The sequence below is a fragment of the Barbus barbus genome (assembly GCF_936440315.1).
Source record: "Barbus barbus genome assembly, chromosome: 35".
In the NCBI taxonomy this organism is placed as follows: Eukaryota; Metazoa; Chordata; class Actinopteri; order Cypriniformes; family Cyprinidae; genus Barbus; species Barbus barbus.
The window spans coordinates 13291728-13400760 of NC_136763.1; the positions used below are offsets into that span (position 1 = coordinate 13291728).

General features: G+C 37.2%; 2 protein-coding genes across 22 annotated transcripts; both read left to right on the top strand.

The window, feature by feature from the left end:
- The first annotated feature begins 25761 nt into the window (after positions 1 to 25761).
- LOC306855388 (pleckstrin homology domain-containing family A member 6-like) lies at positions 25762 to 103262 on the top strand. Of its 21 annotated transcripts, XM_079394063.1 has the most exons (27): positions 39517 to 39886; positions 57518 to 57607; positions 59732 to 59855; positions 60540 to 60644; positions 60836 to 60908; positions 70324 to 70424; positions 79376 to 79572; positions 80568 to 81020; positions 81965 to 82463; positions 82835 to 82921; positions 83269 to 83322; positions 85106 to 85186; positions 85916 to 85984; positions 86088 to 86168; positions 86375 to 86524; positions 86628 to 86723; positions 87143 to 87254; positions 87867 to 88006; positions 90541 to 90723; positions 91554 to 91617; positions 91772 to 91875; positions 92102 to 92278; positions 97029 to 97178; positions 97299 to 97432; positions 98061 to 98203; positions 99009 to 99105; positions 100890 to 103262. In XM_079394063.1, the coding sequence occupies exons 1-26, from the start codon at positions 39852 to 39854 to the stop codon at positions 99101 to 99103; spliced, it is 3597 nt and encodes a 1198-aa protein (XP_079250189.1). In that variant the 5' UTR covers positions 39517 to 39851; the 3' UTR covers positions 99104 to 99105; positions 100890 to 103262. The 21 variants fall into 21 exon arrangements, with proteins under 21 accessions (XP_079250208.1, XP_079250191.1, XP_079250196.1 ...); XM_079394082.1 differs by lacking the exons at positions 39517 to 39886; positions 85106 to 85186 and adding an exon at positions 25762 to 25868 and having other exon boundaries at positions 87870 to 88006; XM_079394065.1 differs by lacking the exons at positions 39517 to 39886; positions 85106 to 85186 and adding an exon at positions 25762 to 25868 and having other exon boundaries at positions 79457 to 79572.
- A 2024-nt stretch (positions 103263 to 105286) lies between these two features.
- Positions 105287 to 107530, top strand: LOC306854844 (vesicle transport protein GOT1A-like). Its single transcript, XM_079393093.1, has 5 exons — positions 105287 to 105531; positions 105823 to 105914; positions 106216 to 106394; positions 106623 to 106686; positions 106830 to 107530. Exons 1-5 carry the CDS (start codon positions 105507 to 105509, stop codon positions 106869 to 106871), a joined length of 402 nt encoding a protein of 133 aa, XP_079249219.1. The 5' UTR covers positions 105287 to 105506; the 3' UTR covers positions 106872 to 107530.
- Positions 107531 to 109033: the final 1503 nt, after the last annotated feature.

The following is a 109033-nucleotide window of genomic DNA, read 5'->3' on the forward strand; positions in this document are numbered from 1 at the left end:
AATCAAATTTTTAAACTGTGTCATAAATCAACATCTCAGGAAAATGTTATGGGGTTTCAAATCAAAATATGACTTTCTGTTACGAAACAGGACCTTGATTTCATAAATGTCCTCATATGAGGACACCCCGGGACTAAAATCATATTTATTTTTACGCATTTTGGAGCCACAACAAATGAATAGGGAAAGAGATTATAGTTCAGTATTCGATGAAATATTATATATTATTATGAAAATCTTGTCAATTAATACTCCCTTTATTAAACTTATTTTTTCATTACATGTTGACCCAAAAACACATTAATATGCAAATTAGATTTAGTTTATAGATACATTGTATATAATGAGAAAACCCGTTTATGGCAATTTTACAATTTTAAAATTTGAGTCCCGATGTCCTCTACCAAAGACATAGCATAACTTATGAATGAAATATAATTTAAGTTTTTTTTTTTTTTTTTTATGCTCTAAAGTCTAAACAATGTAATGACATGGAAAAAAACAAATTTATTCCTAAAACTTTTATTTTGTATAGCATGCATCTAAATTAAAATTTATCTGTTATATTAATCTGGACCAAACAGGTTCCTTGTTCAAACAGGAGCATTTTCCCCTCCAATTCCTATTTAGAACAGCGATACTAAAGGTCTATATTTATATTTTATCAGGCTATGTATTTTTCCTTGACTGTTTTAGTCACTGAATGTTTAGAGAGAAGGACAGGAAAGTATGCACCTTCATTATTTAGAATAAATAAACATTAGGCTAAGAAATGAGAAATATTTTTATGTCCACATGTGATTATTTCTTAAACAGCCAGTAGATGGCGCTGTGAGTGTTATGACATTATGGCGCGCAGAATAATATTTGAATTTGTACATAGAAAACACTGCATGTCACTAGAGGGCGCTGTATACTTTTTTTTTTTTTTTTTTTTTTTTAAAGCCAATGTGCGATGCAAGTGGTTTAAAAAAAAACAAGATGTAACAAAGGACCACATTTATAGTAGACTATTTGTATACAAGCAGTTGTTGCTGTTTTTGCTTGTTTATGAAACAATAAAATGCTACCTAAACTATCAATCACTCTACTTAAACACTAAATTCCTACTGGAATAAGAAAAAGAAAAAAAAAAGTCATAGACTCCTTCAGAATCACACTTGCGCAGGTGCTTAGGCCTCTCTGGCTTGCAAGAAGCAACATAGGCCTACAATGTATGGTAATTGCAGTAATCTTCTGTATTGATAGAGGCATGTGGACATGTGAACAGCTATCTGATGTGTTTATAGGCACGACTCTGCAGTGTGTCTGTTACAGTTGTGAGTTTGTGGAATGTGAGGTACATTAAAGCCAGCTGTAGATTCAGCAACTGAAATATGAGCACAATCACCTGCCACTGACTCTTAGCACTCTGTGCTCAAGAAATATTTCTTATAGATGTAAGAAGATACATAGATGTTCATCCAGGCTGAAGAACTGCTTCTATTTTAAAATGTAATCTATTCCAGTGAAGTTAAAGCAGAATTTTCAGCAGCTATACTTCAGTTTTTAGTGTCACTTGATCCTTCAGAAATCCTTTTAATATGTTGATTTGGTGCTTACGGAACATTTCCTCTTATTTATGCCAAAAACAGTTGTGTTGCTCACGTATTTATTTTATTTTATCTTTTATTTTTGTAACATTGATTTAAGATTCTTCGATGAATGGAAAGTCTTTGTTGAAAAGAACTGCAATTATTTGAAAAATCTTTGTTTGAGTGTGTGTGCATTTGTTATAAGATAATTATTCTGCATGTTTTATGAAGTCATAGTAATCGAAAAGCTACATAAAATGTTTCTAACTTGTTCATGTATTACTACAAAACCATTAAAAAACTACTGAAGGCAAAAAAAATTATATATATATATATATATATATATATCCTCCTAGTATGTATGTATGCACAGTATATATGTGTCTGTGTGCATGCATGTAGCTCAGTTTATAAAGGGTTAATCCATGGCTCTAAACCGGAAACACGCATGCCATTGGTGGGCTTCTTGCCTAGGGGTGGGCTATGAGAGATTACAGTTTCATTTCTCCCTCTTTCTTTAATTAAATGGAGAAAAACAGCAGCTGTGATGGCGCCACCCACAGCTCCGTTCTGCACTGTACCCATCAACGTTATGGTCCCTCATCCATCTCTCCCTCTCTCTCCGCCTTCCCTCCCTTCATTTTCCAACCAGAGATGACTGGCAACTCAGAGTGAGTCATGTGACACTTAAATACCCAGGGATTTTCAGTGAGCATGCTCCATAGTGTCCCTCCTCCCCTCCTGCCTCCATTTCTCCGGTGTGCTTGTCACTCCCTCCTTTATCCATCCTTTCCTGAAAGGGGGATGCTGTTATTGTAGCATCTCGCCGTGACTGCCTGCACCAGCTTGTCTTGTTGCTGTTGTCAGTAGTGTTGCGTATAAAAGGACGTTAATTTATTAATTTTTAAAAAATTTTAGACTCATTATTTTGTATTTTTAACATTGTAATTATTTTTTATTATTATATTTATATTTTATCGTGTGGACATATCAAGAATATCCAAACAAGCTTGTACTGGTAAGTCTTGATATTTGTGTATGTGGGATTTTTTTTTTCTTTCATGTTTTAAATTTTTAAAAAATTCTATCTAAAAAATGTGCCAATTTTACGACTGTTTTGGCGTAACATTTGTTTGACATTTTTTTGAGTGTGTTCACACACTTATGATTAATTGATATGAGAAGCTTTTAAGTGAATATTTTATATCCATGAACAAAAAAACGTGGACGGAACATCCTGTACAACATGCTGAACATTTTCATCCGGTTGGTCCACATCATGGTACATGCATCATTTTTGGGGTGTTGTCGGTGATTACAGATGCTGGGGACCCAGCAGATGGGCTTCGAGCCTGTTTGCCCCCCCCAGAGTGCCGCCACCTGTCTGTCTTTCATTCTCTTTTGCCTCTGTATGTCTCTTTTTGCTACTCTGTCAATCCCAGGTTTGTTCCAATCAAGTGCCGTCCCGCATGCAGAGTATCCCAGCAAATCTGAGAGAGAGAGAGCTTTGCCAAGCCAGAGCTTTTTGGATGAACCGCACTTAGACTGAGAGGATAAACTCAATTGACTTAAACAGGCATCCTGTTTAGCGCCTGGTTGTGTAATGGATTTCTCCCGGTGGGGGGTGTGCAGTCTTGATTCGGATAAATGTTGCTCGTCTCTAAAAAGGACTGATTTTCATATGAAGCACTAATCGAATATAAAGTCGTGTTTGGTGCCTAAAGCCATCTGAATCCAAATAATTGGAGTTTTCTTAGATTAAATGGCATTTAAATTGATTTGTGACACGCTTTAATGAGGGAGAGTGTTTATGTAAGTTTTTGCAGAAAAGGGATGAATGCGGCGCTTTGCCCCTTAAAAAAGACACATCTGTTCTGGAAGCACACTAGCTCTCTGTCCCAGTGTATCTGTTTATGTTGCCACTCGCTCTTCTGTTTATCTGCCGTGTGATTGGTTTGTGCAAAGGAAATGCATTTTGTCTCTGCTTCTCATTGGTTGTAGCATGTAGGATCTATGTTGATGGCTGGTAACGCTGGTTGTGGTTTGTGTGAAAGAAATGTGTGCGTACATGTGCATCTCTGTCGTCCCTGTCTCTTGTGTGCATCAGCTTCGCTCTCTGATGCAGTGCTGATACTGTGAGCACCCAGAGCAAATACTGAGTAGTAATGGAATGCGGTACTTCTAGATCAGGCTGCTGGAGAACCCAGTACTGCACATTTTGAGGCATCCTAAAGGGGCCGTTGTCTCAAAAATGAAGATTTAATCATCATTTTCTCAGCCAAACCTGCATGACTTTCTTCATTCGGTGGAAAACGAAACAAAACAAAAAATATATTTTGAAGAATATGCTGGTTGCTCATTTTCATTTAATGAGTGACGGACTTGGGCTGTCAAGTTCTAAAATTACTCTATAAAAGCAGTCCATATGACTCATGTTCTGTATTCCAAGTATATTCCAAAAGCCATATGAAAGCTTAGAAAGTAGTTATTCACTGAAAAACGTGGGCCTCCGTTTTGATGCATGGTTTATTTTTGTTTTTCAGTTTATGTGACTTAACGTATCACTAATTGTCAAAGCAATAACTAAATCAGCATACTATCATCTCAAAAATATTGCAAGAATTTGATGTTTTGTCTCCAATCAAGACTTGGAGAAACTTGTTCATGCCTTTATCACCAGCAGGGTGGATTACTGTAATGGTCTCCTCACCGGCCTTCCCAAGAAGACCATTAGACAACTGCAGCTCATCCAGAACGCTGCTGCCAGAATTCTGACTAGAACCAGAAAATCTGAGCATATCACACCAGTCCTCAGGTCCTTACACTGGCTTCCAGTTACATTTAGGATTGATTTTAAAGTACTTTTACTCGTTTATAAGTCACTCAATGGCCTAGGACCTAAATATATTGCTGATATGCTCACTGAATATAAACCAAACAGACCACTCAGATCATTAGGATCGAGTCAGTTAGAAATACCAAGAGTTCACACAAAACAAGGGGAGTCTGCGTTTAGCTATTATGCGGCCCGCAGCTGGAACCAGCTTCCAGAAGAGATCAGATGTGCTAAAACATTAGCCACATTTAAATCAAGACTCAAAACTCATCTGTTTAACTGTGCATTTGAATGAGCACTGTGCTATATGTCCGAACTGACTGCAATGAATTTTATGTATAATCATTTTCTTTAAATTTATTTTAAATCATTTTCTATATCATTTTAAAATTCCTTGTTTTTATTATTCTTATTTCCATGTTTTTATTGATTTTAATGTCTATTTCACTTTCTTTTATGTAAAGCACTTTGAATTACCACTGTGTATGAAATGTGCTATATAAATAAACTTGCCTTGCCTTGCCTTAAGCAATGTTGATAAAAGCCCTTGAAAAATGAAAAAAAAGGGACAAATTATGGCAAAATAAAAATCTAAGAAAGCAAGATGCAAATTTAAAAATAGCTGTGTGTGAGTATAAGTCAGCTGTTTTGGAATAAATATAAATATGGAATTATTTTTTTCATTTATTCTATTCTGCACTGATTTAAAGGGAAAGAATTCTGTCAAATAGAAATTCTGTAAATGTCAAGCTTTTTCAAGCAAAGCATCTCACAAAATAGGTGTGTTAGAATAAAAAAACAATAGATATAAATAGATTTTATTTACTTCATTTTCTGCAATGATATAAAAGGTTTTTAAATAAATGTGTAAAGCTAATCTGAGAGTTTGACATTCTGTTGGTAGCTGAAATCATTATGAAATCAACTGAAATATTTGACAAATATTTTCCCCCCTAATTGTTTGCAATATGGGCAGTGCATATTTTAAAAAGCCAGTGAGATGAGGCACTGAGGGTCCATTACATGCTCTTGGTGCTTTTATTTATTTATTTAGTTAGTTATTTTTGAGGAACATTTCATTTGTCTTGTTTCCAACTGGGCATTTTTAGAAGAGTACCATACCGTTTTCAGCTCTCTATAACGCTTTGCTGAATGTCTTTAGCTGTTGGCTCAATTGTTCTGCCATTTACTTTTTTAGCACTGTGCCAAATCAATGTCTCAGCACTTAACTAACATACACACCAGCAGATATATCATATTTATTGTTTGAAATCATCTAGCACTGTTACTGCCTTCATGTTGCTTCAGTGTTTACGGGGGTGGTGTTATCTTTCAGCACATGCTTTAGGGAATGGAATTAGGCATGGAAAAGTGCACAGCGTTTAGCAAGATAGCCTCCATCATTGTCCTTAGTGGATTACTGTGAGCCAGACAGTGTAGGAGGAGAGGTGCTGTGCTGGAGAGAGCCCGGCATTAAAGAGTTAATCTGCTCACTCATCACCTTTATTGGGGGGGGGCATTAAATATACGGTAGGCCCACAAGGTATTTGAACACTTAAGCCACACTTAAAGATGTATGAATATCATTGGATTAGATGTCTGAATATCAGTCTAACTCAGTAAAACTATTACAAATAAAGCTGGAATAATTTTGAAATATAAATGTTTCAAATAGGTTAACTTTAAATTAGAAAATTAGAAAAAATTGAATTAAAATGATAAAGCTTTCCTCAGGAACTAAATTAAATAAAATAAGTTTAACTTGCAGTACAAAATAATAAATTAAATAAATAAAAAATAATAAAACTATGTACAAAAAAATGAAATATAATAATTCTATTAATTATTTTAAACAAATATTAATGAATAGTATCATTGTATATAAATAATATTAAAATAACACAGATCCAACTGTCATTTATTATGAAGAAACGTACTGAAATAAAAGAAGGTTAAGTTGAAGTGCTAAATTTACTAAAAGTTAAACTGAAATAAAAATAAAAATGACAAAAGTACAAAATCGATTTAAAATTTTTTTGACTAATATTAAAAGGAAAACTGAAAATGTAAAAAGCAGAATCAAAATGTTAATAAATACAAGAGTACTAAAATAACATAGATTCAACTGGCATTCATTATGAAGAAACTTACTGAAATAAAATAAGCTTCAGTCAAAGTACTAATATAAAATAAAATATAAAGCTATACTAAAGTAGTATATAAATATTACTAAAATAACTGACATGTATTTATTTATTTTTTTAAATAAACATACAAACACACTTTCGAGAAAAAACATCCAAAAAAATCCAAAAAGTTAATTGCATATGTTACTTTGCATATGTTATGCAATTAAATAAACTTTTAATTAAGGGTCCAAATTAGTGTTTTGGGGACAGCCATGGCCATTTTCTGAGACGGGAATAGAGGGCCACATTTGAATAAGTGGGAGAGGAAAGGAAAGGTGAGGTGAAAGAGTGAGACATGACAGATGGAGATTGTTTGGAATCAGGTGCATTTTTTCCCCAGGGCTCAATGATTCTTTCAATGCACCCAGAACCTGTTTACTCTGGATTCTGACACTAACCCATTTATATGTTTATTCTTGCATAGAAATGGGTACTTATGCATATTTTATAAACACAGTGGACATCCGAGCATGGTGGCTCATAGATGAGACAGATTGCCTCTGTCTCTGGCCCGTTTAGCACAGGGGACCAGGTGGCCTGCCAAAAGATGTGCCAAACCCGCAACAGATCGCACTCAACTGGAGCTTAACCCTTTTAACTCCCGTCGCTTGCCACTCCACACCAATAGGAAATGACTGGCACCGTCCAAGGGTGTTAATCCCTATTTGGATCATGCGGTGGTTGTTTCACCTACACTGGATGGTTTGGCGAATCAGCTGACCAACCTTGACCAATCAATCAGTTGCGGTGTGCATGTGAATCTGATCTACTGACCTCCAATGACACCCTGAGGTCCACAGGAGTATGGTAGTATGGCAATGATAGCCCAAGTGGCCTGATGTTCACCTGCTGTGACAAGCTGTTCAACCGGAATGATTGAACTATTCAGCTGGAATTAAACTATTCAACTGAATGATTCTGGAAAAGCAGATAAATATGCGAGTCAGTCTTCAACCAAGAACCTGGTAGAGCTTATCACGCCATTCAGGTATTTACAGAGCTGAAAACAGATCTAAAATATCTCCCACATTTCCATATTTTCCGCAGTATGGGGTGTCAGACCTTTTGATTTATTTGATAATCAATAACGTGAAAACTGTTTAATCGTAAAATATTATCACAATTTAAATAACTGTTTTTGACTTAACATTTCCATATTCATTAAGCAGATGCTTTTATCCAAAGCGACTTACAATTGAGGAACACAACAAGTTCTATACACAATTTTTTGTGTATTATTAAATGTAATTTATTCCTTTGATGGATGGCAAAGCTGAATTTTCAGCATCATTACTCCAGTCTTCAGTATCACATGATCCTTCAGAAATCATTCTAATTTGATGATTTTGTGCTCAATAAACATTCCTTATCAATGTTATAAACAGTTGTGCTGATTAATATTGTTGTGGAAACTATGATACATTTTTTTCAGGATGTTTTGAGTAGAAGCTTCAAAAGAAATGTAAAAAATCAATAGGAATATTTTTTATTTGTAATACTATGTAATTACAATACAATTCTTTTATTGAAATGTTTTTATTTTCGTTGTCACGTTTAGCTTGCTGCTTAGTTGTATGGCACTCTTTTCTGCAGTGAATTGTGAAAGAGCGAGCAATTCACAGCATGAGCTTTGCGACATGCATTAATTGCAATGAAAACAGATGTGCAATAGAACAGATGACACTTTTGTCTTTTCACTTTTGACATCACAAAGGCTTTTATAAGACTCTGCAATGAAACTATGAAGTTCATTGTGTTATTTTTCAGCACCCACGCAGCATAGATGCATGAATAATACGATTTTGACAACAACTTAAGTGACAGCCACATCTATTCCTGTAGCTTCGGTTGCTAGTAGCATGAATATTTGTACGTAAAATCCCATAATGTTTAGTTAAACCTCTACAGTTCAGCTTTTACATCATGAACTTAAACCCACAAGCATGAAATGTACAGCTTTAACAAGGAATGAGTCATATATATGAGCTCAGATAATTAGGCCTAATGTTACAGTATATATATCAATGCAAATGTAATGCTAATCTCTAAAGGATCCCAGGCCCTTTTCTGGCACTCAGCAAGCAGTCTATTGGATGGGAGTCCAAGCTCTGCAGACAGTATTATCAGTCACAGAGGATATAGACCCATTAGGATTTGAATGGCATTACAAATCCTCCTTCCTCTGTAGATTGGTTGAGCATTGTGGGACTAAACCAGACTGCAAGACGCTTTCTGTCTTCTCCCTTAAGACTAATTAAAAAGCTTTTTAGTCTTGATTCCCTCCTAGGTGATGACGCACCATAGTATGTACCAAAAACGCACTTGTAATTGTGTGACACACCTTCTTATAATGTGTTTGAATACTTGTGAGAGTGTGTTTACATAATTAGCTGGAAGTCTCTTGAGTTATGATGGAAGTATTCAGCTCGACTTTACTGAGATGTCTCATCTCACTCTGTCAGCTTATGATTGCTGAGTCTCTGCATTGGTGGCCTGCGGTAACGCTGTTCACACGCTTCTGGAACATCATATTCTTTCCCTGCTGAAGTGCAGTGACCCCAAAACATTAACGCAGACTTAATTGGACAGGCTGACATTTGCAAAAACAGCATTGTGTTTGGAGGGTCAGTAACTAGAAAATCAGGTCACCTTTGAAGAATCTCAACAACCTCTGAAGCCTTTTCTCTCCCTATAGAAATTTGTTGAAAAGATCAAACAACAGCCTCTTTTAAGGACAACAGCATATTATTAAGAGGTTGTAAAAATCTCTAAAGCTGTATATACAGTATAAGCAGCAAAACCGTTTTTTACCATTGTTTCTTGCACACTAAATTAGCATATTAGAATGATTTCTGGAGGAATGGTAGCAGGAACTTTAGATCAAATGAATACATAGGTGAGTAGATTTAAACATTTGTTATTAGTTCAAACCTTTGCATATCTGTCTATATGATGCCAAATTTATTCCATGCTGCACATGCAACTGTAATGTCAAATCAAGAATGAAAATAAAAGGAAAGCAATGCATGTTTTAATTGTACATAATCACAATCTTTGTTCATTTGTTAAATGTGTAATAAGAGCCTAATTTCTGTGTTAAGGTCTTCCGGTTAGCTCAAAGGCCCACATTTGTAATTAGTGTTGAATGGTAGGAGGAGTGTGCTGATCCGTTTTGTGTTTTCATGCTTCTCAGATGTACATCATCATGCAATTCTCTCCGCTTACTGCTTTGTAAATTGATGGTCTGGTCCACTTCAGGCTCCATGAGGGCTTGACATATGTTGTAGGAAGCTTGCTTCATCCCTCCACCACCTTCTGTTGCCGAGTCTGTCTGTTGGGTTATTTCCAAAAGAGTGTGAGATCAAGAATATCCCAAAACTGCCAGTCCAGGCCTGGTCTGCCTATAGTAATATGTGTACTGACCCAGCGGACCAATTTAAAACCAAATTATATGAAAGATTATTGTTTAATCAACTGTAGTCAGTTCTAAGTGACCAAAGACATACTTAAAATGATCTTTCATTTCATTTATCAGGTCATGTTTGAGTTTGAATTATTTCCTGCTGCCATTAGAGTGAATGTAATCTCATTGTTTAATCCTTCCTTGGAACATTTCCTCTGGCAAAACCTTGACATAAAGCTTAAGGAGGCCAACACTTAGATTTAACAGCTATGAATGTGTTGCATTTGCTGGCAGGTACCTTTTTTGAAAGCAGATTTGGTCTTTATTAAGATGTACTTACAAATAAATTGATAAAAAATGTTTTACGTCATTGCAGAAATATTTAGGATTATGGGTCTACATTCAGTCCTGTTCAGAATGTATGAGGAATATCAATACTGTCACACTGTAATTAGCGAGAACAGAAGTAATGTTAAACTAAATATTGGCACTCAAGTTGAAAATGACTATACAGACAACTGATTGTCTTTTGTCAAACATACTCCTGGGCCCCATTTACCAATAACATACAAAGCTTCTCCAATCCTTTTAATTTAATTGAATCCTAATCCCTATATGATCTACAAAGAAACAAATCACGCCAACAGGAATTATAGTAGAATGACAAGAAAAAAACTCAAATGGTGGCATTAGCCTCTCTAGCACCCTTCATAGTTCTGTGAGTGGACTTTCGCTAGTCTACTGTTTGTTATCAAACCTGACCAGCTGGTTTTTGTGGACTGCATGTGCACTGGCCGTCATTTGTTCCATATTTTTCATTGACTCATATTTAGACTGTGTTAAGTCAAGATGATTTCCTTTTCTCTCACCCTCTCTCTCTCTCAAACCTGTGTTGTTTTTCTCCATTCATCCAGCCGGCCCACACACTTGTGCAGAGAGGGATTTTTACTGAATAGACGAGAGACTCAGCACATTCTCTGTGAGTCATCAGGCTCTGATTTAAAAACAAATTCTCTCTCAAGGATTCAGTTTATTGAGAGATTTGAGAATGCAGCAGCCGATACCCAGTGAGTTTTTGTATGGCGTTAGCATGTTGCTACGCTAAAGGCACAGTATCCTAAGTATAGTAAAAAATTACTTGCATAATAATTGGGTGAAATAATCCATTTTAAATTGTAATTAACCATTTTTATGGACAATTATTGGTATTAATCGAAACATACAGTTGTTTATAATCCATTTAATATAAATTTTTCAATTTTATTTCTCCATTCACAGTAATTCACATAGATAGTATAAATGAAAATAGGAAGGTGTTAATAAATGAGATCTCAACATGGCTTTTAATTTGAAGTATGGAGTGTGAAAAGTCAGTTGAACAGCATTAGAAGGTTGTCAATGACATAATAGCACCATTATTTTTCAAACAGTTGAAGCATGTGAAGGTGTGCTTCTCCTGTTAACTTGTGCTTCTAGACACAAGATACAAGACACAAAAGAGTTGAAAGCAAATATTCCTGTTTTCCAGATCTCCCTTGATTATTCACAGATAAGGCGTTAGATGGGTGTATCACACGGAAGATGGAACGGACAGGACATAAACCTTACAGATGACGTACCTTTAATGCATATATGATTTATGGTCTTGTAGGACATGAACTTACTGATAACTTGCTGACTCAGTGCCCTGACTAATGCTGAAAGCAGACGCTTATCTAAAGCTGTGACCTGCAGTGATTATTTAAAACATTCGCAAGTTTAGGCACAGGCATCCAGCTACCGAATATTCTGACTCATTTTATTGAATAACGATTCCTGTTAATCACAGACTTTATGTATACAAGGTAAGAACCTTCCTAGGAAGGTTACTGATAAAAGTTTTGTTCTCATTTGTCACTCACACAAAATGCTTACGCAATGTATATTTGTAATTCATAAAAGTGCCTATTTGAACGTTTGAGGTGTTTCAAGTCAATCTTTTTTTTGCTTCTTGTTTTGTTTTAAAAAGTGTTTAAAGCATGATTTGTATTTTGTTTGTTTTTATTTTTGTTTGGTTTTGTGTCGGTTATTTATTTTATTTGGGGGGGGGGGTTGTATTGTTTGTTTCGTTTTGTGCTTTCCACCAAATTTACACATTTCATTAAGGCTACTGAAATTGCTTTGTTCTTGTTTAGAAGAACGCAATTTTAATCTGAAAGCTGTAACATTGGTTTATCTAGCCATGTGTCTCATTTGCAGTTGATCAGCAAGTCCCAAAGCTGCACATATGAAAATAAGAACTGCTGGCCTTACAGACAGTCAGCATAATATCCTCTTGGTGGTGCGATTTACTGTGAAATATGACTGGCAGGCTGTGTCAGCAGAGAATGATGGGATGTGGCTTTATGATGTTTATGATTCTAGTTGATCTGGAGCCGGTTAATCCGCTCACTACAATAAACGATGCCGACTGGCAGCTGGATGAGCTTTCATAATGTCGAGCAAACAGGAAGAGTCTGTGAATTACAGGATGCTGTCAAACACACACTATAGCAACACTAAACTGCACAATCTGGTAGCAGTGGTACAGTACTCGTACAGCTGGGCTGTCTGCACATGTGCAGAGAATGTTTTCAGATAGAGTTACTTCCTGTTAGTGTTTGACATGTATGGATTTCATTTGTAGCATAGCCGTTGATTTTGAATATATATAGTTCCCAGTCACTGGCAATATACAATCCCTGCCGGCCCGAGACTCGAACCCACAACCTTTGGATTACGAGTCCGACTCTCTAACCATTAGGCCACAACTTCCCACGTGAAAACTAAAACACTGGAAAAAATGCATGCCTTTTAATGCATTAAGTCTTTGAATGCATTTATTTTGTTTTTGTTTTGTTTTGTTTTCCTCTGACTTTGTTGACAGGAACAATATTTAGAGAAAAGGAAATCACTAGAAAAAGAGGGGGTAGGGTTTTTGAAAAAAATTATGTATAATGACATACACGTGATGACGCAAGTGCGCCAAATTCTAGGTATCCAAAGCTTTTAGCAACTGCATGAAAATAACAATTTTACAATTATAGATTGTTGTACTGAAAAAATTAACAATTACACATTAATGGGATTGAAGCATCCTTTCTTTGTCCTCTCTGTCTCTCCCCTTTTGTGTTTAGCTGATGAGAAGGTGGGGCGAAGAGAGTTGGGAGGGGCTGTCATTAGATGGCAGCACCAATAGCAGCCGCTAAAACATAATTGACTAGAATAGGAGTGCCTACCCTTCCTCCACTTCCACACAAAGCCCCTCGCTGTGATTGCCTCCTCTGTTAAGCTCTCTTTCCTCTGTGGCGGCCTCCTTGCCACGTGCCAAGTGTTTTCATCACAGCAGATGTCTGACACAATCTGCTCTAATCTCTGCCGTGCTTCCTTGACATGACTGGCATGTAGTGACTTTGCAACACTTCGAATCCTATATTGAGTTGTGCACAGAACAGCAGATTTTGTATTTGCTTAATTTAATTTCAATATAAAGACAATTGATTGAGCCAGTGACTTGAAGCATTAAAGAGTCTGTTTAATTAAAAGCGGCAGGCAGTGGACAAATCTCTAAATGGATCTTTCCGTAATGTTAAGATGCTGCTGACGGCAAGGACAAGGGCGAGTATAGTCAATAGACAGGGTGTGTATTCGTTATGGTCCTCGCTAATGAATTTAGAATCCCTCTTTGATAAGGGCCAGCATGAGGTCTAATCATCAAAGATGCCTAAGAACACGCTGGCTAATTAGATTAGCTTTTCATCCACTGCATGAAACAGTTGCTTGTCTTTACTGATGAAACTGTGAAGGAAATCAAGAAAAGGTTTCAGCTTTATTTTTTACATCCTGTTAAACTTTGTTATTTCATATGAAAGGCTGAAAACTGATGCTGCTTTAGGAGAGACTTGATCTTGCTCTTGCTGAAAGGCCTGCTCAGTTAAAGCTAAACTATGGACGTAGAGCGGGATGAACCATCAGATCGTATCGGATTTGTGTGTATCCAGCTAGCATTCTATTCTGAGCACAGTCTCTGAGAATTCTGACCTCGTAAAGTTTGATTAAAAATGCAATGGCTGCAATGAAGTGTAATGAAGTCTTTTCAGATCTTCCTCTATTATGAGTCAGTCTTAAGCCGGTATTTTTTTATATATTTTTTTCAATCAAACTCCAAGTTTCATAAGCACTCAGTGGCAGACCAAGGAGGATTTAAGACATTAGATGGACTTGAACGGAAAAGAGGACAAGTGTCTTTCATGTATTACTGCTGGCCTACTTTGATTGCTTTAATTGCTTCAAGAAAATCTGCTCTTACTGTCGATTGCCATTTAAAAGAAGTCCTCTGCACTCTGGAGAGGTTTAGAGGTTTCTCTCTTAACTGAAGAAAATTAGAAGGAAAAGTGCATTAAGTCATGGACATTCATGTCTATATGTTGCCTGAACAGAGGGATGATAACTGTTGGGAGGATTCTGGAAAATGGAGTTCTCTGGGGAATGAGGACATGTACACTCCTCAGGGAGGGAAGCCAGCACAGTGTGGGAGAGGATGCTAAACAAGAGTCATCCTCGCTGTTTCACAGCCCAGAGCGGAAAGAAAGAGAGAGAGAGAAGGGAACAGCGAGTCAGTGCTATGTATAGCACTGGAACCACTGGAGCTTCATCCCATTGGGCTCAACCACAGCCAGACAGCCTCCCATTATGGCATTCTCTGCATGGGGATAGAATGGGTCATGGGCTCAATCCGAGTGCACACTGTACGATTTAAAGCACAATTTTTCAGGTCTTTTGACGTTTAGGGGAAGGGGCTCAAATTGCGGTCCAGAGTCCCCAAAGGGATGCGTTATTTGAGACTTTTGAATTTCAAATGTGGACATAAGTTTAAATTTAACATGATTGACTAATATTTTTCACACAGTATAAATCATATTCACATGAAAATATTAATGTCAGCAGATAGACACAGGACACAGAGTTAAGTGCAATACAATCAACAGATTTATTGAGTAGTAGAGGGGAATGAGATGAACAGAATGTCCATGTAAGCAGGCTGGGAATGGGAAGGTCTCTAAGGGCTTATCTGAGTGTGAATGTCCTTTTTCCTTTTCCAGGGGATCCGGAGGTAACAGTGGAGCGTGGAGACAGTGGAGAACAGGAGCGGTGGAGAACAGAGATAGGAACACTGGAGCAACTGGTAAATAGACAAAAGGTAAGTGGGTCAGGTTAGTCAACATGGAAAGTTTGAGACCAGACAGTGAGTGAACGGGAGGAGTGCAGGGATATAGTGCTGCTGATTAGTGCTGACAGGCGGCGGTGATCAGAAATCAGGGGATTGGGATCTGGTGAGTGTCGTTGGTGGAGACTGCGGTGACTGTGGTGACTCTCTGACAATTAGTGCTGTCAAATTGATTAATCACGATAAATCACATCAAAAATAAAAGTTTGTGTTAAATAATATCTGTGTGTTTAATGTGTATATTTATAAATATATACACACATGTAAATATTTAAGAATTTTATTTCTTAGTATTTATTTCTCACAGCGAGTGTCATGGCGGACACTAAAATCGACTATAATTTTATAAATAATACTGTAATAAATAATATATTTGTGTCACAGAATGTAGTTTTATGTTGGGTTTTTTAGGCAAGAATGTACTTGTTTATCAATTTGACAGTACTAGAAAATATATATGAAAATATATAACTACTGTTATGGCATATTTTAGATAGGCGATTCCTTGTACGCTTTCAGGAAAAAAAAGTGCTGAACCTGTCATCTGTTGTGATACCTTAAGAAAAGGTACACCTCTGTACATTTATCCACTAAGGGGGCATATTAGTAACTTAAAAGTACAACCCGAATTCCGTAAATGTTGGGACTTTTTAAAAATTTGAATAAAATCAAAACTAAAAGACTTTCAAATCACATGAGCCAATATTTTATTCACAATAGAGCATAGAGAACATAGCAAATGTTTAAACTGAGAAATTTTACACTTTTATCCACTAAATGAGCTCATTTCAAATTTGATGCCTGCAACAGGTCTCAAAAAAGTTGGCACGGGGGCAACAAAGGGCTGAAAAAGCAAGAAATGTTGAAAAGATTCAGCTGGGAGAACATCTAGTAACTAATTAAGTTAACTGACATCAGGTCTGTACTATGATTAGCTATAAAAAGGGATGTCTTAGAGAGGCAGAGTCTCTCAGAAGTAAAGATGGGCAGATGCTCTCCAATCTGTGAACGACTGAGTAAAAGGATTGTAGAATACTTTAAAAACAACGTTCCTCAATGTCAAATTGCAAAAGCTTTGCAAATCTCATCATCTACAGTGCATAACATCATCAAAAGATTCAGAGAAACTGAAGAAATCTCTGTGCGTTAGGGAAAAGGCCGAAGACCTTTGTTGGATGCCCGTGGTCTTCGGGCCCTCAGATGACACTGCATCACTCATCGGCATGATTCTGTCATTGACATTACTAAATAGGCCCAGGAATACTTCCAGAAACCACTGTCGGTAAACACTATCCGCCATGCCATCTGCAGATGCCAACTAAAGCTCTATCATGCAAAAAGGAAGCCATATGTGAACATGGTTCAGAAGCACCGTCGTGTCCTGTGGGCCAAGGCTCATTTAAAATGGAATGTTTCAAAAGTGTTCATACGAGTCCAAATTTGACATTCTTGTTGGAAATCACAGACGCCGTGTCCTGCGGGCTAAAGAGGAGGGAGACCTTTCAGCGTGTTATCAGCGTTCAGTTCAAAAGCCAGCATCTCTGATGGTATGGAGACATAAGTGCATACTGTATGGGCAGCTTGCATGTTTTGGAAGGCACTATGAATACTGAAAGGTATATAAAGGTTTTAGAGCAACACATGCTCCCCTCCAGACGACGTGTATTTCAGCAGGACAATGCAAAACCACATACTGCAGTTATTAAGCCCAATTTATACTTCTGCGTCGGACCTACGCCATAAGCTCTGCGTTGGTTTTCATTGATACTTCTGCGTCGTCATCCGCGTCAATGTGCAGTACACATGCGGACCGCTAGGATGCAGTGTCCACGGGCATGTTGCTGGTGTAACCCGCAGTACCACAGCAAAAGCCGAAGAAGAGGCGGCTCATCGGAGTAGCCGTCACGGCGGCATATAAATATCAAATCATTACGTTAAATCATTATTTAAAACTACAAAAAGGGGATAACAATGGAACAGGAGAAGTTGGCATTCTTTCAATCTCCACAAGGACGTGTACCACAGCAGATCAACATTGTTTGTCGCGGACAACTATTGATGTATAATGCTATGTACTATAATAAAGGATAAGACACTTGTTCTTTGCTTTATTTATTTTAAATAAAGTGTTACATTAAACTATATTACAGTGCTCATAAACGCACACAAAACTCAAGTACATACGGAGGGAGGGGTTCTAGCAGACCAATCACAGCGCTTGCGGTCCGCGTAGAATTGACGCGCTGTTAGATTTTTGGAGAGGTGCACGTCAGGTAAGGCGTAGGTTACGGCGCAGGCCTGTGCGTCTCTGCGTAGGCTACAGCGTAGGTTCGACGCAGAAGTATGAACTGGGTGCTGAATTGGCCTGCCTGCTGTCTAGATCTTTCACCTATAGAGAACATTTGGCGCATCATTAAATGAAAAATACGTCAAAGACGACCACAAACTCTTCAGCAGCTGGAAACCTACATCAGGCAAGAAGGGGACCAAATATCAACACCAAAACTCCAGAAACTCATAGCCTTGATCTCTAGACGTCTTCAAACTGTTCTGAAAAGAAGAGGAGCTGCTTCACGGTAAACATGCCCCCGTCCCAACTATTTTGAGACCTGTAGCAGGCATCAAATTTGAAATGAGCTCATTTTGTGCACAAAATTGTCAAATTTCTCAGTTTAAACATTAGTTATGTTGTCTGTGTTCTATTGTGAATAAAATAGTGGCTATGTGATTTGAAAGTCTTTTAGTTTTGATTTTATTAAAATTTAAAAAACGTCCCAACATTTCCGGAATTCGGGTTGAACATAATATTACCTAAATGGTGTAATTTAGTATTTTTAGAAAGGCTACCACCCCAATGACAGCTTTTGTACCTTTTTCCTGAGAGTGTAGGAGATTGTAATATTTGGGGGTTCTTGGTATGAAAATATTTGGTATAGGGCATAATTGTCAGTCTTGGGACATTTTATGAAAGTTCAATCAAATATAGTACAACCTGAGAAACAACAATTGTAAAGGACAGAAAATAATTGCAGTGTGCACCCATCTAGATGTAACCAGACTATTACAATTTCTGAGGCAGAAGTGAACTGCAGAACTATTTCAAGAGCTAATTTGCTTAATCGTTCTTTGCTCTGGCCTCCAGTTGTATCTGTCCTCATTTGCAGAGTTGTTTACTTCTTCCATGGCATATATGAGTTTCATGGCTAATATGACTCTGAGGACATAAATGTCATTGTAAAAAACAGAGAAATGAGCAGTAAGATATCTGTAGTGACTGCTGGACTGCATTGAGCCTGATGAAGACCTGAGGGTCGAAATGTTACTGTTAATAAATTCATTTGGAGCAGCTATTTTCAGTGTGCGGACTTCTCTCCTTTTTCTTTGTTCAAGTTCCTCAGTTGTCCTGCACCTGAGCCCGATCTGGGTGGTTGGGATGTGCACGCCTGTTTGACTTTTTTTATTCTTCAGGGAAAAAATAACAACCATAATAAACATTTTATTGTTTGATTTGTTTTATTGTTTGATTTGATAAGTTGACGAAACTCAACTGTTTAGGCCTAAAAAAAATTATTTAAAAATTAAATATATATATATATATATATACACACATTGGTGCTAAAATTCATTGCACGTTGGCATTTTTGGTTTAAAAGTTTCATGTGTCTGTCAGGTCAAGACTATGAGCCATTTTGAGCGATAACCTTTGCCATGTTGCAATGTTGATTGTGGCCATGTACAGCATGTTCCCTACACTGCCTCGTTAATGATCACTGGACAATCCAAAAGGTCAGTTTGCTAACCTCTCTGGATCACGTGTGTTTTAAGTGACAGCATCTGGACACTGTCTGAACTTTATTGGTCATAATACTGTCAAAGCGTAGAACACTATAATTTTTCTTTCCCTTTTTTTCCCCTCTTCAAATAGAGACGCTTGTTTTATTCCATATCCTTCTTGTGTCTTTTTCTTTGTTAAACCAGGTAAGACCAGACGAGAAAGAGCGAATTGGAGGAGCGGCAGGTGAGGGAACGTGCAACCTCTGCAGAACTATGAAGATCCGGTAACAACAGACTTTTTTCACTTGAACAAAGTTGTCATTGTATTTTCCCACCATTCTCTCTTGAGCAGAACACACTGATTTAGTTACAAAGCAGAGTAATACCATACACGGATGTGGTGTGTAGGTGAAGCTTTATTTGTTTCCAGTGATAGCCAACCACATTCAGAGTAGCAGTATCCTTTTTACACAGAAAGCACCCCATAAAAGCCAAAGCCCAGCTATTTCAAAAGGGAAATAGCTGGAATGTTTTAGTTGTAGATTTAGTTGTGCCATTTGCCATTGTTTTCTAAAACAGATTCATAAAATATGAAAAAGTGTTAGCGCACTCAGCAGGCCTGCAGTAGCTTGGCATGGATGTTGGCTATTAGAGCCGCTGTCATTGGCTTGTTCCCGCAAACACGGCTATTCTACAGTAGTGGGTCTGACAACACTTAACCCCCGACCTTGCCGAATACCGTAACGTTAAACATGAGTAGAAGCGTGGAGAGGGCCGGGAATCTCGGGTGGTTTAGCTTGTGGGTGTATGTGATTATAGGGAAATATAAAGGCTCAGAGCACTTCAGTAATTGCTCACAGCCGCACTGGCACATGTGCTGATTTTAAGGGATAATGTTTGTGGTTTTCACAAAACCAAACAGGAAGACTACTGATAATCTTATCTAATACTTTGTAATATTAGGCATACAATGTAAAAGGAAAAAAAAAAAAGCTTGATGCATGAAGATTAGTCTTGCTATTATTACTGATGGGATCTAAAACTTTCAGATGACACGCAGTTCATTTCTCCGTCACTGTAAATTACCGAAAACACACAAGAAAACACAGAACACACGGTAGAAGCACGTTTGTGCGGCAGAGCGGCTCTCTCTCGCACTGTATGACGTGACGGACAAGTAGTTGTCCCGTCCTGTTCCGTTCACACAGCGCACAATGTTCCGAGAATGCAGTTGTGAGTCCTGAAAATTTAAAGGTGAGTTCGGTTACAGAATGCGGTTGTCATACCCGTAAATAACCGTACTGTGTGTGAATGTAACCGTATTAAGGACTCAAATACATGATTGACAACCATATTCTGCTGCTGTGAACGTGGCCTAAACAACTGTTTTTAATTTAATATTTTATGTTTTATTTGCATTGTATTTATTGCTGTATTCTATTTAGTTCAATGTCGAATTTTAATATCGATTATTTATCGGGTATCAGCCAAAGCATGACATCTTCAACCTCTCTATATTGGCCAGAATATTATTTTTATTATTATTATAAATAAATGTGTGTTGGAAGTGTGTGTACACATCCATCCTATAATGATAAAAATCCCAGTGTTTTTTTTTAATCCCTATTTTAAAATCCCCTTTCTTAAATCAGGCTGTTCTGAGAGCCCTGTCAGAATGACGTAGTTCTGTACAGGCCCCTCCCACGATAGTTGATTGACAAGGCCGTCTTCCCTTAGACACGCCCTGAGTGAGCTGTAAATAGTCCGACCGCCAGGGGCGGACTGGCCATCTGGACGTTCTGGAGAAGTCCAGAACGGCCGTCCATCCGGCGCTTGTCGGCCTGGTTGGTTCATCATCAAAGAAAAAGTGTCAGATTAAGTGACGTGGAGTGTCTATTTACACTAACTCCGCTCACCAATGTGTGATTGGGCTAGTCAACATTACAAAGGACAGCTAATCGTCGTCAGCTCTAGTGGCGCAGATGGTAAAGCGTGTCATACTCCTTCTGACGCGATTGACTTGGGTTTGAATCTGCCTTTTGGCAAACTTTTTTTTTTCTCCCTTTTCAAATTTCAAATCACATCAGAAAACCATTTATTTTTTTAATAAAAATTAAGGAAATAATAAAAAAGTTGAAAAAGTATTGGGTAGGGTTAGGGTAGGTGTAGGGAGGGCTTTATTGTCCCAATAAGGTGGCATCCATTTAATAATTTAAATTAAAATTAAAATTTGCACTCACTCACTAAATTATTATTGCATTCTGTTTTATAATGGATTGCAATACTGTTGCAATACCACTATTTGCAATAAGTAGTATAAATCTCAGAAAATTCTGCTATTAAGGGCAGTTGTGGCCTAATGGATAGAGAGTTGGACTTGTAACCCGAAGGTCGTGGGTTCGAGTCTCAGGTTTGGCAGGGATTGTAGGTGGGGGAGTGAATAACCAACACCCTCTCCAGACCCTTGAGCAAGGCACCGAACCCCCAACTGCTCCCCGGGCGCTGCAGCATTGGCTGACCACTGCTCCGGATGTGTGTTCAGTACTGTGTGGGGTTAAATGCAGAGCTCAAATTCCGAGTATGGGTCGCCACACGCCACTTCCCTTTCCCTTATTTTAATACAGTGTAAATATATTTGCACTTAGTGTAAATAGCATCTATCGCTAAGAAAATGTTATTTTCACTTAGTGTTAATAGCCGCTGCCTTAAGGGATTCTACAACGGGTTACATTTGAGAGATATTGAGTTAGAAAATACAGTAAATGAAGTCGCCTATAAGGTGATTAGTCTGATTAACATGCCACACACACAAAGAGACAAATACTCAAACTGAAGAATTCGGTTGTTTCAGGTCTCTAGATTCTAGGTTTATGTTTATCATTGTCATATTATATATTTTCTGTTCTGCTCTTTTTTTTTTTTATGTAGTTTTCAATTATTTTAGTTCATACAATAATATATATTTATTTCAATCCCATGCTGAAAAAAAAAAAAAAACAGCACATAATTTGTAATGGTTTTACTGATTTATAATGAGAATTGTATTGGTTTTAATGGTGCCCGTTGGTCTCTACTGGTAAGTGGTCGTTTAAAATAAATAAATAAATAAAAGCACACTACAGGAAACCATTATTTAATTATTTTAATGGTTAAAAGTTGATAGTTTGTAATGGTATTTGTAGTGGAAATCATTAGAATTAATGTGGTGGTTTCTATTGTTTTTGTCAGTAGGGTCACCATGGGTTTTGTGATGTTATTTGCCATAAATGCGACAGGATTGCTGCAATATTGTGAGATATAGCGACTGTTTGTACTGTAGTTGTGGTGGGCCTATTTGGGAGAAAATCCAGGGCCGTTTTTTACTCCCAGTCTGTCCCTGCCGACTGCCATTGTGTCGACTCCGGTGCAGGGGAAGACAAGATGTCTTAGATTAAGCGATTGAGGTGCTTTGTTGTTGGATGTAATAATGAATATAGCAGTCATCTTTCACTCCCGACATGTGAGCTGCTGAAGACGCTGAGAATTAACATTACTTTCGCGTTGAAGTGAATGCGCCGATTCCCGATCTACATAAATGCGTCTATGTTCGCGCGAATCATTCGTGATCCAATTGAGTATAATACAAATCTCCTTTCCTAATAATGTACAAGTTAGCCAGTTTCGCGGCTAAAGGAAACAGTACTGCTTGTCACCCCATAGAAGAGAGGGGCGGTGTCAGCAGAGCTCATTAGCATTTAAAGGAACCTGGACTAAAAAACGGCTTGCTGAAAGCAGAGCTGATTTTGACAGGGTAAAAAAAGGTGTTTTTTACACTACCATTGAGAAATTTTAACCAAAGTGTTATAGCCTTTTAATTAAGAACCTAAAGAATCATATCAACTTTTTGAGTATATGTACTTTTCTTAAGTATTATTTTTCTGGAAACTTAATGACTTTAACTTCACTACATTTGAAAGACAAATATAGTACTTTCACTCCACTACATTTCTATCAAGGTCCTCGAAGTAGAATGTTGTTACTATGTAGCAGCTTTAAATAACAATAATATTTTTTGTTCTTCTCTAAAATGGGACTCTAAAATGGGAGAAATTAACATACTTTAAAAGAACTTTTTTTTTTTTTATCTTAGGAAATATTCTAATATTTTGAGATACTGGATTTTTGTCTTTCATGAGCTGTAAGCTCTAATCATCCAAATTAAAGCAAAACACTTTTGAAATGTTTTACTTTACATGTAATGAATCTAGAAAATATGAAAGTTTAACTTTTTGAAATGTTACCAAAAATTTTCACGATATTCAATTTTTTTGAGATGAACCTGTAAGCTTGATAAAATGTAATGTTTTTTTTCTTGTTTTCTCTATAGTGTTATTTGACTTTGCACATTCTCACAGATCTGACAGGGTGTTTGTGCACGGGGGGCCTCTATGAAAAAAAATAAAAATGTGTGTGCTCAGTTTATGTATGTGTGCGTGCACGGGCACGCGCGGAACAATGAAAAGCATGCAGAGGGAGCGAGAAGATGTTGAAAATTGTGCAATGTAATCACCACCCATATCCAAGTCCTCCATGCCTCTCAGGAGACTGTTGTCTTTAGTATGGTTGTTAGCATTCCGCTAATGCTCAGTCCAGACACTGACTGCACCTGACCTCAGCCCTTTCCCTTTATTAAAAAATGTTGCCACGATGGCTTTCTCTCTCTGGAAGAATCATGCTATTAAAAGAGGGAACCGAGTGTGGGAAAATTAAAAGTGAGCAAGTACAGTCAGGTCCATAAATATTGGGACATCGACACAATTCTAACATTTTTGGCTCTATACACCACCACAATGGATTTCAAATGAAACGAACAAGATGTGCTTTAACTGCAGACTGTCAGCTTTTAATTTGGGTATTTACATCCAAATCAGGTGAACGATGTAGGAATTACAACAGTTTGCATATGTGCCTCCCACTTGATAAGGGACCAAATGTAATGGGACAATTGGCTTCTCAGCTGTTCCATGGCCAGGTGTGTGTTATTCCCTCATTATCCCAATTACAATGAGCAGATAAAAGGTCCAGAGTTCATTTCAAGTGTGCTATTTGCATTTGGAATCTGTTGCTGTCAACTGTCAAGATGAGATCCAAAGAGCTGTCACTATCAGTGAAGCAAGCCATCATTAGGCTGAAAAAACAAAACAAACCCATCAGAGAGATAGCAAAAACATTAGGCGTGGCCAAAACAACTGTTCGGAACATTCTTAAAAAGAAGGAACGCACCAGTGAGCTCAGCAACACCAAAAGACCCGGAAGACCACGGAAAATAACTGTGGTGGATGACCGAAGAATTCTTTCCCTGGTGAAGAAAACACCCTTCACAACAGTTGACCAGATCAAGAACACTCTCCAGGAGGTAGGTGTATGTGTGTCAAAGTCAACAATCAAGAGAAGACTTCACCAGAGTGAATACAGAGGGTTCACCACAAGATGTAAACCATTGGTGAGCCTCAAAAACAGGAAGGCCAGATTAGAGTTTGCCAAATGACATCTAAAAAAGCCTTCACAGTTCTGCAACAACATCCTATGGACAGATGAGACCAAGATCAACTTGTACCAGAGTGATGGGAAGAGAAGAGTATGGAGAAGGAAAGGAACTGCTCATGATCCTAAGCATACCACCTCATCAGTGAAGCATGGTGGTGGTAGTGTCATGGCGTGGGCATGTATGGCTGCCAGTGGAACTGGTTCTCTTGGATTTATTGATGATGTGACTGCTGACAAAAGCAGCAGGATGAATTCTGAAGTGTTTCGGGCAATATTATCTGCTCATATTCAGCCAAATGCTTCAGAACTCACTGGACGGCGCTTCACAGTGCAGATGGACAATGACCCAGAGCATACTGCAAAAGCAACCAAAGAGTTTTTGAAGGGAAAGAAGTGGACTGTTATGCAATGGCCAAGTCAATCACCTGACCTGAATCCGATTGAGCATGCATTTCACTTGCTGAAGACAAAACTGAAGGGAAAATGCCCCAAGAACAAGCAGGAACTGAAGACGGTTGCAGTAGAGGCCTGGCAGAGCATCACCAGCGATGAAACCCAGCGTCTGGTGATGTCTATGCGTTCCAGACTTCAGGCTGTAATTGACTGCAAAGGATTTGCAACCAAGTATTAAAAAGTGAAAGTTTGATTTATGATTATTATTCTGTCCCATTACTTTTGGTCCCTTTACAAGTGGGAGTCACATATGCAAACTGTTGTAATTCCTACACCGTTCACCTGATTTGGATGTAAATACCCTCAAATTAAAGCTGACAGTCTGCAGTTAAAGCACATCTTGTTCGTTTCATTTGAAATCCATTGTGGTGGTGTATAGAGTCAAAAATGTTAGAATTGTGCCGATGTCCCAATATTTATGGACCTGACTGTATGTTTAAAAAAGGAAGTTAGCTGACAGGTTATATTTTTACGTACGGCCCAGCTGGATGTCCAATTCTCCTATTCCTTTTCTTTATCGAATCTGGATTGGAAGGAAAAAATTGCTGTTCTTACGCACCAGGAAGGGATTTACTCTGAGGTTGATGAGTGGAGGAGAAAGAAAGGAGAGGGGGAAATAATTGTCCAACGGTGGTTTCAAGTTTCGCAGTTTTTACCCTGGAGCTTTTGATTATTTGCTCTCCCTTTCTCTCTCTCTCCCTCACTCACTCACCCTCTCCCTTTCTTTCTATTCACCAGCCACCCCCCTTCAGACCACACCACCACGCTTCAGGAGCACAGTAACCGGGAGAAGAGAGGGAGGCAGTGAATGAAGCGCATCGTGAGGACTTAACAGAGACGATTCTCAGCCACAAAAACTCCCAGCAAGGTAGGATCACCTCTTTCTTTTGGGAAATCTCTAGTTGGGTGGAAAAAGAGAGGGAAAGTCCTTCTTCCTCCATCCAAATGGCTGGTTTCTGTTCTGTCATTTCTCAGTTGCTAGCTCCAGGTTGGATGTGAGGCAATCAATAGGTGCATGCGAATTTGTGTTTGTGTGTGTGTGTGTGTGTGTGTGTGTGTGTTCGATATGGGATACAAGGTGTCTAGACGGAGAAGGTGGTTTGGATGCATTGTCTAAAGACCAGAAGAGGCTAGTCCAAATGTTTCCTGTCTTACAAAGAACAATATCTTGCAGATCTAGGGTAAATATGAAAGATATTAGGTGTTTAGACATTAGCTTGAAGTGTGAATGCAAACACCTAAAGGACTTCCTAGAAGCAATCTAAAAGATACAACATAGTGTTGTTTTAGAATTACTTTATATACTATTATAGTTTTTATTAATATTACCTTTATCTTTTATTTTTATATTTTTAGTTTTCACTATAATTTTAGTTTAATTTGTAGTATTTTTGTTATTATTATTATTATATTTTAATTTGAAATTATTTTAGTTTTCATTTTAGTTTTAGTTGTTTGTTTTAGCTTTAGTTTTTTTATTATTAATTTCAGTTACTAATTTTAATACTTTTTTCAGCTAGTTGGCAAGACAGCATTTTACATTTTCCTTTAGTTTAAGCCTTTCATCTAATATTTATTTATTTATTTTATTTTATTTCAGCTTCATTTCAATATTCAAGTTTTATTTTATTTCAGATTTGAGTTTTAGTTAAGTTGCGCTAAGGCTAACTTTTAGCTTATTTTAGTTTTTATTATTTATAATAAATATATTATTTTGTAGACAATACAACATTTCTATTTTTTAAATATAATATATTTTTATTTAAGTTTATATATGTTATATTAAAGCACACATTTTCTAACGTTTTAGTGTTAACTACACAGATTAACTGACTTTAAGTTATGATTAATCAGGTTAGCTTAAAGGCAGCAAAAACAGATGACGTACAGTGAAGATACATGCTAACACACATGCTAAGACAGATGTTGTCTGAGGTCATCCAGATGCCCAGGTGTGCAGCACGCAACAGAAATATGCTCTCATCACCTCAAACCAAGCAAAAACAGTTAATTATAGACATGAATCATTCCTGAACGGTGTTTCACCAACCCCTGCTATTTGATTTACTCTTTTCTGGCGAGGACCGAGCACCTGTTTTGTATATTCCAAAATCTGGAAAACAAACTGATTTAAAAACTGGCAGAAGGGTTGTTGTTGTTGATGTTGATGTACATCCTACCATTCTGGGTTCAAACCCAATAAGCCACGAGGCAGCTTAAAAATTTAAATGGGAGACCATAAACTCCCGGGCTTAATTTTAGTGAGTTTAAAAGCAGGCGCTTAGTGGCACGTGGTGAAACTGCAGTGCTGGTGTGAATTTTAGACTTGCTCATATCTACGCTATATTTGGATTTTGAGGGAAATGCAAAGATGCTAATTTGTGATGGGCAGGCTGCCATCATCTGCAGAAAATACATAAACTTAAACATTGAGAACTGTGCTGAAGATTATAAAACATCCTATGTAAACCGCTTGCAGTGCAGTTTGGGTTATAAAGCCTACGTTTTGCATCCACAACAGCATAAATTTCAAAGATCCACCCTTGCTATAATTGCATGTTAATATATGATCTTTTTAGCATTGTTGCTATGGCAGAAGTCAGCTGGCAGAAGTTGGTTTGGCAGTGGCAGTAGTAAGATTGGACCAGGCTGGCGTCCCTCAACGTGACTAGCACAGGGTGAATAGTTGCCTCGGTGTCTGGATGGACAGACTTGGCACTGGCCGACGGATCAGGAGAGGTGAACAAAAAGCTTGAAGATGACAGACGGGAGAGGGGAAGAATACCCCACTTGTGTCCTGTGTCTAAGGAGCTCTTCAGTGCTCGGTGTGGGCGTGTGATGTTTATCTGAGTTTGTGAGGAGATAAAAGCTTATTTAGACACACCTTTTCTCAAAATACCCTTGCAACACACAAAGTCTGAAGGCAGTTTAGACTTTTCAAGGAAAGCTTTTACCACTTTTCTCCTAATTGGGTGAATATCACAAAATAAACTGCCAAGAAACTGTCCAAGCAAGACAGTTTCAGCATATCAAGCAGATATAAAAATGAGAACAGTTGCTGAATTATCATATGAATCTCATAAAAGGAATATGTAGGGCATATTTAATTAAAATACATTGTATAAAGATATTTCTTGCATGATGGAAATTAATATTATTTTTATTTTGATATTATTTTCATTAGTCGAGGACCTCTCTTTATGCCATTAACTTATTGTAATGTGTGTCATAATTACTCTAATGCAAAAAAAGAAATGTCAAAATTAAATTCCGCTTTTGTTGTGCTGAATTTATTGAATTTATTTAGTTGTATTTATTTCAGTTTTTAGTATTTAGTTTTAATAAAATTGTGCATTGAGGTAATGAGAATTTTGGGGTAAATGTATAAAGTAAACATTAAGTTGATTAATTTTTTGCACATTAAAATAGTCTGCTAAATGAATAAATGTAAATTTTTAAATTGTTATACATCTCTGAATTAATAATAAACAGTGAAACAACAAAAATGTTTTATTATTAATAATAAAATTATTATTTGATTTATTTAGAGGTGAAATATGACATATGTATTAATGAAATCCCCACAATTGTTTAACAACTATTGTTTAATTTTCTTAAATATGGAGGAGCAGTATTATAATTTTTTTGTTTTTATGTTAATACATTTAGAATGTTACAGATTTTGAAGTACTGTGTAATTCGTGAAAATAGTATATTTAAAAGTAACCAAGCATTACCAAAAGCTTTACCAATATCACAGTATTTGCTTTCAAGGGTTGTGAGTCACAAAGATTCCAGACAAAGATAAAAAAATAAATAAAAAAAATGCCAGGACTAAATTACAAGGAAAAAGTCTGTTGTTCAACAAAGAACACAGGCTGGAATAAAGGGCTGATGCTGTGAGATGAAACGGCAACTTGTATTGTCTGTTCTTGATTTACTGTGCAAGGGCCATCTGGGGTCCTAATTAGCCACAGCATTATTAGCAATAGCCAGTTTCCATAGGCGTGTCCCCCATGCAGCACACACACCGTGTAAATTAGAGCCTTCAGTATCTGTGTGCTGTATGCACAAGTCACTTCCTCCCACCACTGTCTCTGGAGCATAATTTAGATGGCTAATATGAAAGAGAGGGAGCAGAAGACAAGGTGGGGCGCAGAAAGTCATATCAGACAGGGATTCGGGAGAGTAGGTTGACTTATGGCGCTTTAGTGATATGGTTCCTTTGTTCTGTGAACCGCTTTGGCCAGTTTAATTGCTCTCTGAGTGGTCCCACATTCATTCTCTGCTGGGCTGCTCTGCTGGCATAGAGATCATTTTGGCAGGTGTCCAGTGGGGAAACTGTTATGATCATTATGCTACACAGAATGATGCTGTAAATTAATACTTGCTCATATTAAACGAACCCTCACTGTAAAACTAATGAAGTATATTTCCGTAATGATGAAGTATTATATAATAATGAAAATGTTTAGGCCTATATACAAACCGACTGAAGTACCATAAAAACACTGTATGAAATTGAGATTTATTTTGAGATTTGCTAAATATTACATTTAAATGTTTATTAAAGGTTATATAAATATGAATAAATTACTTTATATTTATTACTTTATAAATACATTTTTAATTATTAAATTTAATAATAATTCACAATATTGCTGTCACATTTATTTGTATAGTGCTTTCTTTTTTTGACTGACAACAAAACTATTTAATTATTTAAATGAAACGCCATCTAATGTGGAGGAATTCTGGGAATGTCAATTTTTATTTGAGTTTTTACTGTAAATTATATGATGACTTGCTACTTTTTACCTTCCCAAAACTGAATGAATGTGAAATGAATGTCCTGATTTAGCACAGTTTTACCATATATAGTAAGTAGCATTTCTGAAAACTTACTTGCATAGCATTTTTACACCCTTTAATCATTAAAATTATGAAAAATTTTACTGCATGTGAAAAGAGCAGTATGTTTGAATTCATAGTAGTCGTAAAAGCAGTAGGTAAAAAATATCCAGATGACAAATACGACTGTACTGCTTTTAATTTCTCCTTTATTGAAAGAGATTTTAGTGTGTCTGGCCAACTTGAGGATGTATGATAACCCAATGATTTGGAGCTGATGATTTCTGCTGATCTGCAATCAGCTCTCTAATTATTCTTATAGAGGCTACAGTAAAGTTGAGTGGGGAACCTGGTCCAAAATCAGAAAACAAAGATGCCACGTTTCTGGAGGAATGTAGTTGTGTTGCTTGTAGAGACCTGTTAATCACACCTCCAGTATTTCACCACAGGACAGAGTTAAATACCTCTCTGATGAGTCGTCAGACACAGAGAACGCACCTTTGTCTAAACATGGCCGGATGTCATTGGGAGAGATGTGTTAACATCTTTATAACTTGCACATGTGACTTATACAAGCCACTAATATGCACGAACAAACATGCGCTTTCCAAAACAAACCTACACGCAGAGATGGAACGTCATCCATCTGGACATGACTGTTTGTAAGCATTTTCCAGTCCATGGAGAAATCCTTTTAATCATTTCCTATGAACTGCTACTAACCTGACCTGGTCACTGTGAAGGATTCTGGATTAAAAATTACAGAGAGCTCATTATTTCATTTTTGTCTTTATCTCGCCACATGTTGTTTCTGAATCGTTGCCAAAGAATGGTTTCCCTCATGAAAACAGAGAGCGTAATTAATGTGATCTCTATTTATCAGGAGAGACAGTGGAGTTATTCTTGCAATATGGCCACAGGGTATCGACGTTAAGCATAACGAGGAAGTGTGTGTGCTTTCACAGAGGTTTATATAATATAATTAATCAATATAATTATTTTATTTGATCTTATTTTGTTGTTTTCTTTTCCTCTAAACTTTTTGTCCTATGTTGGGTTGCAGGATGCTGGAGCCAAATTATTTAATATTTAAACCGATTTTTAGTTGATTTAATAAACATTATATAATCTTTCTTTATAATATACAAGTTATTTCATTTAATTAAAAAATACATAGGCTTTTGTCTACAAACTTTGAGGTAAATTAGTGCTGTAACTTAGCGGTAATTATTTAGCAAACAGCTTCATTAGGTACAACCTGGGATGTTTTTTAAACACTATTGGAGGAGTTTCCATGCATGCTGGCCACTTGCTGTTTTCCTTAACTATCCGATCCAGCTCATCCTTTAAAGAGAAAAAAAAGTTTTCAAGATAATAATATGAGAAAAGTGTGTCCAGACTAAGGCTAATTTGAAACTAGAGGAGCTGTAGGTAACCAATATAATATTTTAGTGTTGGTCAGTAACATTCTGTTCTCTCATGCTCCTTTAGTCTCTAGCTGGTTATCAGCATTGTATTACAAGCTCATGCCTCACTAGGGATTCCAAAATTAGTGCCACCTTTGATAAGATAAAAGGTTTAGTGCTCTTTGCCCAGTGGGTTATTCGATGTAAGTGGCATACAAATAACCAAAATTCCTCTTGTTCATGGAACAGCCAGTACCTGTTCCATTTTAGTTTGGGAAAATAGGTCTTTCTGTGGCCCGTTTCATCCTTCCATCCTATCAAAGTGCAGCCCAATAAACTCTCTGATGGCTAATGAGAAACAAACCTATGACAAATGGCATTAAACAGTTCTTGTTTTCAGTTTGTCGACACCAGTGACCGAGAAAGAGCCTTTAAAGTTTTGTACCCTACGGTTTGAGATGCTTGTGGTTGTGTCGGTTTACAGATTAGTGGTAAATTACAAGTTAATGGTCTTGAATGAAAACAAAGGATTGTGGTACTGGAATGTTTTAATTGGCCCAAGAACGAGGAGATTTGTGGGTCTTATGAGACGTTAGACCCTAGGCAATGAATCAAGCTGCTGTGTGGTCGGACAAATAGCGATAAATAACATTCCCCAATGGGCCTCGCCCAAGCATGCGTGTGCCTCGGATTATCTCCTGTGTTGAAAGGGCTCGACGTGTGAGTATGTGTGTAATTGTTTGTGTGTCTGTGACTGGCCATCTGTGTTGACTCGCTCTTGATAAAGTCAAAAGAGCCAGGATGAGGCCTTGGCTTGCGCCGAAGGTGAAAGCACTCTAGACTCCTCATTTTGAGACATCACAGACATAAATGGACTGGAATACCACATCACATAATTTCTGAGAAACCTCCCCCTGCTGTTCTCAAATATTTGCCTCTGGTTGTACTGTAGATAAAACATTCTGCAGGGTTTCATTTGTACTCCAGAGCCATACTTTTCTTCCTTATGAACAGATTGTATGTTGACTGTGTGTGTGGACATTTGCATGTGGTTATGCTTATGTAACCAGAGCAAAGAGAGTGTCCTCACTCTGTTGCTCTGTCCCTCTGTTGGTTTCCCTCGCACACACCGTCCTTTTCTCATATAAATGTGTGTGTTTGTGCAAGACTAGAGAGCTGCCACTAACTCCATGGTGACCAGGGAAGCATAAATAAGCCACCTGTCTAAAAGCTTTGCAGGGCTGGTGACTTGGCGCATGCTTTAAAGCCAGTCTATTTGGATTTTCAAATTAAATTAGAGCAAGGGACAGTTTATCTAAAAATGAAAACTGTTATTTACTCATCTTCAATGTCCCAAACCCGTATTACTCGCTTTGTTCTGTCGAACATACAAGAAGGTATTTTGAAGACTGTGCTGATTGCTGTTTTCCATGTAATTTATAATAAATGGCAAGTGAAGCTCTTTCAAGCTCTTAAAATTGTCAAAGCACCGTAAAATCATCGTAAAAGTGGTCCATATGACCTGTGCACACTATATTGTGAGTGTTCTAAAGCTTTGTGTGACAGTTTCTTTTTAAGAAAATCTTTTCCTCTTCAGCTTGTAAGATTGTAATTTAAAATCAAAGAACTGGATCATTTTGATTCCTGAACAAATTATTCAGACTGGTTTTGGGAACAGGAACAACAAAGATCCAATTCAAAGCAATGATTTGTTCATGAATAGGACGATGGATATATGAACTCATAAACTTGGTATGTTGTCTTCAGAAGAATTAGAATACAGGGTCAAGTTATGTAATTTTTATGATAATTTTATTGTACTCTGTTGTCATTTTGTTGCTTAACAGCCTTTTTCGCTTTCATTAAAGGGGACATAACACGAACAGGTTCGCTCAATCTCATGTTAATTGAGTACCTATAGGGGTGGCACGGTACACAGATGTCATGGTTCGGTACGTACCTCGGTTCGGGGGTCACGGTTCGATATGATTACGGTACAACAGGAAAAAAACGTCAAATCTACTATGCTCGGTTTCATTTATTTTGAACAGAGAGTAGTACAGTAGTAATACTAAATATTATATTACATTATATATATAATCTGCAGTACATATATACATACAAGGAATACATTCTTGAAATATATTTGATTTAGTTAACAGATAAACAAGGGGAAAAACAGTGCGGCACGTAACCTAGCCTATATATGCTGAGTTTCAGTTCATTTTTGTGACGGGCTCAATTTGTCCCCAGAAAGGAAACTCAAATGGCAGAAAGCAACATCCTATTTGTTTTCTTTTATTTTATAAAACCACAATGTTTTGTTTTCATTGTGAGTGTACACAAATAAAAGCAGACCTTTTATACAGTGATGCATTATTAAGACGATAAGTGTTTAAAGTTGATTCTGCTGGTATAAGGAAACAGTTGAAGTGATCGCATCACACGCACACACACACAAAACACATCAGTTCCAGCATTTCTAAAGTTGGTACTTTATCAAAATAAAATACAAATATCAGCGCACCCGCCTCTGTGTCACCGTTGGAATGCGACTGAAGTACAAAGCCTATAATTTACATAATAAATAAGTTTAGCATTCAGATACGTTACATCGCAAATATGGAAATATTATGGAATATTGGGATTTGTGACGAATAAGAGAGGTAGGATACACCATAGACATAATAAATACCCTAGACGCCTCATTGACCGCTCGACCGCATGTCAACGTCGCCGACTCGTCATACCTGAAAACAATCTCACAATAATAAAAACAGATCTCGGGGTATTATTTTTCACAGGTAAGAATGAACAGTTGTTTCTGGAGGTTTTTTGGGTCATTTTTAACATTATTTTGTCAGCTTAATTAGCCACCAGTGTCAGACGATTAATAGCTAGCAGTATCGAGATTTTATAAGAAATCAAAGTTCTCAAGTTTTAACTTATATTGTAGTTTATATCATAAAGTAAATTGTGCTATGAGCACAATATGTAGGCTCCAGTGAGCACTTTCACAAGACAGTGTCAGACTGTCAGGATAGGGATGGAGCTAAAGCACCGCTTTAATTTCACGAAGAGTTTATCATCACTAGATTATAAGGATTCGATAGTTTATCATAAAACTGTGGACTGTTATATATTTTCCTTTTCAGCCAAATGCAAACAGGACAACACAAGCCTCAAAGAAATCTGAAGAAAGCCTTTTCTCTACATTTCCAAGAGATTATACCTCCACAGCCTAATATTATATTTGTATTAGTTAAAGCCCAGAACAGCCCTGAATGAATGGCCAGAATGACCCTGATCATATTCAAACTTCTCTGTCTCAATCTCTGCCAGGGTCAGACATGAACTTTTCCATTGTGGGGCAATATTTGCCCCCGGAATAGACTTCCAGGAGCATTGTTTACCTTTTGTATGGGCAATTTTTATAACATTATGTAATATAATTAAGCTTATTAAATGTTTCTGTCGTTTTTGTCAGATATTTAAATATCACAATACTATAGATTACATTTAAAATTATTTATACAGGCTGTTTAATGCTGATCATGTACTGTATGTGTATTTACACAGAAACTGCATAATGTAAATAGCCTAGCAAGGAAAAAAACAGGACTGCAATATCATGACAAAATCATTGTTGATTATTGCTTTTGATGATGTTGTAATAATGATTATTAACTTTGATTAATAGAAAGTTTTTTTGGGGGGGGGGGGGGCATCTAATATTCTGGTCTGTTAAACATAACTATACTTTGGCATTTTGTTGTCCAACTTAAACTGCACACACTCACACCCCAAACATTCCTATGTAGTAACATATTGAAATATAAAAAACATTTTCAAAATTTGTGTTTTCTGCATGGGTGAGTGTAATTTGCATTGTATAGCAAAATGTCAAGCTTTGTCGAGTTGTTTACCACAGACCTTATTTTACTCATTAATAAAACAAAATTATTAGTACTTAAAGATGTATTATTTCGATTTTTGCCCCCCAGTATTTCAAAGGGAATGAGCTGTGTTCTGACTTGAGGCACAAGAAAAGCTAAATGTTGGGGTTGAAGACAGAGAAAGCAATGAAAAAACTTAATTTCATTTAATGTACATTAAAATTACATTACATGTATATATCACAGTTATACTACATTAATATTAGAATTGTTAACAGAAAAAATTAACCAAATCAACACGAGTGTGAGCTTTCACAATTTCTTACGAAAATTAATCATTTTCCAAGCCTAACTAAATAACTGGAGGCAGAGTTATTTTTAAGTCCATGTAGATCACAAACCACTGAAATCGGCTAATAAATGTAAACGTTATCATGTTTTTGTCCAGAAAAACCGCAGCTCTCCAGTTTACCTCCATTTGTATTTTAAAGCACAAGCCTTTAAAGTATACTCCTTTGTCAGTCTATGTGAGAGACGCGTTCAGAATCAGCACATGGTCACTGTCTGGGGGCTTTGTTTTCAAGCGCGCAACTCATGGCATTCGCGGTTCTTCTGCTGGCGATTATCAAACAGCGTTGCATTACTCCGGGCGCTCTCTTCTGGATTGAGGGTGAATTGCCTGTATTCGTTGTAAGGCCTCATGCATCGAACCTGGCCAAAACTAGGCCTTGTTTATGAAACATTCATCACCGAAATGACGGGAACAAACGAACACTTGCAAAACTCTGTTGCTGCCCAGGAAAAACAAACTGCATCCACTTTGGCCATGTTTAGCATGAGAATCCAACGCTTTAACAGTGTAAATAACTCAGAACGCATGGAATAGTATTAATGATTATACATTTGAAAAGACATGCTGTTGTACCTGAAAGTAGAACCATCTGTATGGCACATGCACATATGTGACCCTGGACCACAAAACCAGTCTTAAGTGTAAATTTTTCAAAATTGAGATTTATACAAAATCTGAAAGCTGAATAAATAAGTTTTCCATGGATGTATGGTTTGTTAGAATCAGGCACTATTTGGCCGAGATACAACTATTTGAAAATCCGGAATCTGAGGGTGCAAAAAAAATCGAAATATTGAGAAAATCGCCTTTAAAGTTGTCCAAATGAAGTCCTTAGCAATGCATATTACTAATGAAAAATTAAGTTTTGATATATTTACGGTAAGAAATTTACAAAATGTCTTCATAGAACATGATCTTTACTTTAATATCCTAATGATTTTTGTCATAAAAGAAAAATCGATAATTTTGACCCATACAATGTATTTTTGGCTATTGCTACAAATATACCCCAGCGACTTAAGACTGGTTTTGTGGTCCAGGGTCACATATGCTTCTCTCCTGTATGTATGTAAAGAAGTTTGTGCCAGAACTTCAGAGCACACTTTACCCATGAGACCATTTGTGTGCTACCAGTCCTGGTGTACAACGATGTGTGAATGAGGTGGTAATGGAATAAGAAATGGAAATGACCTTACCTCATGTCACCACTTGATATATTACTGAGATTTCAAAGGGGTATGAATAAATGCTTGATATCTTACTGAGAACCTGTGAAACCCCATGGGGATAAAGGTAGATCAAGAGAATAAATGGTTGTTTTGCACATTTTTGCACATCATTCATAAAAAAAGTTACATTTTTGCAATATATCAATTTTTGTTGTTGTGGCTTCCTGTGCTTTTAAATCTCACATAAGGCAGATGGGGCAGTTTTTCATAACTCCATTAAAAGAATAATTAAAAGCCGCATTTATGCTGATCCTGTTAAGAGCCAGCTGGGTTTTGGGATGTTCTGGCCTGTTTTGCCTGCCTCCCTTGTCTTGAACCTAAAATGTTTGCGAGAAGGCAGCCAGAGTGTCTCATAAGGTGGACGGAGTGTCATTGAGGAATGTGCAATGATACGGCATGGACACTGTGACAGCATTGTCTGTATATCAGCTTGAGCATTTTGGAAAACAAGTGGCCACATTGCAAGCACTAATAGGATATGCATGGCTATCAGAGTTATGAGGACAGTCTTCATTAGAAGTTTGTTTTGGGAATGAAGTGCTGGGACAGAGGCCTTGTATGATTGCAACCACTTCTAGGAATCAGAGATGGACTTAGTTGCAGTTCTGCCTAAAAAAAAAAAAAAAGGAACTTTTGTCATTTACTCATCCTCATGATGTTCCAAATCCGAATGATTTTTGTCATATATATTAAGCAAGATGTTCATGATTCTCTTTTCCATGTAATGAAAGTAAATAGTGACCAGGAGCAAAAAGTAACTAAAAACAGTAAATGAGTAAATGATGAACACTCATTTTTCTGAGAATTTTTCCTTTAGCTAGGACTGAGCATGTGAGGGGTAGGGGAGTAAAAAGAAACTTTGTAGAGCTGGTCACAGTCTTGTTCACTGCTGATAAATCAATAGGAGACTGATAAAATGGACACATCCATTAATGTAGCAATCTGCACTGTTGTAAATAAACTGTGCTTTGACCTTGGAATTCTTAAAGGGCCAGAATACTTGTTGCCAAAACTCATTATCTAATAAACTGTAGCTTGTAGTTATGGAGCCATCCTTAGAAACATTACATCCTGTTAAGCACAAGTCAGCCCATTCTGATCCAATGATTACAAATGAATGAAATAACCACTGTATGATTATAACAGAACATTGCAGGCCAGAACAATTTAAATGCAACACATTACAATAATTATCAGGTGTGTGTCTGAACATTACTAATAATCTCTAGGGGTGTCATTCAAACTTTTTTTTTTTTCCTTTCATTATCACTGACTACAAAAATCTCATTGAAAAAGACAATGCAATTATAGAGGCTAAAAGCTGTCATTAAGCAAATGAGACCCAAGTAAAATTAAGGGAAAATAACCAAGAATGGCTTAGAATTTATTTGCATGATCTGTCTGTGTTGTTTTATTGCCTGATTCACTAAAGGAATTCTGTAAATCAGGAGCAAAGGAGCAAACATGGCCAAAATTAATGTTGAATGCAATTTTGCAAAGTAGTCCATTATTTGGACTACTTTTATGCCTTTTTTGTTCTTTTTTTGTCATTGTAGGTATTAGACAGCTCCTGGTCACAGTTCACATTCATTGTACAGAAAAGAACATTCTACGGAAAAAAACATTCTGCAAAAAAAGAACATTCTTCTTTTGTGTGTTCCACAGAAGAAAAAGTCATCCAGGCTTGGAACGACCATAGAGTGAGTTGATATTCACTATTTTTTTTTACTATCCCTTTAACTAGGGCTGGGTAAATGAGGTAAAAATGGTGCAAACATAGCGTGAAATAAAAGTTTCACCACGTAACTAGCATTGCATTTACTGTTATTTAATGTGACATTAAATGCACTAAGCAAAAAGTTTTCTTTTTTTTTTTTAAACCGCATTTAGTGTCATAATTTTTATTAGGTAAATAGTGTTGTGATTTACTGTAGTTTAGTGCATTGTTAATTACAGAAACCAGTGCTGCTTTTAACTCAAATGTAGTTTACTATCATTTAGTGCAGAGTTAATGGCACCAGGCAAGTAGCAATGAGTTTATTGCAGTTTAGTGCGGCTCAAATTTGTTTACCGTCACCAAGCAAATAGTGTTGTTTACTGCTGTTCAGTACACTGCTAACTGCACCATGCAAAAAGTGCAGAGTTTTGAGAATAAGATATTCTCAACAACTTGAATATTTTCCCAGAAGGCATATTTAAGCTAAAATAATGGAAATTACTTAATTTACATAATACGCACTGTACTGTTTCTGAACATTTAGTACAGAAGACCCAAGTTTTTGTGCTGAAATACTGCTAAAGTGGTGATATTCACCCCTTTATATCTCAACTTTAACGTCAAAACTGGCAAACGCGTGTCTTATCACCTGTTCTCTTCAAGTTTTAGCGGACAGTCTGAGCATGAAGAGTTTGGAGAGGACATGATTACACTCCCGCAAACCTATGACAATGGATTGCTGGGAAGCCCTAGCACGGCATAGTCCGTCCAAACCTCAGATGGATTGCCCTACTTCACCATGTTATATAACATTCTGCAGCCCATTAGCACAGAATCAGTGGCCCTCGTGTTCACTTCCACCATCAGGTTGATAGTACAAAGCAATCAGGAGTAAGAACAGTCTTTGTTTTGTTAACCCATGAGGAATAAGTGTCAGGAGGCCACCGAAAGGGTTAAAGGACGGACCGCCACTCCAATCAGAGTTAATGATTAGAGTAGAAACAGAACTGCAGAAATGAGGGAGTATGCAGGGGCTGTGCTGTGGGGGGATTTGTAGAGGAGAGCGAGAGGGGGAGTGAGAGCGAAGGAGAGAGAGAAAGCCACTGTGCTTAAATCCAGCTGGCTGCCTCCCTGGGAATGTAATCCATATGTGAGCGCGAGTTCAGTTGCAGGAAAAAGAAAAGATATTAGCCGCAAAGAAGCGATTGTTTCTGCTTTTCTTGTTTAAATTCCACTCATTCTGGCCCCTGGACCCTGGCTCTGGTTCAACGGCCGACACAAAAAGAGAGGTATAGTGTGGAGAAGGGCAAAGCGAGAGTTGAGAGAAAGTTGGAGAGGATAAAAACAAAGGCGAAAGGAGCAGTAGAGAACAATATACCGATTAGGGACCCGATAGAAGAATGAAAGAGGACACGCCGGAGAAAGGCGTAGTGAGGTATGTCATCTTAAGTTTTGGTTTTGTTTTCTATTTAATGCCAGTGGTGCAGAGGTTGTACTTTGTGCTAGGCTGTTTGGACTATGTCTGGTTTGGAAGCAAGAGCGAGACCATGTGTGAGTGTATGTGTGTGGAAAGATGAAAAATGGGGGCGTGGGGCTTCTGCAGGATCCAGAAGCCTGAAATATAGGACCACAACAAATATCTTACGATTTTATAGTATGAGGGTACATGGGATTTACTTTTAAAGCTCATGTGAAGTTTGAGCTTTACTTCCAAGACTTCCTTTGTTTCATTCATGCATAAACTTAGCATTGATCACTTTTGATGTTATTGGATAACCAGTTGGATTCTGAATGTGTCCCTTACCCGTATAGTTTATTTGCTCAGCGTTTTGTATGTTAGCTGAAGCGTTTTATCCTTGCATAGCTTTCTTTAAATAGCTTTTCATTTACTATGATCAACTGAGATTATTTTTGTTGCATGGACACTCCCTTTAGTAGTCCCTGCTGGAAAATCATGGTCATTAGTTGATAGACTATCTTGGACCAGGAACAGACCAGGTAATCATGCCACCTTAGGCTGATGATACACAGGGCAACTTTTTGAGCAATGTTACCGGGCAACTTTGGTTAATGTATTTAGATAGAAATTTGTTACCCATTCTTAGTGGGAAAGTGCCCAAGCAACACTGCTCAAAAAAAGTTGCCTGGCAAAATTGATCAAAAACTTCCCCTGTGTATCATCAGCCTTAAGGTGTCTTGGTGGCTGGTCGACCACCCAAAACCAGCTAATAACCTGCCTGGACCAGCTAACATGCTTCAAAACACAAGTAAAAGGCTTAAGTTGTGTCTTCTTGAACCTGGTGGAAGGTCGCACACTTACAATGAGTTTCTAGTTTTTGATGCCAAGAAGGTTATCAGGTTTAAGAGTCCCCTCCTATCCCTAACCCTTCACCTACTTGTAAAACATTATCAATAATGGCTCACCTCTATGTTTGGTGGAAATGGAGATTTTCCTCATTGTTCCCAGATGGGGAAATTGTGTAAAGGGAGAGTTTTGGAGACATGAACAAGTACCTCCAAGTCCTGATTACTCTTGGGAAACACAGGGCAGGCTGGGGTGTTTTGACTGGAAGAATTTTCCTCACTTAAACACAGTAAAGTTAAAAGCGTGAAAGTGCTGTCAGGCAAGAGCAACAACTTGCAGTGTGGAACAAATAATGCTAGTGGTGCAGAAATAAAGCCTAGTACAAAGACTCTAAACAGTCTAAACAGGGTTTCTAAACAGTCTGTGTGCCATGCAGGACATTTTGTCTCCGACTTGAGAAGAACTCCAGAAATCAAAGTTCAACAACTAGATAGGTTCAGAATGCTCTACTAGGAGTGATCCTGTTCCTAGAGGGTCAATGCCTTGCAGAGTTTAGCTTCAATCTGCCCAAAACACACTTGCCTAGAAGATTCTTAGTAATCCCAAAGACCTTGATTTGCTGACTCAGGTGTGTTTGATTAGGATTGGAGCTAAACTGCAGGATAGTGGACCTGCAGGAATAGGATTGTTCACCCTTGTGCTATAGGCCTACTTTTGCTTGTCCTATCATGCCACGAGAGGAATGCATCCCTTGACTACACAGCGTGCCCAGTTCTCTTACACCTAAGTAAACGTGTGCTGACAGTGTTTGTAAGGGTGGAAGGACCAGCATTAACTGAAGCTCAGTGGTCAGAAAGACTTAAGAGGTATTGTTGGGAATTTATTTTGAGTTGAAATGGTCCAGTGTTAGCACAAGACATCCTATTTGTTGTAAGCTTGCAGCAAAGCCTTTACCCAAGAGGACATATGCGAAGGAAAAAAGTGTGTTTTGCCCATTGGAGGTGGTATTATGCTCAGGAATGTTCTGGGAACGCCCCTCTCCAGCTGGTGTGAGTGTGTGCAAGTGACCACCTCTCAACCTTCAATAGGGGTTTGTCAGTCGGAAAAAAATTTAAAATTCAAGTAGTCTAAAATGCTGCTTGAGTCTTCAGGAGTGTCAGGAACATATCATTTCAGAGTATCGTAATTTGTCTAAATGCCATCACCCACAAGGTGTGTGACTTACATTGCAGTCTTATCAACAATCTCATGTGAAATGTGGACATGCACGTGCTTACCCAGTATAAAACAAAAAGTAATGCCTGTTTGAGTTCAGGTGTGTCATCACCTCTCATGTTCCACTGCAGTCTTACTATAGTGGGTTATCTTGGAGTGGCATCTGTTGTCTTTGTTGTACTGTAGCTTGGCCTGGTTCTTCTCTGACCTGACACAGGAACAGATACACAAATAGGACTTCTGCTGTAGACCAATCTGATTGGCTTGCGAGTGATCTAGGCTGCAATGTCATTTGCCTACGGAGCAGTTTGACCTTTTCCAGCTTTCCTCATTCAGTTCTAAGTCCCTTCTACTGTGTACTGACATGACAGTACAGATCTCGAATCTGCATGAAATCATAAATTTATCAATTTAAAGTTGTCCCCTTTCAAACATTGCTGCTACATCCATGCACTAACAGACTGACATCTTTAGCCATTTTGTTGCTTTTGTTTTCTGACCATGCCACAATGAACATTGTGTTTTAACATTGTGTTTTTAAAGGGGTCATGAACTGCCTTTCTTTTTTTTATACTGTTCTCTGAGGTCCACTTATAACGTTATCAAGATTTTTACATCAAAAAACAGTAATAGGCTATTTTGTCCTGTTTTTAACCCCTCTCATCAGAACGCTCCGTTTGAATAGGCGTGGCGGATTGTAGACTGGGAAGTAAACACCCACTGCTATGATTGGCAGACAGTTGTGTATGTTTGACAGCCTACATCCTTCATAGATGGACACTGCTGTGATTTAGGTTAAAAATACATAAATACTTGGTACATATTAAACTATCTGTAATAACAGACAAAGTAATAGTGAGCACGTAATGAAAACTCACACTTATGTGGTGCGACATCTTATCCAATCAGCACAGCACCGTCCTTTAGTAGTAATCCTGCATTGAATTGTGCCTTGTTGAAGTGAACAAAGGACCAAGTTCTTACTGACGTTGTCTGTCATTAAAGCTTGTTTGCCGCTCTCGTCATTTACCTACTATGTGTGCGAATTGGTGGGCGGGGCTAAACAGGCAGTGATGTAGAAGCAGGTGTTGATCATCTTCTGCGGAGGTGGTGTTTAGCCACACTATTATGTCATAAAGTGGCACATTCCAAAACCTGTCATTTTGGGGGAAGTCGTGGCCTAATGGTTAGAGAGTCGGACTCGTAATCCAAAGGTTGCTGGTTCGAGTCTCGGGCCGGCAGGGATTGTAGGTGGGGGGAGTGAATGTCCAGCGCTCTCTCCACCCTCAATACCACGACTGAGGTGCCCTTGAGCAAGGCACCGAACCCCCAACTGCTCCCCGGGCGCCGCAGCATAAATGGCTGCCCACTGCTCCGGGTGTGTGTTCACGGTGTGTGTGTGTGTTCACTGCTGTGTGTGTGCACGTTTGGATGGGTTAAATGCAGAGCACGAATTCTGAGTATGGGTCACTATACTTGGCAGTATTTATGTCACTCACTTCATTTTGGCAGATTGGCTTCAATATAAGCTGCCTTTAGACTAACAAGAAAGTTTTGAGTTCTGAAACTTATAGAATGTTTTTATAGCACATCTCTCATACATCAGAAGATCAAGAGAATTTCAAATTCTCATTTTATGACCCCTGTAAGATGGAATCTTTAATCTTTTGTTAATGTCCCCTGAGAAACTTGTCTGTTCAGGGTAAGGTGAACCTGAAACCATTCTAATTGTACAGGGATTCCTAGATGACTAGTCATTCAGGCAGACCACCAACTATTTGTTTTTGCACAACTTTTAAATGAGTTTATTACAGTTTCCTCAATGAAGCAACTTCGACTCATGCAGATCCCATCAGACTCCCTCTGATAGTTGATTGAATTCTTGTTTTGCCAACATTTGATTTGTGCTATACACCGGGAGCATGTTAATTACTTAACACTGCATCCAGAATTGCAATCATAACACTGTGTCCAGAATTGCAAGTAATTGAACAAAAAAGTTTGTTCAAACTAAAAATACATCTATATATGTCAATTTATTCATGATTTGGGAATGGAAACTTTTAAAATGTTTCCAGAATTTGCTCAGTTTGATATAGATATCATCATAAAGGGAACATTAGTGTGTAAATGGAATCGGATGCTACATTTTTGCATATCAATTGCTACACTCTAACTTGCATACCAAAATGTACCATGGTAACTATAGTTTCTCTCAGAATCTTGTAGTTATTGCAGTTGTTGTTGTTAATTCAGTAAAACTGTGATAACTTGTTGTTATTAGCTACTTAAAATGAAAGTATCAGAAAGCTTTGTACACCAGATTCTATTTTAATGCATTAGTTCCACAGTAGTAACAATAACATTAGTAAACTACAGGATTTTGACAGCTTGTATTTACATGATTTTGTGTGCTTGTATTCACATGATTCATTGATCTTAGTGTTTTTTTTGTTTGTTTTCTCAAACTAATTCTTATAAATCCTAGTTAACCTGGAACATTACTATTTCTAGTATTGACTCGGGTTAATTTGTGCTGTTTAACTGCATTATATCTATTTGAGTTTCTTCATCAAATTAATTTTCCTTGTGTTATCAGCAGCTTCTATTTAGCCTCAGCTCTAGAGAGAGAATGCTTTGTGCTAGCACAAGGAGGAAATGATGTGAAATAATTATCAAGGCCGTGGGTGTATTTGAATCCTTTTTAACTGAATACCACAGGACATTTTCCATTCTTATCTGTGAATTATTATAGAATTATTATAGAAACACACATGCGTGTGAGATTTGGATCTGAATAAATGAAGCATAGCTATTATTTCTTCTATTCTAGTATTGAAAATGTATTATTTCTTAATAAATCACCAGTTTTTAATATTAGCATTTAGTGCATAGCACGTGTACCAAAAATGACACCAAAGATCTTCAAAACTAAGTAAAATTATAAAAATGAATTCTCACCTATGTGTTTAATAGTAAACACATTTAATAAATGTTTAATATTTAATCTATGGTATTAACACATACTGTATTGTTAATGATGGAGAAATGAAAATATACTGCATTATTATGAATTTGCAAGGAATGGGACTTTTTATAAACCCAATAAACCATTGCTTTACTACATTTGGTCCCAAATGCATTTTAAAAACTGCACTCAACCACATAGCTGTCACCTTTGGGAACAGGAACCTAACAATATTGTTTGATCAAACTGTATTGTTTTTATTGATCGTTAATACATAATCGTTTGCAAATCTAATATAAAGCCAGTATTAAAGGGGTCATATGATGCGATTTCAAGTTTTCCTTTCTCTTTGGAGTGTTACAAGCTGTTTGTGCATAGATAAGATCCCTGAAGTTGCAAAGACTAAAATAGATATTCTTTATAAAAGTTAAGACTCTGCCACGCCCTCCTAAAACGGCTCATTCAAACACGCCCCCACATGTCTACGCCACGATGTGGGAAAATTTGCAAAACACTGGCCAAATATATGCAAAGAAAGAAGGCGGAACTATTATTCTTGCTGTAGTATTGTTGCTGGTGCCATGTCGTGGAGACGCTATGTTTCGTTGTGAAAGCAAAATTACTTTGTTTGGGCTTCCAAAAGAGGACACAACTGACGCTTCTGACTCACAGCCTGTAAGTACGTTTCTGCTACTGACAATTCAAACGCAAGTTTTGTGCTTGTTGTTTGCCATTTCTCCGATCACAAATGCAGACATGGTAATGTTTGGGGAAAAAAAGACAGTATAAGTCATTATAATCAGTAATTATGTTCCCACTGGATACAACAAATGCCTCGTTTATAATAGGTTTTATTGTTTTTGTGTTTTCGCGCCGGAACATGGCATCACAATACGGTGAGGGGCGTAACATTTCCGTCTCACGCTTGAGGTATTCGGCCAATCACAACGCACTGGATAGCTGGCCAATCAGAGTACGCCTAGCTTCTCAGAACAATGAGCTTTGTAAAAATCAACACGTTTCAGAAAGGTGGGGCATAGAGGAGCAACAATAATGTACAGTATGTGGAAAATGTGTTTTTTGAACCTTAAACCGCATAAACGCATTGCATTACACCAAATACACAAAATAATGTTCTTTTTAGTAACGTCATATGACCCCTTTAACTAGCTTGTTGAGTTCTTTATGTGCACTCCGGACACCCCATGCAGTGTCACTGTTGTTTTGTGATTTTGAAATCTGGATTCCTCTGAAGTTGCATTTATGTTTGTCTGTCTGAGATGCAGGTCAAAGGACACATTCCTTGTATGAAGTTGTGGTGGCGTATATGTGCTTACATTCTTTGCCTTAACCCCAGTCTCAGTCTTAAGCCATGTCTTGTGGTTGGGGATTTGCTAACTCCCTTGTGTTCCTAAAAGGATATTGCCTTATTCTTAATCTCTTGTCTCAAGAGTATACAAGGTACTTGATGGACCCTAGTTAAGTTGAAGGATCCTGCAACTCACAAGAGGTTAAAAGAGTACTAATGAGAACATTTTACCAAAACAAACCTGTTACATTTTAGCTTAACCCTAACGTCCTAAAGTTTTCCCTCTAATTTTATCCTATTTTATTTTTTTCCAAAAGTATCTATTTTGAGAATTTTACACACATTGTTTGGGCATTTAAAAATGCCCATTGGGCATTCTAGTAAAAACAATACAGCATATTATTATCTATTTATTGATTGATTGATTGCAGTATAGTGTTCAAATGTTGCTTGTGTCCAAATGTGTTTGACATTAGCTCAATCACCATTATTTTATGCAGGTATTATTGTAAATAGACAACAATGAAAAGGGAAATAAATACAGACACGCACGCTTATATACAAGTTTTACTTTAAGGTATTTCAATATCATTGGTTTAGCCTAAACGTCTTAATATTCAGCTATGCTATTATGCAAAGACACATAAATTGATCAGAAATGACTGTAAAAACATTTATAATGTGGCAAAATATTTCTATTTTAAAATAATCCTGTTCTTTTGAACTTTCTATTCATCCTGATAAAAATAACTGCACTGTTTCTAAAATTTATAATAATAATAATAGTAATAAAAAATCTTTCTTGAACACCAAATCAGCATATCAGAATGATTTCTGAAGGATCATGTGACACTAAAAGCTGTTGAAAATTTGCCTTTGACACAGGAATAAATGACATTTTAAGATGTATTGAAATAGAAAACAGCATTTCACAATATTACTGGTTTTGTGTTCTTTTAAAAACATTACAAATTCTTACCAACCCTACGCTTCATATATGGGAAAAACTAGTATGGACCGAAATCTACACGCGCTAGTATTCTCTTGTAAAGCAGTTCTAAAAGCTGAGTTGAATTTTTGCCAAGAGAAGTATTAGATTACCCATATCTCCCCTTGATCTGATTTTACTGTAGCACCTGCACCTTCATCGACACTTGACTGATTTCTGCTTCAGTCAGGGCAGCGAAGGCCTACTTTATTCATTCTGACAACTCTTTAACTGTAATCACAGACCTTTCTGAGCCAGTTTGTCTTTGTACAATCCTCCTTTTGTAATGAGGCACCTATTGTTTGTTTAAATAAAGCACCAGGATGTGGTGCAATTATCTGACTAAAATCATAAATGACATAATGATTAGTGCTATCATAAAGCAACTTGTTTTATTGGATTCATAAATGCACATATCAGTGTAGAGTCTGATGCATTGCCAGTTCTCTTCATAAGTAAACCTGCACAGTTCCACCTGAACTTACAGGAAGATCGTAAGCACTGTTGAGCAATGAATCTCACAGTTACAAAAGAAAGCATAGCTCAGCAATGTTCTGGAAGGTATTGTTTGACTTGGTCAGGGAGAGTGCAGTGCCCGTTTGTGCACATTTCCAACAGAAAAGGAGAGAGAGAGTAAGTTGAAGAGGGAGATGGTGATGGATTTAAGGTTCGGCCAGCAAACCCGATAGTGGGCACTAATCACTCTCCATCGCGGTGATGTCATCAGGGTGTGTCTGACAGATTTGTCTGCTGTGCGGCAGGAGGGAAGACCGATCTGTGAATCGTTTTACCGAATTGTCATGTAAGCTTTGTGTTTTCGTGGCCCGGAGCCAGTTTCACCCATGTGATTTTGTCCGTTATTTAGGTGTGCATATTTAATATTTTATGATTTATTGTGTCTGTGGCAGGTTGTGTAAAACTACTAACAATCAAATTAATAAACTAAATAGACAGTAGTGATGATAAAGTATGATTGATGAGCAGAGCTTATTGGAAATTTTATAGCTTTAGGGTTTCATTATTTCATAGCTTGCATCATAAACCTTTTCATTCCATGGGGACTGACTGAGCATTAAAGGAACGGTTCACCTAAAAATGAAGGTCATCATTTATTTACCTTCATATTGTTCCAAACTTTTATGCTGTTTTTTCCTTGATTAAAAAAAGATCTGTCTTTAGAAGTGAGAAACATAACAAAATAAATAGATATAATCTACATATAATATATGACCCTGGACCCCAAAACCAATTATAAGGGTCACTTTTTTTAAATTGAGTTGAATAAATAAGTTTTCCATTGATGTATGGTTTAAGACAGGACGATATTTGGCTGAGATGCAACTATTATTGCCTTTAAAGTTTTCCAAATGAAGTTCTTAGCAATGCATATTACTAATCAAAAATTAAGTTTTGATATATGTACGGTAGGAAATTTACAAAATATCTTCATGGAACATGATCTTTACTTAATATCCTAATGAAATGTATAATTCTGACCCATACAATGTATTGTTGGCTATTGCTACAAATATACCTGTGCTACTTATGACTGGTTTTGTGGTCCAGGGTCACATATATGCTTTGTCTTTTCTTTTTTTTTTTTGGAAAGAATTCCGTTAAGATAATTCAAAATGTTTTACTTTCGAATTGCAAATGGGTTGTCACGACATGAGGGTGAGTAAATGATGACTGATTTTCCTGTTTGGGAGAACTATTCCTTTAACGTCTGGTATTAAATGCTGTTACATTAGGGAAAAGCATTTTAATGGACGCTCTCATTCCACACTGAGCTCAATAGGATAGTCCTGAGAGAAAGCTTTGTCAGCACCCCTTTTCCACCAGTGTGCATTGATCCATTTGGGTGAGTCTTAACAATCAATACTCACTGCAGACTCCATTAATTAGACAGGTAAATTTCCCCACTCTGCTCTTTTATTTTATTACTGCTGCTTTCCTCTCTCTTGCTCTCTTCTCTTTTCTCAGTGAAAACAGGGAGCCTTAGGCAGCTCTTGGCAGTTCGAAAACGTAACCTTAGCTTTGAAGAACATGAAGGGAAGTAGTGGGAAACTCCCTGTATCAGTTCCCATGATGCCTCCCACCGAGGACAGCAACTCGCAGCAAATTCATAAGCTGCTCTTGGATCACCCACACTTTTTTTGGTGCAGAAAACAATATTTGTTGTGTTTTCCTTTAGAAATATTGAAACTCTCTTAGAACAAAGTTGCTTAAGTTTCCCATCCTTTTACTTTAATTTTTTTGTCTAAAGCCCCAAGCTTTAATATCCCAACCTTGAAAGAAAACGTGTTCCTTTCAACTTATATAAGAGCTGTTTTGAATAAAAAAATTTCTTCAAGTTCAATTAAATTTTAATACAATATATTTCTCACTATTAATGTTTTTGCTGTATTTTATGCAAATAAACTTGGTAAGTATAAAAGACTTTCAAAAGCATTTAAAAAAATCTTACCAATTGCAAGCTTTTGATCGTTAGTGCATATTTATAACAAGAAAATTATTTTAATTCACAATATAGTATTTTTGTTTTTGTAATGTTTTGCTTTAATTATCTTGAAATGTAAGTTGTTACTTAAACAAAAATAAGAATTAAAAAGTTACAAAGTTAAATCATGTATATTTTTGCACATAATCTACCCTTATTTAATCATGTGAAAAATGTTCTGTCATCATACATATTTCAAAGATTGTGTATTTTTCTGTGTGTATTTAAACCTCTATTAATGGCTCTGATGTTCTCAAAGCGGGATGAGTCGTTGCATGTGAGTGTGAACATGCTTGTGCGATCTCAGGATTGCTGTTGCTTGGAAAACAGCTGAAACACCACATTTCTCTTTCTCACATCGCCAAGAAAACAAATATGGTTTAAAATGACCATGAGTGACTTAAAGCAATGCCATATCATTATTATAATTAGTTTTCTCTATGAAGTCATGCATTATATATGTTTTGTATATGTACATATTCGATGTCTATAGACAAACATTAGGGAGCCATTCACTCCATCTTTATCGTGGTAATGTTGCTGTTGTGAGCATCTTAAAACAGCCAATGATCAAGTTTCAGCGCATGGCTTTGTGGTTCGCTGTGCGATACTGCCACTGCAAGCTCATTGGAGGCAGCTCTCAAGTCTAATTATTCATCCCCCATGCCTCCCTCCCATCTTCCCTCCAACCCCCTCTCATCTTTCTTCCCACTCATCCTCTGGCAAGCGTGCTGGCGGTGAGGATATGGTCGCTGTGATGTGGCAATTGTGATGTTGCTCGCCACCACCATCTTGGCTGTACTGAGGTCAGAGGAGGGGCTTACGATTGCATCATCTCGTAGCAATGACAGAGAGAATGAAAACACACGCATGCACATCTTTTATATGCACAGGCACGTACACGCATCCCATTCATCATAGTCCTCCATCGAATTAGCATCTTTTTAACAACGTGCTGGAGAATGTCATCACAGATGCATAATTGCTCCTCTCAATATGGTTTAATGAAGGTCCATGAGCCAGTGTGATTCTAGGAAGTTCCCTGCTCTCCCTTTTTGCTGTAAATAATGCTTTTCCAGACCTGTCTCATGATATGACAGGGAGATGAGAAGCTGTGCCATGCATCTCGTTTCTCTCTCTATGGCAGGGGTGCGAGAGACTGTCAGGTCTAATGCTGGATTTTACTCTCAGCTGAAACCTGAAAACCTTGTCAGTGAGCTGAACACCAGCAGCCAGAACACGCTGGATCCTTTTACAGGAGCACTGTAGATCTGACATCATGAATTACCAGCAGTAGTGTTCAGGGTTAACTTGTCAAACGTGTAGCTGGGTGTGTTTTAAATGTCTTAAGCACACAAATCTGTAATAAATTCTCAAATCTGACATACACAGTTAAAATACAGTAAGGTCTTAACGTCTGAGATCATTCTGCGTTGCATTTTTGTCTTTTAATGCAATGAATTTCATTACAAATTTTATTATTCATTATATATTTGTTTTAATACATTCATAAGTATTTAAAAATATTTTAGAAAACCCTTTTTCACTTTAATTGTAAATGTTACATTTCAAATAATGTTAATATTTATTTTAATTCTGTATTTTAACTATTCTTTCTTTTTAATAAAAAAAAAATAAAAAATTTAAATCCCATATTTTGAGTATTTTCAAATAATATAAATATTGACATATTTTTTTAATTATTTAAGAATGTTTCCTTATTTTTAATGAGTCTTCATTTAACTTGATTTTAAATCCTTTATTTTAAAGTGGATCTCACCCCGCAGTATTGCCTTCCTTTCCATTTTCAAATTCTAGTTTTGACAGCGAAGATTTTTATGATTTATAATTCACAAAAATAGCACTCAGTTTGATTTCCATCTTGCCAGTCTAAACTAGTAGACATTATAATTCATAACCATAATCACAACCTCACCCCTGCACAAAACATAAACCGCATATTGTCTGTGGTACTCCCACATGATCTCTGAGTGGTTGCTCTTCATGCTCTTCATATACGAACCATTTGAGTCCCGCAAGCACAGATGACAAACTGGCTCTCTGGCTGACCTTCACTCCTTCACCGAAAGGACGCTTTGAGTGTGCATATTATTTTTACAGCACAAACGCAGCAGGTAAATTGTTAGCAAATGGAAGTGCTGTTTAGACTCACCATGCCACTTGCCGTTCTGTAAAGCAAAAAAATAAAAAATTACAGGCTTATATAGTACATTATATACCAGCTCTTTGTCTTACTGTTGAATGAATGCATGCTCTTCAAGGTTTAAGAAGGGATAAAGGCTGAGGAATGAATCATGGCGTCTTTCACAGCACAATATGGATTAGCAGGAATATAAATGATTTCTATAGGGTTAGTTCAGATATTCAATTGAAATATTCATAGCTCATGGTTTAAATAAAGCAAAAGATAAATATGAAGGTTTGAAATCCAGGGTGAGGAGGGGGTATCAATATGCAGGTAATCTGCTTCCTACTCTTTATATGTGTCGCTGTCATATCCCTCCACAGTGGGGGACACTGTACGGAGACCATCTGGTGAGAAGACTTATAATTGAGGACCACGGATAGAAGAACTGGGACAACTGCCGTGTGTTTTCAATGTATTTGACAGCTCTGAAACACCTCGCTGAGGCAAAGTGTAAGACTGACCTCAGCAGATGCCGCTAATTTGTTATTGATCTAGTTCACATTTGATGTACACTGTGGGTGAGATATTAAATAATAATCTTTCCACAGTCACTAAGGCCTCTGTTTATCTCAGCTAATCACTCTGCACATAAACGGTTAACTTCAATACTGTGACATAACTATTCAAGTTGTGTTTGACTGTATAAAATTATACCCCTGCAATTCTAGAGTGCTGGGGGTGGTTGCCACTGTGTAAAGTGATCACTAGGGTGTCCTTAGTGGTTGCTAGGGTATCCAAGGGAATGTGATGGGGTTGCTACATAGTTGATTAATGGTTAATGGGGGTTCTGAGTGTTTGCTAGGGTGAGGGATAGTCTGCTAGGATGTTTTGGATGGTTGCTAGGGTGGAAAGTGGTCATTAGGTTACTCAAGGTGGTTGCTAGGGTGATGATTAGCTAGATGCCTGCTAGGAAGTTTTGAATGGATGCTAGGGTGTAAAGTGGTTTCTAGGTTGTTCTAGGTGGTTGCTAGGGTGATGGGTAGGTGCTAGATGCTTGTTAGAATGTTGTAGATGGTTGCTGTGGTGCAAAGTGGTCCTTAGGTTGCTTTAGATGGTTGCTAGTGTGATGAATAGTAGCTAGATGCCTGCTAGGATGTTTTGGATGGTTGCTAGGGTGGAAAGTGATTTCTAGGTTGTTCTAGGTGGTTGCTAGGGTGATGAATAGTAGCTAGATGCCTGCTAGGATGTTTTGGATGGTTGCTAGGGTGGAAAGTGGTTTCTAGGTTGTTCTAGGTGGTTGCTAGGGTGATGAATAGTAGCTAGATGCCTGGTAGGATGTTTTGGAAGGTTGCTAGGGTCAAAGAGGTCACTAGGGTTTTCTTAGTGGTTGCCAGGTTATCCATGGGAATGTGATGGGGTTGCTATGTGTTTTGTGTTCTGGATGATGCCTAGGGTCTCCTGGTGGTTGCCGGAGTGTTCAAATGGGGGTTGCTGGGTGGTTGTTAAGGGATTTTGATGATTGATAGGGTGTTCTGGGTGGTTGCTAGGTGTATGCTTGGGTGTTTTGGATAAATGCTGGGTGATAAATATGGGGTTCTCAGGGTGTTCTGGGTGACTGCAAGGGGTTGCCAGAGTGTTCTTGGGGGTTGCTAGCTGGTAGATAGCATGTTTTGGGTGATTGGTAGGTCTCCAGGGGGTTGCTAGGAGGTTCTTGGGGGCTGCTGGGTTGTTGATAGGTAGCTTCTGAGGTGTTTTGTATGGTTTCTAGGTGATTGCTTTCTAGGGTAAGGTCTCTACATGATATGCCACAAATCCCACCCTCACCGTAAATCTACAGTTGTGTGTGTGTGTGTTGTGTTGTTTTTTTGGCATTGAGAGTGTAAAGTATCATTTGTGACGAGTTACAAGCCAAAGTTCAGTGCTTGGGGTTATGGGTCTCTCACATTAATATTGCGACTTGCCTTATTTCCAATTAAATAGTTTTTCTGCAGTTACCCCTTACTCAAAGATAAACGACTGAGTCATTAGAGTCGGGGAAAATGGCCGGATATATGTCCATAGACATAATTAAAGTCGATCTGACATGAATATATATGACATTTTAATACGCCTGACTCTGACTTAGTGCTTTTAATGCTGAGCTTGTCTCTGTGTGAGATACAGATCTAATTATTTCTGTGTGAGCGTGATGTGTGCGTTTCTGGGTAAGGTTTGACAAGGGGCTGGTGCAGATGCAAAGCCGTATACCTGAGTGGGTAACTTCTTTTGTTTTTTGCTTCAGCCACTCCCCTTCACCACAGTCAAAGCTGTCATGGACATCCCAGGGGAGTTCTGGTCATGACTCCTCCTCGGTTAGGCTTTGGGGGGTAGCATCTACATCTCAATCTGATCTGTGATAGGAGGCCCCACGTGTGTGTGAGGAAGAGAGAGAGAGAGTCGGACGAAACCAGTAACCAAATAAGCTGAGCCGAGCAGATCTAGAAGGCAAGAGAGCCAGAATGAGATATAGAGGTTGAGCCAGTGAGGGAGAAAGAGAGAGAGTGTGTGAAGCTGGCTGGCAACAGCACACATGCTCAAGGAGAGAAAAGAGAACAACAATTATTGTATCCAACACCCTACAGCTCCTGCTGCTGTCGGCATCACAAACCTGCTCTTCTCTCCACCTGGCCTCAACCCACTGACTTATATGATTGATCCGGGGGAAAATGCTGAAGTTCCGCGCGGACCGGCGAGTGAGGTAGGTAAGGTGGGATGTTGGGAGCGAGTCAGACAGCGGTGTGAAGGGAAACTCTGAGCTGGAGGTCAGGCAGGACTGCAATGCAGTGCCGGCTTTCCCATGGACTATCTTTATGAGATATTGAGGTTTATTCGCGTTGCCTCACGTGTGTCCTTCCTAGATTCCAGTGTGGACTCCTTTATATGCTTTCTGTTCCGATGCTGTTAAATCATTTCTTGCTCGCTAAGGACTCCAACATTGATTAGTGGTCATATTAGCGATGTTTATGAGCAGATGAATGTTGTGTGCCTCTATGTAGGTTTATAGGTTACACACGAGCAAGCGCGATCAGTTACAAGAGCACATCGGCGCATGCACACATGCGCTCACACACTTCAACCTGATTTCGGTGGCTAGGCTGTTGTGCTAGATTTATCCTCTAGTGTTTTATGGAGCGCTGGGCTCTGTTATGTGTACCTTTTTGGTGTCAAGAGGTAGATGCCCTCAGCATGAGTGTATTCTTGGCTTGTGTTTCTTGTCCCCGACCTATCAGGCCGCATGTGTGTTGTGTGTCTGTGTATACAGAGACTGCACAGACTTTGAGCTCTGTTTGTGTTGTCCTTAAAGGGACAGTTCACCCAAAAATGAAAATTGTCATCATTTACTCACCCTCAAGTATGAATTAGAATTTTCATTTTTGGGTGAACTATCCCTTTAAGTGTTGATGCCAAGAATTTGGCATGTTGTTTGAGTGCATTTCTATGGCCTACTTATACACTGAAGAGGTGAGTCTGCTGTATGTAGGAATAACAATAAACTGAAGTGAGCAAGATGAATATAAGGGCCTCAAGTCTAGTGTCTTTACAGGAGATCCAAGAAGGGTCATTTTTTAGCCTTTGGGTAACACATTGATTTGGAGTAGTCAGGATTTGAGATTTCAAATGTGTAAACGTAGGGGTTAAGTTTCTTACTTGCATATTTAAAAGGACAAGTATGTGACTTGTACACATTCGGAATTTTCGCCTCATAAATTTGCTAGTACTGTTGGCTAGGTTTTTAACCTTTTCTCTGTTAATGAAATTAACAGAGCGTGAATGTTTATGCAACTGTACATGAATATTTCATGCAGGAAGAATTGTTTAGTTTAGGGTTGGTTGTTAACTAATTTCTGTAACATGCTAGCACCTTGACAGTATAGACATGTAGCTCAAATGGTAGCTAGCAACTGCATAAACTGATAAAATGCAATTAATGTTGTTATGGACAAAAACATCTCCCAGTTGTGTAAATGTATACATATAGAACTTTGAATCAAGTTAGAAATAAAGTTTTAACCCCAGGATAAGCATAGTGTGAAAAGCCTTATAGAGGTCATTGGGTCATGTTAGCTTAGCAATCATATTTGGTTTAAATAAGGATTTAACTCTATCTGGTTGATTATTATCGTCATGTGAACAATTCATTTCACATTTCACAATGCATTATATTTATTGTCTTCACTTGTTTCAATTTTCCTTGACTTGAAGACAACTTTTTGTTAAAAACAAATTGCTAACAAATTGCTTTGACAACTAATTGCTAAACTATGCAAATAATAAAATGCAATTAGCCGTATACTATAATTCTGCATCATTAGAGTAGCATAATAAATAGGCTTTTATAAGGAAGAAGAAAACATTTACTATATAAATTGATGTCGCTGTGCAAGGCCAGTATGGATAGGATGCATGACATGTTCTCATTCTCATATATTTTTAGTGCTGTTGGGTCACCATTTGCTATTTTGGTACATTTTATAATTATAATTAATATGTTGAATTAGCTTTTATTTGTATATTTTCATTTTGTTTTAAGTTTTTGTAATTTTATGGGGTTTTTTTTGTTTTTTTTTTAGTTAATTAATTTTTAAATATTACTATTTAACTTTATTTTTATTTCAGTTTTAGTGTTAGTCATTTTTGTACTTTACAACATAAACTTATTTTATTTTCAGTTAGTTTGTTGATAATTTTCCAGCTTTTTTATTTCGTTTCTTCATCTCATTTAAATTGTATTTTATTTCAGCTTTATTTCAATTAACAAAAACAATTTTAATAGTTTAGTTTTAGTTCACGTTAGCAACACTGCACTAGTCCAAAGCAAAACCTGCATCCTGAAGCAAAACAAGTCTAAATTTCAATTTACTCTAACTGTAAAATGACTAAAATGATACCTTATGGGTTGGATCTCCTCTAAATGCTAGTTTTGATGTTTGTGCATCCATAGATCTCTGGGTTAAACAGGTTAACCAAACCCTCACAGAAAACAGAGAAAATATATTTGCTTGCTTCAGGAAAGTGACACGCAGCAATGAAAACACTTGTATGATTTACACCCGAGAGACAAGTTACAAGTGTAAATCCACAGGGAGTACACACGAGCCGAGGTCAGAGAAAGTGTGACAGGAAGTTGAAGTCCAGGCTTCAGGCGTTGTATATGGACAAAAGATATGTTTTCTCTGAATACAGTCAGTATAATAGGTGTATATGAACTCTGACATGTTCTTGTTGAACAGTTCTTGTTGATATTTTAGCACTGAGTGCAAAGCTGTCCACACTTAACATGCTCTTTCAAGGGATGACAGTCATTAATTTCCACAGCAGTTGTTTCATATGGGCTTACAAAGAAAGTGGCCATGTATTGATCGGATCTGATGTTGTAATGCTGAATTATTAATAAAGAAGGGATGTGTCTGCTGTGAAAGAGGGTTGAAGCCACGAAGAACGAGTTGTGGAGCATCTTAAACAAATGGAATATCAGTTCCAGCTGCTGTCGGCTTGATATTCTTCCAGACACAGTTTTTAAAAAAAAGACTGTTGTGGCTGTATTGAAACGAAATGTCAGTGAAATCCTAAGTGGCTTTTATTTTATTTTCAGTCAAAATGACCCTAACGGAACAGCTGGACACCAGCAAGTGATCCAGACACAGACACACCTGGAAGAGAACGGACCTTTGAAACCCTTGCTGTGAGTGATCTTTTGTTTATTCTTTTCTAAATGCTACTATTATACTGCCTTTGCTAAATCTGTGACATGTTGAATAAGAGCTTATCATAAAAAGCATTTCAGCCTGGATACATGCTTGATTATTTCTGAAAACAAGCTTACCAAGGGTCTTCCTTCAAAATTGACTACAATTATACTCCTAAAAATGTATGTAATTAATGTTCTTTACAGGCATTGTTGGTTCCATGAAGAACCTTTAACATCAGTGGAAGCTTTTCATTCCACAAAAGGTTCTTTATAGTGGAAAAGGGTTCTTCAGATTCTAAAATGTTTTTCCCACTAAGAAAAAACTGTTCTTTTATGAACCGTTGACTGAAAGTTTCCTTTAAGAAACCTAAAATGGTACTTCTATGGCATCACTGCAAAAACATCCTTTATTTTTAAAAGTGCATGCCTTTAGTCCAAAGGGTTCATGATCTGTAATCATTTTAGTCAGTGTAGATGATTTTTTTTTTAACACACTGCAGTGCCCATTTTTAAGACGAGTGATTTGCTTGTGTAATAAATGAATAGTTCAATTTAGCAGTGACATATTAAACTGATCAAAAGTCACTGAAAAACACAAGACTTTTACATTTGTTACAGAAAAATTCAGTTTCTAATAAAAGCTGTTCTTTTGACCTTTTTATATTCAGCAGAAAAATCCTGAAAAAAAGTTACAGTTTCCACGAAAACCTTAAGCACAACTGTCTTCAACATTGATATAATTATTTTTTTTCTTGAGCAACAAATCAGCATATTAGAATAATTTCTGAAAGATCGTGTGACTCTGAAAACTGGAGTAATGGCTGCTGAGAATTCAGCATGAAACGCAATTTTATTTGGACAAGGAATTAGTTTACTTGTTGCTAAAAACGTGGTGTTCCCAACAGTCACTGTCATTCATGTCGGTGGAAATCATCAACTGACTTCCGTCTCTTTGTTGCTGCAAATGTCAGTGTGAACGCCCATGAGGAGACAGAAAAACAGTTACCTGTCAGACCAGCCCTGTTTTGTCTGACGTTTTCTATTATAGCCACTATACAGTACAGTAACTGTACACTTGTGAAACCATAAATATATGCAAACAAACAGCACTGTCAGGATAAATTACACCAAAAGCATTTTATTAATTAGTCTTGAACTACATCATATAACATGTGGAGGATAAACATGTCAGGATTTCCTTGATTTCCTCTATAAATTTGCTAAAACATTCCTCCTGGACAAAGAAAATGCACTTACAGTACTTCTCAAGATCTCACTCTCCTCCAGATCGATGTAATATTGAGTCGAAAGCCAATAGCACATTAATAAGGGGCAATGCCATTAAACCGAGATCCTTCCAGGATTTAATTTGATTAATTTCCTGATACAACACAGGAAGCTGATGAAACACACCCGCTGTTTGTAGCGATGGCTAAATAAAGAATAGATAATTAGCACAGAGACGTTTCTAATGTGGGTATCATGTCCTAATGTAGTAATTGTTATTGTCGTGTGAGTGTTCCCACTTTGCACTAATGATTGTGTTTTTATGTCCTCATTTGATCTGTGCGTTCTTGCTCCGTTCCATATGTGTTTGTGTGATGTTCTTTGCTTCAGAGACTCATAATGACTTGCGTATGGTTATAAACAACTGCGTATGGTAGCAAGCTTTCCAAGATGGAAGCTTTAGCCACTGGGCTTCTCTAGGGTATTGTTAATTCATCTGTCTTGCTGGTCGGTGGATCGAAGGCTGTTGGAGAGGGCCTGGGTGTCCCAGTAAGGAGATCAATATGATTGAGCTGGGAATGCAGGCTTGCATCCACCAACAAACTCTTTCTCTTTCGTTCTCTCTTCGCCACTGCAATCACATTCTTTGTGAACCATCGGCCTGTTTTTAAACTGCAACCTCAGGGGTGCGGCCTTGCGACGGTGCCAGTTGGTAATAAAAATAGCTATGTGCTTCCTTCCCATAATGCCTCAGTTTTTCACCAGTTTGAGCTCAGTATATTGGTTTGAAAATGATTTCTCTGCTTTGGTGCATTGAACGCAGGCAGATGAGAAGTTTGTTACGGTATCAGAAGCTGGGATGGCTCAATGGCTTTGTTTGTGTGCTCACAGGAGATCTGATTCAGAAATGAACGGCAACGCGGGTGGCAGGGGGCCCGTGAACAAAGTCAGTGAAGCAAACAGCAACACCAACAATCTCAGCATGGTTTCTGAGATGCCCCCGGACTGCACACGGGTCAGTACAGCTTCTGGTTTCTAGAAACGAGTTCATCTACACACATTATTTATTAATTTTTAATTTTATTGCAATTAGTAGTAGTAATAATTTTTTAAAATAATAATATAGTTATTAATAATATTTTTTATTACTATTAAATATGCATTTTGAAATAAAATATTTCTCCTGTATTCATTAATATTATTTAATGGACCTCAGCTAACATTAACTTTAACAAATAAATGCTGTAATATTTTGATTTATTTTATTATAATTATTATTGAATCTGAATTTTAAAATAAAAATATTTTGTGTATGTTAATATCATTTCATGGACCTGTTTTATTATTTTTATATATTATATTATTATATTATATTTTATACCCATTTCTATATTATTTTTATTTCAGTTTTAGTGATGTTTATACTTAAGCTTATTCTTTTTCAGTTAGTTACCAAAACAAAATTTCTCATTTTTAAATTAGAAATAACATCTAACATTTCTAATTTTATTTTGTCAGCTGGATTTTAATTAATAACTAAAACTATTAAAAATTGCTTTAACAATAACAACACTGGTCTTGCTATGGTGGATGTCTGTCCTCTGTAATTCATTCCTTCTGTCATCTGTTACCCAGAATGTGTGTGTGTGTTTACTGTTAGTGTTATTATGTAAACACTCCTCCGTGACTCTCCCACCAGGGCATACGCACACCCAAGAGAGCCGCCACGTTTGGGAAGCGCTCCAACTCCATGCGGCGCAACCCCAATGCTGAGGTGGCCCAACAGGGTTGGCTTCACAAACAGGTACTATTGCTCATCCTTAAACCTCACCATCATCTACACAAACAAAAACACTCACACAGCCCAAAGCCATAATTCCATAATCCGCATTTAAGCCACTCTCTTTCAGAACAGTCTAGGCACTTAGATGTAGTTTCAAGGCCTTGATTTATTTATTTATTTTTTTTTTCTTCTTCTCATTTTCTGTAATGTAGGCAAGCAGTGGTATGAAACAGTGGAACAAGCGCTGGTTCGTGCTGACAGATCGATGTCTTTTCTACTACAAAGGTAGGTTGTATCTGTAAATACTGGTTTGTGTGGAAGTCATGAATTTGGTTAAACATTTAGTGAGAACCCCTGAGCTCAAAAGTTTATTTTTTTCAAAAACAGTTTGTTCTGTAAAACATTTGAATTTACCCCATGGCATTACTTCAGCGCACCGGCTGTGTGCTGCCAATAGCGGAGAAGAGAAGTATAAAAGTAGATCTATAATGACAGTCTTGCACAAACACACAACCTCGATGAAGCCTGGTGTCTGTGTCAACGAAAAATGTTCTGTGGTATTATGAAGAACCATGTGTTAATACTACAATACCGTTCAAAAGTTTGGGATCAATATACTTTTATTCAGCAAGGACGCATTAAATTGATTTAAAGTGAGAATAAAGACATTAGCTATGCTTCCATCCACCTGTTTTTATGCACTTTTTGGAATATCACATAAAAAACGCTGGATGGAAACACCAAGATGCGCATAAATTCTAAAAATGCGCATAAAACATTGCTCACAATTGAATAGGATAAACTTTTTTATCCTTTTAGAAGTAATGTGCTATGATGCAAACACATTTACCGAGTAAATTCCACCATGCGCATCAAAAAAGTCATGTGACTTTGCACGATTGGACAGGATAACTTGACTAACCAGCGGACTGAAAACGGTGCTTTATTCGCAAATGTTTAATGCGATGTTCCAGTTTTGCGCACAAGTTAAATTCGCATTTTGGATGGAAACATAGCTAATGTTACAAAAGATTTGTAATATGTATGGTTCCACAGAAATATTAAGTAGCACAATGGTTTTTAACATTAGTAATAATAGTAAGTGTTTCTTTAGCAGCACATCAAAATTCAGCTTTGCCATCACAGGAATAAACTACATTTTAAAATTCACTGAAATTGGAAAACAGTTATTTGAAATTGTAATATTTCACAATATTAATGTTTTTATAAATAAAAAACAATGTAGCCTTTGTAATAATTCATACTTTTGAATGTAGTGTACTATACTGTATATATGAATACTTAGAAAGCACCATGATACAGCCACTGAAATATTTTTTTTTTGTAAGGGCTAAGTTGCACATCAGTAGTTTATTTTTAGTGCTGAAAATAGAGGATTTCATGTTTAGACATGTTTGCTTTGTCATGTCTGTTATTTCTCATGAACTCTGTGATGTTGTCTTGACAGCCGCACAGGCTGATGAGTTTTGCAGTACATAAACCTGAAGCACCCAACTTGTGGTTGCCTTCTAACCGAGGCATAGACAAGACATTAATTACAATTGATTTGCTTTGGGATAGTTACATGACTTCAATTTCAATTTGCATATGTATTCAGCTTGTTATTGGAAAAAAATCAATGAAGCGTAGCTGAATTCCTAAGGAGTGTGTAATGTCAGAGATCTAAGAAAATAAATTGTTAAGATTAAAAGCATTTTAAATGTTTACGTAAAATAGTTTGTGCTTGAGTTATAGTGTAAGTTCTAATAAACCCTGAATTCCCTGAAAATGGTAAAACATAGCTCTGTAAACATTATTCAGCTTCTTTAGGTATCCCTGATTTGATATAGCAGCATTTGCTCAACCTGTCATGTAAGTTTTGGATGGAATTTTCCGCTGTTTATCTGTTTGTCTGGCCAATGGAAGACATTTTTATTTTTTGCAATTAAGTTGGGTGCGGAAATTACACACTTCACCTTTAAGTGTGAAGCAAATTAGTAGTGAATTGTTCAAACAATATCCAAACACATCCATCACATGCTTTCAGAAAGCAGCGTCTGTGATCTGCGTGACGGGAATATATGACCGTCTCCTTTAGACTAGCCGTGAAGGTCAGTCACAGCTCATGCATGGAGAATCATCATCCAGAGGCATTGTGGGATAGAGGAGGGTGTTAAGATAGTTGGTATGCAGCTTTGTCCAGATGTTCCTTCATGTTGTTCTCAATCACAGATGAGGGGTTTAACCCTTTGAGACCTAGTTTATATTTCAGGGACACCAACATTATGTCCATGCTTCATTTCTTCTCTAAATGCTAAAATATAATGAGCAAACAAAAATATGTTTATGAGCATTTTTTACATTTTATAATTTTGTTTATTTGAAAAGATGCAGGGTCCGTAATGGTTAATGCCATCAGGAAATATCATGATGGGAAGGTGAAAATGGAAATGCAAGGTGTCCAGAATATTAAAAAATGCAAGGTGTCCAGAATATTATTGTTAGATATCACCCTTCTAATAATTCCCACAGGAGATGAATTCCTTGGGTTTGGGTTTGCAAGATACTGAAACACTTCATACCTCTCTGTCACCCAAGCCCCGCCTACGCTCTTGTGGATAAATTTAGACTCCATTGGCAGACAGCATGCTCTCAGAGATGAGACTGGGCATGTCAGCATATGAGGTGTGGATGATGCATGTCCAGCACATGTCCTGCCCCCTTCCCTGCAGCCGCAGTCAGTATCGACAGCAACACAATAGTTCACTGGTTCTCAGTGGATTCCTTTCCACCCTTCTTCTTTCAAGCTTGCTTAGCATGAATTTCCTCCTTCCACACTCTAAAAAATAATAATAAATAATGATGTCTTGTTTTCAGGTAAAATCTTTCTTATGTGTAATTGGCTTATATACATTTAAACCAAATTGTGTAACAGAGCTTGTTTTCAGAGAATATTAGGTATATTTTTAAAATACTGTAGTTTTTTTTTAAAGCACAAAATCCACAAACCTCACAAAAAAAAAAAAATTGTTTAAAAAAATTTCCAAATGGCCAAATTATGATACTTTTGCGCTACTTTTGCATGTTTTTTTTTAAAGCTTGGAGCTTCCTTTTCCAGTCATTATAATGGCATGGAAAAGAATGACAACATTCTTTCTTCTGTTATGCTCTACGTTATGTTCTGTCATGTCTTTGGAAAGGAATGAGGATGATTAAATGACCATTTAAATGTTTGAGTGAATTACTCCTTATTCTATAGGAATTATAGAAATTTTGTTTGTAAATTTATCTTTGGGAAAAATATTTTTAGCTCTTTCTTTTCTTTCTTTCTTTCTTTCTTTCTTTCTTTCTTTCTTTCTTTCTTTCTTTCTTTCTTTCTTTCTTTCTTTCTTTCTTTCTTTCTTTCTTTCTTCATATATTTACTCATTACTAAAAAGGAACACGTTACTTTATCTTTGTTCTCTTTTCTGTACTGCATTTCCTTTAGTGATTTAAAATCCACATACTTCACCATCTGGGAATATCAGTCAGTGATTTATCTTCATATTTGCTGAAGAAGGTGTAACTAGTCTATCATTTAGAAGACTATAAATCAAAACATATCAAGTTACGTAATCACAAGTTTGTTTGTTTTTTGTCACGTAATCTTATGACAATACTCTTGTCAGAGGTTCATTGATTGTGCATTGTTTAAAAAACAAACAACATTGATGGCACTACTATTCAGTCATGTAGTATTGGTTTTAGATCCATTGACTGTATTTTTGTGTGTTTGTGTGTGTGCACCTGACCATAGTTGACAGTGATACTCTCTGAGGTAATACAAATATGAGAAGCTGTGTTCTCAGCGTCTCCAAACATGTCAGACTTCCTGTAAAACTCACTCTTCACTTGCTATCGGTGTTGTTTTTAGTGTGTTCTCAGTTTTCGGAGATGGGATTCTTGTTCCTGTATATCTGTTCTCTTTGCATGCCGTATCAGACAAACTTGTTTTGTGAGATTGTGACTGCCAATCACCCATGTCAAAACAGTGAGGTTGTCTTGGGTTTTGAGCATTTTAGTATTTGTTCAGAAGCATCATGCCAGTTACGAAGTAACGAAGCACATGCCCCTTCAGATTATGAACCAAAATGGATTTTAAATACAACTTGTTTAAAATGTTAATGTTGCATGTTTGTTGCCAAAAAGCTTTTGCTTTCCAGTAGAATATAAAAATAGTTTTCAAATTTACCACACAATGAAAATGCATCATGATCGGCACATTTTTGTGCAATTTACTTGGTTGTTTTGTGCATTTTGCTTGTGTCAGTGTGTATGGGATTGTTCACCCAAAAATTAAAATTCATAATTTACTCACTCTTGTGTCACATGGAACACAAAAGATGTTTTCATAAATTCTGTCCAAATGATGTTAGTCATTTCGGTCCATTGTTGGTTTGGACCCTATTCACTTTTCATTCTGTCATCTGTCGGTACAAAAAAACAAAGAAAGCAAGTCCTAGAGGTTTAGAACAACATGATGGTGAGTAAATTGTCATAATTATCATTTTTGGATGAACTTCAATTTCTTTGAACCAGTTGCATGCCAAACAAAAACTGTACTACTAGACCAACACGTCTTGCACTACTGAAGATGTTTTTAAAACATCTTTAAGCAAACAAAATGCTTTGAAGACCACTCCTTTCCTTGAAGACCTCCTCATTCCCATGTGGAGTCTTCCAGGCCTGTGTTACAGGCCATGGCGCTTCCTTCTTTGAACTATTACCTTACTGCCTTCATGCAAGCTTCTCCCTTTGGCAGGACTCCCATGCATTTGATCTTAGGTTTTCTGAAGGGAGTGTAGACGTCCTCCCAGCTCTGCTCAGATACGTGTGTCATGGGGTTTGTTTGGGTTTAGAAAAAAAAGTGTAAAGGCTGTTGTTTTCTTCCTCAAAGCATATGGAGGATAAAGCTGTCAACACATGTGTATGTGGATACGGCACAGTTATGAGTGTGTGTTTGAGGATTAATCATGTGAGCAAATTCTCCTTTCTCATTGGTCTCATTAATGTTTATTTGTTGTGTAAATTTGAGAGCCATTAGAGCTCCATTACCCTATCACATTAGATGATAAAATGTTCCCAGCTCGGGCTGCAATTTAATCATAAACTTGAAGAACATCTGTGCATGTGTCTACCCTGAGGAGGAGGTCTACTCTGGATCAAGCTTTTGGTGTGCAGCAAAGCAGGTTTAATTATATCGGTGAGTGCAGCAAGCAAGGCCTGCGGGGCTACAGCTGCATGATTCAACCCTGTTGACTTTACCCACGTCTTTCTGGCTAATTACTTCACACTGCTTCTCTATTACGCTCATATTCTGAAAGCAACATCAAAACACATGCTCGGAGGGAGCATTGTAAAGCTTTATAGGAACACTCCTGACATCCTTCACAGAGAATATTGTCCCAAATGCATTGTGGCACCTAATGAAAAGCAGTAAATCCAAGGTGGCAGACAAAGCAACAGAAAACAATAATAAACTTTCAGTACTGTAAAGTATCTATATACAGGTGCATCTCAGAAAATTAGAATATGGTGAAAAAGTTATTTTTACTTATTTCAAAAAGTGAAACTTTCATATATTTTAGATTCATTACGTGTAAAGTAAAACACTTCAAAAGTTTTTTTTTTTTTTTTTAATTTTGATGATTAGAGCTTACAGCTCATGAAAGTCAAAAATCAGTATCTCAAAATATTAGAATATTTCCTAAGATCAATCAAAAAAAAGATTTGCAAAACAGAAAAGTTCAAGTTCTTTAAAGTATGTTCATTTCTGCACTCAATACTTGGTCGGGGCTCCTTTAGCACGAATTCCAGCATCAGTGAGGTGTGGCATGGAAGCGATCAGCCTGTGGCACTGCTGAGGCACTACTGAGCCTTCAGCTCGTCTGGATTGTTGGATCGACTGTTTCTCATCTTTCTCTTGAAAATATCCCATAGATTCCATACGGGGTTCAGGTCAGGCATGTTAGCTGGCCAATCAAGCACAGTAATATCATGTTCAGCAAACCACTTGGAAGTGTTTTTGGCACGGTGGGCAGGTGCTAAAGTCCTGCTGGAAAATGAAATCAGCATCTCCATAAATCTTGTCAGCAGATGGAAGCATACAGTGCTCTAAAATCTCCTGAAAGACGGCTGCATTGACTTTGGACTTGATAAAACAAAACGGACCAACACCAGCAGACGTCACGGTATCCCAAATCATCACTGACTTTGGAAACTTCACACTGGACTTCAAGCAGCTTTGATTCTGTGCCTCTCCAGTCTTCCTCCAGACTCCAGACCTTGATTTCCAAATGAAATGCAAAATTTACTTTCATCTGAAAAGAGGACTTTGGACCACTGAGCAACAGTCCAGTTCTTTTTCTCCTTAGCCCAGGTAAGATGTTTCTGACGTTGTTTCTGTTTCAGAAGTGGCTTGGTAGCCCTTTTCCTGAAGACGTCTGAGCGTGGTGACTCTTGATGCACTGACTCCAGCTTCAGTCCACTCCTTGTGAAGCTCTCCCAAGTGTTTGAATCGGCTTTGCTTGACAGTATTCTCAAGCTTGCGGTCATCCCTGTTGCTTGTGCACCTTTTCCTACCCAATTTCTTCCTTCCAGTCAACTTTGCATTCAATATGCTTTGATACAGCACTCCAGATGCCCTCAATTTCCTGAAAAAAATAATCCAAGACGGTGGATGAGCAGAGATAAATTAATAATAGCGCTGATTATGAATACTTATTATTACCCAAATGTATAAAGAATCTTATTCTTTATAGTAATTGTAATGCTTATTAGTGTCATGTTAGTTTAGCAACGTGCTAAAAACAAACTATGAAAATCTATTTTAAAAGCACTTCTCCCTTGCCTTTTGTAGTGAGCAATGAAATGCATTGGTTTCAATTTATAGAACTTAGAACTATTTATAGAATTGAACTATTCCTGTTTTTTACCTCAATGCTGTTTAAATCAGAAAAAGTGCTAACAAGTCAAAATATTGTACAGGTTTGAGTATCCCAACAAACATAATGTAATCCCATTTGTACTGTAATGCATTTTGCAACTACTGTACACAAATATTATTGTACATTCAAAAATGTAAGTGCATACAGCTGAAAAACATTATAATATTAATAGGAGTCACAGTTAGTGGCATAACAAACACACTCCAGGAACACCAGGAAGTTTCTTTCCTTCATCGATTGAATGGCTCACTGGGATGAGAGGGTCATTTAAAAATGACAATCAGCAACACTCCATGGCTGACTGTATCCCATACATCTCCACAGCTGCCCTTAATATCTTGGCGACGGCGCTGTGTTTGGAGGCACAACACCCTACGTCCTCTTATCACCCCAGATCCATCTACCCAACTGTGCTGTGCAAAAGAGTTTGAGAATGTTTGACAGAGCAATTTAATGCCTCAATTGGTATTCTGAACACAGGGAGACGATGAAAAATGGCCCGCTGTTGTCGTCGCTGCAGATATCAGAGCCGTATGCCAAGTACGAGGAAGAGAGGGTAACAGGAAAAAAAAAGAAACTTAGATGAAATGATTGTTAAATGTGAAAATAGATTCTGGGTTATGATTAGCAGTGTATGCTGACATAAATAGGTTTCTCAGTAACAGATCTAGCTTCCCTCTACAACCAGTCTTAGGGGGCAGTCACATTAATGAAATGCCAACTTGAAGCCGTTGCGAAATCTGCAAGATCGTGGGGATTCTTATTAAAATGACTGGATTTTGCATACAAAAAGCTGATGAACAGCGGTAAATGTGGCCGCATCTTTGGTCAAGGGCTACGTTATAAAATAATAAAATATATAATAATATAAAATACATGTAAGGTTCTTCTGTGTGCTGGGTTTAGAATGGCCTCAGCTTTTGTATTGACATGTACCTTTTTTTATGGAGTGCATGTGATTGTGTCAGCCTGTATTTTATGCAACAGTTCTTCTGTAAAATAACCTATTAAAGAAAATATGTAAAAGCTTGGGCACAGTTCATATTAAGAAAAAAATCTGTATTTTTACCCTGTTTTCCAGTGAAGACAATCTTTTAAAAGATTAAATATAATTTAATTGTATTAAATTAATTGAGCAAAATACTTCAAGTGAAGTGACATACTGCCAAGTATGGTGACCCATACTCGGAATTCGTGCTCTGCATTTAAACCCATCCATCGTGCACACACACAGCAGTGAACACACGCACACACAGCAGTGAACACACACACACCGTGAACACACACCCAGAGCAGTGGGCAGCCATTTATGCTGCGGCGCCCGGGGAGCAGTTGGGGGTTCGGTGTCTTGCTCAAGGGCACCTCAGTCGTGGTATTGAGAGTGGAGAGAGCGCTGGACATTCACTCCCCCCACCTACAATCCCTGCCGGCCCGAGACTCGAACCCGCAACCTTTGGATTACGAGTCCGACTCTCTAACCATTAGGCCACGACTTCCCCAGCAATATGTCTTTAAGAATGTTTCTGGTTTATTTTATTATTTACAGGGTAAGTAAAAATAAATAAAGTTAACTCTAGATTAATTTCCTAAAGCATGCCTAATCATTTTATGTAATTTTACTTGTCTGGCAGATTGATCTTGTTTAAAATTTTTTACTGGAAATGAAAATGCTACATTTTAGCAGTGGATGAATAAGCATTGTAAGATTAGACTTTATGCAGACAGCTAGTCTGTAACCACATTTCTAGGATTGGGTGACTAACCATATTAGATTAAGAATCAGCCATTTAAAACGCATATCTGTCGACCACACATCTCAATATTGGGAGTGACATTCCTTGTCAATGTCTGTACTGATTACAGCCCTGACAGACAGGTTTAGATTGTGCTTTTTATTACCTTCCTTTATGCAATGTTCATTTCATTGTGTTTTCAAGCATATTTTGTTGTGGGGAAAAAAGAAATAGGTTTCCATGTCAATAAATGTTTCTTATACAGGATTGTTTTTGTCTAGGCTTTTGTTGACACAATAATAGGCTCTGATTGGTTGTTCAGTGCAGGTACAGCTGGTCGAGAGCCAGAATTCCTGCAGCACTGAGTCACTGAGGGATGATAGCTATCGTTTCTCTCTCTCTCTCTCTCGCTCTACCCACTTCTATACAGCACAAACACAACCTGCTCCACCCCTCCTTTCCCTCCACCCCTCCCTGTCTCTCATTCACACACACACACACAGAGCATTGTCAGAACACATGCGCGGGTGGGTTCACTGCATTTCCCCGGCAGCAGCTCTCAGTACAGGAGATCGAGAACGTGAACGCTGGATCTCCGTTGCGGCCCTCGCTTCTGCTCATGCTGAAAATTTAATGATGTACTCCGTTATTTAACCAGCCTGAGCACTTCTCTCCTAGGCTGCGTGCTGCTGCTCGCTTCAGTTTCATTAGCATTACGCTGAGATAAAAATGGATATCTATTATGGGATTCACCTGCAGTTTACCTGCTTTTTCATTACCACTGCCTGTCATCACCAGTGTAGCAGCACACGACAGGAAGTTGGACTTTTCTGATTTGGGACGGAATTATCACTTAATTTTAGAATCAGCTTTTTGAAATCTAGGTTGGAATACAAATGCTTTTTATTTTTTGTTGTATTTTATTTTTACTTTAGTATTAATGCTTATTTCTTTTGCTTTTTCAATGTTTATTCCATTCAGACGAGAAGGAAGAAGTGGTCTTGGGCAGCCTTCCACTTCTCAGCTTCAAGATTGGAGCAGTCCAGCCGTTGGATAACATCAGCCGCAAATTTGCGTTTAAGGTTGGTGATCTTTGTGCATTTTTATTATTTTTTTATAATGCTGGGGTGGGAGGAGTGACAGGTAAACATGGTATTCTGTGTCAGTGTAGGTCATGTGATCATAGGAAACTTTAAACTGTGTCTGAATTAATCATGATTCAATGACCGTGTATCTGTTTTTAGTCAAAACCACTGAATCTGTATTTACCCTCACCCACACATGCAGTGGACTTTGCATGCGTTCCCGAGTGTGTTTGCACACTATGTGCCAGAAGGACAAACATAATGTCAGATTATGTTTTCATCAGGATCCGAGGCAGCTGGGTTTGAGTACATAGACCTTTGGAGCAAGTACAAATGAGAGGTCACTGTATGCTGTGATTTCTGAGTAGATACGTCCCTGCTTGCACACTGAGAGAACGTTGTTATCATAATTTAGAAAATAAGATTATGCTTTGCCTGTTTGTGAGGCTGTATTAGATTAGACACAGGGTGCATGCTGGGTAGCATCTGAGGATGTGTTTTGAACTGTTTATAGTTAAAACATACGGCTATACTGTAGGTGTGCTCGTTCCACTTGTGGATAATGTGAGACCGTTATGTGTTTGGTAACTGTTTATGTCTCTTGCCTCCGGCTCTGTGGGGCCCCTAAGGGCTGGGCTGGAGATGCTCAAGAATCTGATGTCATGTCTCTGCAGGTCTTATTAGGTTTCGAGTAAAACTGCTTTTTTATGGCACCTGGCTTTTAAACTGACCAATAGGAAAGAAGCATGCACGACGATGCACATCTGAGGCGTTGATGACCTTTGACACTACCTTTAAAAAACAACAGGAGGAATAAGCCTTGCTTGTGTCAGAAATGTGATTTAAGCTTTCTGAATATTTTGTTATTTAGGTTATTCTTTATCCATAAAATATGACTTAGAATTTGCTTATTTGCTATTTGTTTATATTTAGAATATTTAAGGTAATCATTTTGAATATTCAGTTGTACTCTTAATTTACTATTTTATATTTTATATATACTTTCTAAATATACTTTTTTTAAATTTTTTTTTTGCTTATTTGACTTTTAGGGTTTAGGGTTGAAATTATTTATTTAATGATTTTGAAAAGAAGCCTCTTACGCTCAACAAGGCTAAATTTATTTGATCAAACAAGTAAAACTTTAATATTGTGAATAATGTTAATTTAAATCTATTTTAAATAACTGTTTTCTATTTTGAAAACAGTGCTTAGTATTTGTATGCAAACCGTGTTTTTTTTTTTTTTTTTTTTTTTTTTCTTCTTTTTTCTTTTCAGGAATCACCAATGAATAGAAAGTTCAAAAGAATAGCATTTATTTATTTTTATAATTTTTTTTGGATCCTTGCTAAATACAACTATTAATTTATTGTGTAAAAATTGTACTAATCCCAAACTTTTGAATGATACAGTCTTACTGTTGTTGTTCACTAATATTGATTTTTTCAAGAAAGAGGTGGTTTATCATTTCAGTTATTTGACTTTAAGATCATATGTGTATTTCAAAACATTCTTTGTGTATATAGTTCTCTTTTTGTATTTTTACTATGGTTTATACATCACACATTTACTTCTAATGTTCATCCCCTGTGGAAATGGCAGGTTTGGAGACACCGCCATTACAGCTTCACTAAAACCCATGTCTGCCTATCCACGTGTTTTTGAAAACATATCCAAAGCTGTTCAGTCTCCTACAAAAGAGAGACTATTTTATACTCCAGAGATATATTTGCAGAACAAAGCAAACTATCAGTCACAAGTATCCAGTAGCTTCTTGCATCTGCACCCTAAGGCAAAAGGTGTGCAATGTGTCTTTTCCATATCGCAGACCCCTATGGTGCAGTTTCGGTGTGGAGCCACGTCAGCGCAGATCAGTGTCATTTTTATGGCTGCCGTAATAAAAATCATGCCACCATCACACATGTCTCACTGTATCTCTAGAAAATACCTGTATGCATGTTCTGAACTTATAACCTAGCATGGTGTTAACAATTAACCAGGAAATACTGAGACGTGTTTGTTGTGTGTGTGAGGAGAAAGAAAGGTGTGTTTAGTCAGCCGTTCTTCATCATGCTCTGGGATAGTGAACGGTTACATGTATCGTGTTGCCTCCACAAAAGAACCCGAAACACGTCTGACGCCTTTTTATTCAAACTCTTCTTCTGGAAGTGTTGCCAATTCTTTTATGAAGTCCTTCTCCAGTGTCCAAGGATCAAAACTGGCGTTTGGCCTCCAGGAGCGGGATATTCTTCGGTTTCACGTTGTGATGTCTAGCTTTTCATTGCTTCAGGCCTTATACCTGTGTGTGTGTGTGTGGGTGTGTGTGTGCGGATACTTGGATACATTTTAGGTACAAAACTGTCCCCAGAAGTACAGTAAATCTAACAAAAACTTTCCCTGGAAGGCTCTCTTTGAAATGTAAAATGGAATTTTGTCATGACAAAATGGTCATGTACTTGTTAATTTGTTTGGTCTTGGCGGAATAGATCTGCTGCATTATTCTGTGATTTAAGAAATCTACAGTTACTAAAGTGAACTTGGTAACACACTCACGCACACAATATAAACTTTTACCTAGCTATCTAAAATATGTTGGGCTGTCAAACAATTAAAACTGTAAAAACAGTAATTACAATCTTTAATTGTTGACAGCCCAACTTATTTTAGACAGCTAGGGGTAAACATTTATGTGTGTGTGTTACTTTGTTCTCTTTGGTTATTTTTCTTGTACTCCCTCTCTCTTGTTCCTATTTCCCAGTATAGAGCTGCTGCATTATTAATTAGTACTGGTTGTGTAACTGCCGTGTGGTTGGAACACTTTCAGCCTAAGATTTGTGTTTTCTCTGAGGGATGAACGGCAGAAACCTGAAAGATCAGGAGGTAAGGCTGAGACTCAAACCATCAGACTTGCAGCTGAGAAATCCTTTCCAGAGGGAAAAGTCCTCAGCGGCTGAACCACAAGCAGAACCTGCATGTGGGAGGCACAGATATGGCCAGACAGCCTTCATATAGTTTGTAATGCATTCATGATAGACATATTTCCCTATGGTAGGGCAGGACATGAAAACAGGAGCCAATCTGGAGGAGCTGTTGATGGCGATTTGGATCAAACCTCCCGTCCTCACCTGTCTGCAGTCGCTGTTGTGTGTCCTAAGTTCACTTTGTTTTTCTCAGCAGCCCTGGGCTGGTTACCTTGTCCTAGTGTGCTGGGCTGAGGTGTCTCTCTTATCAGACATGTGGACTCTGTTTGCTGTGTATGAAGTACACATCAGAGCATTTAGAACAGACAGACACCAAGCAGAGAGTGTGTGTTTGTGAAGTACGGTGGGAGACAGAACACACACGCAAGAAGCTGTCCAGCCCTGTATGATACCTAGTCATTACAGGTTGCTGCAATCATTCATTTTGCAGCTCTCCCCCATATTTTTGCTGTTGTTTGAGCTCATGCTGTTAACTGCTTTGTCAACATGTTGGAGAGCATCAGATTACAGCTGTGGCTGTAACCTTCCTGCTCTGTTGCATGTGTGTATTTCCAGCTCTTTGCCTTCACCCAGCTGTGTTGCAGGTTGGACAGCTGGGATATGAGCTTTTATATAAAAAATAATAATAACGTGAATCAAAAACAAAATAGTTAATATTTATATTATATATATATATAGGATTTTTTTTATTATATGTGTAGTCCAAGAATTTACGTTATAGTATAAACAAACAAATAAATAAAAAAGAAAAAGTTGAAGTGATGTGCATATAATATTTTTATTAAAAATATTGTGTTTGGCTTGTGTACTTCTAAATAAAATTTGCAGTGAATTTATTAGCAATAATAATATAAATTATAAAGAACTTGAGGGAATGTTTCTAAAAACAATATTTATATTATAAATATTTGTAATAAATCATGCATGTAGCCTTTCAATTTAATTTACATTCATTTACTTATAATAATAATAATAATAATAATAATAATAATAATAATAATTAGTGTATATATAAATATAAGTGTAAATATAATTTTTGGTATTTGGTATTTTTGGCACATATTTGGTATATTGACAACCGCATTTGGTATCATGATTTTCTGAAAGCTAGTTTATCTACACAAGCACATCTCACATCCCTGCCCTCTGGACTCCAGGATCAGCAAACATGGATAAAAAGCTAGAGAGTTCGGTTTACTAGCTCCGCATGACAGAGTATACAACTACCCGTCAGAGGCTCAGAAATAGAGAGAAACAGACAGAAAGACAGAGGCAAGGAGGCAGGTCTGTCGTTTCAATATCTGCTGAGGCTTGACTGTCTGCTTCCTCTTCCATCTGGCACTCCAAAAAGCAAGGCAGGGATTTGCTCTGTTCCTTTTTTTTTTTAACATCGAGCTGCTTCGGGCATTGGTACCTGCTGTCTAATGCCAGTGTCCCACAATCAGATCGACTACTATCTGATGTAATGAGTGTAGACAGGTGAACTGCTCACTCTCTGAGCTTTTCCTCCCAGATGAATCTCAAATTGTGATAATTTTGTTTGAAATTGAGGATTGTATGGGAAAAACAGGGGGAATTCACTAATAAAGAATTGCTCTTTTAATAGTATAAATTATTTATAATTATAAAAATGTCAGTGTAAAAATAATGACATTTACTTGAAATCCTTACAGATTTCAGTACACTTATTGACAAGTTAATCTCTATACTGGGTTTTTAGTGAATAAGAAAGGGTTTTGCAGTGAAATACCACATGCATAACTTTGTCTAACAGTTAAAAGTAATAATAAACCAACAACAAAAACTTTGTATTCTCCATAAAACTGATTTTTTTTGTGTGTGTGTGTTTTGAGGGATTTACCAGAAGAAAATTGTTAAAGAAATCCCATCAGCAATTTGGTTTGATTTGGTGTTTTGTTTTGTATTGATTTTTTTGTTTTGTTTTGCTTTCCTTTTGAGGCCGTTGAGGGATTTACTAGAAGAAAATGGCAAAGAAATCCCATCTAAAACATCGCAAAATGTTGTGTTGTGGTGTGAAAAGCCAAGTTGGAATGGCTCAGCCTCGTGTCAGAGCAGAGATGGGAAAGTATGTCAGTGGATATTATCCTCAAAGGAAATAACCTACAGTGACTTTCATTGTGGCCTGTTGGAATTTATGATCCAACATTAACAATAAATTGGCCCTCTTGGACATTCGATTACGTCTACGGTATGAACATGGTTCTTTTCCACCACTGTAATAGATCTTTGTAGCTAATGTGTCCTGGGCCGCACCTCTGTGCCAGTGCCATAGGAGACAGGGAGCTCTTGGCACAGAGAGAGAAAACAAAACACACTCAGATTACGACAAGCCTATGTAGCTTGACCTTTTATGTGCAGTAAAAGGGTGAAATTAATGTCAGTATTATCAGATCATCTGCTAGTCTGGTGTGTTACCTTCACTTGCATCAGCAAATGCACAAAAAGTGGGCGTCATTATAATATGAGATCCTACACAGTGTGAGATTCTAATACATGCTTTCCGGTTTTCACATGTGTAGGCTTGCATCCCCAGGCTAGCAACAATAAAAGTGATCTTGGGTTGGTTTTGTCTATGGTCTGACCGAGCCTGTGATATTCCTAAGGATGATATTGAGCTCTCACATTCCTAAGAGAACTATGCATGATATTTATCTCCACACACTAAAGTTGACAGACATTTTCAATTAGGCCATAATTAAGGTTTGACTAAATATAGTCCTGCACTGACATACTATGTGACAGTCAGTTCTTCTTTCTGATTTGTAAAGAAGAGAAGGGGAGGTACTTGTGCTTGTATGGATAGAAGGGTACCTGGTAGTTAAGAGTAGGTCTGTAAAGATGGACCAGTCTGACATGTGACGCCACGTATATCTTTAGGATGCACTTGGAATCAGGTGACTCTTTAAACCGACCTTTGAGGAAGTGATTTACAAGCACTGAAGGTTATTTTATTTTATAATATATTTAGCATTTAACAATAAGACATTCATACTAATATTTAAGTGTTTTATCAGTGGTGTCCAAAACAACACTAATCCCCTTTTGAGGAAAAAAAAAAATTTCACAGACAAGAAAATGTCATACAGAATGGCATGTGGTGAATAAATGATGAAGATTTTTCATTTTTGAGTGAACCATCCCTTAAAGGGAGTTTTTTTGGGACGCAGTTGAAGTTTATGGTTTATGATACTTCTTTCCCAAATTCTTGAGCAGTCAGATATCTATGAATAATAACTTTTTATAACTGATTGCTCATCCGGGAAATTCATGAACTTCATGTGACCTCTTCACATTACAGTATTACATTTTGAATCATTATGTTAGCGACAACATGACAAATTAGTACCAGATAAATCATGTCACTTCAGCTTAACATGGTTCATTTGTCATGCATCCTCACAAAGCAATGTCAAATACCTTTTGCATACTTACAAATTGCCAAACACCTCTTCCTTCTACACTTTATTTCCTTAAATTAGAAAGTTGGACACATGGTAAAGAGGGTTTAAATGAAGACCAGTTATATTAAGATTAAACAAACATTTAAAATGGCCAGTTCAGAGTCATTTAGTAATAATCTGCACAAGAACAATGACTTCTCTGTAAAATCAAATGCAAACAGTAAGCACAGAATTGGCCAAGCCCTGCAATGAATCAGTAGTGCGGGAGTGTTTGACGGTTTCCTCTGTAGGTTCAGTCAAAGGAAACAAGGCATTCTTTTGCCAGGTACAAAGGTAAACCAAGGACTTGCAATAGCCTGGTAAGTTTTTGTGCCAGATTTCTGTAAATTGACCAACCACTGCAATGCAAACTTTTGTTTTGACACTACTTCCTGTGGCACAGATGACTGTCTTAGTTTCAAGAGAATTTTAAACATGCAAACAACATGCAGCCTATCTAGTGAATAGACGGGAAATAAATTACTTGATTACTACTCCAGGTTTGTTATTCTGGTTAATTGAAGTTGTTTTGACAGCATGATGAAACTCCTTACTAGACATTTCACATATGAGAACTTTTATCTATACAGAATGATTAGAACTTGTGTATTTAAAATAAAGCTTGTTCATCAGGTTTTGTCTATTCAAAAAAACAGTTTGTTTCTTAATGGTCTGTATAGTGTCCTGTGGAGCAGTTAACTATTAGATTGCATGAAACAGATTTTGGCACACCCTCGGATGACTAAGTGCAGGCCGTTTTATGCGAGACTAATTGAGAGGATTGGCATTGAAATACAACTGAATGTTATGGTCAGATTATTGTAGCTTCCAGTGATGTCACGTTTCATCAGTGGTCACACACCCTCTTCACTCAAAACCTGTCATGTCTGTTATAGAAAGAAATATGACATTGTGTAATGGACTTTTTGCATCATAAATTTACCAAAATTGCCACCAAAAGTAACAAAAAGACCGCATATTTAAAATGTGTGGACAAAAATATCCCCGTAGACTTAGTATTTGACATAAATGGACTTGCACAGGGGAAAAAAGCTCTTTTAAAAGTAAAAGTTGGTATTGTATCTATTTTCTAAAAATGATATATATGATATGATATATGATATTTTTATTGTCCCTTAATTAGGAAAGTTTAATTTCAGACACCTAGTCATAAAAAAGTCACAAACAGGAAAAATTTGCTTGTAGATTGGGAGGTTTGTTGCTATATATATTTCCTTTTGTTTTGTTTGCTGTTTGTTACTTGAATGACTACAGAATGTAGTCCACAGTTAACTCTAAATTATTATGTATTGCCCCCATGTGGTAAAGTTCTGTACTACAGTATTTTTGACCAGCATGCATGTGTGTTACTTATTTAATGTAGCACAATCACACAAAGGTTTTGTCTATGTGCTTAACAGCTGATATTTTGTATTTGTAATAACACAGCAAAGCCACATTTTTACTAACTGCGAAATTCTTTCAGGATATTAATGCACATGTCCACTTCATTAAGATAAACCTGACCACATCTAGCCCACATCTATTGTGCAAAATCCAAAGTTGACCTTTATATTTGATCTAGTCATCCTTATGTAGTCTTTTCTCCTCTGTTCCCAATACCCCATCTCTGAGGACCTCTGAGTGAGTTTTCTCCAATGTGTCGATGAGCCACATTTAGTAGGTATTTTTGCAACTGTAACTGCATGACAAGTGACAAGATTGGACTCACCTGCTTATGTTCCTAACAAGCTGACAGTAATGATTGTTGACAAAAGTAAATAAGTATTTTCAAACTTCTATATGTAGTAGTCTACAATGAATATCAATCATAATACAATAATTAATCTGGACTAAATGACTTTTTGAAAGTCCTCAGATAATCCTCAACATTTATTGCTATAATTTTGAGTCTGTCCTGCATGTCCGCGCCACATTTTTCTCCAGTGTTGTGCTGCATATTAAATATAATTTGACTTCACATGAAATTTAAGTCATTGCATGGACTATTTTTGTTTGCATGCACTGCAACTTAACAACATCTGTCTAGCTCTAAAAGGCCTCAAAGGAATAGTTCATCCAAAAATGAAAATTTGCTGAAAATTTACTCGAGCTCAGGCCATCCAAAATGTAGTTAGTTTGTCTTCATCTGCAAAAATTCTCTAACTCTGTTCTGATGAAGAAACAAACTCATCTACATATTGGATGACCTGAGCTTGAATACATTTTAAGTGAATTTTCATTTTTGGGTGAATTATTCCTTTAAGTATAATATTACTCCAAATAATAATTCTGCGTTTATGCTTATGTCTTTAAGCAGACTTTTATTTACTTGCTCATGTACATATGAACAATTGAATAGACTATTTTGCATGAGTTCTGCTGGATCTGTTTTGCATGCTCTGTTGTCCCTGTGGTATCAGGTTTACAGTTATGTTCTTGCACAATGTGAGTGGCTATAGGACAGTCCAATAATATTCTCTCTTTCTCTATTTTTCTCTTGCAGGTGTGGTGCGAAAGCAACGAAAAGGAGGAGGAGGAAGAGGAAAGTGAGGATTTAAAGGGCAGTATTGCGTTCTGTTTGCAGGTTGAGCACACAGGAACTCGTACATACTACTTCAGTGCAGACAGCCAGAAGGAGCAGGAGGAGTGGATCCAAGCCATGAGTGCGGCTGCCAGGGTCCACATCCAAGCCACATCCAGGTATACACACATCTATAATCCACATTAATTCACACACAATCCTCAAAATTCAAAACCTGCGTGACAGAGCAAAAAAACGGTTTTAATTTACTCAGAAATTACAATTCTGTAATCATTTATTCACCTTATTGTTGTTCCAAGCTGCATGATTCTTCTCTGAAAAAAAGTAGATTAAAATCAATAGATTTATACTTAAGTTAGCAAATGCTCGATTCTCTATTCTTATTATAGCCTTTTCAAAAATGGAGAAATAGTTAAATTTAACTAAAAAGGAAGTAAACACTGTAACCAACAGGACGTACCAGTAATTTGCTGTGTAAAGTCTTTGTGCACTGGGAATCTTATTTTCTTAAATAAAGACCAGGCAAGGCTAATTTTACATGTACTACACAGTGAGTATGACATTAATAGTTTGACCATATAGTGGCCAACTGAATATAGCGTAGCATAGTTTGAAGTTGCTCACTCAAGTGTATCCATGTGTTTTCTGTGCATCTGCACTCAGGCACCATGTTTTCAGCGCCGTTAAAATAAAAGTCTCGTTTACAACTTATCAGCCAAACAATAAAACCTATTGGCCAATGCCAAGAACTAAAAATATTCCCAACTCTACTTCCTTTAAACTCTTCTAGTGCTTTTATGGACCTTCATTCAGTACAAATAGACGTTCTTCAAGATTTCCACTTTTGTGTTTACAGTAGAAAAAAAAAGTCTCATGGTTTTGGACATCATCTTAAAAGTGTGATTCTTGTGGAGTCAGAGCAGCATATTTCAAACAGGCAAAGACACAGATATGATAATTTATGCAGAGCAACAACTAAAATAGCACAGATGGAACACAAGCGCATACCATTAATGCTGCTACCCTGATACTCTGGAACAAACAGTCATGTGCACTTATAAAACAACATTTCATCAAACAGATCAAAGGCATCACACTGTTTATGACAGTGTTTTACATATGTTTTGTCTTTCTCTTTCCTGCTGTTCTGCAGAAATAAATCCGAGCCCGTCCCTGCAGCAGACGAAAACGACATGGTAGCCAAACGCCTCGAGCACAACTCTCATACAGAGAACGGCCAGAGGCTAGATGTCCACGAGCCGGTCAAACACGAGCTTAACGGTGTAGAAACCAGAGACACCACACCCAGCACCCCAGTGACCCCAGTTACCCCAAATATAGAGGGCAGAATGGGGGAGAAAGGAGGCCTGGCACCCCATCACCCCAACGGCTGGGGTAACTATGGTCCTCCCAACGGTTCAAGATACCAGTCCCAAGAGAACGTGAGGGATATGCGCGAACCACATGAGGAGAATGTGGTGATGCGGAGAGGCTTTGTGCCCAGGACGGCACCGGAGAGACTCGCCCAGAGGAAGAGCTCCATGACGCAGCTGCAGCAGTGGGTTAACCAGCGGCGGGCCATGGTGCCTCAAGACGACGGCCGCAGGTGACGTCTACAGTGCTTTCATAACCTCTTCCTTGTCTTATCCGCAGGCTTATTATAGTTTGCTTTTTCTTTTATTACATTTTTTAATTTATGATTTTGGTTTCCTTTTCACTCTGTGAACGTTAGTTTAAGTTTAGTTGTAATATTTTCAGTGGTTTTTAGTTTTAGTTTCATTGCAGTATTTTAGTACTTAGTTAATGTTTAACTAAACTAAATAAAACCGGTACAGTTACTAAACTGATATAATTTAATCATTAATTTCTCTGCAGTATAGTTTTATTGCTGTCTAATGTCATTTGTTTATAATGCAAGTGGGCTGCAAAAACTACAACTAGAACTTATGGTCATTTTCGGACAATAAGTCTTTTTGGAGTTCTACAAATGTATTTATCTTAATTTTTTTTCCAGTAATGTTAAGTCAGTAAGATTTTTTTAATGCTTTTATTCAGCAAGGAAGCATTAAATTGATCAAAAGTGTCAGTAAAGAGTTTCATAACATTACAAAAGATTTCTTTCAAATAAATACTGTAAATCCTGAGAAAAATGTATCTTGGTTTTCACAAAAATATTAAGTAGCACAACTGTTTTCAACATTGATAAGAAGAAATCTTTCTTAAGCATCAAATCAGCATATTAGAATGATTTCTGATGAATCGTGGCACTGAAGACTGGAGTAATGGCTGCTGAAAATTTAGCATCGTCGTCACAATTAAATTCCATTTTAAAATATATTAAAATAGAAAACAGTTATTTGAAACTTCAATAATATTTCATAATATTTCTGTTTTTGCTATGTATTTGATCAAATAAATGCAGCCTTGGTGAGCATAAGAGTCTTCCTTCAAAAGCATAAAAAATCTTACTGACCTTTGAATGGTAGTGTATTTTGTATTTACATTTTGCATTTAATTTTCTGTTAATGATAACATCCCTCTCCTCCTTAGTCCATCCAAGTACTACACAGTAAACCGCGCTATGTCAGCAGACTATTATGGTGTGTATGGCGGCCCTCCATATGTAGATGACTATCCCCTCTACCCACCTGGCGTGCGACCTGAGAGCATCTGCTCCATGTCAGCTGCATACAACCGACCGCCTCCTCGCTGGACCACGGAAGAGAGAAGGCGGTCATTGCGAGACGGACCCTTATATGGTCAACCTCGAGACCCTCAGTGGATGATGGGGCCCCAGAGTCCTGCCTATTACCCCCAGTTGGACTCAGCGCAGAACTCTATGAGACGGCTTTCCATACAGCCCCGCTCGCGGTCAGTCCCTCGTTCACCCGCCTCTTCATCGGGAGGACCCTACTCTCCACACAGCTTTACTTCACCTGCCCGATCGCCCAGCACCAGGTTTGATCGAGGACCTAGCCGACTTAGAGAGGAGGGAATATATGCTGACCCCTCAGTCTACGGGCTCCGCAGGTCACTGAGCTCACCTAAGGTAAAGCATCTGTCAAACAACTTAGGCTGATGATATACACAGGGCAACTTTTTGAGCAATGTTGCCGGGCAGCTTTGGTTAATGTTGCCGTCAGCGGGCAACCAGGCACAGGGCCCACGACCAATCTAAAGTATCCAGATAGAAATTTGTTTCCCATTGTCAGTAGGGAAAGTGCCTGTATTTTGGATGTGATTTAATCGCAATTAATATATATATTCTGGCAGATCTTGCCTTTCTTGTGTCTGACTTTAAATAACTATAATTGTTTGTGGTTTAGTATGATTGATATAGGAATATTATATTGTATTGTATTATATTATATTGCCTTCTTTGTGTCTGCCGTTAAATTACCATAATTCTTCATTTTTTAGTATGATTTCCCTGGAGATAGACGCTCCTACAGCCAAGGAATGTACCATTACAACTACCCAGCATCCCCTTCGCTCCATAGTAAAATGGTAAGTCAACACTTTAAAGCATTTGTGAATGTGTTTAGCATGAAACACACCATTTGGAGCCTTGTCAATAGAGAACCAGCAAATCATGCAATCATGTGACAGATAATTTGTATGTGCAACAGATCAAGTGTACTAGCCTGGCTATTGAATGATGGAGACTGTGTAATTGTCTGTTGTTATGAGTGTGATGCACTGCGCTTTGCTGTTATAAGCGATGCCGTGATCAGCATGTATCTGTTCTCACCTGTGTCTCGGTCTCCGTCTCTCCAACCGATGCTTTTGCGTGCTGTATGCTGCTGCTGGGTTTGACACACTGGGCTTGGCTGCTGCCTCACTGCACGCATCAGGAGGACATTTTAGACGTGCAGCTTCAGAGGAACCTGGAGTACCTAGATCAGCAGGTAGGAGGCTCGGTCCAACAACCACAACAAGATCCAATGCTGACAGCACATATTAGCTCTCGTCCGAAACTCAGTGAGCTACTCCACTAAGTGATATGAAAAGAATATTAATTATGCTTAAATCTAGAAAATATGTTGATTTATTAATTAATTTCCATTTTAGTTCGGATGCTGCTTTAGAAAGCAGGCAGTTGACAGAAGCAGCTCACTAAGTTTTCAAACAGAGCTTTTGATTGTTGGCTTCACTTTAAAGAGACGATAGAGAACAGACTGACCGTTGTTTGGTTGCCCACTTCAAGACATAAACAACCATGTCATTATTGTAGTCACAATCCTCTCAAACATTTTTCCTGTTCTCACTGTCTTCTCCTCTGTGTGTCAGTTCCCACACTGATTTGAAAGGGTTTTCTAATTTTATAACAGCTGCATGTTAACTGCTGCTATATATGGCTTCTTCGTAGTTGTCACATGGGAAAGTTGTCACAAGGGGTTATATCCCAGGAACTGCAACACAAATGTGTTTTCTGTAGCAGTGTTTTTTATATGTTGGTTTTGAAATCTTGATCAAAAATCTTAAATGATAATTTAGTCAGTTCTGGGCACATTGTAAGGTTTTTTTTGTTTTTTTTTAATTAGAAAGTAATTTCAGTAATTATTACAATTTCTGTCAAATTTCTGGCAAAAATGGGATATTTCTCTGTGTTAGCAGTTTTGCTGTTTTATGAATTGTTTCATATTTTTACTGATTATATTTTTCAGATATGCTTGTTTATAGGATATTTGATGGCAGCCCTAGTGAAAAATAAATATACTAAAATGTACTTAAAATACATAAATGTATTTAATGCTAAGTGTACTACAAATACATTTACATATTTATGTGCTTAATAAAAAAACTAACTAAAAGCTACTAAAATCTACTAAATTGAAACAACTAATTTTGTACTTCATGCACTTTAATTGTACGGAAGTAGTGTTGAAGTCCAACTAAAGATATACTGAAGTATATTTGATTGTGCTAAAGTGGAACTATTGCAAGTATACTTCAGGTAGACTTTAAGCATCTTGGATATAAAGGCTCAGAATCCTCACCAATAGTGACATTAAAACACGTTTTAGGCTTATTAAGAAATGTGTATTGTGCACAAGTAGTAAAGTTTAATTATATTTCTTTTATATTAGTAAGTCGAGCAAATAGATTTGAACTGTACATAGTATGAAATAAATGTATTTTAAATGTATTACTTTTTTACTAGGGAGATTCCAAAAGATTTCTATTTCAAATAAATGCCGTTATTTTGAACTTCCTTTAGACCAAAGAATCTGAGAAAAAGTGAATGTGAAGTAAATTTACACAAAATAAGAAGCTGCACAACTGTTTTCAACATTGATCATTGGAAATGATTCATTATTCAAAACAATTTCTGATGGATCATGTGACTTAAGACTGGAGTAAAATACATCACAGGAAAAAAATACATTTTAATGTATTAAAATATAAAACAGTTATTTTAAATTGTAATGACATTTCACAATATAACTGTGATAATTTCATCAAATACAGGTAATTGCAGCCTTGGTGAGACTTGTTTCAGAAATCTTTACCACACTAAACTTTTTAGCGGTAGTGTAACGACTTTCAAAAATAAAAAGATAAAAAGTGTGAAAGGTCTCTCCTATATCCTCGACCCGCTGTGGACATTGCAAGTATAGGTTCCATCAAAGTCGGCCATACTCAAGGTCAGGCATATAGCCTGGTGAATGATGGTGTGTTTTGCCCTAGATGACAGATGGTGATCACCTAATCGGCATGGTGACCCGAATGGTTGAGTGTTCCTCTCCTCGAGCAAAACTTTTCTCACAAGTAAGAGAGTCGAGACTCCTCTAGAGAGGCAGGCTGCTGTTCTACCTGCTATTCCTGCGCTACTGAACCTCAGTTCAGCATCTTCCTGGCAAAGTTAGGCTCAGACGAGGCTGTTCTGAGGTTGTGACGGAGCCTGCCTCTCTCTGTGCTTCCTGGTCAATGTGGCATGTTGGATGTTTTGATAGTGCTTTAGGTTTAAGTGAACTTAGGTTTAGTTTTAAAGCCTTAACCTTTAAGTTCAGCTGTGAGAGCCACAATCTTCAGTTTTTCTTTGGTTTTAAGAGTTTTTTTTGCTTTACTTTGTGTATCTGAATCCCGCCATTTCCAGTGCTCGTTTGCCCAATATCACATCCTCCATTGTGTGGTCATTGTGTGTTGTGTTGTTTTGCGGTTGTCCTCTGTGTATAGTATGTGTCTTATCCACTCATACCATCAAGCAAGAAAGCCATTTATGGTGGGCTTATCATTGATACAGCATTTGGGATGGTTTTTCTTGCTGAATAATGCAAACGGCACATTGCAATGGCTAATATTTATTTATGGTATTTATTAATTTTAAAAGTTTTTGTATTTATTTTAATTTTGAACAATTGTCATTTTTATTAGTATCATTATTTGTTTGTTTTATTATTATTTTAAATCTTTTTTTACTTTTGTCCGAAAATCAAATGAAAAAAAGAGACTCGTTTTCACTAATATTTCTGTTTTGTCGATTCTCTTTAATTATAGGTGCCTCCATTCCATGATGTGTACGGTGATCTACATCCCATGCTGAAAGTTAATGAGATTGAGACCAGTGTAAGTCACTTTGTCTGATCAAAGACATGCATAATGTACAACTTTACAAATGATTGTCATTCAAATAACAAACCCATGAACAATTCATTTTGTCTCCGTACAGAAACTACTGGGCCGTTTGTGTGAGCAGAATCGACTTGTGAAAGAGCAGGAGGCTGTAGTTCATCGTTTGCGAATGGAAAAGGTACATTTGTTGCTTTTAAGAGTTCTCTCGAAAATGGTTCCTGGCTCAACATCAAATATAATATGAAATGCTATTATTTTATTGTAATACTTACACAAATGTTTCAGTATTAATTTAATATTTCATTTTAAATGATCAATTTAAACCATATACTTTTTCCTAAAAATACTACACTTACTTACTTGACTGTTTTCTGCAATTTCCAGGACAGTCTAGAGGGAGTGCTGGTGGCCACACATCAGGAGATGGAGCTGTACAGGAACCAGCCGCTGGCCATGGAGAAACTTCAGCTGAAAAAGGAGAGTCTCCAAAACAAGCTGATTAACATCAGAGGACAGCTGTCTCAGGCCTCCAGTGTAAGAAACCAGACAATTTTACACTGTTATGAAAACACAATCTAAGCTAGTGTTATTGATTTAAATAAATGGAGTTATTTCATTTGTTAATTGTACGTCACAGGCCCTGACCACCACTCGTATGGAGTTTGAGGCACTAGAGGATGAAGTAAACAGCATCCATGGTGACCTGTGGGAACAGCTGAACGCTGGAGGGCAGGTATGTGGTACACTGACTTGAACTCTTAAACCACAGGCCCTTAATGACTTCTGCCATCTTTCCATTTATTCATGAGCACATGCAATTATCCGTTTGCATCATGCGAATGACCTCCATTGCATTCATCACTCTCATGATCATTTTACATGATTGATTTACCTTGTGGGCATTACCGTAGTAAAAAGGTGACCTCGATGATACAGAATTAATTTGAATACTAAATTAAGATCCATAGCAATTATCTATTTAATGCAACAAGATGTCCTTTGAATGGAAATGAATTATGCAATCAGTACTTGAACGGCATATGATTCTCTCATTAATGATTAATAAGAATGAATGTGCATTATTGTAATGATCCTGACAGTGCTTTAATAATGCATGTGTCTTTTCTGTTTCAATGAATCGCTTCCTCCCAGAGTGAGCTGGTACACAGGCACATTCAGAAGGAGTTTTGGAGGGTTCAGGATGTTTTGGAGGGGCTGCACAAGAACAACCCGTCTCGTGGCACAGACACAGCCAAGCACAGAGGTCAGATGATCTGATACTGTGTGGAGTCATGCATAATCTCCGTTTATTTTGGCACTCAGCAATGTGGTCCTGCAGAGCAGAAGAATAACTTCTTTCTGACCAGTTCAGTTTGAATTTTTTAAAATGCATGTTATTGATCTTATTGTGCATGATTCTTCCATGCATGTTTTTCATTTGTACAACTGGCTCGTAATTATTTTAGCAAAATGTCATAACCGGATCGTCCGGTGAAACTATTCTTTTATAACATAACTTCTCTTAAATGAATTTTCTGGTAATTTAGTCTTCATAAACAAGTAAATATATAAATATAAGATTTGCCATCAGATTGTCCCGTATTTTCTCTGTAGAGCTGCAGTTTTCTTATGTAGAATATTGTGAGAATGTTGTTTGCCTGTTATGCTGCTGCAACGCTTTCATGCCATGCGTGAGATGTATTACAGGCTCAGTAATTGGGAAACAGAGACCAGTGTCATTTGTTTTATGATTTTTTTTAAAATTTTTATTGAAATACAACTGCAGCAAACTAGAGCACATTACAGGGAAGAATATTAGGTTACTTTTGACGTCATGACATAAGTCCTTAACTCTATTATCTGTCTCTGTCTCCAGTAGCCAGTGGAGCATCCGGCTCTTTCAGCACAAACAGTCCTGCAAGTCCCTTGAGTTCAGTGAGTCTGACGAGTCCTCTCAGCCCCTTCTCTCCTGTCCCTGGCTCTCAGGCCTCTCCCACTAAACAGCTGGCCACAGAGGTATTTCACACAGCATCATTCTTCAATGAAAGACTGTCTTACTCATTAATGTACAGTGTACAGAATAAAATACAGCAGCATATACTGTACCAGATAATTTAATTTAAATGCAGAAGGGGATATCAAATTGTTCTGCTTCTCCTAATTAAATCAAGTCTGATCATAGGACTTGCTATTTTTGTTTAGCCTGAATTCTTCCCGATTCAAAATAAATTATATTTGCTGTAAAAGCCCATTTAAAGAAACCTCTAACCGTAGTCTACTGCCACTGAGTTGTGGTGATAACTTCAAAAGACTTTTATTTTGTTAAGATGCCATAGTAGAGTGCAACAGTTATTTAAGTAAAAATCCCATTAATTTTCTCCATAGAGAATACATTTCGAATTATAACTTTAATGACAGGTCTACTATGAGCTACGAGGATGTTAATTGATGCTATATGCTTCAGCCTGGATTAATTCAATTTATTTTGTAAATAATTGTTTAACAGTGTAATTCCTGGTGAAATACTACATTGCCCATGATTCTGCAGAGAAATTGGAGAGTAGCAACAAATAAACTGCAGCCTAATCACCCGCACACTCCCATGAATCACTGCAAATTATATAATAATGGGAGTCTCAGTACAATCTCAAACTATTTAAATATTTGTATATTTTGCAATAAATGTAAAAAATTCTGTTTCTATATACATTATTAGAATATTTAAATCAATAGTTTTATATATTTTCATCATTTTCAGTTTGATTATATCCTTCACAGCAATGCTTCATGGGAGTGTAGTTCTTTCCCTCATTAATGCTGTTAAGTAGACAGTCTTGCACCTTTGTCTTTTGTCTGATTTTCAATTTCTTTTCCCCTTCAAATCAAAGTTTGTAATCTTTTGATTGACCTTGTAGCTGTTTGGTTTGTTTCGTGGCGTATAACTCCTAAAAAACACTTTTAAAAATCCCTATGGGCAAAATGAATTAGAAAAATGCTGGCTGCTGTTGCACTCTATTATTGGCTTGTTAGCATAAGATAAAGCTTAATCAGGAGTTGAATAAATATTTTAACTGGAAGGATGATTAAATGACCTGAAATGGGATTCAAAGATTATTTCTGTCTAATACCTGTTTTCTGGCTGTATGATTCTGTTTTTTGTTGTTACTTAGTTGTAGTCACTCTTAAATTCTTGGTTGTGTGTGTGTTTGTTAGTACTCATAGGTGACCCACTCCCACAGTGACACACTACCAAAATATACCCAGAGTTTCTAGCACATGCTGTTTATTTAAAAGAATCAGCTCCTGACTGAACTGCACATTTCCAGAATTTCCGTATTAAAACAGATGGCCTAAGCCTTTTAACCCAGCTCACAGTTGCCTTTGCTAGCAGAGATTTGCCAAAACCACAAAGTAACGTTAGTGGCGGCTCGTGGGTTTTAAAAATAGAGGAGGTAACGTTACACTAATTGGCCTGGGGATCCCTGCCGATTAATATTATTAACATGTTTGCGTAACCACTTTAAAATGGCTTTTGGGTTGCTTTTACTCAGAAAACGTAAAGAAATGGACTCATACAGCAAGATAATATAATTGCACTTACCTGGCCTATCACTTGAAGCAAACATCCATCCCTTATTAAAAGTCTGTATTATGTCATTTAATTAAGCCGCGACTGCTGTAGCCTATATCCAGCTTAGGCGTGTTCTCCCTTTATTTTTTATTTATATATACACTGTTTGAATGACAGCTTGGTAAATCTGCCAAGAGGTCCTCGCTGCAACCTGGCGATCCAATATTCAATATCGCTACTCATCATAAGTACTCGGTACGTTATAAACGCAGAGGGTGACGTTCAAACTAATAACACGTAATTTACATCTCTATAATGATTGGTTGATATACCAATAGCCTCCCTTGTGAGGTTTCTTTTCTCAACACTCCTCAGCGCTGAAAGTGAACACTCGATGTTTATTGGTTATTTTTTTTTAACCAACGGAGGCACGAGAGCTCAGCGCTTCCCCGGCCTCCCCCTCCCCTTTTCTATCACTAGCGGTTGTAATTCCATCAGCAGATTCGCCACATTGATTCGCGTGTCACGATAGAAAAGCTATGCTTTTCGACTTCAGTAGCATGTTATTATATTACAGCTGTGAAATTACAAACAAAAAATACACATTTTGAGACATGAACTGAAATTAATTGTGAATATTATTAACATTAAATTGTCGTCGTCCTCCCATTTTCACCTCAAAATTTTGGGGAGGCCATGCCTCCCTTGCCTCCCCCGACGAGCCGCCACTCGTGTGCACATGTGTGGCTCGTGTGCAGGTCAGTGTTTATTAGTGGTTGTGGTGAAGAATCCATGCCTATATGCTTCCCATGATTCTCTCCACCCTCCACCTGGCTTAGTCGCTCCTGATGCACAGCTCTCTCTCCGCTTCTCCGTCCCTTCTCTCCTCCTCCCTGCCCTTCTTTCTTTCCCCATCCATATATTTTACTCTCTCTTCCCAACTTCCTGTTTTTTCTTTTCCCTTGCCTTCCTACCACAGGAGGTTGGTCCTCCACGACCTCCACTTCCTAAATCTTACCAGCCCCTGGAGTCCTCCCAGTCCTTTCCCCCCTCCGTTCCTCCCCTGCCCTTAGACAGCAATGCCTGGCTGCGCAGCATGGGCCCCCATTCAGGCATCCATCAGGAAGGCTACAAGGACAACGAAGAATTCAGCAGCAGAAAGGTACCTCAGAGAGGCGGCCGCACTACGAGAACGAGGGATCATACTTCAACTGTGTCCATTTTCACGGCATACTACAACATCAGCAACATCTTTCTTTCATCTGGACTTATTAACTTCATTGCTTTCCTTTCTTTACATTTCATTATTTCTCTTCATATCATCTGTTTGCTTTTACATATTTATGATTTTGTCATATATTACTTTCTCAAACTAAACGCTATCACAATATAACATCTATTGTAAGATATAGCAAATATTGGAATAAATAAATCAGATAGAGCTCCCATTTTAGACAAATCAAGTTTCTTCATATACACACTTGTGTAGTTGCCCCCATTTCTGTCCTTAGTACCTGTTTTATTTGTACTTTATGTCTGTGCTAGTGTTGCATTTATTCAAGCTGGTGACAGCACGCTGTGATGTGTAAAAATGCTTGCATTGCTTTTATTTATAGTCATATCTGCCTCATCAACCTCATGCATTTACAGGCTGTGATTCATCACACTGTTGAGCAACCTGTAGAAGTCCCCACTGTGCCCCATGCTGACTGTTTATTTATTTGATTTTTTTATTTTTTAGTTTTTTTGGAAAGTTTCCTAGTTGAAAATGTAGGTATGGGATTTCTAAAGGCATTTAATATAAATAAACAATAATATGAAACCAGTAAGAATTGAATCAGATTAAGAATAAAGTAAGATTCATATTGATTTTTTTTTTATCCTGTCAGGACATGGTGGGATGGCTTGTTTTAATTACAACCGAAAATCAATCCTGTACATTCCTTTAGGATATTTTTTACTAGGGCTTACATTTGTTATGTTTTGTTCCAGCACAACTACAACTCACAAGGAGAAAAGATCAACGACTTTGATACAGAATCCAACCAGAATAAAGGTACGAAGAAAAAAAGGGCTCATATTTTTCTTGACCTTTCCTGAGCATATGAAGTTAACTATATTATGGACAACTGAAAAACTCAGAAACTCTTATTGCCTTGCAATGGCGCCGGTCTAAAAAGCGTAGTTTATAATTGACTTTTTCCTTGCAGTTGGAATTGTTCCACCCAGGACCAAGTCGCCATCACAAGACAAGAACAAGTCTGATGGCATCCAACGAAGAAATGGGAAGGTGTCCAACGGTCACATTTCCAGAGTAAGTTAAATCTGTGCTAGTAAATTGTTTGTTTCCAATAGTAGTTCCACATTTTATAAGAAAATATGAAGAACTATAAAATATAACCCGTACCATTAGTTTTAATCAATATAAATGAGTAACAGATTCAAATTATGGGTTCAGATTCAGTATGTATAGGACTAGATGGCATTATAGGTAATCATTTATAAGTGCATCATGTAATGGTGTTATATGTGTGTCCCAGGAGAGGCCAAAGAGTGCAGTGTTCCCCGCAGAGGTAAAGTCTAAAATGAGTGTGGAGGAACAGAATGAGAGGATACGAAGAAACCAGAGCAGCTCCGTCAGAGACAAGAGGCGCAGCCTCAACCTCTCCAGCAGTCAGAACATTGATGGCTACAAATCTTCTGCTAACTACAGAGTGGTTAGTGTCATACTGTTAAGCATCTTTTTTTTCTCTGTACTGAAAGAGTGACTTGTTATTGTAAGGCTGGCAGGTTATTAGTGCACCTTATTATAACCAGTAGCTCATGGTTTTGAGACACTACAGGCAAAACACTAGGAAAATCACTTAGATTTTGTGCTTGACATTCTGTACCATGAGATTTTGTGCTATTTTTGCTTTAGACTAGAGGAAAGAAAACATCCAGAATACACACTTATGTTTTAATTTTTTACAATTTATTTTCTTCTGTAGATTTCAATTAGACATTTTAAATTACAGTATATAACACATATTCTGACCCTGACTTTATCAAAATAGTCTTAACATAGTATAAAAAATAGTCTTAACATGCTGTGATTTATCAACTGGTTAAAATCAGATGATATCTATAAGTTAAAACTTTTACCAATTTACCTGTTATGTCTTGCCTTAATTCTTATCCCTACTATTTATAAGGGTCAGATCATTAAAGCACTTTTCACAGGAAAAAAAAATGAATCCTATAAAAATATCTAAACTTGAAATTTACATGAAAAGTAGCAAGACTGCAGAATATATTATTGATATTCGATATATAATATATTATTGATATATTCAAGTTCAGTTTTATTTCTAGAGCACATTTAAGCACGAAACAAGGCCGACCAAAGTGATACACAACAAATATAATATATACACATATATAATGAGGAGAACATTTATAAATAAATTAAAACCATTCAGGGACCAATACAACAACAAAAGCCATTCAAAAGCACACACTACTACATGTTAAAAGCCAGAGAGAAAAGATGTGTTTTAAGATATGACTTGATCTCAGATAAAGTGGAAGCCATTCTAATGTGAACTGGTAAATTGTTCCAGAGGGTGGGACCAGCCACTTCAAAGGCTCTAGATCCCCTGGTTTTTAAGCGAGTTCTAGGGGTCTGGAGGAGAAGTTTGCCCTCTGATCTTAGGCCCCTCGCCGGAGAGTAGGGGTGGAGTAAATCAGACAAATAAGATGGAGCTTGATTGTTAAGTGATTTATAGACAAGTAGCAAGATTTTAAACTCAATTCGATAATGAACTGGCAGCCCCTGCAATGATCGCAAGAGGGGAGTGGCATGATCAAACTTTTTACACCCCTTCAAGAATCTAGCTGCTGAATTTTGAACTACTTGTACTGTAACTGCGAGATTTGAGACTTTGATATACCAAAGTACAGGGAATTGCAATAATCCAGCCGAGACATAATGGCATGGATAGCAACCTCTAGAGAGCTTTTTGAGAGAAATTACTTGATTTTAGAAAGAGAACGAAGATGGAAAAAGCTAGAACCTACTACAGCACTAATTTGTTTATCAAATTTTAAGGAATTATCAGACACCACACCCAGATTCCGAAAATGGGGACAGATAAAGGAATTTAAGTTCCCGAGGTTGAGTTGAATACTTGTTCGGAGGGACTGAAAACAATAACTTTGGTTTTATCTGGGTTCAAGAACAAAATGTTTTTAGAAAGCCATGATTTGACATCAGCAAGACGAGCAGTAAGAGTATCGATGCCAAAAAAAAAATTCTTAGTCAAAGGCAAGTAAATTTATAGACCATCGGTGTAACAGTGAAAAGAGATGCTGTGTATTCTGAAAATAGAGACCAGAGGAAGAAGATAAAGAGAGAAGAGTGCGGGAGATAAGTTGCCTGGGGTCGAGAGAAAACTTCCAGTTTTTACCACAAATCTCCTATTTGTTAAGAATGATTTAAACCAGTTTAAAACCACCCCTCCCAATCCCACATGAGACGCCAAACGAGAAATGAAAATCTCGTGATCAACAGTATCGAAAGCAGATGACAAGTCTAACATGACTAAAATAGCAGAAGCACCAGAGTCAGTAGTCATTAAAATATCATTTAAGACTCTTACAAGGGCAGTTTCAGTGAGTGCCGTGTAGTGATTTGAACCCAGATTGAAATTTTTCAAAGATGTGATTATCGTTTTAAAAAAGACTGAAGTTGTTGGAGCACAATTTTTTCTATTACTTTTGAGATAAATGGTAAGGTGGATATAGCCCGGTTGTTTTCTAAAACAGAGGCATCAAGAGAGGGCTTCTTGAGAACCGGGGTAACCATGGCCATTTTCAGGTCATCCGGAATGGACCCGGATTTCAAACAGTGTTATTCAACAGTGATACCACGGTATCAGTAATTTGCCTCAAAAAGCGAGGGTGTATTATATGAATGGAACAAAAAGAGGGTTTTAATTTTGTGATCACCTCCTTGACTGTTTGTAAAGAGACCAGGTTGAATGTTGTCCAGGGATGTATTGGATTTGTAGGTGGCAACTCAACGTAATCTGGTACCTGTATCTGAGCCCTCAAATTTGTAACTTTGTAACAGAAGTGTCTCAAGAAGTCCTCAGAAAGCGTAAAGGAAGGATTTTGAAAATAATTAGTAGGAGGATTTATAGCAGAATTAATAAGAGAGAAAAGTATTTTAGGAGTACAGTGATGCTTTTCAAAAATATTTGAAAAATAGGAGGCCTTGGCTTTCTTAACAGCTCTCTGATATAAGAATAAACAATTCTTCGGGATATCAAAAGAGATTTGGAGTGTGTCTTTTTTCCATTTTCTTTCCGCTTTTCTGCTGGATTGTCTCAGGGAGCGAATGTTATTATCAATCCAAGGTTCTGATTTGGGTTTTAGTTTAAAACGTTTAAAAGGTGCAATGATATTTAATATGTCTGTCCAAACTGTATTTAAAAAATTGAAATGGTGTTCAGCATCCAGATCAGCCAGTGACAACTCAACCGATGAAATCCTCGCAAAAACGCGGCGAGTATACGTGAGTTTGTCTTGTATCAGAAGCTGTCATCTGGGGAATCTCAGGAAGACACATCATAAACACAATGGGAAAGTGGTCAGATTCGAGGGATTTGATAACTTCAACGTCCATAATAGACAGACCAAAAGTCAATATTAAGTCCAAAGTGTGTCCTAGAAGATGTGTAAAACAGCTAACACATTGCAGCAAATTAAAAGAGTCAATGGTGTTCAGGAATTCTGTGGCTAACTGTTTAGAGGGGCAACACACTTGGACATTGAAGTCACCAACTAAAAGAAACCGATCATGTTTAGTAACCAGGTCCCCGATGAACTCAGAAAATTCCGCTATAAAACCATTTACTAAGTGATGATTAATAAATATATTGCGTGCCAAGTATATGTTTCAAACAATTTAAAACTATTTCTCAGTGGTGTAAGCAGTGTTGGGGGTAACACATTACAAGTACCGCAAGTTACGTAATCAGATTACTTTTTTCAAGTAACTAGTAAACAGATCTGGGTAGTAATTGATTACATGTAATCTGGATTATGTAATCAGATTCCAAAAATTAAGTACTTGTAATTAGAGTAAGTTACATTTTAAAATATTTGTAATCAGACTACAGTTACTTTTTTATGGATTACGTGATTACATATTATTCACACAATAACAATAAATTATTCATAATTCATTGATTCACCCTAATTTCTTTTTCATCTTTAAAATTTTCCTTTCTAAAATAGCCTTCAGATTATATAAATATTATATATGTACATATAGTCCAGTTTTGTGGACATTCACACAAAGTAATTAGTCAGGTGGCGACAGCATTTGACCATTGGATTTACAAAAATCATTTTAGGTTTAAGAAGAGTTTCAACATTGCATCAACTACTGATGAACACATTCATTTTTATTTGAATTATTACTCTGTAGGTTTTTTTTAACCATGTATTATTAATTGTAACTAATTAAAATCCATATATTCACGTTATTTCTTAGTTACATGTAATGCAGGCATTCCAAAACTTTTTGTCATCTAACCTTATTCACCAAATTTATATGCTTTAAGTACCCCTGAGATTTTAAAATAAATATTTGCATAATTAAGTATCACATTTGCATGTTCACAGTTTCTTTGATGTTGATCAAAGAAAAAATTCAAGTTTTCTTAGTCTTTGCATTTTTTACATCATTATGGTACAAGATAATGCTATTTAAATCAATGTGATAAACGAGTTAAATCAAAAGTAATGTAAAAGTTATCTGATTATATTACCTAAAATGTGTAATGTAACGGATTACGTTACTGACTACAATTTTTGTCATGTAATCTGGAATCAGTAACGGGTTACAATTTGTAAGTAATCTACCCAGCTCTGCTAGTAAAGTAACGCATTACTTTTTAATTTAGAAGGAGTTCTTTGCTACTGACCTTCGATGATACAATTCAACCATACTAATAAGCAAAAATTACACATTTGTATTTAATTCATTGCTGAATAGTGTTAAACTTTCTCCTCCTGCATCATATTCTTCATGCGATTTGTTTGAGCTGCGCCCTCTACTGTACAGACGTGAATTTACATTTCCTTCAGCCTGAGGCGTATTCATTTCACTTTTGTTGTGAAAGGGCTTTTACATTTGTAAAAGAAGAACTTTTTTATATTAAAAACAAGCAAGCAAGCCCTGTCCAGATTTAAAAAGTAACTCAAAAGTAACGTAACCCATTACTTTCCATAAAAAGTAACTAGTAACATAATTAGTTACTTTTTTAGGGAGTAACGCAATATTGCAATGCATTACTTTTAAAAGTAACTTTCCCCAACACTGGGTGTAAGACAAATGAAAAGTATTCTATGAAACAATTTTGCAGTGCATTAAAAGTCACACTAAGCATTGAGCCAGTTGTTCTTCCTGATATCCAGGTGCGGAGGAGAGTAACAGCTGATGAGGTGGATATTAAGGATCTCGAGGCGGCTGTGAGGGGAGAAGGTGTGGAGTCACCCAGGCAGGAAATTGCTCGTCTGCGACGACATGTGGAACCGGAACACTATGAACTGGATCTCAGCAAAGAGGTTAGAAGTCACATAGCAACATTGCACAATGAACAACCGTTTTTGTTGTACATTGTTCGGTTGTTTAATAATGGCTGATGTGAAAGATATGCAAGGACATTTGTGTCATTCTTTCTCTAGTTGTCCATGCCGGGTAAAGTCCTGATCCCTGAGCGATACTTGGACATTGAGCCCAGTACACCACTCAGCCCGGAAGAGCTGCGGGAGAAACAGAAGAAAGTTGAAAGAATCAAGACACTGATTGCCAAATCAAAGTATGATGCACATCATGCCCTCATCCACTGCACACTGAGTACACTTTATTGTGTTTTTTGTTCTGTCTGTCCAAAACCTTTGTTGTTATGCCATAAACTGAACCATACTTGCTGAACAATTTAGGGTCTGTCAAACATCTAAAATGAAGTCAAGCTGTCAAAATACAAGTATAAGAGAAAGGGAAGTGGTGTGTGGCCAAGTATGGTGACCCATACTCAAAATTTGTGCTCTGCATTTAACCCATCCAAGTGGGCAGCCATTGCTGCGGCGCCCGGGGAGCAGTAGGGGGTTCGGTGCCTTGCTCAAGGGTCTCACCTCAGTCGTGGTATTGAGGGTGGAGAGAGTGTTGGTTATTCACTACCCCACCTACAATCCCTGCCGGACCAAGTCCAACTCTCTATCCATTAGGCCACGACTGCCCAAATCAAAGAAAACACCATAAAAATCCAAAAGTTCACTTTTGTGTTCTTTGGAAAACAGGTTACAGGTTTGATTTGGAACAACATTGAGTAGACTTTGGCAGAATTTCCTCTTAGGTGAAATCAATACTTGAAGAAATGACTCTAAATACACCTTAGGATATATATATTTTTATTGAACATTAATATCCCATTTGTTTTTCTCCAGCCTGCAAAATGTGGTGCCGGTGTTGGACGGGCCGGTGGAGGGACCCAGTAACCCGGAGCAGCAGCTTCAGGAGCAGGAGAAGCGCATCGAGATTTCTTGTGCTCTGGCTGCCGAGGCCTCCCGCCGTAGCCGGCTGCTCTCCGGTGAGGAAGCCTGCCACCCTGAGGAGCCTGGGCGAGCTGTGACCCCAACTGTCTGACCACTGTCTGACATTCATGCCCTTTCAATGTCACATGCTCCTCAATGTCCTCAATGCACACTTCACCACACTTCAGTGCTGAGGTTGCACTTTAAATAGTTATTTCTGACTACTTTGACCTATTTAGATATATTTTGCAGAAGAAAATGATAATATAAATGATTATATGAATTATTTTTACTATCGCAATCTGTTTCAGAATTCACAACACATTTATGAAGCTTTTAGATAACGTCTAGATGTGTGACCTCGGTACTGAAGCACAGTCTAGTTCCATCTAGATTCACTGGCTCTAGAGTGAGATTTTACTCAGTTTAATTACTATTAATATATTCAGGTTTGTTATCATCACAAAATTTTAAACATTAGAACATATATAAATTGACAAAGGCAGAGAGGACAAACATCAGTATAAATAGAGAGATTTTAAAAAATACAGTATATATATTTTTATTCATCATGCCTTTGATCTCAGTTTTTAGATTAAGATTTATGGACAACCAAAATGCAAAAAAATAAAATCATTCTAATTTTAAAATCATGCATTGGACTTTCTTTCATAGTTTTCTTTCATTTCATTTCATATTTTTGATAGTCAAAAAATGTAATTAGCAAGGATTCATTTTGCCTTGTGGCTCTGTGAGAGGACAGTATAGCTACCTCTTTGTCCCACAATTCCTATTTCATTTGCTTCATTTCATATGTTTTCTTTTGACATGTTTTCCCCCCATAATTTCACTGCATTGCAGCCCAGTGCGTCCCCAGTCCCCCTGCCTCCCCAACCAGCCTGGTCCCTCCCCCTTCTGCTGACTACTCTGACTCCTCCCACATCATGAAGTTGTGAAGGTGAGTCCCACCCACTGCACAACAATCCCCGCCCCTTCCTTTCACTTCCTGTTCCTCAGACAAACTCTCTTTCTGGTCCAGCTCATTACTACCCTGGCTTTCTTTTACATTCAGTAGAGCAAGAAATATGACAACACATATTACTGAGGCATTTACACCACCCTGATTTGTTAGAAAAATATGCAGATATGGAAAAAACATTGCAGCAAAAATTCCAAATTTTGATCTTAAATAGCTGCATATTTGTGGCTATCCCACAAACAGCTCCTACAAATGTGTTGGCTGGATTTCATGCTGTATAATTAGAATAATTTCCAATGATCAAGTCTTGACAAACAGACTAAACAGAAAAACATAAACATAACATCTGCTATCAGCTCATGGCAAAAAATGGTCAGCCATGATCAAAACCATGTGAAAATAATTTTAAAAAGGCAATGCTGGTGTTGGAAACTGTAAATTTGGATCATGTTGATCATATCACAGTGGACCTTCATAAACACTAAATTTCTCTTCATAAACAGTTCATTAAAGACAATTTGCTCCTGCTGTTTTCACACAGAAACCAGATGCATCTATTTTGGCAATAATGTTGTAAAATTTGTTCACCTTATTAACAGTTGGATCAGAAGCATACTTGACAAGTATGCAAACACAGATGTAAATGTTTAGCCATTCACATAGCAAAAGCACCACCATATTGATTGTATTCAACTGGAGTTTTTCTGATGGTAGCAAACCTCACCGTTCAAAAGACTCACGTGGGTAATAAAGTGTGACATTAAGCCAGCTAGTATTATTCAGGTAGCTATTTTTGTAAACAAAATTAACTATATAGGCCCTGTCACAAATGGTGTGTTTAATGTAACCCAGTAGTTCTAAACCAAGGGTCTGGGGCCCATAAGGAGGCCTTAGCAAACTTCCAAGAGGGGCTTCAAGATACTACTAAAAATTAAGATATTTGTTATTTTAATTCACACTATAAACAACTTTTTTATCATGTAAATTAATTAAATCCTATAACTCCATGGGTATTTGTATAATATATATTTTTTTCTAGTTATTCCAAGTTCTAAAATATTTAAGAGGGTAGCAATTATGAATGCTTTGCATTTTCAATTCACCCTTTTGCCAGACCCCCACCGATGTGAACTTCCCAGCACACCACTACCCAGAAGTCAGTGTGGCCAGGTGCAGACCACATGACCGAGAGTGCCATCTGGGACGGAGTCATTCTTTTCAAATTGTTGCTTCTCTATGACAGAGAAATTTTCCATATAAGAAAAGAATTCACACTCATGTCTAATAAAGCGTCACCTTGATGGTGGCACATTTTGCGCTATCAATTGCGGTCTGACACATTCTTCACCCAGAAATGAACATGCTGTAATGAATAACTCACCCTCTTGACACTCTGACCCTGTATGACTTTTACAAAATGATCAACACAATGAAAGTCCGTCGGGTTCAGTATTGTTTGAGATATGTTCATTCACTTCATTTAGACTAAAAGAGTTGAAACCTTCTTTAAAATAACTTTTTTTGTGTGTTCCACAGAAGAAAGTAATTCATATAAGTTTGGAACGACATGTCGTAAATGGTGACCTTTTTGAAGATTCTGTCATTAATTACTCACCGTCATGTTGTTCCAAACCTAAGACCTGGGTTCATCTTCGGAACACAAATTAAGATATTTTTATGAAATAGAAGAATACGACAGTCTCTGACTATACATTTGTTCTCCTCTTCTTTTTGTTCTCTCTCTTCTTCTCCCATTTTCCCAGCTCAAGCTCTTGCAGCTGTCAAATTTGACGATGAACCCTTCTGAGTGTCCAGCAGACAAAGAAAAAGTGGAGCAAAAAACCCACTGAACACCAAGAACATATGTTTTGTCTCCACCAAACATTGTATTTCTTTCGATTACTTACACAACACCATGCAGAGAAATATTTCAAAATGTTTGGATAATTGCAGAGGGCTGTTCATGAGCGAGGTTATCTGCCTCCACATCTCCTCACAATCCTCATGCGGAGTGCGTAACCCACGGCAGAAATACGTAATTCAATTTATCATCTGTTTTGACTTGGTTTTGGAGGATGGCAGTCATATTACAAAAGCTACAAACTAGCCAGGAAGTGGATGATGTTTACAGATTCATATCTACTCGGTCACATTACTGACTGGAGTACATACAGCAGATTCATACTACAAATGCTGGGTACAGCTGCTCAGGGCGGATTCTGCAGACACAAGCACGTTTGTGACTGGAAAGAGCGTGATGGAGATCGAGATGCGACCAGAGGAAAATAGCCATGCTTGAGGAAGTTGAAAACAGACCAAGGACTACAGAAAAGTTGTCAAAGCTCAGTTTATCTGTAATTCATCAGAAAGAAAGATTCGGAACCGCTGGTATGATAATTATCTGTGTTCAGAACACAAGCCGCAATCGACCACTGAGGATTTACGAACGGAAGTCAGTAGGAACTTTGAATAATCGTAGACTGTTGATGAATCCGTTGTTGTCTTGTTCCAAAGGATGTTGTTGATGCAGGAAGACTTGGCATTGGGCACTTCCCCTCCATCATCTTTAAGGCCAGACTCACTGTGACTCCTCCTGGCCTCCTCTTTTCCCACAGTCCTCTCCGGTTTCACTACAGGGATTGAGTACCCTCTTCCCATTAGCATTGCAGTCTCTCAAACCATTGTCAGGCCTTTAAGTACCGTGTGTATCTATAACGAAAGCATATATATTGATATGACTATTACCTAATCTTTGCATCAAAGCCATGTGGACTCATCATAGTGCTTTTACTGCTAGGACAGTAGTTACCAAATAATGGTACCTAAATACTTGTGAGCGTGTGTGGTAGATTAATAAGAGAAAGCCGAACCATTGGAAGTGTCCTTAGAGTTGTAAGTCTGCTTGTTGAAACAATGCGTGTTCATGCGAGGCCAGCAACTTGCATTACAGCCTGTATATACTGACGGTAAATTATGTAACCTGTTGACCCAACAGAATATCAAAGCCCTTATTTGTGGATTGTTGTGCCATTTGGAGATTCATTTGGCTGTTTCTTTTCTGCTGTGGCACAGTTTTTGTGTAAATATAGATTGACATGGAATTAAATGGAACAATATTTTGGATTATTTTTCTATCACTGGTAATTACCTCTGTAATCAAGCAGCTTGATTATAATGTATCGTAAAGTAAAGAACAATTTGCCAAACCACATAAATCTCCTGTTTTGTACTTTGAGGGGATCTTTCCCCTATATCGAAACCTTTCAAATGCCATGCAAGTTGTTAGCCCATACTGTGCTTTCTGCTTGTCTTTTTTTACGTGAAATTAGTCTGTTTTTGGTCAAACTCTTGACTAAAAACTGGCCTCGGCTTGTGTATGATCTGTTTTGTGAGAATTTGTTTTGATTAAACTGACATTTATTTCTCCTGACGAGAAAAGTCACGGAAATCAAGTTGTACCCCTGAATCAAGCTAAAACACAGTATGAAATCTGGAAAAATTAATAACGTTCCACAGAAGCTGATTAGCCATCATCACTTTTAAGCAAAAACAGCCCTGAAGGGGAAGACAGAGATCTATTTTTATCATTTTTCAGAAAGAGAAAAACAAGATGCGTCACATATTTTTCTATGTATAAAATGAGGTTTGATTGGTTACATTTGTAAAATGATTGAAGAGAGTTTTGATCTGATATATTATGGAGATACTGATAGAGGCTGATATATTTTTAATTTATTGACCGAAACTTTGCAGCATCCTTTTGAAGGCCTTGTTTAAAAGTCATTTTTAACTGTTATTTTGTACGTAATTGGACAAAATGGTCAAAGTTGCAGTTGGACAGTCAAAGCAGAGATGTCTAATATTTGATATTAAACACCATGTAGCATATAAAGTTGGATTAACTACAGTAATTCAAAATAAGCACATTGGTCTGTGTAAATATTTTTAAATCAAAACACTGTATGTCTTCATATTTACCGTAACTAATGCTATTTTAAGGGGAAAAAATGAGACTGCTTGAGCTATGCAAATCAAAGAAAATAATACTTAATGTGCTTGCTTTAGAAGTACCCTCATGCAATAAAGTGAATGTATTTAAAACCTTCTTTTGTAATTAAAACTCTTCATTTGTTCGTATCACTTTTCTTCAGTAGAGTTTGGACATTCAGAATTGTATTCTGACACTGTTCACTCACTTCAGGTGAATGTACTGTGAATGATAAACAAGAAAAAATATCTATATTAATGTGTTACTTGCAGGGTCCAAAAAGCTATACTTTTTCAACCTTAAAACATGAGACACACTTTACACCTAAAACAGACAAAATTTTCATTGACGTCATTGCAAATATGCAAATCCCAGAGGTAGACAAGGACTCTGTTTTACAAGATAAGGTACAAAAGAGGCTCTTTTCAACAGCCTGTGAGCTAAATAATAAACTAAATTAATTACAGCAAAATAAAGCCTATTTATTACTAAAGTTTGAAGCCTTAATCTTGTTTTGGCTGTTGGAAATGGAATAAGCGGCATTCAAACTCAGTGTTAGCCAGAAGTCAGGCAATTCAACATTCCAACACGTTTTCACAGAAATCCCAACCACATATTTATTTACAATTGTTTAGCTTTTTGAATATTTGCTTTATTCATTTTACATTTGTATTTAATTTGGGGATGAGACTTTACTGGAAAGCGACTATAAATTCAGTGTATTTTGACAATAACAACACAAGCACAAAGTGAAAGCCAAGAAAATGTGTCAGCAGTATGGAGCATGGTGCTAATAAATATCTAACACTATGTTTGTGATACACACTCTAATTGAAAGTATAACGACTTTATGTTGTGAAGAAGAGTTGGTTGTTTTTATAGACCGTTCACTTTGTTGCATTTGTTATACACTGGATAGAATGAATGAGTGGATAGAGTGAAAAGGTATTTGTGTAATGGAAAATAAAGAGATGGTTTTAATAGATAGCAGGAGAGGAATGGGCTGTGGTTGCGGTAAAAAAAGTTGGTATTGGCAGGCTTGTTGGCGAGTCAACAGGCTGACTGTGTACGCTCATTTAAGGTCTCTTCATCAAATAAATAAATTTGTGAACACAAATTGATTTGAGTTAAAAATATTTTTTATTTGTATATTTATAACCACATTGATTACAGTATAAATATATATTTACAATAATATTAATACTGAAGTCCTTCACTTGATAACAGAGACAAAAGATGGCAGCAGTTGTGTTTGGATGAAAGAAAAGAGAGCGAATCTGTGGTGTGATACAAAAAGACATGAACGCAGCTTTGGTTTCAGACTGATATACAGCAAATATGCAGATATATTAGGTTTCAGACTGATACGGCATTGCCATGGGCAAAAGTGTATATTAGTAAAATATTTGACCTGTGAATGCTGTGGATGCATTGCGAAAGAAAAAAAAGCATTGTGAGAGATTAATTTAGAAATTGTGAGTTTATACCTCGTTATTGTGAGTTTATATCTCGCAGTTCTGAAGAATACCAATAGAATACAAAATCTGAGATAAAAAGTCACACAAAAAAAGAATGCAAGATGTAAACTATACAAAGAGAAAAACGTCAGAAATATAAAATCGGGATTATGAGGGAGAGAGTGGCAGAACAGAATTGTGGGATTTAAATTTAGAATTTTGAGAAAAATTTTGAGGGTAAAAAAATAAGAATTGTGAGATGTAAATTATAAACTTGCAATTACAAATTTGTAATTCTAAATTGCAATTACAATTGCAAGATATAAACTCTCAATTCTGAGAATAATGTCTGAATTGTGAGATATATACTGGCAATTGTAAGAAAAAAAAAGTCACAATTATCTTCTTTTTTTTTTCTATTCTGTGATGGGAATAAGCTTTCATAAAATGCTGCTCTTGACCAATCAGGGCCAAGTATTCCAACAAGCCATATAATAATTTAGTTTATCTTGTCACCAAAATTGTAAACTTTTTTTTTTTATTATTATTTAATTTTGTGTGCTGTTTTGCACGATTTACAATTATTTGTCATGCTAATAACGCATATTACAATAAAGTGATTAAAGGGCAGGGGATATTAACAAGTTGTTACAGGCTGTTGTTTAGGGTGGCAAGCTGTCAGCTGTGTGATGTGAGGTAAGGAAATGAGGGCAGATGAGTGAGTGGACGCATGCTTCTGTGGATGAGTGAATGGACTGTGATAGAGTGTAGTTGAGATAAAGTGATCATCAGGCAAAGCGTTCTCTCTCATCAGTCTAATAGGCTTGGTTAATGTTCACCCCACGGTAGGGTTCAAAAGTCAAGCATTTGTGTGAAAGACAAACCGAAGAACTGAAACCGGGAGATCTGAGCCAAGAGGGACAACAGCGAAAACCATGATCACAATCACTGAGTTCCAGAGTGAGTGTCTTTCTTTCACTTGAATATACATAGTTACAGTTCTGTATAGTTACAACTCAACTCAGAGACACTGCTATGTTCATTTTCACACAATGTAAACTTTTACAGCTCAATTAAATGAAAACTATGTAAATCAGTAAATGAAGACTGGCCTGTATTTTAGACGTTTTGGTTTGCAGTGGTTAGAAGATTTTCGGAAGATGCTCTCTTTTTTTTTAAATGACCACGAAAATATGTGCTTTATTGACTAACTAAGAATACAGCTGTAATCTATTTTGACTTGGATTCCAGAAATCGGTGTGGGTCTGTCAGGACTTGGCGTGTTCTTTGTGCTGTTTGGAATACTGCTGTACTTTGACTCTGTCCTGTTGGCATTTGGAAATGTAAGTGCTGTAATAATGAGCTGTTTAGACATGATGCAAGAAACTATGTAGATCTTTGGTCATGGGAAAGGTTTCTTGAAGGGATAGTTCACCAGAAACGGAACATTTTTAAGTCACTTTTATCAAATATTTTAAGTTTTGAGAGTAAGGGTGAAAGGCATTTTCATTGGAAATACTTTTAATTTAATTTTTGGGTGAACAATCCCAAAATTACAGTTTGGTTCTGCTTTTTGAGTGTAAATAGTTTTTTTTCTTCAAACTTTAAAAATCTTTTGAACTGTATTTTCCAAATATTTTTCAGATTCTGTTTCTGTCTGGTCTGGCCTTCATCATTGGCTTGAGGAGGACGGCTCATTTCTTCTTCCAGAGACAGAAGCTCAGAAGTTCCGCCTTCTTTCTAGGAGGCGTGGCTTTAGTTCTACTAAGATGGCCTCGTATTGGCATGCTAGTGGAGACCTATGGCTTTGTGCTTCTGTTTAAGTAAGTAAATAGTTGAGTCATATCCTGTTCTAATGTGCAAGGTAGACGCCTCCCAGATGTTCCTACTTCAAACCAACCAAGATGCATTTTGCCTAAACTAATTGTAGAGCCTTTATTTTACTATTCATTACCCTTTACATGCTTTTTTCACTGCTTGAATTGTCATTATTTTTAGATCGTTCCTTTCTTAAACTAGAAAAAAAAAAAATAATTCTGTATTGTTTGTAGGTCATTCTTTCCCATGGCATTTGGATTTCTCGCAACAGCCTTAAACATTCCTTTTTTAACTACGGTATGGAACAAAAGTTGTTTTACAATGCTTGGATCAAAACTTTCATAAATCTAACTACCAATTAAATTTAAGTGCAACCTGTGCGGTTAAACACTCAAGGAGCTAAAACGTTCTCTGATGTTTATATTCTCTCTCTCTCTCAGATTTTAAACAAGTTATCTGGAAGTAGTTCCTCAATGGTGTGAGAGCAGATGCTGGAAATCTGGAGGTGCTTTTGCAGTAAACTGCTCAAATTTGAGTTGCTGTTTTTTAATGTATTTGATGGATTGTTGTCAGTTTATTTTAATTTTTATTATTTTAGCATTTTACAGTAGTTAACCTTTAGGATATGTCGAATAAACTCACAAAACATGCCCAGTGTTCTACTCAAGAATATTTTGTGCTCATTTATTTCAAATAAAATATTATAAGGGGGGAGGGGACATACAAAGACGTACGTCTGTATTTTTGTAGGTTTCGCTCCTGAGGTGAACACAAGAAAAAAATGAAATGTCCAATGATTTTACAAACTTGTTGATGTGCTCTCAGCCCTTCAAGTTGAATACATATTTTAGAGCAGTGCTTTTCCAATCATCTCATTTCTATTTCATCTGTCTGCTCCCCCCAACTTCAATGAACTACCCTCAAATAGAAAATGATATTGAGTTCAAATATATATAAAGGCTTTGTGGTTCCGGAATGTTCCTGTGAAAGGGATGGGTGGTGTACCCACCCCGGGGCAAAAAGACAAGATCAGAGGGAAAGAGGGGAGGGTTGTGGAGGTCTGGGACCCACTGAGGAGGCTATGACGCAGATAGTATTGTTGTAGGAGAAAGATAAATTGTGTCTGAAGGTTGCATAAACCAAACACAACCTCCATACCTGCAAGTGTAAAGGTAAGCCATTTACTCCCATTGCCATGTTCATTTGTTCATATGCATTATGGCCAATGTATGTGTATGTATATGTATATGTATATGTATATATATATATATAGGGTTCGGAGGGTATTTTTTGTAAATGTATATTTACATTTGTGCACTTGACAGATAATATATCAAAGCAATTTACAGTGTGTTGATGTAAAAACCAAGAGGGTCTGAATATGATCCTATAGTTTTTTTTTTTTTTTTTTTTAATGCACATTTTGATTCTGCCAATTTCCGCAGCCTTACAGTTTTTCTTAAATACCTTTTATGTTGCTATATTATTATTGTTTCTTAGATAAATCAGTAGCATTTTGGTTGCAAAGTTATTATTAATTGTTATATTTTATTCTAAAACATTTTATATTATAAATATATTATAAATGCATTATTTTTTATTAAATAATCAAAAATATTTATAATATAATATTATTCTATTGTTACTATTATGATTTTTTTATATTTAATTTTTTACATGTATGAACAGCCTAGGAGCAGATGTGAAAGGCTGATTTCTGATGCTTTTGATAACTAATTCTCTTTGAAGTGTGTTAGAGTTTGTATCTATGCGTGTGTGTTTGAGCTTATGAATCGAGTATGAAAAGATGCACGAATGTGTGATCTGGTAAAAAAAAAAAAAAAAAGTGTATTGGTTTCTAATTGCTAACTGTTTTCTTACAGAAACTTATTTTTGGTTTAAAACACATAAAAAATGATGATACTTACCATCATTTTGCTGTTGTCAGTGGCGAATGGTGACACGTACCCTTCAGGGCATTTCCAGTACTATTTAGAAGGTAGGTTTAGTGTTGTCTTTGTTAACGGGCAATAACTTCTAACAAAGACAGGATCAATACAGTTAATATCAAACAGTGTTATTACATAATAATCTTAAGGCAATATTACTTAAAGTTTAATGTTGTTTATAATGTGACAATATATATCATAAGCCTGCAGTAACTGTAAAGCATAGTTTCATTTGTAGGCCTTTGTCTCATAAGCGTTTTGTTGTATTTCTAGATGAAACATCACTCCGAGATCTCAGGGAAACTGACACTCGTCCCACAGCTGGATCTCCTTCTCCCAAGCACGCAATGCTTTTCTCCATGGGTGCAGGTCCTCAGCGAAACACATGGTGGTGGTCTCCAGAAAGGCCTTACACAAAAAGCAGGCAGAATGTTGCGTACTACAATCTCAATTCCTTCGGTCTCCGCTATGGGAAGAGAGAACAGAATATGCCTGTAAAGTGATGTCCACTGGGCCTTTTTAAATTGTGTATATTGTTCTTTGAGGTTTTATATGAATTAGAAATGTCTTTTCATGTATTCTTTGTGATCATTTAATCATTTTGATGTACTCAAGTTAATGCACTACAGGATTGATCTGCAGACATAACATTAGAGGAATAGTTCATAAACTGCTCATACATAATTCATAAAATG

Excerpts from the sequence above, each read along its gene's own strand:
- LOC306855388 (XM_079394063.1), top strand. The coding sequence starts at position 39,852 with ATGAAAGAGGACACGCCGGAGAAAGGCGTAGTGAG. Across the intron at positions 86,525-86,627 it reads AGCTGTCTCAGGCCTCCAGT|GCCCTGACCACCACTCGTAT; the intron begins GTAAGAAACCAG and ends TGTACGTCACAG. Across the intron at positions 91,618-91,771 it reads AGAATCCAACCAGAATAAAG|TTGGAATTGTTCCACCCAGG; the intron begins GTACGAAGAAAA and ends TTTTCCTTGCAG.
- LOC306854844 (XM_079393093.1), top strand. The coding sequence starts at position 105,507 with ATGATCACAATCACTGAGTTCCAGA. Across the intron at positions 105,915-106,215 it reads TCCTGTTGGCATTTGGAAAT|ATTCTGTTTCTGTCTGGTCT; the intron begins GTAAGTGCTGTA and ends AATATTTTTCAG. Across the intron at positions 106,687-106,829 it reads ACATTCCTTTTTTAACTACG|ATTTTAAACAAGTTATCTGG; the intron begins GTATGGAACAAA and ends TCTCTCTCTCAG.